The 121,896-nt window shown below is 52.7% G+C and overlaps 6 protein-coding genes across 10 annotated transcripts; 5 read left to right on the forward strand and 1 right to left on the reverse strand.

Annotated features, from left to right (window-relative positions):
* The first annotated feature begins 988 nt into the window (after positions 1-988).
* NANOS2 (nanos C2HC-type zinc finger 2) lies at positions 989-2,610 on the forward strand. The gene has a single exon (XM_007997269.3). It carries the CDS (start codon positions 1,068-1,070, stop codon positions 1,482-1,484), a length of 417 nt encoding a protein of 138 aa, XP_007995460.1. The 5' UTR covers positions 989-1,067; the 3' UTR covers positions 1,485-2,610.
* Positions 2,611-13,403: 10,793 nt separating this feature from the next.
* Positions 13,404-26,214, forward strand: MYPOP (Myb related transcription factor, partner of profilin). Of its 3 annotated transcripts, none has more exons than XM_007997268.3 (3): positions 13,404-13,648; positions 14,740-15,290; positions 24,909-26,214. In XM_007997268.3, exons 2-3 carry the CDS (start codon positions 14,792-14,794, stop codon positions 25,613-25,615), a joined length of 1,206 nt encoding a protein of 401 aa, XP_007995459.3. In that variant the 5' UTR covers positions 13,404-13,648; positions 14,740-14,791; the 3' UTR covers positions 25,616-26,214. The 3 variants fall into 3 exon arrangements, with proteins under 3 accessions (XP_007995459.3, XP_007995457.3, XP_007995458.3); XM_007997266.3 differs by lacking the exon at positions 13,404-13,648 and adding an exon at positions 13,932-13,992 and having other exon boundaries at positions 14,184-15,290; XM_007997267.3 differs by lacking the exon at positions 13,404-13,648 and adding an exon at positions 13,936-13,992.
* Positions 26,215-29,690: 3,476 nt separating this feature from the next.
* IRF2BP1 (interferon regulatory factor 2 binding protein 1) lies at positions 29,691-32,247 on the forward strand. Its single transcript, XM_007997264.3, has one exon. It carries the CDS (start codon positions 30,092-30,094, stop codon positions 31,844-31,846), a length of 1,755 nt encoding a protein of 584 aa, XP_007995455.1. The 5' UTR covers positions 29,691-30,091; the 3' UTR covers positions 31,847-32,247.
* A 9,740-nt stretch (positions 32,248-41,987) lies between these two features.
* FOXA3 (forkhead box A3) lies at positions 41,988-52,278 on the reverse strand. The gene is made up of 2 exons (XM_007997263.3): positions 52,071-52,278; positions 41,988-43,703 (listed from the first exon to the last, which is right to left on the reverse strand). Exons 1-2 carry the CDS (start codon positions 52,137-52,139, stop codon positions 42,720-42,722), a joined length of 1,053 nt encoding a protein of 350 aa, XP_007995454.1. The 5' UTR covers positions 52,140-52,278; the 3' UTR covers positions 41,988-42,719.
* A 1,111-nt stretch (positions 52,279-53,389) lies between these two features.
* Positions 53,390-102,198, forward strand: SYMPK (symplekin scaffold protein). 3 transcript variants are annotated; one of them, XM_073016271.1, is made up of 28 exons: positions 53,436-53,509; positions 54,534-54,665; positions 61,483-61,606; positions 61,743-61,808; positions 63,480-63,533; positions 63,630-63,703; positions 67,772-67,898; positions 68,637-68,886; positions 72,418-72,588; positions 74,445-74,684; positions 79,117-79,271; positions 82,803-82,953; positions 86,095-86,299; positions 87,427-87,577; positions 88,421-88,656; positions 89,706-89,787; positions 89,982-90,095; positions 90,998-91,145; positions 92,378-92,538; positions 93,847-93,955; positions 94,264-94,364; positions 94,886-94,976; positions 95,985-96,086; positions 99,506-99,693; positions 100,693-100,869; positions 101,070-101,165; positions 101,469-101,801; positions 101,951-102,198. In XM_073016271.1, the coding sequence occupies exons 3-28, from the start codon at positions 61,502-61,504 to the stop codon at positions 102,086-102,088; spliced, it is 3,825 nt and encodes a 1,274-aa protein (XP_072872372.1). In that variant the 5' UTR covers positions 53,436-53,509; positions 54,534-54,665; positions 61,483-61,501; the 3' UTR covers positions 102,089-102,198. The 3 variants fall into 3 exon arrangements, with proteins under 3 accessions (XP_007995449.2, XP_072872372.1, XP_007995452.2); XM_007997258.3 differs by lacking the exon at positions 54,534-54,665 and having other exon boundaries at positions 53,390-53,509; XM_007997261.3 differs by lacking the exons at positions 53,436-53,509; positions 54,534-54,665; positions 61,483-61,606; positions 61,743-61,808; positions 63,480-63,533 and having other exon boundaries at positions 63,630-63,710.
* On the forward strand, positions 102,199-121,343 carry RSPH6A (radial spoke head 6 homolog A). The gene is made up of 6 exons (XM_037991858.2): positions 102,199-103,117; positions 107,262-107,499; positions 112,412-113,176; positions 115,261-115,405; positions 116,779-116,896; positions 120,946-121,343. Exons 1-6 carry the CDS (start codon positions 102,471-102,473, stop codon positions 121,181-121,183), a joined length of 2,151 nt encoding a protein of 716 aa, XP_037847786.1. The 5' UTR covers positions 102,199-102,470; the 3' UTR covers positions 121,184-121,343.
* The last annotated feature ends 553 nt before the right edge of the window (positions 121,344-121,896 follow it).

Here is a 121,896-nt window from a genome sequence, read left to right on the forward strand (position 1 = left end):
GCCCAGCCCAAGAGGGGGCATTCTAAGTGAAATCGTCTCATGCCAAGGTCCTCTGCCACTTCTAACCTCAATTCCCAGTTCCCAGAGTGAGTATGAAACCCGACTCTGCCATTTCCCTGCTGTGTGACCTTGGATACATTCCTTAACCTCTCCAAGCTTCATATCTTTCTCTGTAAAATGAAGATAATAGTCCTGGCGCAGTGGTTCACGCCTGTAATCCCATCGCTTTGGGAGGCAGAGACAGGTGGATCACCTGAGGTCAGGAGTTCCAGACCATCCTGGCCAATATAGTGAAACCCTGTCTCTACTAAAAATACAAAAAAATTAGCCGGGCGTGGTGGTGGGCGCCTGTAATCCCAGCTACTCAGGAGGCTGAGGCAGGAGAATCGCTTGAACCCAGGAGGCGGAAGTTGCAGTGAGCAGAGATCGCGCCATTGCACTCCAGCCTGGGCGACATAGCGAGACTCTGTCTCAAGTAAATAAATAAAATAAATCAGGTCATGTTGTTATTATTATTTTTGTCTGTTTATTTTTGTAGAGACAAGGTCTCGCTATTTTTCCCACGCTGGTCTAGAGGTCCTGGGCTCAAGCGATCCTCCTGCCTCGGCCTCCCAAAGTGCCCGGAGTGCAGGTGTGAGGCACTGTGCCCAGCCTGGTTGCTATGATGATCAGGAATAACTCTGAAGTCTACGAAGGGTGTAGCCCCTGCAGCCTAGGGGTGGGAGATATTTGCAGACATGGGCTTTCTTTGAACAGATAGGGAAACTGAGGCACAGAGAGTGGAAGTGTCTTCCCAGAGGACACAGAGCACCTTGGCAGCAGAGCAGGGACCAGAGACCAGGGGAATGATCTCCTTCCAGATCTCTGTGAAGAACTAAAGTCAGATGGGGGTTATGGGCAGGGAGTGGGCCCTTTAAATCCTAAGCTCCACCTTTGCTTAGAAGAGTCTCTGGGCATTATAAAAGGGGGTGCAGCTCTCTCCTGCTCTGGGAAACGCCTGCTGCCCTTGCCCACGGGCCCCCAGCCGCAGCCCCTCTCCAGTGGCCCACCACCCCTGTTGTGGTGCCATGCAGCTGCCACCCTTTGACATGTGGAAGGACTATTTCAACCTGAGCCAGGTGGTGTGGGCGCTGATTGCGAATCGGGGGCAAAGGCTGGAGACCCAAGAGATTGAGGAGCCAAGTCCTGGGCCCCGGTTGGGGCAGGATCAGGGGCTGGGAGGGCCGGGGGCCAACGGGGGCCTGGGCACCCTGTGCAACTTCTGCAAGCACAACGGGGAGTCCCGCCACGTCTACTCCTCACACCAGCTGAAGACACCGGACGGCGTGGTGGTGTGTCCCATCCTGAGGCACTACGTGTGTCCCGTGTGCGGTGCCACCGGTGACCAGGCCCACACACTCAAGTACTGCCCGCTCAACGGTGGCCAGCAGTCCCTCTACCGCCGCAGCGGGCGCAACTCGGCCGGACGCAGGGTCAAGCGCTGAGGACCGTGAGATGTCCACCACCCGCACCCCTGACCCTCCTGGTCTGTCCCACCCAAGTCCCTAAACTCTCTCCTCCAGTCACCCAGCCCTTTGGAATTTCTGGCCCCCAGAACTCCACCCTGGCTGGATCCTGAAACAGTGGAGACTCCTGGGAGCCAGGCCAGCCCCGCCCCCTTGGACCTGTCAGCCCTCGGAGCTCTGGCCTGTGGGCGTCCGAGGGTCCTTGGTGCGTGGGAACCCTTCCTGCATGGTCTTGTAGCGCCCTCTGGGCCCCGGTTCATGGATCTTTTGTCCTCGTGGGGCCTGCTGGTGACAGGAGCCCTGCCCCTTCAACTTCTCCGTTCCTTGTGGAGTTCTTGGATTTTTGAACCTCCAAGATTCCACTGTGTTGTCCCAAGCCAGCCCTTAGGAGACACTGAACAAGGCTGGCTGAGACGTGCCAACCTGAGAACTTCAAGATGGGATGTCCACTTAACACCAGCCTTCTCCACCTTCACCCTCCTGTAGAACCACGGTGTCATCGTGGACCACACCGGTTCATTCCTTCCCTGACCTCAGCACCCATCCGTCAGGAGCCGAGTGGGACGCTGGAGAGCACCGTGTCACTGGAGGGCACGGTGTCTTCACAGGTTCACTTGCGGATGGAGAGTCATGGGGTGAGCTGACACCTTTCAATGCCCCCTGGTTATTCTTCCCCTTGTTCAGCCCATTCCACTGGGCATGTGCCCCCATCCCCAAATCACCGATGGGTCCTTTTCCCCAGCAAGAAGCACATCTTTCCACCACCTCCCATCCGACCCCCAAAATCGTGATAGTTGACTAAAGGACATTTTTTTTTCCCTCCTGTATTTTTCATCCTCCAACTTTTAAGTCGAGGAACCGCCGATAAGAGAGGGGTTTGAGTACCCGGATGGGAAAGGCAGCGGCCCAGCTTTTATTTTAGGGGCAAAGAAAAGAAGGACCCCAGTCAGATTTTAAGTTGTTCAGTTTTTGGCACAGGGCTGGGACCCTGAGTATTGAGCTCTGGTGAATAAAAAGGTTTTTCAGTCGTCTTTGAAATGGCTGTATCTGTTTCCGTCTTTGGTTTGTTTGTGAGACAAGGTATCGCTCTGTCGCCCAGGCTGGAGTGCAGTGGTGCGATCTCGGCTCACTGCCCGGGTTCAAGTGATTATCCTCCCTCAGCCTCTACAGTAGCTGGGACTACAGGTGCGCCCCACCACGCCTGGCTAACTTTTTTTTTTTTTTTTTTTTTTTTTTTGATACGGAGTTTTGCTCTTGTCACCCAGGCTGGAATGCAATGACGCAATCTCGGCTCACTACAACTTCCGCCTCTCCGGTTCAAGCGATTCTCCTGCTTCAGCCTCCCCTGAAGCTGACATGCATCACCACGCCCGGCCATTTTTGTATTTTTAGTAGAGACGGGGTGACCGAGTAGCCGGGACTACAGGTGCGCACCACCACACCCGGGTAATTTTTATTTTTGGTTTCTGTTTTTTCTTTATTGAGACGGAGTTTCGTTCTTGTTGCCCAGGCTGGAGTGCCAATGGTGCAGTCTCGGCTCACTGCACCCTCCAGTTCCCGGGTTCAAGCGATTCTTCTGCCTCAGCTTCCCAAGTAGTTGGGATCACAGGTGCCCACCACCACGCCCGGATTTTTTTTTTTTTTTTTTGTATTGTTAGTAGAGACGGGGTTTCACCATTTTGGCCAGGCTGGACTCGAACTCCTGACCTCAGGTGATCCACCCACCTTGGTCTCTTAAAAGTGCTGGGATTGCAAGCGTGAGCCGCTGCACCGGGCCTTTTTTGTTTGTTTGTTTGTGATGGAGTCTCACTCTGTCGCCCAGGCTGGAGTGCCGTGGCCCAGTATAGGCTCACTGTAACCTCTGCCCCCGGGTTCAAGCGATTCTCCTCCCTCAAGCTCCAGAGTGCCTCACCACACCGGCTAATTATGTGTGTGTGTGTGTGTGTGTGTGTGTGTGTGTGTGTGTGTGTGTGTGTGTTTTAGTAGAGATGGGGCTTCGCCATGTTGGCCAGGCTGGTCTCGAACTCCTGACCTCAGGTGATCCGCCCTTCTCGGCCTCCCAAAGTGCTGGGATTACAACGTGAGCCACTGCGTCCAGCCTCTGTCTCTATCCTCTCATCTGGCTTTGTCCTCAGCGGCTGTGGGAAGGAGCAGGTAGCTGCATTGGCCAGACCCAACACACAGGGAAGCTGGAGGTGGGACAAGAAGGGGCTTTGGGTTCCTCTCCTAGCCTGCCCCCGATACATCCGCCAACCTGTGAACTGGCTCTCAGATTCCTCCCGTGCCTCCGCCTTGATCCCCATTCCCTTTTCATGTCATGTCTATGGGTTTCTCTGGCCCTGTGAACTCCCGGGATCTTCCAGGACAGGCTTTTTGGTAGTCCTTAAACTTTGAGTTCCCAGAACCCATTGGAGAGGTGTTGAAAACTGTGGTCCCTGCCCTGCGTGGTGGCTCACGCCTGTAATCCCAACACTTGGAGAGGCGGAGGTAGGAGAATCACTTGAGACCAAGAATTTGAAACTAGCCTGGCCAATATAGTGAGACCCCATTTCTACAAAAAATACAAAGCAATAGTCAGGCATGCTGGCATTGGCCTATAGTCTCAGCTACTCGGGAGGCTGAGGCGGGAGGATCACTTGAGCCCAGGAGTTAGAAACTGCAATGAGATATGACCTTGATGCTGCACTCCAGTCATGGTGACAAAGTGAGACCCTGTTTCAAAAAATAAAATTAAAAATAAATAAATATGCTGGGTGTGGTGGCTCATGCTTGTAATCTCAGCAGTTTGGGAGGCCAAGGTGGGCAGATCACCTGAGGTCAGGAATTTGAGGCCAGCCTGGCCAACATGGTGAAACCCTATCTCTACTAAAACAAAAATCAGCCAGATGTGGTGGTGCATGCCTGTAGTACCAGCTACTTAGTCACCCTGTCTCCATTAAAAATGCAAAAATTAGCCGGGTGTGGTGGTGTGCACTTGTAGTCTCAGCTACTTGGTCACCTCATCTCTATTAAAAATACAAAAATTAGGTCTGAAGCGGTGGCTCACGCCTGTAATCCTGGCACTTTGGGAGGCCAAGGTGGGCGGATCACCTGAGGTCAGGAGTTCGAGTCCAGCCTGGCCAACATGGTGAAACCCCGTCTCCACTAAAAATACAAAAATTAGCCGGGCATGGTAGTGCATGCCTGTAATCCCAGCTACTCAGGAAGCTAAGGCAGGAGAATTGCTTGAACTCGGGAGGCAGAAGTTACAGTGAACCAAGATTGCAGCACTGCACTCCAGCCTGGGTGACAGACTCTGTCTCAAAAAAAAAAAAAGAAAAAAAATATTAGCTGGGCATGGCGGCAGGTGCCTGTAATTCCAGCTACTCGGAGGCTGAGGCAGGAGAATTGCTTGAAGCGGTTGCAGTGAGCTGAGATCGCACCACTGCCCTCCAGCCTGGGAGACACAGCAAGACTCTGTCTCAAAAAATTAATTAATTAATTAATTAATTAATATAATAGAAAAAAGAAAAGTACAGTCCCCACCCCGGGAAATGCACACATGCAGGAAACGTTGCATGTAACATCAGGGTTCTTCTACCTCATTCTTCCATAAATGTTTACTGAGTACCTACTTCGGGCAAGGCACTTTTTCTTTTGTTTTTTGAGACGGAGTTTTACTCTTGTTGCCCAGGGTGGAGTGCAATGGCATGATCTCAGCTCACTGCAACCTCCACCCCCTGGGTTCAAGCGATTACAACCTCCACCCCCTGGGTTCAAGCGATTCCTGCCTCAGCCTCCCAAGTCTCTAGCATTACAGGTGCACATCACCACACCCAGCTAATTTGTGTTATTTTTAGCAGAGATGGGGTTTTGCCCTGTTGGCCAGGCTGGTCTCGAACTCCTGACCTCAGGTGACCCACCCGTTTCAGCCTCCCAAAGTGCTGGGATTACAGGCATGAGCCACCGCGGGGCAAGGCACTATTCTAGGCATTGAAGGTACAGTGGTGAGCAAAACAGACAAGGTCCCTGCTCCCATGGAGCTGTCATGCTAGTGGGAGGGGGGAGCACTGCCAACCCATAAATCTATAATGTCAAGTGCTTCCCTTTATAGAGAAACAAGGCAGAGTACAGGAATGGAGACTGAGAGGAGAGGCTGGGTTTTTTTTTTGTTTGTTTTTTTTTTTGAGACGGAGTCTCGCTCTGTGCCCCAGGCTGGAGTGCAGCGGCGCAATTTCGCCTCACTGCAAGCTCCGCCTCCCAGGTTCACGCCATTCTCCTGCCTCAGCCTCCTGAGTAGCTGGACTACAGGCGCCCGCCACCGCGCCCGGCTAATTTTTTGTATTTTTAGTAGAGACGGGGTTTCACCGTGTTAGCCAGGATGGTCTCGATCTCCTGACCTTGTGATCCCCCCGCGTCGGCCTCCCAAAGTGCTGGGATTACAGGCGTGAGCCACCGCGCCCGGCCGAGGCTGGGTTTTTCGTGTGTTTTGTTTTTGAGACAGACCCAGGCTGGAGTGTAGTGGTGCCATTCAGCTCACTGCAACCTCCCACCTCGGGTTCAAGCAACGAGTAGCTGGGACTAAAGGTGCACACCACCATACCTGGCTAATTTTTCTATTTTTAGTAGAAACAGGGTTTCACCATATTAGCGAGGCTGGTCTCGAACACCTGACCTCAGGTGATCTGCCCACTTCGGCCTCCCAAAGTGCTGGGAGAACAGAGGTGAGCCACCACAGCCAGCTGAGAGGCTGCTGTATACAGGCTGGTCAGGTGGAGGTGACATTTGAGCAGAGTGCAAATGAAATGAGGAAACCTGGAGAATATCTGGGGGAAGGGCTGTCCAGGCAGATGGGAGAGCAGGTTCAAAGGCCCTGATGTGGGATTGAGAATAAGCAGAAATCTGGCTGAGTTAAGACCAGAGAGGCAGATGGGGCAGGCAGAAAGTCCAGAATGCTGCATACCCTGCTGAGAACTTGACCTTCATTGTGTGTTTTTAGACTCTGAAACCCAGCCATGGGCTCTTTTGTTCCCTGTGGTTACACAGGGAACCAAAGACTCCAGTTAAAGACCTCTTCCCACAAGGTTATTTTCCAAAAATGGAGCTCCCACCTGTAATCTCAGCACTTTGGGAGGCTGAGGCAGGAGGACTGCTTGGGGTCAGGAGTTCGAGACCAGCCTGGCCAACATGGTGAAACCTCGTCTCTACTAAAAATACAAAAATTAGTCAGGCATGATGGCACATGCCTGTAATCCTAGCTACTCGGGAGGCTGAAGCACAAAAATCGCTTGAACAAGGGAGGATGAGGTTACAGTGGGCTGAGATGTCACCACTGCACTCTGGCCTGGGCTACAAACTGAAATTATAAAAAATAATAAAAATAAATAAAAAAGGCAGCTTTGCCCAGCAAAGACTCCCAAGTTAAATCAGACAGTGGGGAAAATGAAAAAGAAGAAGACGCCCCAAGCCCAGAGTTGTGGTGTTGCTGCAGGGCAAGAGCCCAGCACAAGGGTACCCAGCCCAGCACCTACAAGGGTAGGTGAGGACTGGTATCTTTCTACCTGCTACTCCATCCACCTGAAGGAAGGGGCACCCCTTTCAAATTCACACCAACAGGCTGAACCAGGAGGAGAGTTTAATAAAGAGACTGGCAGGGCACACTGACTTCACACTTGTAATCCCAGCACTTTGGGAAGTTGAGGTGGGTGGATCAAGTGAGGTCAGGAGTTCGAGACCAGCCTGGCCAATATGGTGAAACCCCGTCTCTACTAAAATGCAAACATTAGCTGGGTGTGGTGGTGCGTGCTTGTAGTCCCAGCTACTCAGGAGGCTGAGACAGGAGAATTGCTCTAACCTGGGTGGCAGAGGTTGCAGTGAGCTGAGATCACGTGACTGCACTCCAGCCTGGGTGACACAGCGAGACTTCATCTCAAAAAATTAATTAATTAAATAATAAATAAATAAAGAGATTGATCTCTGCCAAAGTGCACAGCAGTTCAGAGAGCAACAGGGATAGTGTCCCTGGTACTCAGAGGGGTTATGATGGGGCTGGTGGTGGAGGCTGCTTTACACCTGAAAAGAGACAGGAGAGAGCTAGAAAGAGATAAATAGTGGTGGTCAAGTTTTCTGTTTCTCTTTTTTTTTTTTTTTTTCGGGTAGGGTTCTGCTCTGTCCTCAAAGCTAGAGTGCAGTGGTGTGATCATGGTTCACTGCAGCCTCAAACTCCTGGGCTCAAGCCATCCTCCCACTTCAGCCTCCTATGTAGCTACAACTACAGGCACACCTCACCCCACCTAGCTAATTTTTTTTTCTTTTTCTTTTTCTTTTTTTTTTTTTTTTGTAGACACAAGAGTCTTGCTTTGTTGCCCAAGCTGGTCTCGAACACTTGGCTTCAAGCGATCTTCTCACCTCAGCCCCAAAGTGTTGGGATTACAGGCGTGAGCCACCATGCCTGGCCTGTTTCCCTTGTTTTAAACCACTCAGTTTGCAGTACCTTGTCATGACAGCCACAGGAAAACTGGGGCTCCAGGGAGGCATCCAGGGAGTCTGGACTGAAGTAGGTGTTGTGTTGAAGTCTGGCCTGGAGCCTGTGAGAAGCCTGCATGCAGAGAGTTATGGGAAGAGGTACAGAGAGCTCTGCAGGTGTGGACAGGTCGAGGCCACATGCAGGACAGTTGGTGATTCTCCTGCACCTGCCCTATCTCCTGCAGTTACTTCCCATGAACCAGAAACCAGGGAGGCAGGCAGATGGAGAGCACACAGGGCAGCCTTCTGGGCTCAGAGGATATACAGAGGGGCAGAGTGGGCATGCAGGGGCCACTGGAGACTTCTACATGGCGCCCATGTGCATCAGACACCACCTCGCCCACCCCTGAGGAAATCAGAGAAGACAGCAGCTTCTCCGTGCAGAGAAGCAAATGCTTCAGAACGGCCTCTTCCCTCCAGCACCACTTTGGGCTTAGGAGAGAGAGTAGGGAAATAGTTCTACACCCACATAGAACCAGGGAAGGAAAATTAGATCCACTAAGGATAGACCTAGAGCTTCAAAGAGTCCCCATTGTGCCCTGAAGTATATAAGGCCAAGGCTTTGTCTCTGCACCTCACACTCCCACAGTGGCCAAGAGTGCCTACCACTGTGTTGGTCTCTGAAACTGGATTTGTGCACGTGTGGGGTTCTAGGGCTTCTGGTGAGTGGTGACCATAGATTAGACCCAATTTCCAATGCTAACCAGTATCTGGCCCATTCTGGAGAGTTTTATACAAACAAAGGGAAAAGATTACACTTTTTTTTTTTTTTTTTTTTTTTTGAGACAGAGTCTCTGTCGCCCAGGCTGGAGTGCGGTGGCATGATCTTGGCTCACTGCAACATCCACCTCCTGAGTTTAAGCAGTTCTCCTGTCCAGCTTACCAAGTAACTGGGACTACAGGCATGCGCCACCACGCCCGGCAAATTTTTGTATTTTTAGTACAGATGGGGTTTCACCATGTTGCCCAGGCTGGTCTTGAACTCCTGGCCTCAAATGATCCACCCACCTAGGCCTCCCAAAATGCTGGGATTACAGGAGTGAGCCACTGTACCTGATCCAGATTCTCTCTTAATGTGTCTCTCCATCTGTCGTTTTTGCCTTCTTCCTCTGCCCTCCTTCCTTTCTCCTTTCTCCCTCCCCACGTTCCTTCCTTCCTTCCCTCCCTCTTATCCAGTCCAAAACAGAAATCTCACACTCATTAGTAAATCCTCTTGTCTCTGGCCTCAACATCCATCCCAAATCTGGCCATCTCTTCTCCAGTGCACTAGCCTCCAATGCCCCACCACCTCTCACCCAGAGTACTGCAGTCACCTCCTCAATGATCTTCCTCCTTCTACTCTCAACCCCTTAGGTTCTATTTTCAGGCTGGGCACAGTGGCTCATTTCTGTAATTCCAGCGCTTTGGGAGGCCGAGGCAGGTGGATCACTTGAGGCCAGGAGTTCGAGACCAGCCTGGCCAACATGGCAAAAACCCATCTCTACTAAAAATACAAAAATTAGCAGGGCATGGTGGCGCACACCTGTGATCCCAGCTACCCGGGAAGCTGAGGCACAAAAACCACTTGAGCCCGGGAGGCAGAGTTTGCAGTGAGCCAAGAAGGCACCACTGCACTCCATCCTGAGCAACAGAGGGAGACTGTCTCAAAAAAAAAAAAAAAAAGAGTATATTTTCTTTTCTTTTCTTTTCTTTTTGTTTTTGAGATGGAGTCTCGCTCAGTCACCCAGGCTGGAGTGCAGTAGCATGATCTTGGCTCACTGCAACCTCCACCTCCCAAGTTTAAGCGAGTCTCCTGCCTCAGGTTCCCGAGTAGCTGGGATTACAGGTGCCTGCTGTCACGCCTGGCTAATTTTTGTATTTTTAGTAGAAACGGGGTTTTGCCATGTTAACCAGGCTGGTCTCAAACTTCTGACCTCAAGTGATCCATCTGCCTCGGCCTCCCAAAGTGTTGGGATTACAGGCGTGAGCCACTGCACCCAGCCAAGAGTATATTTTTAAAACCCAACAAAAGTGATCCCATTAAAACACAAGCCAGCTCACCTCCCTCCTCTGCTCCGAGCCCTCCTGTGGTCACTGTCTCACTCCGACTAAAAGCCAAAATCCTCATCTCGGCCCACAAGGCCCCACACAATCTGCCTCTCACCCAAGTCTGGCTCTTTTCCCACCCTCTCCCGTTTGCTCAATCTTCTCAAGCCACTTTGTCCTCTAAACTGTTCCCTGAACACTTCTGGAACATTCTGGCCTCGGGACCTTTGCATTCACCCTTCTGGCTCCTTGGACAGCTCTTGGCCCAGATACCTACCTACATAGCCTACTCTGCCACTTCCTGCAAGCCTTTGCTCAAAGGTCACCTTCTCCCGGAGGCCTTCCCACCCACATATTCCTGATCCCTCCAACCCATCTCTAATTTTCTTTCCTCCTTAGCACTTACCACCATCTAACATGCCGCGCAGCTGAGTAGTTTACGTCTCTGGTTGCAATGGTCAGTTTCACGTGTCAGCTTGTCTAGACCACTGTCCTGTCATTCAGTCAAATATGAATCTAGCTGCTGCTGTGAAGATATCTCGTAGATGTGATTAAAGCCTATAATTAGTTTACCTTAAGGAAGGAAATTTATCCTCGATAATCTGAGGGGGTCGGGTGCGGTGGCTCACGCCTGTAATCCCAGCACTTTGGGAGGCCAAGGCAGGTGGATCCCCTGAAGTCAGGAGTTCAAGACAGACTGGCCAACATAGTGAAACCCTGTCTCCACTAAAAATACAAAAATTAGCCAGGCATGGTAGCACGCACCTGTAGTCCCAGCTACTTGGAAGGCTGAGGCAGGAGAGTTACTTGAACCTGGGAGGCGGAGGTTGCAGTGAGCCGAGATCACACCACCGCACTGCAGCCTGGGAGACAGAATCAGACTCTGTCTCACGTAATATTAATAGGCCAGCATGGTGGCTCACGCCTGTAATCCCAACACTTTGGGAGGCCGAGGCAAGTGGATCACCTGAGGTCAGGAGTTCAAGCCCAGCCTGGCCAACATGGTGAAACCCCGTCTCTACTAAAAATACAAAAAAATTAGCTGGGTGTGGTGGTGGGCGCCTGTAATCACAGATACTTGGGAGGCTGAGGCAGGATAATTGCTTGAACCGGGGCAGCGGAGGTTGGCAGTGAGCCAAAATCATGCCACTGCACTCCAGCCTGGGTGACAGAGCAAGACTCTGTCTCCATAAATAATAATAATTATCATCATCATCATCATCTGAGTGGACCTGCTACAATAAGTCAAAAGGTTTTCAGAGCAGAGCCGAAGCTTCCCTGAGGAAATTCCACCTGTAGAGAGTGGCTTCAGTTCACGCCCAAAGCTCCAGCCTGCACTTCCCACGGGTGCCCTTTGTATGGATTTTGAAGGTGCTTAGCCAGCCCTACAATCCTGTAAGCCAATTCCTTGCAACAAATTGCTTCATACATACCCCCTACTGGCTGCATTCCTCTGTGTTATACCTGATTGATGAAGTGATCTACTTCCTGTCCATCCCCCATCCCCCGCTAGAAAGGAAATTCTGAGAGTGGAAATCAGTATTTTGTTCACTGCTGTACCCCAGGTGCCTAGGGCAGCACTTTTTTTTCTTTTTCTTTTTCTTTTTTTGAGATGGAGTTTCGCTCTTGTTGCCCGGCTAGAGTGCAGTGGCACGATCTCAGCTCACTGCAACCTCTGCTCTGGTTCAAGTGATTCTCCTGCCTCCACCTCCCGAGTAGCTGGGATTACAGGCGCCCACCACTATGCCCGGCTAATTTTTTGTATTTTTAGTGGAGACGGGGTTTCACCGTGTTAGCCAGGATGGTCTCAATCTCCTGACCTTGTGATCCGCCCACCTCGGCCTCCCAAAGTGCTGGGATTACAAGAGTGAGACACTGTGCCCAGCCTTGTTTTTATTTTTTTGAGACGGAGTCTCACTCTGTCGCCCAGGCTGGAGTGCAGTGGTGCGATCTTGGTTCACTGCAATTTGTGCCTCCTGGGCTCAAGAGAATTCTTCTGCCTCAGCCTTCCGAGTAACTAGGGTTACAGGCACACGCCACCACACCCAGCTAATTTTTTTTTTTTTTTAATTTTTAGTAGAGATGGGGTTTCACCATGTTGCCCAGGCTGGTCTCGAACTCCTGACTTCAGATGATCCACCCATCTCGGCCTCCCAAAGTGCTGGGATTACAGGTGTGAGCCACTGCGTCCAGCCTTACATTCACCATATCTTACCTGATCCCACACCCCCAAGTGGGACCTGCGCCAGAGACTTGGGTTTCACCTAGATATCTTCCTTTCCCTCCCTAGCCCGACACTCACCATGCTTTCCATATATTCTCTCAAACATCTCTCCATGTCCCCCCTTGACACTGTCCCTGTCTTAATCTAGTCTCCCCTCACCCCATTCCTAATCCTTTTCTTACTCCTGCTCACTTTTTTTGACTCTACCCAGTAGTCTTGCTCCCTTCCACCCACCCTCCACACAACAGGCAGAGGGGCCTTTTATTTTTCTCTCTTCTTTTGAGACAGGGTCTCACTCTGTTACCCAAGCTGGAGAGCAGTGGCCTGAGCATAGCTCACTGTGGCCTCCAGCTCCTGGGCTCAAGCAATATTCCCGCCTCAGCCTCCCAAGTAACTGGGACCACAGGCATGTATTTTTTTGTTTTTTTGAGACGGAGTCTCACTCTGTCACCCAGGTGGAGTGCAGTGGTGCAATCTCAGCTCACTGCAACCTCCACCTCCGGGGTTTAAGCGATTCCCGTGCCTCAGCCTCCCGAGTAGCTGGGATTACAGGCATGCACCACCATACCCGGCTAATTTTTGTATTTTCAGTAGAGACGGGGTTTCACTATGTTGGCCAGGCTTGTCTCGAATCTCTGACCTCAGGTGATCCGCCCGCCTCGGCCTCCCAAAGTGCTGGGATTACAGGCGTGAGATCCACCGCGCCCGGCCCAGGCTACGGATTTTAGCTTTTATGTTCATTGTACCAGCAACTGTATATTTATATTTATTGAGTCGATGAATGAAGCACCGCTTGTCGCATGACCTTGAGGACTCCTGCAGGATGCTAACGAACACATTTCTCAGCCAGACTGAGCTCCATCATCCTGCCATTCGGCTCACTCCACCTGCGTTCTGGCTTCTTTCCTGTCTCCGTGCACTTGCTTAAAGTCATGCCAGTGTCAGGATTTCCCTCCCTACCAGCCAAGAAGCTATTCCCTCTTATCTTCCCCGCTCCACGAGGTAAAGGTGCGGACAGAGGGGCCCCCAAGGCGTGATTGGAAGGCTTCTGGGTTGCTATGGTTACTGCATCCGCCCGGGGCGGGATATCCTCAGGACGCCCCGCCTCTAGGGGTGCGAGGTGGGAAGCTCTGGAGCTGCCCAGCGCAGGGGAGCGCAAGCCAGGAGGCAAAGCGGTTTCCTCACGCCTCCACCCCACCCACGCAGTTGTCAAGGAGACAAAACGCTTCCCTTCAGAGCTGCCTCCCTCCCCTTTCTCCTAGAGAAAGGGACAGTTGCGTAGTTAGAGAGCAGGGTGGGCTGGAAGACTGTCCGAAAGGCTGAATGCTAGCGCGCTCCCAGTACCTCTCCCACCAAGGCTCGCTACGCCTGCGCCGAGAACCAGTCCCAGGTACGACCCGGGACACGCGCATGCGCGCGACGGAGTTTTTGCGCGTGCGCCGTTGTGGCCCCAGGGGCCTGGGGTACCCGCGAGGCGCTAATCTTACGGCTGCGCAGTTGCGGCCTGCTGGTGGGGCTCGGCGGAGCGCAGTTCTGCGCCTGCGCTGTGCTGGGGGAGGTGGGCATGAAACCCAGGCGGTAAGGGCGTTGTGGCCGACCGGCCCTGGGCGCGCTTGCGCCTTGGCATGCGGGGCGGCCGGAGGCGGGGCCCAAAGAGGGGAGGGAGGGAGGCGGGGGGTGGGAGCAGGCCGCAGAAGCCCGAGCCCTGACCCACCGGCGGCTGCGGCGGCGCCGGTGAGTGACCCGTGGCCCGACTCGGTCCCCACCCTCCGCGACCCTCGCTCTCCCTGCCGTCCCCCGTAGCCTCCGCTGTCTCCTTGTGATACGGGACCTCCGTTATCTCTAGAGCTCCCCTTAATTTCTAGCAATCCCCAGAGCCCCCACAACCCCCGCAGACCCTGATCCCTAATATTTGATCGTTCCAGCTCTTCCAGTGACACAGGAGCTCCCACCTCACCGTTATTCCTGGACATCCCTTCTAAGGGCCCTTCTCATATCAGTCTTACAGACGGCCCGGTTGCCCCCTGGAGCTCCTAGAGCGCCTTCTCTGCTCCACATTCCCCCCTTCTTGCTGCATCGCCCCTTCCGCATCTCCTTATCTTCATGCATCTAAGACCCCCCAGGCACCCCCATCCTCCCTCCATTTCCTATCCTCCGGTGCCCCCATTATCTAACTCCTGCAGACACCTCCTCTCCTCGCACTTTTCCTCCTTTCCCTCCATTCCTTCAGACCCTCCCCCAATTTCTGTCAACTCTTCAGCGTGGCACTTCGCCCCGCGCGAAGTCCGAGCCGAGCACTTGGCCAGTGTCAGCTATTCTTAGGCGCTTCCAACTGCCTCGGGTGCCCGTCTCCCCCGCCCGCCCCCTGCCCCCACTCCTGCCCCTGGGACTAAGAAGCTCGCGGCCTGGCGGTCCGGGTGGGGCGGCGGCGGGGTGACGCCGAGCCCCCGCCAGCCAGCCCCGTGCGTCCTTTGCCCGCAGCGCCGGCGCCCCCCATGCGCCAGACGGCAGGACGGCGGCGTCGGGGGGCGCCATGGCCTCGGCGGCGGCGGGCGAAGCGGAGGAAACCACCCGGTTGCGCAAGCCGCGCTTCTCTTTCGAAGAGAACCAGATTCTGATCCGTGAGGTGCGCGCCCACTACCCGCAGCTCTACGGCGCGCAAAGCCGTCGGGTGAGCGTGGCCGAGCGGCGGCGCGTGTGGGACGGCATCGCCGCCAAGATCAACGGTATCACCAGCTGGAAGCGCACGGGCCAGGAGGTGCAGAAGCGCTGGAACGACTTCAAGCGCCGCACCAAGGAGAAGCTCGCTCGCGTGCCGCACTCCACGCAGGGCGCCGGGCCCGCCGCGGAGGACGCCTTCTCCGCGGAAGAGGAGACCATTTTTGCCATCCTGGGGCCAGGTGTGGCGGGGCCAGGGGCAGGTGCTGGGGCGGAGGAGCCCCCTGCAGCCCCCTCTTCACAGCCGCCGCCCCCAAGCGCCTGCCCCCAGCGCTACGTGTTGTCGGAAGACCGCCGGGAGGACCGACGTGCAGGTGAGTGTCTTCGGCATCTCTTAGCGAGAGCAAACACAGAGTCGACTGTATGTCTGCACTGTTCCAGCCTTGCTGCAGCCCTGTGAGGTGGATGCTGTCCTTTTCCCCATTTTATAGCTAGGGAAACTGAAGCTCAGAAAAATGAAATGACTTGCCCCAGGTCCCTTAGCTAGTAACTGTCAAGAGTCAGGAATGGAACCAGACCTAGGAGGCCTGACTCAGGTCCACACCTGGGCTCATCAGCGCAGGCAGGATTTCATTAAATGCAGTGTAGAGTAGTGACTCTGGAGGCAGGCTGCCTGGGCTCCTATCACAACTTTGCCACTCAACTGTGTCATCTGAGTAAGTTACTGTACTTCAGTTGCTGCATCTGTAAAATGGAGATAAAAATAGTCTGCACCTCAAAGCGTTTCTGTGAAGATTAAATGAGTTAATATGGGTAAGTTGCTTAGTTCAGCACCTCCTGAACTCTCACTGTTAGTTCTTGATAGAATCGTCAATGCAGTGAGATGCATACTATTTCACTATTTCGTAAACATAAGACTCAGACATGTTCGGTAATTTTCCCAAGGTCATGCCTGGGATAGAGGTGTGGAGAGCTGACTACAGAGTCTTCCTGCTTAGCCTTGATTCTGGATTATTTCTTCTACAGCCGTTCCCTGAGCACCTGCCCCGTGCATGATGAGGTTGGGGACACATGGATGACTGAGCCAGTCTAGTAGAGGGGTGGGGAAGACAGTGATGACTTGAGGGGTCAGGGCTGGGGTAGGGGATCCTAGGGACTGTGGGAGCCCAGAGAGGGTTTCTGATTTTGGTGGGTGAGGTGGGGGGTTGTCCAGGAGGGCTTCCTGGAGGAGGGGACATCAGAGCTGAGATGCAAAGAGTAAGAATGAAGAACTGGGAAAGTATTTTTGGTAGAGGGAACAGCATGTGCAATGGCTTGGAGGCAAGAAAGCTTAGCCAGTTTGGGAAACTAAAAGAACTTGGGCAGAGGGTTTAGAGTGGAAAGGTTGAAGAAAAGTAACATTTTGAGATGAGTTCAGAGAGGTCAGCAAAGGCCAGACCATACTGGGCCTTTAGGCCAAGGTGAGGAGTTGGGATTTTATCCTGACTGCTATGAGGAGCCACTGAAGAGTTTGGAGAAGGGGAGGAACATGGGCATGATCAAATAGGACAGTTCAAGATTATGTGATTCAGAGAGGTTCATTCACCAACCCAAAGTGACACAGCAAGTAAGCGACAGAGTCAGGACTCAATCATAAATGTGTATCCAACTCCCAGTCCATGGCACTTAACCACTGAGCAAGATTGCCCAGCAATAACAAGAGTTAATATTGACCACGAGTTAGTGAGTGTGCCAGAATTAGATTACACATGGCTTAGAAGTTAAGGTCAGGAATTTGGACTTACTATTTTTTTGTTTTGTTTTGTTTTTTGTTTTGAGACGGAGTTTTACTCTGTTGCCCAGGCTGGAGTGCAGTGGCAAAATCTTGGCTTGCTGCAACCTCCGCTTCCCCGGGTTCAAGTGATTCTCCTGCCTCAGCCTCCTGAGTAGCTGGGATCGCAGGCACCCGCCACCATGCCCAAGTAAATTTTTGTATTTTTAGTAGAGATGGGATTTCACCATGTTGACCAGACTGGTCTTGAACTCCTGACCTCAGGTGATCCACCCACCTCGGCCTCCCAAAGTGCTGAGATTACAGGCCTGAGTCACCATGCCTGGCCTGGACTTGCTCTTGAGGGCATTCAGGAGGCATGAAAGTCTCTTAAGTAGGAAGGTGACACAATCACGTGGGACCCTTGTTCTCAAACCTTGAATCAAACCTCAGTGTTTCCATCTGTGAGATGGCCCCATAGGACCAGAGCAGAGATGGTCAACTTATTTTTTCAGAAGCTTGTTACCACTTCATTCACTCATTTAACAAATATATATTGAGAACCTCATCCAAGGCAGACACTGTGGTAGGTGCAGGGAATACTGTAGAGAACAAGACAAAATTCCCTTCCCTTATAGAGCTGACATTATTATTTATTTATTTATTTATTTATTTATTTGAGACTGAGTTTTGCTCTTGTTGCCCAGGCTGGAGTGAAATGGCGCAATCTCGGCTCACCGCAACCTCTGCCTCCCAGGTTCAAGCAATTCTCCTGCCTCAGCCTCCCGAGTAGCTGGGATTACAGGCCTGTGCCACCATGCCTGGCTCATTTTGTATTTTTATTAGAAACGGGGTTTCTGCATGTTGCTCAGGCTGGTCTTGAACTCCCGACCTCAGGTGATCCGCCTGCCTCAGCCACCCAAAGTGTTGGGATTACAGGCGTGAGCCACCGCGCCCAGCCTAGAGCTGACATTCTATGTAGTTGGAGGAAACAGACCACAAAGAAGTAACCCCCAAAACAGACTGTATACCAGGAGGTGGTGAGAACTAAGAGGATAAATAAGGCATATTCAGAGGATGGTGAGTCATGGAAGGGGGCTATACAGACAGGGTAGTCAAGGAGGGCTTCTCTGAGGAGGTGAAATTCAAGTAGAGATGGGAATACAGTAAGCCTGACAGACAGCTGGGAGAAGGGCACTCCTGCTAGAGGAAACGGCACATGCAAAGGCTCTGAGGCAGGAACACGCGTACAGCATCCTCGATTAGAACCTTACACAGACCTGGCCAGGCGTGGTGGCTCACGCCTGTAATCCCAGCTCTTTGGGAGGTCGAGGCAGGCGGATCACCTGAAGCCACATATCAGTTCAAGACCAGTTTGACTGACACGGAGAAACCCCGTCTCTACTAAAAATAGAAAATTAGCCAGGCGTGGTGGTGCATGCCTGTAGTCCCAGCTACTCAGGAAAAGCTGAGGCAGGAGAATCGCTTGAACTGGGAGGCGGAGGTTGCAGTGAGCCATGATCGCACCATTGCACTCCAGCCTGGGCAACAAGAGAGAAACTCCGTCTCAAAAAAAAAAAGAACTTTACACAGGCCTGGCATGGTGGTTCACGTCTATAATCCCAGCACTCTGTGTAGTCCCAGCTCACACACTCATTTAAAAGTACGGAAAATGAGGGCCAGATGCAGCGGCTCATGCCTGTAATTCCAGCACTTGGGGAGGCCAAGGCGGGCAGATCACCTGAGGTTAGGAGTTCGAGACCAGCCTGGCCAACATGGTGAAACTCCATCTCTACTAAAAAATACAAAAATTAGCTGGATGTGGTGGCATGTGCCTGTAATCCCAGCTACTCAGGAGGCTGATGCTGGAGAATCACTTGAACCTGGGAGGTGGAGGTTGCAGTGAGTTGAGATTGTGCCACTGCACTCCAGCCTGGGTGATGGAATGAGACTCCATCTCAAAAAAAAAAAAAAAAGGTAGGGAAACTGAGAGCCAAAGTTTGCAAATAAATATGATTTTAACTCTTAAACAGTGAAGCTAGGCACAGAGGCATGCCTGTAATCTCAGCACTTTGGGAGGCTGAGTCGGGAGGATTGTTTGATCCCAGGAGGGCAAGACCAGCCTGGGCAACAAAGTGAGACCCCATCTCTACAAAATAATCCAAAAATTAGCCAGGCATGGTGGCACGGCGCCTTGGTCCCAGCTACACATGAGGTTGAGGCATGAGGATCCCTTGAACCTGGGAGGCGGAGGTTGCAGTGAGCCATGATCACACCACTGCACTCCAACCTGGGCAACACAGCAAGACCCTTCCTCAAAACAACCAAAAACAAACTCTTGCAGGGGCACTTCTCTGACTCCTGTGAGCCTTGTGGGCATGAAGGCTACTTTCTGTTCCTTCATACTTCGTAGACTGGAAAAGCCACATTTCTGTGTGGCTGCAATTCCCCCGTTCCTCATAAGGAAGACTTACCATCCACACCCATACCCCAGGCCCACAGCCCTTGCCCAAGGAGTGGTTAAGAGCATGAACTCTGGCCTGGTGTGGTGGCTTACACCTGTAATCCCAGCACTCTGGGAGGCCGAGATAGGCAGATCCCTTGAGGTCGGGAGTTTGAGACCAGCCTGGCCAATGCAGTGAAACCTCATCTTTACTAAAAATAATAAAACTAGCTAGGCATGATGGCACGTGCCTATGATTCCAGCTCCTCGGGAGGCTGAGGCAGGAGAATTGCTGGCACCTGGGAGGTAGAAGTTGCAGTAAGCTGAGATTACGCCACTGCACTCAAGCCTGGGTGATGGAGTCAGACTCCATCTCAAAAAAAAAAAAAAAGCATGGATTCTGGCCAAGAGCAGTGGCTCACACCTGTAATCCTGGACTTTAGGAGGCCAAGGAGGGAGGATCATTTGAGGCCAGGAGTTTGAGACCAGCCTGGGCAATACAGCGAGGTTCCCATCTCTATAAAACAAACAAAAGAATGGACTATGGAATCAACCTGGGTTCAAATCCCTTTTCTGCATATCACTCTATGACACCTCTCTCTCAGCCTCAAGTCACCTCATCTGTAAAATGGGGTGATGATCATGGTAGCACCTACCCCAGAGAATGGCTGGGAGGACTCAGTGAAATAATATAAGTGGGGAGCTTAGCCCAGGTCCTGGCTGGAGCAGCTCTGCTCATCTCTCTCCCAGCCTCCCTACCTCCTGCTTGTGGCTGGCCCAGGGGGCCTGGACCCCCAGCAGTCAGGGCAAGAAGTGGCTGGTTTGTTTGTTTTTGAGACAGGGTCTTGCTCTGTTGCCCAGGGCTGGAGTGCAATGGTGCGATCTTGGTTCACTGCAACCTCGGCCTCCAGGGTTCAAGCGATTCTCGTGCCTCAGCCTCCCGAGTGGCTGCAGGCGTGTACCACCAGGCCCGGCTAATTTTTGTATTTGAGTAGAGACGGGATTTCACCATGTTGGCCAAACGGGTCTCGAACTCCTGACCTCAGGTGATCCGCCTGCCTGGGCCTCCCAACGTCCTGGGATTACAGGCTGAGCCACCGCGCCTGGCCTGGATGGCTGGTTTTTTGTTTTTGTTATTCTTTTTTTTTCTCTCTTTCTTTGGCTGGCTGTTTTTGAGAGAAGAGCAGGGTGATCTGATTTGGCCAAGGAGCGGGAGGCCAGCTTCCCCGAGGAAGGAACATCCAAAAAAACATCCGAGCTGATGCAACAGGCAGTGTGAGCCTGGCCCAGGGAGCGGCACGTGGGAAGACAGACAGAAAGGAGGAGGTGGGGGCAAGCACTGAGGCCCCACAGCCGTGGGAAGAGGCTGGACTTTCTCCTGTGGGTGCTGGGAGCTCTGGGGCCCGGGACACAATCAGCGCTGAGTCTCTGGAAGCCCCAGTTCTTTTCTCATTAAAGAAAAAATGTTGTGCTGGACATTGTTCTAGGCGCCGGGTAAACAGAAGGGAGCAATACAAAGCCCTGCCTGATGGAGCTGACATCAGGAGGAGGAGACAGACAGCAGACACAGAGCCATACCGTGCCAGGTGGAGATAAGTGCTGGGAGAGAAATCAGGTAGGGTTAGGGGAGAAAAAAGGAAGGGGACGGGGCCAGCCTGAGCAACGTGGTAAAAACCTGTCTCTACAAAAACAAAACAAAACAAAAGTTAGCCAAGCATGGTGGTGCACACCTGTAGTCCCAGCTATAGCTACTCTGGAGGCTGAGGTGAGAGAATCGCTTGAGCCTAGGAGGCAGAGGTTGCAGTCAGCTGAGATTGCACCACTGCACTCCAGCCTGGGCGACAGAATGAGACTCCATCTCAAAAAAAAAAAAAAGTAGGCGTGATGTATGTGAGGATCAGCAAGGAGGCCAGCGTGGCTAAAGCCAGGTAACCCACGAGGGCGGGATGGGAGCTGAGGTCAGGGAGGCAATGGGGGCAGATCGTGCGGGGCCCTAGAGGCCTCAAGGACTTTGCCTTTACCCTGAGTGAGGTGGGAGTCACAGGACGGTTTGAGCATAGAAACAATATCCGACTTGTATTTTTTTAAACAATTATATTGCGATATACAGCCGTGCACGGTGGCTCATGCCTGTAATCCCAGCACTTTGGGAGGCCGAGGCGGGCAGATCATGAGGTCAAGAGATCGAGACCATCTGGCCAACATGGTGAAACCCCGTCTCTACTAAAAATACAAAAATTAGCTGGGCATGGTGGTGGGCGCCTGTAGTTCCAGCTACTCAGGAGGCTGAGGGTAGAGAATGACTCCAACCCGGGAGGCAGAGGTTGCAGTGAGCCAAGATCTCGCCACTGCACTCCAGCCTGGGCAGCTGAGTGGGACTCCATCTCAAAAAAAAAAAAAAAAAAAGAAACAAAAAAAGATATACATATATATGGCGATATAATTTCCATACTATACAATCAACTCAGGGTACAATTTGCTTGAGCCCAAGAGTTTGAGACCAGCCTGAGGAACACAGTGAGACCTCATCTCTACAAAAAAATAAAATTAACCTGGTGTGGAGTCGCACATCTGTGGTCCCACCAGCTCAGGAGGCTGAGATGGGAGGATCGCTTAAGCTGAGGAGACGAAGGCTGCAGTGAGCCGAGATCTCACCCCTACATTCCAGCCTGAATGACAGAGTGAGACTCCGTCTCAAAAAAATAAAATTCAAGGTCGAGCACGGGAGCTCACGCCTATAATCCCAGCACTTTGGGAGGCCAAGTTGGGTGGATCACGAGGTCGAGAGACTGAGACCATCCTGGCTAACACGGTGAAACCCTGTCTCTACTAAAAATACAAAAAAATTAGCCAGGTGTGGAGGCGGGCGCCTGTAGTCCCAGCTACTCGGGAGGCTGAGGCAGGGGAATGGTATGAACCAGGGAGACGGAGCTTGCAGTGAGCCGAGATCGCACCACTGCGCTCCAGCCTGGGCGACAGAGGGAGACTCCATCTCAAAGAATAAAAAAAAAAATTAAAATTAAAAATAAAGTGTACAGGGCCAGGTGCAGTGGCTCATGCCTGTAATCCCAGCACTTTTGGGAGGCCAAGGCAGGCGGATCACGAGGTCAAGAGATCGAGACCATCCTGGCTAACATGGTGAAACACTGTGTCTACTAAAAATACAAAAAATTAGCCGGGCGTGGTGGCGGGCACCTATAGTCCCAGCTATTCGGGAGGCTGAGGCAGGAGAATGGCATGAACCCAGGAGGTGGAGCTTGCAGTGAGCTGAGATGGCGCCACTGCACTCCAACCTGGGCGACAGAGCAAGACTCCATTTCAAAAAAAAAATAAAGTGTACAATTCAATGGTTTGTAGTATATTCAGAGTTGTGCAACCATTGCCACGATCAATTTTAGAACATTTTCATCACTCCATAAAGAAACCCTGCACTTCTTAGCCATCCCCAATCTCCCATCTTCCCCACCTTCCCCCAGCTCCTGGCAGCCACTCATCTACTTTCTGTTTCTATAGATTTGCGTTTTGGTTTTTTTGTTTTTTTGGGTTTTCTTTGTTTTTTGAGACAGAGTTTCGCTCTTGTTGCCCAGGCTAGAGTGCAATGAAGCAATCTCAGCTTACCACAACTTCTGCCTCTCGGGTTCAAGCAATACTCCTGCCTCAGCCTCCTGAGTAGCTGGGATTACAGGCATGCGCCACCATGCCCAGCTAACTTTGTGTTTTTAGTAGAGACAGGATTTCTACACATTGGTCAGGCTGGTCTCAAACTCCCGACCTCAGGTGATCTGCCCACCTCGGCTTCCCAAAGTCCTGGGATTACAGGCATGAGCCACCGCACCTGGCCTATTTTTTATTTTTGAGACAGTCTCGCTCTGTTGCCCAGGCTGGAGTGCAGTATCGTGATCTTGGCTCACTACAACCTCCACCTTCCAGGTTCAAGCAATTGTCCTGCCTCAGCCTCCCCAGTAGCTGGGATTACAGGTATATGCCACCATGCCCGGCTAATTTTTTGTATTTTTAGTAGAGATGGGGTTTCACCATGTTGGCCAGGCTGGTCTTGAAGTCCTGACCTCAGGTGATCCACCCACTTTGGCCTCCCAAAGTGCTGGGATTACAAGCATGAGCCACCAAATTTGCCTATTTTGGACATTTCATATAAATGGCCCCTATGATCTGTGGTTCTTTGTGAGTAGCTTGTTTCCTGTAGCCTAACTGACTTGTATTTTAGTTGGACCTCTCAGGGTGCTGGTGGAAAAAGATACTGTCAGGGACAGGGGTGGAAGCAGAGAGCCCTCAGGGAGGAGATGACCACAGTGGTCCTGGTGGGAGATGCTGGTGGTTGGACCAGGGTGGGAACCATTGAGAAAGAAGTTGGATGTATTTAATTTGAAGGCAGAGACGATAGCTTCTGTATGCGAATGGTGTCTTAGTAAACAAAACAGTGAAGGTGTTTAACCTGAGCAGCTGGGAGGATGGAGCTGCATCAGCTGAGATGGGGGTGGCTGAGGGAGGAGCAGGTTGGGGGAGGATCAGAAGCCCAGCTCTGAGCAAGTGAGTTTGGGGCGTTTTTAGACAATGAAGAGTGCACAGCTGGAGACAGGAGTCTAGAGCCCAGGCAGAGGTTCAGGCTGAGCCCAGGAAGCTGGGAGCCCCTGTATGCAAACTGTTCAAGCCCATGAGCGTGAATGAGACCCCAGGTGAGTACAGGCTGAGGAAGCCTACCAGGCTGGAGGCTGAACTGGAAAATCCTGCTGTCCTGGTTGGAGAGAGTCTCAGGGAAGTGTCCATCAGTGCCCAGCCACCCCCAGCTCTCTCCCAGGCCCCTCTCTCACCTCCTTAGGATCCAGCAGTGTGGTGCGGTATCCAGATAGTTCAGAGCCTCATCAAATGTTGGCCCTTGTCCGGGCGCAGTGGCTCACGCCTGTAATCCCAGAACTTTGGGAGGCCGAGGCAGGTGGATTGCTTGAGGTCAGAAGTTTGAGACCAACCTGGCCAACATGGCAAAACCCTATCTCTACGAAAAATACAAAAATTTAGCCGGGCGAGGTGGCGCCTGCCTGTAGTCCCAGCTGCTTGGGAGGCTGAGGCAGGATAATCATTTGAAGCCGTAAGATGAAGGTGGAAGTAAGCCGAGATCGCGCCACTGCACTCCAGCATAAGCTACAAAGTGAGACTCTGTCTCAAAAAAAATTTAAAAATTAGAAAAACTGTTGGCTCTTACTGTCAGTGAGATGGGAGCTGCCTGGCCCAGCAAGGGACTTCCAGGACCTGCTTCCACTAAAGCTGGCACGACTGCCTGTCCTCTGGGTACAAAGACTGGCCTGCCATGGAGCTTCTCTTCCAAGGCGTGATCTGACGTAGGTTTTAAAAGGATCATTCTGGGGCCAGGCGCGGTAGCTCACACCTGTAATCCCAGCACTTTGGGAGGCCGAGGCAGGCAGATCACTTGAGGTCAGGAGTTTGAGACCAGACTGGCCAACATGGTATGGTGAAAGCCCATCTCTACTAAAAATACAAAAAGTAGCCAGGTGTGGTGGCAGGCACCTGAAATCTCAGCTACTCAGGAGGCTGAGGCAGGATAATCGCTTGAACCCAGGAGTTGGAGGTTGCAGTGAGCCAAGATCATACCACTGTACTCCAGCCAGGGTAACAGAGCAAGACTGTCTTGGGGCTGGGGGGCGGGGGGTAGGAAGGATAGTTCTGGGTTCGGGTAGAGAGGAGGTTAGGGAAGGAGGGGGGAAAGGGGAAATCAAGGCAGCATTGAGGGTCACTCACCCCTTGCCTGCATTTCTCTCTCTACAGATACATCAGCCCACAGCAAGGGGGGCTCCAGCAGCCCAGAGCCATGGGCCCGGCCCTCCTGCACTCCCCAGGAAGGGGGCTGCCCACGGCCCAAGGAGCGTGAGTCCCCACCCCCTTCAGCCCTGCAGCCGGTCCAGCTGCCTCGCCTGGCCTTGTCTCCACCACCCCCAGCCCCTCCACTGCCACCCCCACCGCCACTGGCCCAAGTGGCACCCTCGCCCCCTAGCCCCCCACCCCCTCCTCGGCCTCCGCCCACGCTCTCGGCCTCAGACCCCTCCCTGGACTTCCTGCGGGCCCAGCAGGAGACTGCCAACGCCATCCGGGAGCTGGCCGGCACCCTTCGACAGGGACTGGCCAAACTGAGCGAGGCCCTGAGCGCTCTGCTGCCCCTTCTCCCAGGAACCTCAGTCGACTCCCTGCCCCCACCTCTGCCCCCACCCCCACCCCCACCCCCACCCCCACCTCCCAGGCCCGTCCTGCCCCCACCAGCCCCCAAGGTGGAGATCACCCCAGAGCCCGTGTCTGTGGTGGCTGCTGTGGTGGACGGGGCAGTGGTGGCAGCCAGGGGAGTGATCATTGCCCCAAGGAGCGAGGAGGGGGCGCCCCGGCCACCCCCAGCCCCACTCCCTCCACACGACTCCCCGCCACACAAGCGGAGAAAAGGTTTCCCTACACGCAAAAGGCGCGGCCGGTGGAAATCTCCGTGAAATCTACTATCTATGCTCCTGCCTGCACCCCCTCTCCCCAGCTTGGCGCAGTCGAGGGGGGCGATGCTCTCTGCCCATCCCAGCTGCACCCTAGCTCCCTGCTCCAGGGATGTGAGCACCCACTCCCTGTGCTAGTTAGTGCCTGATTCTCTGGGGGGGCCTCAGTAATGGGCCCCACCAACCCCTTTCTCTGGTACAGTGCTGTCTGCCTGGCTGCCTCCCTTAACCCTGACTTCTAAGCCATCGATTTCATGTTATTTATTATTGCCCTATGTGGGGTGGGGAGGGAACCTCTCGGGTCTGCACATCTCCCCTTCCCTAACAGTTCCTGTTCTTGACTTGAAGAGAATTGACCCGTGGGGGACTCCCCACCTGCCCAACCCAGACTTTGGAGCGGGTGGGAGTTGTGAGACAAATCAAAATATGGATGACAAAGAGGATATAGCCGTGTATACCCCAGGGAGAGGAGGCACTGAGTTCTAATGGGAGAGGTATAGGTTGGGTTCTCTGCCTACCATTGCTGTCTCTGACTTCCGGAGCTCAACCCCCTCCCTTCTCCCAGTGGTGACAAGATATCAATAAACATATTTTTAATACAATTACTTGAGGCTCTGTCTGAGACAGGCCTGGGGGACCAGCATCTACACCTGCCCCGCCCCCTCCACAGGTAGGCAATTGGGAGGCTAGTGGTTTTCCAGCTTTTTTTTTTTTTTTTTTTTTAATTCTTAAAGCCATCAAGTCTTGTGTTTACATGAAATCTTCCTACTCATCCTTTAGATACCAGTCTAAATGTCACCTCCAGGGGAAAGTCCTAGATTCCTTCCCAAGGCTAACATGGGTTTGCCTCTTAGAGTCTCTCTCAGTGTCCTGTGGTTCTTTTTCTTTTCTCTTTGCTTTTCTTATTTCTGGTTTTTTGTTTTGTTTTGTTTTGAGACAGGATCTCGCTCTGTTGCCCCGGCTGGAGTGCAGTGACACGATCACAGCTCACTGCAGCCTCAACCTCCCAGGCTCAAGCAATCCTCCTACCTCAGCCTCCCAAGTAGCTGGGACCACAGGCATGTGCCACCATACTCAGCTACTTGTTTTATTTTTCTAGAGATGGGGTTTTCCTGTGTTGTCCAGGCAGATCTCAAAACTCATGGGCTCTGGCAGTCCTCCCACCTCAGCCTCCCAAAGTGCTGGGATTACAAGCATGAGCCACCACACACAGCTGGGTTCTTTTTCATAGTGTCTTTAAATGAACACAGGCCTTTATCTATTTAAGGCACATTTGCCCCATAATGTCATGAAGGCAGGAACTGGTTCTTTTACTCTGCTGCAGGGCCAGGTAACAAAATAGATAATCACCACCACTCTGGACTCAGACGTGGCTCAAGTGCTGGTGCTGCCCTGGCCAACTGTGTAACCATTGACTTCCAGTGTCCTTACCTGTAGAATGGGCATAAAGATCTCAGAGTCTTTCTTCCTATAATTAGATTATCCTTTTTTTTTTTTTTTTGAGATGGAGTCTCCCTCTGTTGCCCAGGCTGGAGTGCAATGACGCAGTCTTGGCTCACTGCAACTTCTGCCTCCTGGGTTCAAGTGATTCTCCTGCCTCAGCTTCCCAAGTAGCTGGGACTACAGGCGCATGCCACTACACCTGGCTAATTTTTTTATTTTTACTTAGTTTTTTTTTTTTTTGAGATGGAGTCTTGCATCTGTCCCCCAGGCTGGAGTGCAGTGGTGTGAACCCATCTCCTGGGTTCATGGAATTCTCCTGCCTCAGCCTCCTGAGTAACTGGGATTACAGGTGTGTGCCACCACACCTGGCTAATTTTTGTATTTTTTAGTAGAGATGGGGTTTTACCATGTTGGCCAGGCTGGTCTCAAACCCCTGACCTCAAGTGATAGGCCTCCCAAAGTGCCGGGATTATAGGAGTGAGCCATTGCCACCGCCCGGCCTAATTTTTTAGTAGAGACAAGGTTTCACCACATTGGCCAGTCTGGTCTCGAACTTCTGACCTCAAGTGATCCGCCCTCCTCGGCCTCCCAAAGTGCTAGGATTACAGGCATGAGCCACCATGCCTGGCCAGGAAAGCTTTTCCGGACACACGCTCCCCACAGCAGTCATCACAAATTTTAGTTCATCATTTGAGTAAATTTAGTATCTGCCTCCATCACCAGGCTGGGGCTTCTCAGGGGCAAGGCTTAAGCCTGTCTCAGTCACTGCTATGTCCCCAGCATTGCCCACCACGGAAGAGGGGTTGAATATTTGAATAACTGTCCAGCTTAAAAACAACTTCCATTTATGGCACTTTTCTGTGCCAAGCACCAAGCTAAGCATTTATATGCATGTTTGCATTCAATCTGAAGGTACCCAAATAAAAACAGACGCAAGGGGGTCTCCATTTTTTCCAAGAAGTTTAGAGACTTGCCCAAGGCCACAGCTGGTCAGAGGCCAGTCCAGTCCACCTGAAGGCTGACTCTGGCCAGAAGTCTTAACTGCCTTTCGTGTTTCGTAAATAATAGCCCAAAGGCAATTTTAAGTGACATATGAATGTCGTCTTGAATTAGTCGATAGTTTTCACTGATTTATTTTTAAGGTAACCAGTAGATGAAACCCATGATTGTGAACGTATTACCTAGGATGAGGTAAAAATAGATACATCTTTTTATTTTTATTTTTTTGAGACACGGTCTTGCTGTGTTGCCCAGGCTGGACTGCAGTGACGCAATCATGGTTCACTGCAGCCTGTTACCTCCAGACTCAAGCAATCCTCTCACCTCAGCCTAATAAATCTTTTTTTAAGAGAGAAAAGTGTTCAAATACAGGTAGTAGACAAAATTGTGAAACCATTTTGAAATTGTGAAGTCTGGGTAACAGAATCAGTTGCTGCGGTTCCAGTGGGACGGGAGAAGGGACAAGCAGCCCCTCACTAGACTGAAAACCAGGGCCAACTGGCACGTCATTCAAGTATTTTTGAGCACCTAACACGGACCCAGGCCTAGAGAAAGGGGCTGTTGTGGGTTAGAACCTGGAGACCCGCCTCCGCCCTTCCCCAAAGACAGCCTCGTCGTGTTCCCAATGCCTGGGAAAGAAGACAGGAGGGTCCTCAAAGCCTGATTGGGCCTTGCAGGTAGTGAGCGCTCGGGGTTGGGGAAAGGTAGTCTGGTGTTCGCCCTTCCCCAGCAACTCCCTCCTCTTGCCCGTCACTTCTTAACCCCTTACTCTTCCCTCAAATTGGGGAGCAACAGAGGATAAGGGTCCCCCAAACGCCGTGCTCCGAATACATGTAAAGAGCCCCCAGAAAGGTTGGGGGGGGGCCGCGGGTAAAGCAGCGTGAATCTGAAAGGCCTACCCCAACCTCCCAGGCGGCGGAAGTACGTCACTTTGTCCGCGCCCGCAGTGCATTTTGGGAATTGTAGTGAAGCGGGTGGAGGACGCCGAGCAGCCGACTGTGTAACCCTTTAGAGACCAGAGCGCGCGGGCAGAGCTGGGACAGAGTTAGAGGGCGGTCAGTCGCCCCGCTTCTTTAGCAGAGAAAACTGAGGCAAGGCTTTGGCTCGGGAGCCCTTAGTCCTCTCCCTTCGCTGGCTGTGGCGGGCCCCAGAGGCATATATCTAGAATTCCGGGGTAGGACGAAGTGCCAAGTGGCCACCCCCACCCCCACCTAGTTGCCAGTTTCCCTTCCCTGCTCTGAAGCCAATCAGGGCTTCTCCGCCCCGCCCCAGAAGCTGCTACCTTCCTAATCCGTCATTGGCCCACCTTTGCTGGGCGGGGAAACTGAGGTTCAGAGAGGGCAAGACATTTTGCCTAAAGCTGCACAACAAATCGTAGCAGAAGTTGGAAGCCTGGAAGCCTGTCCACCCACCCCCAAAATTTATGAATCCGGAGTAGCTCTGATCATTCGTATTGCAAACTCGCCTCCCACCTTTGTGTCCCAGCATCTTGCGGCGCGCCGAACTCCGGCCCCGCGGAGACGGTTATAAGGGCTGCGTGCTGAGAGGCGACGACCCCCCAGCCCGCCTCTGCCCGCCGTTCCCTTTAAGAGCCGGCCCCGGCGGGACTACGTTTCCCAGAAGGCTTTGCTGGCGCGTTATGTAACTTTCCCTGCGAAGCGGCCTCTGGGGCAGAAGAAGGAGGTGGAGGCGGCGGCGGCCGTTGCAGCGGCGGCGGCGAGAGCGGCGGGAGCCCGAGGCGGCTGCGCTCGCGGCCCATCGTGGGGCCCGAGCTGTGCGCCTCGGCTCGGAGCCCGGACCGGGCGGGGGCGCCGACGTGCCTCAGCCTGCCTTTGCGAGGGAGGCGGGAGTGAGCAGAAAGGCTTAGGGCCCAGGGGGCGGGGAAGGGGGGCCGGGCCTGGATCCGGCGGGGAGGCCGAGCCGGAGGCCGGACCGTGGCTCGCGCTGTGCCGGGGACGCGGATCGAACGTCGGCGGCGCGGATCGCACGTCGGCGGCCGGTGGAACGCGGGAGCTGGGCGGCGCGCGGACTGGGGCCATGGCGTCTGTGCAGGCGTCCCGCCGCCAGTGGTGCTACCTGTGCGACCTGCCCAAGATGCCGTGGGCCATGGTGTGGGACTTCAGCGAGGCCGTGTGCCGCGGCTGCGTGAACTTCGAGGGCGCGGACCGCATCGAACTGCTCATCGATGCCGCCCGCCAGCTCAAGCGCAGCCACGTGCTCCCCGAGGGCCGCTCCCCCGGGCCCCCGGCCCTTAAGCACCCGGCCACCAAGGACCTGGCTGCGGCCGCCGCACAGGGGCCCCAGCTGCCGCCCCCGCAGGCCCAGCCCCAGCCGTCAGGGACCGGCGGCGGCGTCTCGGGCCAGGACCGCTATGACAGGGCCACATCATCGGGCCGCCTCCCCCTGCCCTCGCCCGCCCTGGAGTACACTCTGGGGTCCCGCCTGGCCAATGGGCTGGGCCGTGAGGAGGCCGTGGCTGAGGGGGCGCGAAGGGCCTTGCTTGGCTCCATGCCTGGCTTGATGCCCCCTGGGCTGCTGGCAGCTGCAGTGTCTGGCCTGGGAAGCCGAGGCCTGACGCTGGCACCCGGCTTGAGTCCTGCCCGTCCCCTCTTCGGCTCCGATTTCGAGAAAGAGAAGCAGCAGAGGAATGCGGACTGTCTGGCAGAACTGAACGAGGCCATGCGGGGCCGGGCAGAGGAATGGCACGGGCGCCCCAAAGCAGTGCGGGAACAGCTACTGGCGCTGTCCGCCTGCGCCCCGTTCAATGTGCGCTTCAAGAAGGATCACGGGCTGGTGGGGCGAGTGTTCGCCTTCGATGCTGCTGCGCGTCCTCCAGGATACGAGTTCGAGCTGAAGCTCTTCACCGAATACCCCTGTGGTTCCGGCAATGTGTATGCCGGCGTCCTGGCGGTGGCTCGCCAGATGTTCCACGATGCTTTGCGGGAGCCGGGCAAGGCACTGGCTTCTTCGGGCTTCAAGTACCTCGAATATGAACGCCGGCATGGCTCAGGAGAATGGCGGCAGCTGGGCGAGCTGCTTACCGACGGCGTCCGCAGCTTTCGCGAGCCAGCTCCCGCGGAGGCCCTGCCCCAGCAGTACCCAGAGCCTGCCCCTGCGGCTCTCTGTGGCCCACCACCGCGAGCCCCATCCCGGAACCTGGCGCCCACGCCGCGCCGTCGCAAGGCATCCCCCGAGCCGGAGGGCGAGGCGGCTGGGAAGATGACCACCGAGGAGCAGCAACAACGGCACTGGGTGGCACCTGGAGGCCCGTACTCCGCTGAGACCCCTGGTGTGCCCTCGCCCATTGCCGCCCTGAAAAATGTGGCCGAAGCCCTGGGCCACTCACCCAAGGACCCTGGCGGAGGTGGAGGGCCTGTGCGTCCAGGGGGCGCCAGCCCTGCAGCCTCCTCCACTGCCCAGCCGCCAACCCAGCACCGCCTTGTGGCCCGCAACGGTGAAGCAGAAGTCAGTCCCACAGCGGGGGCCGAAGCTGTCAGCGGGGGTGGCGGCGGCACTGGGGCGACCCCTGGGGCTCCCCTGTGCTGTACCCTGTGCAGGGAGCGGCTAGAAGACACCCACTTCGTCCAGTGCCCCTCGGTGCCCGGACACAAGTTCTGCTTTCCCTGCTCCCGGGAGTTCATCAAGGCGCAGGGCCCGGCCGGGGAGGTATACTGCCCCAGCGGAGACAAGTGCCCGCTGGTCGGCTCCTCCGTGCCCTGGGCCTTCATGCAGGGCGAAATCGCCACCATCCTTGCTGGAGACATCAAGGTTAAGAAAGAACGGGACCCCTAGGCTACCACTGCCTCCAGGCTACTGCCCTCTGCCCCTTTGCCATCCACCGCTGACGCGGATAAATTATTCCCTCCCCGACCCAGCCCAGTGCCACCCCTATCTGTGTACATACTCCCTTCCTCCACCCAGACGGGTCCCCTGGGGTAGATGCATTGTGGGTGGGGGGAGAAAGCTTGTGGCTCCTGTCCGAGGGGATATTTGGGGTCCCTTGGCCCCTCCAGTTTCCCTCTGTCCTTGGCTTGGCTTTGCTGCTGCTTGTAGTTGGGGGAGAGGTGCCCCCCCTCCTCCTTGAGAAGGGACCTCCTGAAAATTCGCTCTTTATAAACGAGGCAAAAGCATTTTATTGCCCCCCCTCTCCCGCCCCCTTCTGCTCCTTCAATAAACCGAAAGATGGGTTGTTTTTTTTCTTCTTCTTCTTGGTCCCTTGGTTGTGTGAGATGCTGCGCCCCCTTTGGGACTGAACTAGTCCTGCGAGGGCGAGGACGTTGCGCGGTAGCCTCCAGGTGGCGCCCTGCACCCAGGCCGTCCCGCCGGCCGACCTTCAGCAAGTGCGACCCACTGCTCACGTTTTAGCCATCGGCCCGTTTTCCAGATGAAAGAACTGAGGCTCAGAGAGGGGATGGCTTCTGCAGGGGAGCCACAGACAGTCTCGGGAGTAGATTACCCTTCTGTAGCTGGCCCATCCCCTATCTCTACCTGGAAGGTGGAGGACTCAGCGCCTACGTGGGGAGGGGAAAGAGGCAGAGGGAAGTTTCCTAGAAGAAACGGGCAGGGGGTTCTTGCTGAGTAGAAGGGAGAATTTAGGGTAGACTGCTAGAGGGACTGCCTGAGGAAAGAGGAAATTTACCTCCACGGGGTAAACTAACAGGATGCCTAGAAACAACTTGGCTACTTCTCGCCTCTGGTGGTGCCCCAGAGGCGGACGTTTGGGAAGCCCCAACTGGACTCCTCGCCCTCGTGTCGGGAGACAAGCCCCTTCGGCGGCCACCCTAGAGAGTTGAGCGAAAGGCACTCGCCCCGCGGCTGCCTCTGATGTGCGCGGCCTTGTCCCGCACCTGTCCGGGTGGCTGATCATTAACCAGGACTTCCTGCTCGCTGGCGTCACGGGGCGGGGCCTGAGCGGGCTGCGGCAAAGCAGGGGTTAAGGGGAGGGGGCGGCCCCAAGAGCCCAGCCCCCACCTCTGCGGCCTCCCCCGCCAAGCCGAGGTGGAGAGATTCCGGGAAGGGGGAATGCGGGGCTGAAAGGCCCGCGGATGGACCGAGATTGGGAATGATTGTCCTGCCACCACCCAGCACTGTCAGACAGCTCTGGGACCCGAGGTTGTCCCCAGATCCCCTCGGGAACCCAGGGTTCCCATCACCTAAATCTGGAGGCCCCTAAAGTCCTGCCCCATCAGCCCGGTTAGGCAGGGGTCCCACCCATACTTGCATACCTACATGTCCTAACTCCCAGATATTAGGGATCCCTAGGGCGTCAACTTTCGCATCTGGAGGACCCTCTGTTCTTGGGCTGAGGGGTCCCATCCTTCCTCACCCCCCAGCCGTCAGCTCTCAGGTGTTCTGCCACCCCTGGCACTACCAGCCTGGGCTCAGGGCAGGGCTGGGAAAACCACCCCTGATTAAATACACCAGGTGATAAGCCCGGGGCAAGAGAGACCTGGATGGAGCTCTGTGCCGGGGCTCCCCTCCCAGGCAAACCTCTGGCTTCCCCTGACCAGCTCTGCAGACCCAAGTGCTGGGTATCTCATCCATCCCCAAATCTTTAGAGCTGGAGGCCTCTAGACACCTGGCTCCTATGCTGCAGTGGGAGCTAAATTGCTGTGGAGGACACCTAGTCCTTTAAGAACAGCTGGTAAGTGGGTGGGGGGCAGGGGAGTCACCCCCAGCCTGGCTGGTGTGTATTCTAGATAGAGGTTGAGTTAACCATTAACAGAGCAGAAGGCCTGACCTGTGTGGGTGTGGGGGCTGGATCAGCCCCCCTTTCCCCAGTGCCAGGGTGGGGCCAGGGTGGAGGGGTTCTGGATTTATTTGGGAATCAGGGAGCAGGTGCAGAGACTTCGCGACAAATGGGAAACACAGAGAGACACTCAGGGATTGATGGGAGACAACAGAGATGGGGAGGGAGAGATGCGGAGACCAGCTCACTGAAAGAGACAAGGAGACACAGGAGCAGGAGACCCAGCGAGACAGGGAGAGACTCGCGAGAACCTCAGAGATGAGGCAGACACAGAGAAGGAGAGACAGAAAAGAAAAGGAAATGGACAATATTCTGATAGGTTGAGCCAGACTGAGATGACAGATGAGATGCCAACAACAGAGACGCAAAAGAGGGGAGACTGAGATGCAGAGAGAAGGCAATAAAGAAGAGATGAGAAAAAAAAAAGGAGAAATGAGAAAGACTGAAATCAGGAAAAGGCACAGGTGTGAACTAGAGTGATGACATCCTCAAACTCAAAAGTTCTGTGAGACAGGCAGGGAACGGGAGGAAGTGCAAGATTCTATCTGTTTGGGTCATTTGATCCCCAGTCAAGGCACCTCCTCCAGGAAGCCCTCCCTGACCCCCAGGCTGCATCAGGTGCCATTTCTGCACCCCACATATCCCTCTGTGCTCCCCCATTCCCAGCCCTGTCCATTCTGGAGTGTTGCTGTCTGGCAAGCAGACTGTGAGCCCCAGAAGGGCAAGGCCAGGGCTGTCTTGATCACCACTGCATCACCCAGCACAGGGTCAACTTAAGGCATGGATAGATTAATGTGCTGCTTCTCCTCCTCAACAAGTGTTTATTCAGCATCCACCATGTGACAAGCACTGGGGGAGATAATGTGGATGGAACAGGAAACAGAATCCAGCCCCTGCTCTCATGGAGCTGGCATTCAGGTGAGAGATGCAAACAGGACAATAAAATACGACAGCCGGCCGGGCACGGTGGCTCACACCTGTAATCCCAGCACTTTGGGAGGCCGAGGTGGGCAGATCACGAGGTCGGGAGATCGAGACCATCCTGGTCAACATGGTGAAATCCCGTCTCTACTAAAATACAAAAAATTAGCCGAGCGTGGTGGCGCACGCCTGTAGTCCCAGCTACTCGGGACGCTGAGGCAGAGGAATCGCTTGAACCCAGGAGGCAGAGGTTGCAGTGAGCCGAGATCACACCACTGCACTCCAGCCTGGTGACAGAGCAAGACTCCGTCTCAAAAAAAATAAATAAATAAATGACAGCCATAGAGTTGTCAGTCCTAAGAAGAAAAAATAAACCAGGGAAAGGAGATAGTGATGGGAGTTGCTATTTTACTTTCTTTTTTTACCCTAATGGAGATGGGGTTTCACCATGTTGGCCAGGCTGGTCTCAAACTCCTGAGCTCAAACGATCTGCCTGCCTCAGCCTCCCAAAGTGCTGGGATTACAGGTGTGAGCCACCGTGCCCAGCCGGGGCTGCTATTTTATTTTATTATTTATTTATTTATTTTGAGACAGAGTCTCACTCTGTCGCCCAGGCTGGAGTGCAGTGGTGTCATTCCAGCTCACTGCAGCCTCCACCTCCCGGGTTCAGGCGATTCTCCTGCCTCAGCCTCCCAGGTAGCTGGGACTAGAGGCACGCAACACCATGCCTGGCTAATTTTTGCATTTTTATTAGAGATGGGGTTTGACCACGTTGGCCAGGTTGATCTTAAACTCCTGACCTCATGTGATCTGCCTGCTTCAGCCTCCCAAAGTGCTGGGATTACAAGCATGAGATAACATGCCCAGCCGGGGTTGCTGTTTTAGAAAGGGATGTAGGGAAGAGCTCACTGAGCATGTGACACTAAGAACTGAAGGAGGGGAGGGAGTAAGCCAGCAGAAATCTGTGTAAATAGCACCTGCAAAGGTCCTGAGGTGGGAGCCTGCTTGGTTTGTCCCAGAAGCAACCAGGTGACCAGTGCTGGGGGAGAGTAGTAGGAAATTGAATCAGAGGGGTGGTGGGGGAGCAGTAAGAGGACCTGTACACTGTGATAAGGACTTTGAATTTTGTTTTTTGTATTTTTTGGGACAGAGTCTTGCTCTCTGTCGCCCAGGCTGGAGTGCAGTGACACGATCTCTGCTCACTGCAACCTCCGCCTCCAGGGTTCAAGCCATTCTCCTGATTCAGCCTTCTGAGTAGCTGGGATTACAGGTGCCCACCACCACATCTGGCTAATGTTTGTATTTTTAGTAGAGATGGGATTTCACCATGTTAGGCAGGCTGGTCTCGAACTCCTGACCTCAAGTGATCTGCCTGCCTTAGCCTCCCAAAGTGCTAGGATTGCAGGCATGAGCCACTGCACCCAGCCTGAATTTTGTTTTAATAGGAACAGGTGGGAGTTTTCAAGCAGGGGGTAAAGGGATGGAGCAAATGAGACAGAAATGGCATAGAACCCACTGGCACCGACATTTATCTCTGTGTTCTCAACACGGAGCCTAGCACAAATGCTCAATGACTGTGCCTGCATGGGTGAGTGAGACCCCAAACCAACAGAGAAAACATCAGAATGGCATCTAGATGGACAGACGGGCTCAGAGACCCCCAGGGAGAGGCCAGCTCAGGGCCCGGGGACACTCGGGGACAGCAGGTCCACACAGACCCACAGCAGCCCTGCTGAGAACTCCCGTTCCTTCCAGAACCCTCCCCACCCGGAAAGCTTCCTAGAGCTGGAAAAAAACCCCAGGCCCTCCTGCCCGCCTCACCCGTGGCGTGCCCACTCACACCTCAGGCAGAGGAAGCTGGCAGGCCCCACAGGAACCTTTCTGTGCAGGGGGAGTGGAGGCAGGCAGGCGGCAGGGACGAAGGGAGAAGAGTGGCGGGCGGGCAGGCTGCGGCTACACAAAGGCCCCAGTGTCTTCCCCTCCTGCCTGGGTGCAGATATAAATAATATGCACATATACGTTTATATATATACCAGCATGCTGGTGGGGGGAGGCTGGGGGGCACACACTCCCCTAAGGGTCCAGGCATGGCAGTCAGCCCCTGTGGGGGCTGGGGGCTCAGAGACCCACAGAGATAGTGCCCAAGACTAAGAGGCTCAGGCAGAGAGACAGTGGACAGAGAGAAGGAGAGGGAGAAACTTACAAAGTAGGACAGAAAGAGACTTGAAGAGACTGTGCCAGCACTAGATAGAAAGCAAGTGTCAGGAGGCAGGCGGACTTAAATGGAGACACAACAGCCGAACATCCAGAGAAATGGAACTTATCTGCAGGGAGACAGAAAAACTCACAGGGAGAGGGACAGTGACAGAATGAAGACAACGGTCATTCCAGAGAGAGGCAGAGCCATAGAGAAGCCCAGGTGAGAGGAAGCAGGGACAGAAAGAAACCGAGAAATCGACATGCAGTGAGAGAGAGAGAAGCAGACAGACAGACAGAGAGTCGAGGCTGAAGGCTTGGGGAGGCTGGTGCCCAGGGGGAGGGGAAGACTCAGGGCACATTTCCAGTCTGTGGCACACTGTCTGCAGGGCTCTGGTTCAGCCCAGAACAGGCTGAGGGGCAGGAGTGGAGGTGAGGGAGGTGGCCCTTGGGTTCCGGATCTTGGTGTTTACCTGGGGCAGGATTGCAAATAGGCGCCCAGCCTGGCCCACGGTCAGCAAGGGTGGGAAGGGCTGGGCCACAGCCCTGGCACCCGTGGGCCCGACACACCCACCTGTGGCCTGGGCGATGAGTAACACATGCACAGTGACACCTGGGTAGATGGTGACACACAGAGGGACAGACACGGTGACACACAGTGACAGATATAGACAGAGCCACAGTGACAGGTCCAGAGTGACGGAGACGTAAACAGTCCCTGAGACACCCGGTCACAGACACAGTGACAGACACACTGATGCGTGCTGCATGCTCACAGAAAACACAATGACAGGCAAACATGTTGTCAGGCACAGAGGCACAGTAACAAAGCACACAGCAATGAACAGACACAGAGAACGTGGTGACGGCCACAAAGAAGACAATGACAGAACAGTCACCTACACGTGTACACGGTGAGACAGTCAGTGACACCAACACAAACCCAGCAATGGACACCAACACAGAGGCATCCAAGCACACACACTCATGCGCTGAACAGAGACACATCATGGAGTAACACACGAGCCCACAGACACAGTGACATCGAGACGCTGACTGCAAGACACGCGAATAAAGCCCAGTGACAAGCCACTTAGACACACATGTCCTACCTAGCTGTGACCGCCTGGTCACCAGTGAGTATGTGGCTTCTGGGAATCCACCTCCTCCCATATGGCAGGCTATGGTGGAGAATGGGCGTGCCTGCCAGGGAGGGCTTGGGACCCCAGGACTACACTGCGCTGCCGCCGTCCCTCCCATCCTGCAGAACAGCGGGGTGCTTAGGGGCAATGACTCTGGGCCCAGACTGCCTGGGTTCATGCCCTAGCACCCCACTCACTATCTGTGCAAGTTACGTCACCTCTCTGTGCCTCGGTTTCATTCAACAGTAAAGTTGTGGGGAGCGGGAGGGATGCAGCCCATCAGTTCTGTAAGGTGCTAACACAATTCCTGACTCGTGGGAAGCCCTAGGAGCTTTGAATTATCATAATCACCATCATCACCATCATCATCATCACCATCGTCTCATGCCTCCTAATGCTGACAGCCCTCTGCCCACAGCTGGGACCCTGCCCCAGCCTCTGCCCCAACCCACAGGCCCCTCCCCTGGACCATGTCACCTTAGGCCCACAGCCCAGGGCCGCCTGTGTCCCCATGGCCACCCCACATCCCTGATTCGTGGCGTCCCGTGTCTGTCCATGCGTCCCATGTCTGACCGTGGTACTTTTCCACGCTGGACATCAGCCGGCTGTCCCTGGGGTGGGGGTCACACCTGCCCACGCCAGCAGAGCTGGTGGCCACCAGACACCCCGATGGATGGCCCCACCCTCCCCCGAGGACCCTACAACAACACCCCGCCCCTTCGGCCACCTGAGGTCCCCACTGGGGCGGCCTGAGGCCCGAGCCTGGGGACAGGAAGCCCCAGGCCTGGCCGCCCTGAAAGCCTCTTTCAGCCAGGGCCTCCTCCCGCCACCACTGACTCCTCCCGCGGAATAATATTTGGGCTGTTGGCCGGGGGGCGGGGGCCAGATCCGGAGGCCGCCTGGGAGAAGCCAGAAACCGCAGGGCTTCCTGCCTCGGGCTGGCCGACTCCGGGAGAGACCCCCAGGCCTGAGGGAGGGGGGCGGGTGCCTGGGGAGACTGAGGGCCTTTCTCTCGGCCCCAGTTGTTTTTTCCAGGAACCGGGAGGAATTCCCCGGCCTGCCCAGGACAGCGAGGCTGGTGGGACGGACGGGGAGCCAGCGCGGCAGGGGGCGGGGGTGACACGCAGCCGGCAAGGCGGGGCACAGCGACAGGAATAGAGGGCCTGGCCTGCGAGGTGGCAGGTAGAGGCGGAAACCCAGGGAGCTGGGAGAGGGATGGAGGCCAGAGAAAGAGAGACCAGAGATCCAGGAAAGGAGTAGGGGGAGACGGACCCCAGGAAAGAGTCACTCTGAGAGGAGGGAGAAACCCAGAGACCCAGGGGAAGGGTGGGAGGGAGTCAAAGCAGTAGAGAGAAAAGGGGCAGTGCGGGGAGAGAGAGAGAGCATGAAGTGAGCCATAGGAGAGAGTGATACACAGAGACAGCACCAGCAACTCAATGAAACCAAGAGACACAGATAACAGATAAAAGCACAGAAAGAGGGTCAGGGACAGACTGATACAGAAAGAAATGACACTGGCCAGGCACGGTGGCTCATGTCTGTAATCTCAGCACTTTGGGAGGCTGAGGCAGAAGGATCACTTGAGGCCAGGAGTTCAAGAATAGCCTGAGCAACACAGGGAGACCCCTTCTCTATAAAAAATTTAAAAATTAACCAGGCGTGGTGGTGTGCACCTGTAGTCTTAGCTACTCGAGAGGCTGAGGAGGGAGGATTGCTTGAGCCCGGTAAGTCGACGCTGCAGTGAGCTGTGATTATGCCACTGCACTCCAGCATGGGTGACAGAGCAAGACCCTGTCTCAAAAAAACAAAAAAAGAAAGAAAAAAAAAAAAAAGAAAGAAGGAAGAAAGGAAGGAGGAAGGGAGGGAAAGAAAAAGAGGAAAAAAAGGACACTAAGAGACAAGGAGAAAGATGGACCCACAGAAACTGAAAGACACATCACACCAGTGTGCATGCACGCGTGCGCACACACACACAGGTGGATTAGAGTCTTTGGTCTTCAAATGACTAAATGGCTGGCTGGCTGACTGAATAAATGAATGAGCAACCAGAGAGCCAGCAACCAGGAAAGGCAGATGACGGATAAGGAAAAGACATAATCAGATCAACCTTGCCCACCCACTCCAGCCCCGCTGAATGACCTTAGCCCAGTCTCATCCCATCTGGGCCTCAGTTTCCATTCTGAAAGGAGAGGTGGGAGGTGCACAGTTGTGTTTCCCGGACAGCCAATCTGAGCAACAGACAGGCTGACTCAGAGTCACAGGAGAGACCTGGGGGACAGACACCCAGATCCCAAACCCAGAGGCTCACAGTGGCTGAAGGAGGATGCAGCTCCTTCCACACACACCCTCCTGCAAGTGACAGACACCAGGCCAGCCTACTCTCCACACATGTTCACATGCAAATGCAACAGTGACAAGTACACAGCAAAGGTGGCCATCAGACACACACAAACATACATGCTTTCTTTTCTTTTCTCCTTTGAGACAGAGTCTTGCTCTGTCACCCAGGTTGGAGTACAGCAGTGCAATCTCGGCTCACTGCAACCTTCAGCTCACTGCAACCTCCAACCTCTGCCTCCCGGGTTCAAGCAATTCTCCTGCCTCAGCCTCCTGAGTAGCTGGGACTACAGGCATAAGCCACCATGCCCGGCCTAATTATTGTATTTTAGTAGAGTATTTTTAGGCCAACTTCGCCATGTTGGCCAGGCTGGTCTCGAACTCCTGACCTCAAGTGACCCGCCCACCTCAGCTTCCCAAAGTGCTGGGGTTACAGACACAAGCCACCACACCCAGACTACATGTTTTCTTTTAAGCATGCATACATGGACTCACAGAGATACAGAACACACAAGAACAGCCAGCCCTGCCATATGCATGTTGTCCCACACACGCACTCTCTGAGGCAGTGAGTTAGGCAGAGAGTGATATACAGACACACATGTAACACAGTGTGAGACCCAGAGGGACCCAGGGATAGGTGTACACAGAGAATTACACACACAACACAATAAAGACATACACAAAAGGCAGGGCATGGTGGCTTACGCCTGGAATCCCAGCACTCTGGGAGCCTGAGGTGGGTGGATCACTTGAGGTCAGGAGTTTGAGACCAGCCTGGTCAACATGGTGAAACCATGTCTCTACTAAAAATACAAAAATTAGCCAGGTGTCGTGGCGGGCACCTGTAATCCCAGCTGCTTGGGAGGCTGAGGCAAGAGAATCACTTGAACCCAGGAGGCGGAGGTTCCCGTGAGCCGAGATTGTGCTACACACTCCAGCCTGGGCAACAGAGCGAGACCCTGTCTCAAAAAAAAAAAAAAAAATACATACACAAGAGTCTGATATTCCCAACCACCCGGGACAAGTAAGCACATAACCAGCGTATGAACAGACACACAAACCCACACAATCAAGGGATACCGACAACAGACCATACTCTGTGGTAGACCATGAGGACCCCAGTAGGCATAGTGCTATCCTATGACACACAGAGCACACACACGCACACACACACGCAGATAAACTCCAACACGTGCACGATCTCCAGTCATTGAATTGACACCTCATCTGTCCTTTTTCCTCCTCCCCAGCTTAGTCAAAGATTATTCGGCCGTTAGGCTTCCAGAGCCTCAGAGGTAGAGGTCTGTGTGTATGTCTGGGAGGTGGGGGGTGGGGAGATGGCCTTGGTCACTGCGGAGCCACCTCCCCCTGCTGCTCTGGCCCCACTGCTGCGGGGGCTGCTATCTGTGAGCAAACTGTCCTTGGGGTCAGGGACAGCAAAGAGCCAAAGGTCAGGTCGATGCCTCCCCCAACTCCTCCCCCAGAGGCAGCCAGCTCTTGGGGGCAGGAAGCAGAAGGGACAGAGGAGCACAAATTCAGGTGTTCAAGCCCCACAGGGCCCACTGGCCAAGGAAAAGAGACTCAGTAAGAGGCGGACATGGTGCCTTTAATGATTAAACACAGCCAGTACCCCGCTTCCCGGGCAAGAATCAGACCAGTAGAAATTCCCCATACCCTAACCAGCCTTTTCCGGTTTCTCCTGGACCAGAGTTGGGGGAAAGGGTGGGCTTCAGAGAAAACCAAGGAGTATTCTCATCGCCATCCCCTACCCAACCCATGCCAAAGAGAATGGTGACGACATGGCCAACACGAGGCTGCAGCAGCCATCATGGCACATGGTGGCCCACTGACATTGTCACCTACCCAGTATGATGTCCATCAAAGCACCCAATGGGCCACAAAAGGTGTTACACAGAATGGTGGTCAACTTGGCACCTACTGTGCCAAGAAGTACACCAAAAAAGAAGTGAGCACAGCACCTAATGGGGGGCCAAAAAAGATGTCACAGAAATGCTATCACCATCACACCCAAAGGGCCAACCAAGATGGTGGCTATCAAACCATGCAGTGGATCAGCCAATAACATCAATGTAGCAGTCCTCACAGTATCCAGTGGGCCACCAAAATGTATCCATGGTGGTTATCACAGTACCCAATGGATCAACACCATGCCCACTGAGACAGCAGTCGTCACAGTAAGTAATAGACCCACCCAGATGTCAACCAACGGGACAAGCGAAGTGTCACCAGAAGTGATCAGGCCCCAAGAGCTTTGTGGTGTGAGCTCCAGCCATACCCACCACGTTCCCAGCCCCCGCTAGGATGCATTAAGCAGAGAGCGGGAATAAAGGCCCTGGTAGTAGACTCCAGCCTCCCCACCCTCAGCCCCGTAGCCCCCAAACCCCACGTCCAGTTTGGGAGGCGCTGGTGTCTGTTCTGACATCAGGTTGTTGATGGAGAAAGGGTGGTTGAAGTTGTAGGGCGCGTCTAGCTTCAGCTCCCCTGGGAGCTCCAGGCCAGTGAAATAGGGTGTGGAGGAAGGGGGTGAGCCACAGTCCAGAGCCCCCACATCTTCCCCACCCTGGGCCTCAGGCTCGGGGGCCGGAGGCGGGGGCTGGGGCGGGGAGGTGACTGTGGCCACGGGGGTGGTGGTTGAGGCAGCAGACCCTGTCCCGTTCCTAGTGGTGGTAGCAGCTCCACTGCCCCCTTTCTTCACCTTCTCCTCCAGCTTGAAGCGCTTCTGGCGGCGCAGGTAGCAGCCGTTCTCAAACATGTTCCCTGAGCTGGGGTGCAGGGCCCAGTAGGAGCCCTTGCCAGGCTTGTCTGGGGAGCGCGCCACCTTGACGAAGCAATCGTTGAAAGACAGCGAGTGGCGAATGGAGTTCTGCCAGCGCTGCTGATTCTCCCGGTAGTAAGGGAAGAGGTCCATGATCCACTGATAGATTTCACTCAAGGTCAGCATCTTGCCCGGTGCCTGCTGGATGGCCATGGTGATGAGCGAGATGTAGGAATACGGTGGCTTGGCGTGTGCCAGGGGCCGCCGATACCCCTTCGGCATCTCCTTCCCATGCACTAGCCCAGGACCCGGGGCCCCATACCCTGAGCTGCTGCTGCCACCACTGGCACCCAGGCCTGGGAAGGTGGGCCCCAGGGGTGCTGCAGGTGCTGGGGGTGCCAGGGGTCCTGAGGGCAATGGGGAGGCAGGGAGTCCCCCCGGGGGATAGGGAGAGCTTAGAGGGTTCAGGGTCATGTAGGAGTTGAGGGGGGCCATGGTGGGAACTGGGGTCACCGGAGAGTAGACCTAGAGGGAAAGATGAAAGGGGTCAGTGGGGTTCCACTCTGCTGGTCAGCGAAGGATCCCAGGACCCACTGCACATCCATCTGTCGTCCATCTTGCATCCTCTACAAATCCCTTCCATCATCACCTCTATCTGTAGAATGCGGTCTCTAAAGGTCTCTCCTCACTCCCTAGACATGCCCTTTCTGCTCCCCACTTTCCCACCCACCATGCTCCCATACACTCAAGGTCATCCTTTAAGTGATTCTCCAGGGTTTGGGACACCCAGGGGAGTCTCTGAAACCCTTTGAGGATGTCCACGAAGTCAAAACTATTTTCAAAATAATAGTATTTTTTTTTTTCGAGGCAGAGTCTTGCTGTGTCGCCCAGGCTGGAGTGCAGCGGCACAATCTTGCCTCAATGCAATCTCCGCCTCCTGGGCTCCTGGCTGATTCTCCTGCCTCCGCCTCCAGAGCAGCTGGGATTACAGGTGTGCGCCACCATGCCAGCTTTTTTTTATTTTTATTTTTTGTATTTTTAGTAGAGACGGTGTTTCTCCATGTTGGCCAGGCTGGTCTTGAACTCCTGACCTCGTGATCCACCCGCCTCAGCCTGCCCAAAGTGCTGAGATTACAGGCGTAAGCCACCGTGCCCACAATCCTGTTATTATTAGCCCTTTTCACTCTCTTTCTCATGAAGTGTACAGTGGAGTTTTCCAGAGGGTGTTGATATTTCAACAGAGAGAATACAGAAGCAGACAGGAGAATCTAGCTGTCTTCCACTGGGCCAAACTTGATTTGCAAAAATGGAAAACAGTCCCACTCTTTTGACTAAATTTTTTTGAAATTTGGTTCTTTTAATAGAAATGCTTTTACACTAACAAATGATTGCTATTTTTAAGTGAATTAATACATGATTTTAACATTTCTCAGTTTTAATTTTAAACACAGTAAATGTAGATAGACATAACCCACATCAACAGAAACTGTTTGGGCTCCTCAATAATTTTTTCCCACAGGGTCTCACTCTGTCACTCAGGCTGAAGTGCAGTGGTTCAGTCACAGCTCACTGTAGCCTCAAACTCTGGGGCTCAAGTGATCCTCCTGCTTCAGCCACCTAAGTAGCTGGGATTACAGGCGGGCATCACTACACCCGGATTATTATTATTATTATTTTTTTTTTTTTGAGACGGAGTCTTGCTCTGTCGCCCAGGCTGGAGTGCAGTGGCTGGATCTTAGCTCACTGCAAGCTCCGCCTCCCGGGTCTACGCCATTCTCCTGCCTCAGCCTCCCGAGTAGCTGGGACTACAGGCGCCCACCACCTCACCCGGCTAGTTTTTTGTATTTTTTTAGTAGAGACAGGGTTTCACCGTGTTCGCCAGGCTGGTCTCGATCTCCTGACCTCGTGATCCACCCGTCTCGGCCTCCCAAAGTGCTGGGATTACAGGCTTGAGCCACCGCGCCCGGCCACACCCGGATTATTTATTTATTTAGAGACAGAGTCTCACTCTGTTGCCCAGGCTGGAGTGCAGTGGTTCAATCTTGGCTCACTGCAACCTCCACCTCCCAAGTTCAAGCTATTATGTCTCAGCCTCCCAAGTGGCTGGAATTACGGGCATGCACTGCACATCCAGCTAATTTTTTTGTATTTTTAGTAGAGACGGGGATTCACCAGGTTGCCCAGGCTGTTCTCAAACTCCTGGTCTCAAGTAATCCTCCTGCCTCAGCCTCCCAAAGTAATCCCAGGACTTTGGGAGCTGAGGAGGGTGGATCACTTGAGGTCAGGAGTTGAAGACCAGCCTGGCAACATGGGAAAACCCGGTCTCTACCAAAAATACAAAAATCAGCCAGGCATCGTAGCACACGCCTGTAATCCCAGCTACTTGGGAGGTTGAGGCAGGAGGATTGCTTGAGCCCAGGAGTCTGAGGCTGCAGTGAGCTGAGATGAGATCGCACCACTGCACTCCAGCCAGGGCAACAGAGCAAGACTGCATCTCAAAAACAAACAAACAAACAAACAAAAAAAACACAGGGGTGCAGAGTCCTGAGACCAAAAAATTTAATAACTGCTGGTGTATTAGGTAAATCAGCAGTTCTCAATTTTAGTAATCATAGAGAGTTATTATAGGCCTGGCGCGGTGGCTCACGCCTGTCATCCCAGCACTTTGGGAGGCCAAGGCGGGCGGATCACGAGGTCAGGAGGTCGAGACCATCTTGGCTAACACGGCGAAACCCCATCTCTACTAAAAATACAAAAACAAAATTAGCCGGGCGTGGTGGCGGGCGCCTGTAGTCCCAGCTACTCGGGAGGCTGAGGCAGGAGAATGGCATGAACCCGGGAGGCGGAGCTTGCAGTGAGCTGAGATCACACCACTGCACTCCAGCCTGGGCGACAGAGTGAGACTCCGTCTCAAAAACAAACAAACAAACAAAAAACAGTTATCATAACTCTGTGATAATCTAACATATATGTGTAGCTCTTTTCAATCTTTTAGCTTATAAAATTACTGTATTTAGGCCAGGCATGGTGGCTCACACCTGTAATCCCAGCACTTGGGGAGGCCAAGGCAGGCGGATCACTTGAGGTCAGGAGTTCGAGACCAGCCTGGCCAACATGGCGAAACCCTGTCTCTACTAAAAATACAAAAAACAGCAGGGTATGGTGGCACGTGCCTATAGTCCCAGCTATTCAGGAGACTACGGCAGGAGAATTGCTTGAACCCAGGAGGTGGAGGTTGCAGTGAGCCAAGATTGCACCACTGCACTCCAACCTGGGCAACACAGCAAGACTCTGTCTCAAAAAGATAAATAAATAAATAAAAATTTAAAATTATTGTATTTATAGGTAAAAGTGTTTGAATATCAGAAATCACTTTTCAACCTAATATTATTTATCTATTTACTATATATCTTCAAATCTAAGACTTCTCTGGAAGCTGCAGCATTACTTTACGTATTAATACAAATGGGAAAAACAGTTAAAATCATTGGACACCACTGACTGTAAAATGCATCCCATTTTTGGAAATGTTCAAATGGGGGAAAAAGGAGGATCCTAGGTCAATGGAACATGGTAGATATTGCAATGCCTTTCTAAGTAACCCTCTGCATATTCTTTCATTCATTCAACCAATATTTATCAGTTAGCTGCTCCGTGCCAGGCACTGTTCCAGGCACTCCACAAGAATGGTCTCCTTTAATCTTGGCAACCGTACTATGGGAGGAGGTGTTATGATGATGCCCATTTTACAGCTGAGCTAGCTGAGGCCCAGAGAGGTTGTTGGGGTCACACAGCAAGAATGGGGGCAGAAGTGGGACTCTGCAACCAGGCAGTCTGCCTCCAGACCTGTTCCAGGTCACGCTATAAACGCAGTGACTAGGCGAGGTGCGGTGGCTAATGCCTGTAATCCCAGCACTTTGGGAGGCTGAGGTGGGCGGATCACTTGAGGTCGGGAGTTCAAGACCAGCCTGACCAACAGGGAGAAACCCTGTCTCTACTAAAAATACAAAATTAGCCAGACGTGGTGGCACATGCCTGTAATCCCAGCTACTAGGGAGGCTGAGGCAGGATAATTGCTTGAACCCAGGAGGCAGAGGTTGTGGTGAGCCGAGATCGTGCCATTGCGCTCTAGCCTGGGCAACAGAGCAAGACTCCATCTCAAAAAATAATAATCATAAAATAAAATAAAAGCAGTGACTAAGACAGAAATGCCTGCCCTCGTGATGCTAACAGTCTAGCAGGAACACAACAGTGAACAGAATATGCCAGGAAAACATAGGCATGCTAGAAGGTTGTTTCCTTTTTTTTTTTTTTTTTTTTTTTTTTTTGAGACAGAGTCTTGCTCTGTCACCCAGGCTGGAGTGCAGTGGCCGGATCTCAGCTCACTGCAAGCTCCACCTCCCAGGTTTACGCCATTCTCCTGCCTCAGCCTCCTGAGTAGCTGGGACTACAGGCGCCCGCCATGTCACCCGGCTAGTTTTTTGTATTTTTTAGTAGAGACGGGGTTTCACCGTGTTAGCCAGGATGGTCTCGATCTCCTGACCTCGTGATCCACCCATCTCGGCCTCCCAAAGTGCTGGGATTACAGGTTTGAGCCACCGCGCCCGGCTGGTTGTTTCTTTTTTTGTATCTACCTATCCCTTCTCAACCACTGTCTCACATCCTCTCTGCCCTATCCTCCATCTGGACCTTTCCCCACTGCCTCCTCTGAGGCCTGGGGTCTCATGGCACTGCGCGGGTTGGGGGAATGCTGCTATATGTAGCACTGGCTAGAGCCACCAAATGTGAGTTAACTGGATACCGCCTAGTCTTCTGCCACTGTAAGCTTTTTTTTTTTTTTTTTTTTTTTTGAGACAGAGTCTCACTCCATTGCCCAGGCTGGAGTGCTGTGGTGCCATCTCAGCTCACTGCAACCTCTGCCTCCCAGGTTCAAGCGATTCTCCTGCCTCATCCTCCTGAGTAGCTGGGATTACAGGCAGGCACCACAACACTCGGCTAATTTTTGTGTTTTTAATAAAGACAGGGTTTCGCCATGTTGGTCAGGCTAGTCTCGAATTCCTGACCTCAGGTGATCCTCCCGCCTCGGCCTCCCAAAGTGTTGGGATTACAGCCATGAGCCACCATGTCTGGCCCTACCACTGTCAGCTTCTGCAGGTCACAAGGTCCGGGGAGAAACGAGTCTTGCCAGGGTGGCTTAGGGAATCAGGGAGAGGGGGCAACCAACTCAACCCTAAGTCTGAGTTCCAGTGGAGAAATCCTCCGCTCTTTCCTTTTCATGTCTCTCCAAGGAGCTCTTTCATCACGTCTCTTTGAATCTCTGTTGGCTATTTTTGCCTTTGTGTTACCTGTCTCAGTACTAGTACCCACATTCCCCTCTCCCATCTCCCTCCCCACCCCGGCATTGTTTTCCCTTCTGTCTCCTCCCTAACCTCTTTTGCTCTTCCTCCCTACCCCCTACCCCTCCCGAGTCCTCTCCCATCTTTCTTTCCCCTCCATCTTGGCGCCTGTCTCTCTCTCCAGTCTTCCATCTCTTTCTCCCTTCCTTGGCACTCTCTCTCACTACCCGACTCTACCCCACTCCCCTCCCACCCCCAACTCCCACCTCTCTTCTTCCTTCAACCCATCTTCTTGTCATTTTTTTTTTTTCTGAAATAGAGTCTCACTCTGTCACCCAGGCTGGAGTGCAGTGACTCCACTCGGCTCACTGCAACCTCTGCCTCCAGGGTTCAAGCGATTCTCCTGTCTCAATCTCCCAAGTAACTGGGATTATAGGCATGTGCCACCACGCCCAGCTAATTTTTGTATTTTTAGTAGAGACGGTGTTTCACCATGTTGGCCAGGCTGGTGTTGAACTCCTGACCTCAAGTGATCCACCCTCTTTGGCCTCCCAAAGTGCTGGGATTACAGTCATGAGCCACTGTGCCCAGCCACCATCTTCCTATCAATCTATCTATCTATCCATCCATCCAAGCATTTATCTATCTATCTATCTATCTCCCTCCCTCCCTCCCTCCATGCCTCCCTTCCTCCCTTCAATGAATCCATTCCTCCTCACCCCAAGTCTCACAGTAAAATTGCAGCCACAGTTACTCCCTTCCCCCATGCAATCTCTCCCCCTGGTTGGTGGCTTCGGGTCCTCTCCCCAGAAAAAGAAAAGAGATGAGGTGAGAAGGTTATGGATTAGAGGGGTCCACCGAGTTTCCAAATCCCCCTATACCCCTACCCCCCATTTCTCCAACCCAGTCAGGCTCTCTGGTATTGCACAGTAAGACAGATAGGGACCCCAGGGCCCTCCTTCCTGGCTCCCCACCCACCCGGAAGTCCTCCTTGAGGTCCGACCTCAAGCACTCCAGCTGCTCTAATCCACCCTAGGCTTTCCCACGCCCCGGGGCTGGGATGAACCCCTGGTGTCCGGGTCTGAACCGGATCTCCCCTGCCAGGGTGGGGCTGAGATTGGGGGGAAGCCCTTGGGGGACCTGCACCCCCACACCAGGAGACTGGAATTTCTCCTCTTTCATTTCCTTATTGTCTCTGGAGAAGGGTGTGACAGGGAGCAGAGGAAGGCAGTGTGAAGCCAGAAGCCAAGTTTCTAGTCCCAGACCCAACCCAGGACCCCAGTGTTCTGCGTGCGGGGCTTCAGAGTTACTACCTCTAAAACAGGGGTGCAGCTAGACCAGCTAATCTGCAAGAACCTGAGACCAACAGGGATATCCCGGGATGGTAACTTTCCAAGTTCCTTCCAGACAGCAAGCTGGGTCACCCCAGCGGGAGGGTGCTATGGGCAACAAGTGGTTTGGGGACCCTCTCAGCTCTCAGTTGCTGGCTGAGTGTAGATATTTCTCTCCCCATTGTTCTGACCCAGGGGGAAGAGGTGGGCTCATTTGATGGGAAGGCTCGGGAGAGCCTCAGACAGTATCACCTAACCATTTCCATTCCTCTAAATATTGCCTCTTCCAAAATATTCCCCGAAATGCTGATTACCTCCAGACTGTACCTCTACTACTATTATTATTATTTTTTGAGATAGGGTCTCATTCTGTCACCCAGGCTGGAGTGCTGTGATACGATCACAGCTCCCGGCAGCTCGAACTCCCAGCCTCAAGTGATCCTCCCACCTCAGCCTCCCAACCAAGTAGCTTAGACTACAGGTATGCCTGAGTAATTTAAAAAAAAATTTTTTTTTTGTAAAGGCAGGGTCTCCCTATGTTTCCCAGGCTGGCCTGGAACTCCTGGGCTCAAGAGATCCTCCCACTTTGACCTCCCAAAGTGCTGGGATTACAAGTGTGAGCCACTGTGCCAGCTATCCTTCAATTTCTGACACAATTTCCATACAAATTGTCCTCTAAACTTGGATCTATTCAGACTGTGCCCCAAATATCAATTCCTCCTGCCTAGACCCCCATCATTTACTTAAGATGTGCCCCCAAAACAACTGTAGTTGGTTTGTACAATTGAAATCAAGTCCCCAGACTGAGTTCTCCAGAGGCCCAGCTGGGATCACCCCGACTACCTGGAACCCTCCATTTCCCACCTGGGTCTCTGCCTTCCCCATCTCACAACTGATACCTCCAGTCACCCTGCCTCCACCTCTCAACACTCCCAATCCCTTCCCCAGTTGGCCCTGCCTCACCCCACGTGCACCTCACACCTCCCCAAACCCAGGACTGGCCCCTCCCAGGCACCCTGCCAAGCCCTGAAGGCCTGGGGATCCAGGAGTCCCACCCTACAGTTTCAAGCCCCAGACTCAAGACTCAGGCACACTGGGGGCCCCACAGCCACCAGATCTTGACTCCTTGGAGAACCCAGCCATTCCCGCCCCACACCCCATCTCAAGTCCACAGTCCCCTTCCAGGTTAGAAGTCCAAGTGTCCAGACCCCCATAATTCTCAGACCGAGACCCCAACCCTCAGCCCCCACAACCTCACAACGTTGATTATAGAGTGAGGTAGCTAAGGTGCAGGGGTCGTTGCAGCAAGAGGAATGGGGGTCAGACTTGAGGAAGGACTTTCTGTCTGTCCGGGTGAGGGAATTAAGACTATGCCCCCGCCCCCTACTCCAGGAAAGCCTTGTCTGAGGTGAGACTGGATGAGAATTTTAGCAATAGCTGGAGGTTGCTGGTTTGCGGGGGAGCAGGGGAAGGTGCACAATCTAAAACTCTTCATCTTCCGATTTGGGGAGTCCCTGCTGAGGGTCATGGGTAGGGATTGCGGGGGGATGGAGAAGATCGGCCCCTCTCCTGCCAATGTGAATGGCCACATCTTCTGCTCTCAGATGCCCAACCCTAAGCCACCTGTTGTTTCACCTCCCAAAACGAAGCTTCATCTCTGAGCACCCCCATCTCTTACCCCTGAGCACCAATCCCTATTTCTGACCCTACCTTAGATCACCAGCTGATCCTTACCCCGAACCCCAGTTCTTTAACACTGTGTGCTGGCCCTGAGCTCCCACCTCAGTCTTCCCTTAATGGTGACTCCTCCTCCATCTTTTAGTCTTTCTTTCCCTCCAACTTTGAACCTCACATCCTGAAACCCCCCAGTCTGTCCCCTACCATGGAACTCTAATTCCTATTTTTGGTTTGTTCATATAAATCCCTTGCTTTTTGGGGCCCCAACACCTGGCTCCCACGTTTAAGGTGTGACCCGACCCTTGGCTAAATTCTCCTGACTTCCATTTTCAAGCCCCGGCCGCGGCGAGGCTGCCCAAACAGCGCTCCCATCCATGCCTCGTCCCGGGTCCCTGACTTCCACACCTGGTCTCCGTGTTCCCAGTTCCTCGGCTGCCCAACTAGACGCCTTTGCCCCCATTTGAACCCACAACCAGTCCCTGCTCCATGTGAGCCCACACCCCGATACCTGCCCCCCACTTCCCGCTCCGCCATCCCCGAGGACACACCTCGCCCGCCTCCGGGTAGTAGCTCCACTCGGCCAGGTCATGGGCCTCCATCTTCACCGAGCCCAGCATCCCCCGGGCTTGTGCCCCCACCCGCCCCCGCTCCGGCCCCGGGGGAACGGAGCGCTCTGGATCTCTCCGCGGGCACGGCCCGAGCTCCCACCGGCGCCCGCCCGTCCGACCGCCCGGGGTACGCCTGTCCCGAGCGCCGCGGGAGGCGGCCACGCTTTATAGCCGGGACACCCCCGCCCTCGCCCGCCCCGGGCTCCCCTCCCGCCTCCCCGAGGGCGGCGCGCTCGGACTGGGGCGCCCCCTGCGGGATCGCCAGGAGACAGACCTCAGGCGCCGGGGACCGCAGCCCCGGGACGCGACAGCTGGGGGTGATTCAGGAGTGAGGGAGCAGCCGGCAGAGACGCTGCAGATACCAAGGCCCCCGAGGGCAGAACTCTAGAGCCTTTCTACCTCAGGGGGTTTCATCATCTCGACATGAGAGGACGAAGAGCCAGAGCCCTGCATGACCGTCGCGGAAGAAAGGGGAATCAGAGAGCTAGGGCCACTATGCGACTATAAGGACTCGTAAGAGGTCTCCGAAATCACATCCCCATTCGACAGACAGGAAGACTGAGACTTCCGACGGCTAGAAATGCTTCAGACTTGACCAGGCGCGGTGGCTCATGCCTGTAATTCCAGCACTGTGGGAGGCCGAGGCGGGCGGGCGAATCACTTGAGGTCAGGAGTTTGAGACCAGCCTGGCCAACAGGGTGAAACCCCATCTCTTACAAAAACTAGCTAGGCGTGATGGTGCGTGCCTGTAATCCCAGCTATTCGGGAGGCTGAGGCAGGAGAATCGTTTGAACCTGGGAAGCGGTGGTTGCAGTGAGCCGAGATCGGGCCGCTGCGGTCCAGCCTGGGCGAGAGAGCGAGACTCCGTCTCCAAAAGAAAATAAAAAGAAATGCTTCAGACTGTTGAAAGAGTTAAGAACAAAGGTGGAGGGGATCGGGGCCTCTCCGCAGACCCCATTAGGGCAACAGATCACCTCCCCTCAAAGACCCAGGAGCTTCGCTGCCCGGACTCCCCCACTCTCCAAGACCAGCCAGCCGTCCAGGGACTCAGTACTACTGAGAACTCCATTTCCCAGAATGCTCTAGCGCCCTATCCTCCCTGTGCCGCCGAAGGGACTACATTTCCCAGAAGGCCTAGCGCCCCAAGCCGGAAATGAAGGGGCCGCTCGCCGTAGTAAGGAGGCGGGCAGAATGCCGCTCTCACGGGACGAGGCATGGGCGGGGTCGGACTGTGCTCTGGACTCCATTTCCCGGCGGCCCTGGGTGTGGGGCGCGTGCGCACAGTTCCCGGCGACGAACGGAAGATGGCGGCGGCGGTGGCGGAGTCTAGGAAGAGGCGCTGCTGAGGGGGCGCGAGGGGAACGGAGGCCAGAGCAGCGGTGAGCGGGAGGCGGCGTTTGGGCCCGGAGACGAAGGGAGGAGGCGCCTAAAGAAGCAGGGGCGCGGGCGGGGAGGGGGTCGCCGTGGGAAGAGGGGAAGAATGGCTTTCGCGACCCATGTTTCTTCCCCTGCTCGGGACCCTTCCTTGGCTCCCTAGTGCCCTCGAGGCAAAGTTCCAACGTGGCCCTCCGGGTGCGTCCGCCCCGCAGACCTCGCCTGCTTCGACTCGGCCTTTTTGCTTCTTCCCCACCTCTCGCGGCCGCCCTGGCCTTTCGGTTCCTTAAACTTGCCATGCGCTTTCCCGCGTCGGGGATTTTGCACAGGTTGTCCGCTCTGCCCGCAACATCCTTTTACCCATTCGGCCTGGCCAACTCCCATTCATCCTTCGAGTCTCGGCACCAACGTCACTTCCTCTGCGAAGCCCTCCTTGCCTACCCTCCATCCCAAAATCCGCCTGTTAAATGCTCTTGTCCGTCTCTGTTTCTTCATATCACGTGTGTTCTAATTTATCAGACTCTTATCTGTGTGCTGTTTTATGATGTCTGTGACCGTGTGTTTCATGAAGGTAGGGACTAGGTTTGTCTCTGTCGCCACTGTGTTCCCAGCACAGCGCCAGTCACGCCGGAGACGCCCAGCTAATGTTGGTTGAAGGAATAAAAGATACTCCTAGAGCCAGTCTGGGGAAACAGGGTAGTCATCAGATTCCCGGGTAGCAGTGGGGCAGGGTACCACTTCTTAACGAGTACCTCGAGAGGAAAGAGGAACCAGTGATACTGTTCATCACAGCAAAAGGCTACACGCATCCCAAATGTTCTTAAACAAGAAGATTGGCTGAAAGAAACTGTAATACATCCACATAAGAAAATAGTATGCAACTCTAAAAAGGAATGAGGTAGATAAAAGGAATTGATGAAAATCTCCATACACTGATATAGTGGTCGCCAACATATATTAAGGGAAAACAAGTGAAGTGGAAGTTAGTGTTTATTGTGTGTGCTTTTTTTTTTTTTTTTTTTTTTGGAGACGGGATCTCACTCTGTCGCTCATGCTGGCACGATCTCAGTTCACTGCAGCCTCCACCTCCCTAGTTCAAGTGATTCTCCTGCCTCAGCCTCCCGAGTAGCTGGTATTACAAACGTACCCCACCACACCCAGGTAATTTTTATATTTTTAGTAGAGATGGAGTTTCACTGTGTTGGCCACTCTGGTCTTGAACTCCTGACCTCAAGTGATCTCAGCTCACTGCAACCTCTGCCTTCCAGGTTCAAGCAATTCTCCTGCCTCAGCCTCCTGAGTAGCTGGGATTACAGACGCATACCACTACGCCCGGCTAATTTTTGTATTTTTAGTAAAGATGGGATTTCACCATGTTGGTCAGGCTGGTCTTGAGCTCCTGACCTCATGATCCACCTGCCTTGGCCTCCCAAAGTGCTGGGATTACAAGCGTGAGTCACCGCTCCCGGCCCTATGTCTGCTCTTTTCGTAAAAGAAAGGGAAATATGTATATATGGGTTTTTTCTTTTCCTTGTTTTGCATAAAATCTAGCTCCTGCAGGAGAATTTTATATATGTGTTTAAAAAAAAAATCATAAACCAAAAATCAGTAAGAATGAAACAGCAAAATATTTTGGTTGATCTGGATGTATTATCATCATGAAAAAAGTGGAAATGTTTGTTATGAGGTTTTGTTTTTGTTTTTTGAGGCAGAGTCCCACTCTGTGGCCCAGGCTGGAGTACAGTGGGGTTGGGATTACAGGCGTGAGCCACCGCGCCCAGCCTGTTTTTTTATGTTTTGACTGGGGATGGCATACTGCCGGTTGTTTGGTGGCCAGGATCCTTGGCTTACGTAAACAGACCTGGGGGTGAAAAACAATTCCTTTCAGATAAACAGTACTGTAGCATAGTGGTAAGGAAGATATGCAGCCTTGCTGCTGGCTCTGCCTCTTACAAGCTGTGTGCCTTTGATCAGGTCACTTTACTTCCTTGGTCTTCAGTTTCCTCATCTGTAACATGAAGATTAAAAATAGTAACTCCCAGCCTGGGCGACATGGCAAAACCCTTCTCTACAGAAAGTACAAAAATTACCTGGGCATTCGCCTGTAGTCTCAGTTACTTGGGAAAGTGAGGTAGGAGGATCGCCTGAGCCTGGGAGGCAGAGATTGCGGTGAGCTGAGATTGCGGCACTGCACTCCAGCCTGGGCAACAGAGTGATACCCTGTCTCAAAAAACAAAAACATAAACCTAACTCATGTATATTAATTCTAATATATACATATTAATTTATTTAAACCTTGGTATCTGAGGTTTAAATGAGTTAATATGTATGTATTAGAACTGTGGTCAGCACATGTTAAGTGTTTTCTCTCTCTTTCTCTCTCTCTCTCTCTATATATATATATATTTTTTTCCTTTTTTTTAATTTGAGACGGAGTTTCACTCTTGTTGCCCAGGCTGGAGTGCAATGATGTGACCTCGGCTCACTGTAACCTCCACCTCCCAGGTTCAAGCGATTCTCCTGCCTCAGCCTCTTGAGTAGCTAGGATTACATGTGCCCGCCACCATGCCTGGTTAATTTTTTTGTATTTTTAGTAGAGATGGGGTTTCACCATGTTGGCCAGGCTGGTCTCGAACTGCTGATCTTGGGTGATCCACCCGCCTTGGCCTCCCAAAGTGCTGGGATTACAGGCTTGAGCCTCCGTGGCTGGCTGTGTTCAATATATATTAACTGATTATTTTTCTTTTCTTTTTTTTTTTTTTTTTTTGAGACAGAGTCTTTGCTCTGTCACCCAGGCTGGAGTGCAGTGCCCCGATCTCGGCTCACGGCAAGCTCTGCCTCCTGGGTTCACGCCATTCTCCTGCCTCAGCCTCCTGAGTAGCTGGGACTATAGGCGCCCGCCACCACACCTGGCTAATTTTTTGTATTTTTAGTAGAGACGGGGTTTCACCGTGTTCGCCAGGATGGTCTCGATCTCCTGACCTTGTGATACGCCCGTCTCGGCCTCCCAAAGTGCTAGGATTACAGGCGTGAGCCACCGCGCCTGGCCTTTTCTTTTCTTTTTTTGGAAAGAGGTTCATCAGATCCATGCTCTGTTGCCCAGGCTGGAGTACGGTGGCCCAGTCATACTTCAGTACAACCAGGCTCAAACAGTCTTTCTACCTTAGCCTCCAGAGTAGCTGGGACTAAAGGTTCATGGCAATATGCTTGGCTAATTTTTTTTTTCTTTTTTGAGATGGAATCTTTCTGTGTCTCCTAGGCTGAAGTGCAGTGGCATGATCTCGATGCCCAGCTAATTGTGCGTGTGTCTAGAGATGGGCTCTCACTGCATTGCCCAGGCTGGTTTCAAACTCCTGGCCTCAAGTAATCCTCCTGCTTCAGCCTCCCAAAATGTTGGGATTATAGGTGTGAACCACTGCACCTGGCCGCCTTTTTTAGTTTTTAGGCCTAGTCTAGTCCTGAACTCCTGGCCTCAAGCCATCCTCCCACCTAGACCTACCAAAATGCTGGGTTTACAACTTCGAGCCACTATACCCATCCTATTTTTCTTTTCTTTCCTTTTTTGTTTTTGTTTTCTTTTTTTTTTGGGACAGAGTCTTGCTCTGTCATGCAGGCTGGAGTGTAGTGGCGCAATCTCGGCTCACTGGAACCTCTGCCTCCCCGATTCAGGTAATTCTCATGCCTCAGTCTCCCAAATAGCTGGGATTACAGGCATGCATCACCATGCCCAACTAATTTTTTTGTATTTTTAGTATAGACTGGGTTTTGCCTTGTTGGCCAGGCTGGTCTTGAACTCCTGGCCTCAACTGAGCTGCTCACTTTGGCCTCCTAAAGTGCTGGGATTATAGGAGTGAACCACCACACCATGCCTTAAAAAAAAAAAAAAAGACTTGTTAAGTGCAGTAGTGAGAAAGGGGGAAAGAGTAGAACAAGTATAGCTATTAATTTTCAAGGATTCAAGAGTGAAAGGGCAGGAATACTGAACCCAGTGATTGGGGGGGCCGTTTGGCAGGAGTGTTCATTCATTCGGCAGATGTTTATTGAGCACCTACTAGGTGCCAAAAAGTGAAGAAACAAAGTCACTGTTCTAGGCTGGGGGGCGATGGCTCAGACCTGTTAATCCCAAGCACTTTGGGAGGCCAAGGAGGGTGGATTGCTTAAGCACAGGAGTTCAAGACCAGCCTGGGCAACATGGCGAAACTCCGTCTCTACCAAAAAATGATTTCAAATAAATAAATCACTGTCCTCGTGGAACTTATAAATATGTAGTGTGCGATCATGATAAATGCTGTGGAGAAAAAGCAACACAGATGGAGATGGAGAGGGAGTTGAAATTTGAAATACGGTCATTGGGGAAGGCCTTCCTGCAGAGATACGTGAGTGGAGTCCTGAAGGAAATGAAGAGGGAAGGAGTTGTGCTGATATCTAGGAGGAGGAATATTCCAGGCAGAAGGAAGAGAGGCACAGAGTCTTCAAGGAAGGGGCATGTTGGGCATGTTCACGGGACAGCAAAGAGGCCAGAGTGAGTGGAGCAGAGAGCTCGGGGAGAGGCAGTCAGAGGAAGAACAGGCCAGATGCCATAAGGTCTTGTAGGCCTTGGAGGGGACATTGGCCCTAACTCTTTGCAAGATAGTGTGACAGGCAGCAGGGAAACTAGCGAGGAGGTTGGCTCATCATTCATTCAGCGGACACCTATCATGTGATACTACTGTGACTAGCTATTGTGTAGTTCCTTTTAAAAAATGTATCATTTTCGGCCGGACGCGGTGGCTCACGCCTGTAGTCCCTGCACTTTGGGAGGCCGAGGTGGGCGGATCACCTGAGGTTGGGAGCTCGAGACCAGCCTGACCAACATGGGAAAACCTCGTCTCTACTAAAAATACAAAAATTAGCCGGATGTGGTGGCGCATACCTGTAATCCCAGCTACTTGGGAGGCTGAGGCAGGAGAACTGCTTGAACCTGGGAGACGGAGGTTGCGGTGAGCTGAGATCGTGCCATTGCACTTCAACCTAGGCAACAAGAGCAAAATTCCATCTCAAAAAAAAAAAGGATCATTTTTCATCCTCCTGAGATTATGTTTTTTGGCATGTTTGTTTGTTTGGTGTTTTTTTTTTTTGAGACAGAGTCTCGCTCTGTTCCCCAGGCTCATGTGCAGTGTGATCTCAGCTCACTGCAAGCTTTGCTTCCCGGGTTCATGCCGTTGTCCTGCCTCAGGCGCCCACCACTACACCTGGCTAATTTTTTTGTATTTTTAGTAGAGACGGGGTTTCACCATGTTAGCCAGGATGGTCTCAATCTCCTGACCTCAGCAATCCAACCGCCTTGCCCTCCCAAGTGCTGGGATTACAGTTGTAAGCCACTGTGCCCACCTTATTTTGTTTTTGAGACAGTTTCTCCATGTTGGTCAGGCTGGTCTCGAACTCCCGACCTCAAGTATCGTAATTGTTATTAACAGTTTATGCAATAACCTTCAGATCTTTTGCCATGTACATAAAAATAACAGTATACTTAGCCAATGTTTACTATGTATACTAACTCATTTAATCCTCCAAATAGTCTTGGGAGGTAAGCCCTGTTACTATCCCTGTTTTCTAGAAGAGGAAACTGAGAGCCAGAGAAATTCAATGTCTTGCCTCAGGTCATTCTGTGTATGCATGAACACATACTTGACAAAAATGGCTTGAACTACATGTATTGTCCTCTAACGCAACAGGCTGTCGGGGACATCTTTTCATGATAATATATTAACATATTGAGATTCACCAATTTTTTTGTGTGTGTGTGATGGAGTCTGTCTCTCTGGCCCAGACTGGAGGAGTGCAGTGGCACAGTCTCAGCTCACTGCACCCCTCCGCCTCCAGGGTTCAAGCGATTCTTCTGCCTCAGTCTTCCGAATAACTGGGATTACAGGCGCAGCTAATTGTTGTGTTTTTACTAGAGATGGGGTTTCACCATGTTGGCCAGGCTGGTCTCAAACTCCTGACCTCAGACGATCAGCCAGTTTCGGCCTCCCAAAGTGCCGGGACTACAGGCATGAGCCAGGGCGCTCAGCCTCACCAATTTTTTTTTATGCTGTTTCCTCTGCTGGTTTTTGGTTTATCCTTTCAGATTTTTTTTCTTTTTTAACATATATATATTTTTCGCTTTTTTTTTTTTTTTTTTTTTGAGACAAGGTCTCACTCTGTGCAGTGACCCGATTTTGGCTCACTACAGCCTCTGCCTTCAGCTCCCTGAGTAGCTGGGACTACCAGGCGCGCCACCATGCCCAGCTAATCTTTGTATTTTCTGGAGAGACAGGGTTACACCATGTTGCCCAGGCTGCTGTCCAACTCCTAGGCTCAAGCGATCTGCCTGCCTCAGCCTCCCAAAGTGCTGGGATTACGGACATGAGCTACTGCACCTGGCCACATTTTTCTTTTTTTTTTTTTTTCTTTTTTTTTTTTTGTAAAACAGAAACATATAGTCAACACTGTCTTCAGCTTTGCTTGTTTTCATTTAATATATGCAGTCTCTGTCAGTGTCTAGAGACTGTTCTCATTTTTTTTGTTTTTTTCCTTCCTTTCTTGTTATAGTTTCATAGTCTGTTTTTTTCCTTGTAATATAAATTTATATTTATATATTTTCTTTTTCACTTCTTTTCACAGGTGTTGGAGTTCCGTGGTCTTTCATTATGTATGTGTATAACCGTGTTTTTCAGCCAGTCTCCCTGTTTGAGGGCACTTGGATTGCTTCTCGTCTTTTGCTATTATGAATAGCTGTGTAATTGATATATCCTGCTATGTTAATCATTCCATAATTTTGCCAGTGTGACTGTGTTAGATGCCTAAAAGCCCCCTTCCTCCCTTTTAAAAACAGCTTCGGCTGGGCGCGGTGGCTCAAGCCTGTAATCCCAGCACTTTGGGAGGCCGAGGCGGGTGGATCACGAGGTCAGGAGATGAGACCATCCTGGCTAACATGGTGAAACCCCGTCTCTACTAAAAATACAAAAAACTAGCCGGGCGTGGTGGTGGGCGCCTGTAGTCCCAGCTACTCGGAGGCTGAGGCAGGAGAATGGCGTAAACCCGGGAGGCGGAGCTTGCAGTGAGCCGAGATCGCGCCACTGCACTCCAGACTGGGTGACACAGTGAGCCTCCGTCTCAAAAAAAAATAAATAAATAAATAAAAATAAAATAAAAATAGCTTCATAGTGTTCCAGAGAGTGGCTGAAACATAATTTATTGAAGCAGACCTTTTGTGATGTATTGAGTGCCGACTGTGTGCCTGGTATTCCTCAGAGCTATGTTTTTGAAAGTTTGCTCTGGGCCAGGCACTCTGGTTCACGCCTATAATCCCAGCACTTTGGGAGGCTGAGGCAGGTGGAACACCTGAGGTCAGGAGTTTGAGACCAGCCTGGCCAACATGGTGAAACCCTGTCTCTACTGAAAATACAAAAATTAGCTGGGCGTGGTGGCATGTGCCTGTAATCCCAGTTACTTGGGAGGCTGAGGCAGGAGAATCACTTGAACCTGGGAGGCGGAGGTTGCAGTGAGCCGAGATCGCACCACCACACTCCAACCTAGGTGACAGAGCGCGACTTCATCTCAAAAAAAAAAAAAAAGTTCACTCTGGTGCCCAGTCCAGAGCATATTCCAGGTGGAGAAAAGGGAAGCACGGAGACCTGTAAGGTGGCTGTTTCATATTCATGTGGGCCATCGTTCAGCAGGTGTTTGTGGTTGGCCCACTCTGTGTAAAGCACTAGAGGTGAGGCTTAGACTTCTGGCTCTGCCTTGGGAGATGTCAGTCTTCCCCAGGTTGCAGCCCCCATGCACACATGCATATGCCAGAGACAGAGCCTGGAGGGGAGAGGGACTTCAGAAGGCCTTACTGGGGAGGAACAGGCTGGGAAGGAGGGTTGAGCCCTTTGTAGATGTTCGGGTGACAATCTAGCCAAGCCCATCTGCTGGTCCCCTGAACTTGATCCATCCTCTTCTTTCCCAGGGACAAGCTGACGGCAGCCATGGCGAGTGGCAGTGGGGACAGCGTCACCCGCCGGAGTGTGGCATCACAGTTTTTCACTCAAGAGGAGGGGCCGGGAATCGATGGCATGACCACCTCAGAGAGGGTGAGTGTGGCGGGCAGGGCTTGGAATGAGGAAGCACAGCCCCTGGCTTTGGACAGTCTTAGGTGGCAGAGCCCTGGGAGTGCCGAGGGGACTGGACTGGGCTGGCACTATCCCCTGCCCCTTCCTTTCCTTCCAGGTGGTGGATCTTCTGAACCAGGCGGCGCTGATCACCAATGACTCAAAGATCACAGTGCTCAAACAGGTGAGAGCCCCGGGGGCATCCTGGGCTGAGCAGGTGAAAGGGAGGAGGCTGGGAACCTGAGAAAGAAGACACTAGCAGTAACACCAGTGTCTAAATTTACACACGCAGTGTGTGCCGGCCACAGTGCTCAGTGCAGGCCTCTGCTCTTCTAGTTCTCATGAAAGCTCTGTAAGGCAGGGTAATTTCATCCCTGTTTTATACAGAAAGAAGCAGACCCCAGGGCTTAAATCATTAGCCCAAGGTCACTCTGCTGGGAACTGGCTGAACTAGTACTTGAATCCTGGATTCCAGCTCCAAATCCTACACTCTTCATCATTGCATTTCTTCTCTGCCAGTGTCCAGTCAGAGAAGGTGACTGGAGGTGGGGCAGACATGCCTGTCACCAGACAATGATGACCCAGTATGGGCAGAGCTGGGATGGAGAAGGAATCCCAGGTGGGCTCTGGGAGCCCAGAGGGAGATCCTGACCCAGCCTAGGGATGAGGAGTCAGGGAGGACTTTTGAACCAAATCCTGGAGGATAAAAAGAGAGATGTATACCAAATTAGAGAGACAGAGCATCTCTTTTATTTATTTATTTTGAGACAGAGTCTTGCTGTGTTGCCCAGGCTGGAGTGCCGTGGCATGATCCCTGCTCACTGCAACTCCTGCCTCCCCGGTTCAAGCGATTCTTCTGACTCAACCTCCTGAGTAGCTGGGATTATAGGCACCTGCCACCATGCCTGGCTAATTTTTGTGGTTTTAGTAGAGACGTGTTTCACCGTGTTGACCAGGCTGGTCTCAAACTCCTGAGCTCAAGTGGTCCACCCACCTTGGCCCCCCAAAGTGCTTGGGATTACAGGCACGAGCCACTGTGCCGAGCTGAGAGAGGGAGAGCATGTCAAGCTGAGGACAAAGAAGTGTGTGCAAAGGCAGAAGACAACATGGGGCACTTTAGGCTGGGCATGGTTCAGAGCAGGAGTTGGAGTTTAGAGACTGGCGAGGTTAGCATGCCTGTGTGATAACCCGTTTGGCTCCTTGATCAGCGTGTAGCCTTGTGGAGTAGCCCCACCTCCGAGGTGGATGTACCTGGTGCCTCCCCCGTGGGTGGTCATGAGGCCGTTTAGCAATAGTAGCTTGATTTGTAGCAGCCAGGTCCTGTGCCAGCTCTTTGCTTATTGGAGGATGTCCATGAGAAGGGCTTATTCCAAAGAGTCTGGCCAGCACAAGGGCTTCAGGAGTTGGGTTCTCACTGTGAAGATGTTTGCTGAATCATGGCAATGCGAACTGGGGAGCAGAAGCAGGAGAGTGGGGAGAACTGATGGACAGGTGAAAGGAGGCCAAACCTTAGGAAGGCCTGAGCCCTGGGGCATTACCCTCTTTTATTCAGCCCCCTCCTGTGTCATGTCCTCGCTATCTACCAGGACCTGTGCCTTGTAGGATCTCATTCTGGCCTCCTAATATCCCTTTTGAGTTGATGTTTAAGAGTCTCATTTTATAGATGAGCAAACTGAGTGTCAGAGACCATGCCCAGGGCATAGCACCCTTGGTAGGGAGCAGCAGAGCCAGGCATTGAGATGAGTGTATCTGCTGCCTAGCCCTCTGCTGTCTTCCCCTCTACTCTCCTATCTGCATTAGTTGGCCCCTGGTTTTATATGGTTATTATTCCTCCCCACCCCCACTCTCCTTCCAGGTCCAGGAGCTGATCATCAACAAAGACCCCACACTACTGGACAACTTCCTGGACGTGAGTGACTGACAGAAGATAAAGGGGTGTGGTGTAGGGGAAACGGGATGTGGATCCTAGTGTAGCCCTGATCCGCTTTCTCTCTGACATTGGCAGGAGATCATCGCATTCCAAGCAGACAAGTCAATTGAAGTGCGAAAATTTGTCATCGGCTTCATCGAGGAGGCATGGTATGGGGTGAGGCAGGGAGCCCCGGGAGCATTCTTACTGGAGGCAGCCTTCAGCTCCTGGCCTGGCCTGGAGGCCACCACTGAGAGGCCTGCCCTCTGCTTCCCAGACCCTTTCTCTCTCTCTTGCACACTGATTCCCCAGTAAATACTTAGTAAGCTCGAAACCCTGGGGTCATCTGTGATTCCTCTGGTTCTTCCACACTTCACTTCTACATCGTCACTAAGGACTGTGGGCTCCACTTTGAGAATATCTGCAGCATCTGACCATTTGTCAATCGATTCCTCTACCACTACACAGGCCCAAGCCACCCTTCCCGCCTACCTGATGCCTTCAGTGGTCTCTCTCTGGCTCCCTTGCTTCTTTTTCTTTTTAGTTAAATTCATATAACAGAACTAGCTTTTTTTAAAAATCTTTTTTTTTTTTTTTTTTTTTTGAGATGGAGTCTCGCTCTGTCACCCAGGCTGGGGTGCAGTGGCCGGATCTCAGCTCACTGCAAGCTCCGCCTCCCGCGTTTACGCCATTCTCCTGCCTCAGCCTCCCAAGTAGGTAGCTGGGACTACAGGCGCCCGCCACCTTGCCCGGCTAGTTTTTTGCACTTTTTAGTAGAGACGGGGTTTCACCGTGTTAGCCAGGATGGTCTCTATCTCCTGATCTCGTGATCCGCCCGTCTCGGCCTCCCAAAGTGCTGGGATTACAGGCTTGAGCCACTGCGCCCGACCTTTTTTTTTTTTTTTTTTTTTTTTTGAGATGGAGTCTTGCTCAACTGTTGTCCAGGTTGGAGTGCCGTGGCGCAATCTTGGCTCACTGCAACCTCCTACTTCCGGGTTCAAGTGATTCTCCTGCCTCAGCCTCCCGAGTAGCTGGGATTACAGGCATGCACCACCACGCCCAGTTTATTTTTGAATTTTTAGTAGAGACGGGGTTTCACCGTGTTGGCCAGGCTGGTCTCAAACTCCTGACCTCAGGTGATCCACCCGCCTCAGCCTCCCAAAGTGTTGGGACTACAGGTGTGAGCCACTGCGCCCTGCCCCTTTTTTTTTTTTTTTTTTTTTTTTTTTTTTTTTTTTTGGGAGACTGAGTTTTGCTCTGTTGTCCAGGCTGGAGTGCAGTGGCGCGATCTTGACTCATTATAACCTCCACCTCCCAGGCTCAAGAGATTCTTGTGCCTCAGCCTCCTGAGTAGCTGGGATTACAGGTGCCCGCCACCATGCCTGGCTAATTTTTGTATTTTTATTAAAGATGGGGTTTTGCCATGTTGGCCAGGCCGGTCTTGAACTCGTGACCTCAAGTAATTGGCCCACGTTGGCCTCCCAGAGTGCTGGGATTACAGACATGAGCCACTGCGCCCAGCAAAAATCAGCTGTTTTAAACTGAACAAATTAGTGGCATTTAGCATATTCACAATCTAGTTCCAAAGCATTTCATCCTCCAAAGAGAAATCACCATACTCATTTCCCACTTCTCCTCTTGTACTCGGCGGCCAGAGTGATGCTGTTAAATGTAAATCAATCTTGGCACGGGCCCTGCTCTCAGACCCCAACTGGCTCATCAGCCTACTTAGGTGGAAACCCAAACCCTCACCTCGGCTTCATCTCACTTCTGGCCCTGTCTCCCCTGCTCCTTAGAAGTCACTGTTGGATTTCGCAGCCTGTCTGCTTGCTGTGCCTGCTAGGGACCCTCATCCCCAGGTTGCCGCCTGGCTCACCCCCTCCCTTCCCTCAGGTCTCTTCCTCAGAAAGCCCTTCCTGCCCACTCCCATGCAGCCCCATGTCTCGGGCACCCTGCCTTCAGTGTTCCTTACAGTGTTCCTCACTCACTGAAATGACCTTGATTCTTCCCGCAAAATAGCAGCTCTTTGAGGACAGGGCTTGACTTTTTCTGTCTTGCTCACCACTTTGTCCCCACTACCTGCCTGGAGCAATGTTGTCACCTAGTAGGGGCTGACTACGTATTTGTTGCACACGTGAATGAGTGGAACATAACGGTCACCACGTGAACACGTACGGTGCCCTACGCTGTATTAGATCCTTTCCCATGTTATCCTCCTAATCTCTATGGCAGCCTCGATGGATACTGTGGTTATCCTCTATTTACAGAAAGGGAAACAGGCTCAGAATGGTAAAGTGACTTGTTCAAGCTGGTCACTTACTCATTTGTTCATTAAACATTTACTGGATGCTTTGTGACTGGGAGGAAGTAGAATAGCTGCTGTGTATTAAATATTTTTGTTTGTAACGCACTGTACTAAATGCTTGAGCAGCTTCGTTATTCATAGTACTATGGATCAGTTGTTTGACCCTTTAACTGAAGAGAAGACAAGCTCAGAGAGGTGAAGTGAATTTTCTTAAGGTCATACAGCCAGAATGCGGCAAGGCTGGGATTTTATTTATTTATTATTCTTTTGAGATGGAATCTCACTCTGTCACCCAGACTGGAGTGCAGTGGCGCAATCTCAGCTCACTGCAACCTCTGCCTCCTGAGTCAAGTGATTGTCCTGCCTCAGCCCCCTAAGTAGCTGGGATTACAGGTGCCTGCCACCACACCCAGCTAATTTTGTTTGTTGTTGTTGTTGTTGTTTTGTTTTTGTTTTTGTTTTGAGATGGAATTTTGCTCTTGTTGCCCAGGCTGGAGTGCAATGGCGCGATCTCGGCTCATTGCAACCTCCGCCACCCAGGTTCAAGCGATTCTCCTGCCTCAGCCTCCCAAGTAGCTGGAGTTACAGGCGCCCGCCACCACGCCCGGCTAATTTTGTATTTTTAGTAGAGATGGGATTTCACTATGTTGGTCAGGCTGGTCTCAAACTCCTGATGTTAGGTGACCCACCTGCCTCAGCCTCAGAAATGCTAGGATTACAGGCATGAGCCACCGCGCCTGGCCAAGGCTGGGATTTTAACTCATGTCTGCAATGCCAGAGCCCAAATATCCTATCTTCCCATTTACTGGGAGAATTCATGGTAAATTTTCTGAATTTGTAAAAAGTCCATTCAGCAAATATATACCATGTGACTGCTGTTGTACCAGGCATCCGTGTTAGACTGTAGTATAGCAGTGAGCAAAAACGTATTATTCCTGCCTTCATGTAGCTGACAGCTAAGTTTCACACTTTTTGACTGATTTAATTAATATTTCAGATTGTAATGTATGCTGTGAAAATTCTGTGCTGAGCTGTTTATTCATTGAACAAACATTTTTTGGAGGCCCTTCATTTTTTTCTTCAACGAAAATGACCCTGCTGGGGTTATTGCTAAGCTAGGAAAGGTTCCCCACTTTTTGAGCCCTTGGACTGAGGCAAGCAAAACTAGTGATTACAGAAAGCAAAAAGCAAAATGCTTTTTTTTTTTTTTTTTTTTTTTTGAGATGGTGTCTCGCTCTGTCACCCAGGCTGGAGTGCAGTGGCCGGATCTCAGCTCACTGCAAGCTCCGCCTCCCGGGTTCCCGCCATTCTCCTGCCTCAGCCTCCCGAGTAGCTGGGACTACAGGCGCCCGCCACTTCGCCCGGCTAGTTTTTTGTATTTTTTAGTAGAGACGGGGTTTCACCCTGTTAGCCAGGATGGTCTCGATCTCCTGACCTCGTGATCCGCCCGTCTCGGCCTCTCAAAGTGCTGGGATTACAGGCTTGAGCCACCGCGCCCGGCAACAAAGTGCTTTAAAGTAGCCATGGCTGGTGTTTACTGAAGGCTTTCTGCATGTCAGGCACTCTTCTAAGCACTTTACATGTATTGTTGCAATTTTCCCAAAAAAATTGCATAAACAATTGAGATAGATACTATTATTCTAAATTAGGTGAAGTCACTTGTCCCAGTTCACACAGTTGTCTACCCCTACTGTCCCTTCTGTGAACAGCAGGCCCCTGAGAGAGCAAAGGAGTTGGGGTTGCAGGACCAGTCTAGATAGAGGTTCAGGGACAGCTCAGTCTGGAGGCGCCAGGCACCGTTCCCAGTTTCTGGATGTGCCATTCCGGTCCCCTGAGACAGACCCCTGATTTCCCTTCCTTCCTGAACCTCAGGCTCCTCCCACCTGCTCTAAGACCACACCTTGACCTCACCCCTTTTTTCTCCATCCCCCAGCAAGCGAGACATTGAGTTGCTGCTGAAACTCATTGCAAACCTCAACATGCTCTTGAGGGACGAGAATGTGAACGTGGTGAAGAAGGCTATCCTCACTATGACCCAACTTTACAAGGTGGCCCTGCAGGTGAGAGTGTCTTCCCCATGCAGGACCATCCTGCCTAATAGGTCTTGTTGACAGACTAATATGTTGGGGTTCAAAACCAGCATCCGAGCATACTCTTTATGGGCAAGATGTGCCATTGTTCTGTGGGAACAGATAAAAGAGAGAGCTAATGTTGTCTCCTGGGTCAGGAAGTTGCACTTAACTTCTGGTCCTTCCATTGACCATCCATTTATTCACTCAGTAGACATTCCCTGAGCATGTCCTCTGTGATGCTAGGCTAGTGATGCTGGGGACGCAGCAGTGACCAAGACAGCTTACTGCCTTCCCAGTGCTCATAAACCAAGGAGGGAGGTAGACCTTAATTAATGAATCACATAAATATTGATTATGGAGTGTGATAGGAAAAAAATACTCTATGATGTGATGTACATTAGCATTAATAAAATGAATGAATGCATTTAATCACCACCACCTTGTGAAGTCAGCATTGTTACTCCTTTACCTTAAAATGTGTGCCTTCATCACACTGAGTGGTCACTGTCTGCATGCCCATGAGGGCAGGGCAAGGCCTGGCAACTACTCAGTCCTGTCTCCAGCATCACCCAGCACTGGTCTGGGGCGGAGTTGGAACTCAGTAACTGTTAACCAAATGAATGTATTCATCATTCATGGCTCTCTGCGTATCGGTGGAGGGTGTTGGTGATTGATGCGTTGTCTTCACCTTTTTGTCCCTTCCATTCCTTCCTGGCCTGCTGGCAGTGGATGGTGAAGTCACGGGTGATTAGCGAGCTGCAAGAGGCCTGCTGGGACATGGTATCTGCCATGGCGGGGGACATCATCTTACTGTTGGACTCTGACAATGACGGCATCCGCACCCATGCCATCAAGTTTGTGGAGGGCCTCATTGTCACCCTGTCACCCCGCATGGCTGACTCGGAGATACCCCGACGCCAGGAGCATGATATCAGCCTGGACCGCATCCCTCGTGACCACCCCTACATCCAGTACAGTGAGTGCTTCCTTCAGCTGCTGCCCCTGACAACCCTGCACCAGTTTCCTCTCCTTCACGCCCCTCCCTCTCTCCCCCTTGTCTTTCTTGGTTTTAAATTCCTGGAACAGTGTGCACAGTCGCTAAGAGCCCTGATGGAGGTTCAGATCCCAACTGCATTGCTTACTCATCATGAACTTGGGCGAGTTGCTCGTCTCTGTGCTTCATTTTCCTTTTTGTAAATTGGAGACGATAGCATAGTCCCACTCTCACAGGTTTGTAGTGAAGTTCCATGAGTGTGAGCCAATCAATGCATTGGTTTTATGGTTTTCTTTTTTCCTTTTTTTTTTTTTTTTTGAGACGACGTCTTCCTTTGTTGCCCAGGCTGAAGTGCAGTGGCACAATCTTAGCTCACTGCAACCTCCGCCTCCTGGGTTCCAGCGATTCTTCTGCCTCAGCCTCCCAAGTAGCTGGGACTACAGGAGCCCACCACCACACCCAGCCAGTGTTTTTAAAAATTATTTTTAGTAGAGGCGGAGTTTCACCGTATTGGCCAAGCTGGTCTCAAACTCCTGACTTTGTGATCCACCTGCCTTGGCCTCCCAAAGTGCTGGGATTACAGGCATGAGCCACCCCGCCTAGCAGTTTTATGGTTTTCTTACCTGCAAATTATAAAAGTAGAACATAGACCAGGCGTGGTGGCTCTTGCCCCAGCATTTTGAGAGGCTGAGGCGGGCAGATCACTTGAGGTCAGGAGTTTGAGACCACCCCTGCCAACATAGTGAAACCCCTTGGCTACTAAAAATACAAAAATTAGCCAGGCATGGTGGCGGGCACCTGTAATCCCAGCTACTTGGTAGGCTAAGGCATGAGAATCGCTTGAACCCAGGAGGCAGAGGTTGCAGTGAGCCGAGATGGTGCCACTGCATTCCAGCCTGAGTGACAGAACGAGACTGTCTCAAAAAAAGCGTCATATATATACACTTGGTGTCAAGCAATATGGGTGAGTATAAAGGAATAATGTCCCCTCCTTCAGTTCTGCTTTCCAGAGATAAACGCTGGTAAGAGTGTTATGTTTCCTTCCAGATCTTTCCTGTGCAGGTGTAGGTATTCGTATGTGTATATGCATAGTGTCTGCATTTGTTTGCTTTTCTATTTGCAAAATCGAGGCCATGCTTTGTGTTTTCATCTGAGAGACATTAAAGTATAGTAGCTTGTGTCTGACACGTAGCCTATTTTCCCTTGTCTCTGAGCCTGATTCCTCATTGGTAAATTGGGGATTGTTATTATGGCATCTAATTTAGCATGTAGGTATGAACATTTGGTGAATTAATATGGCTGGAATAGTAAACATTCTGTAAATATTAGCTATTCTTATGTATTGTCTGACAGCCTTTTTGACTTAATAGTGTCAGTGACATCTTTCCCCATGAGAATCATGTTCAGTTGCTATACCAAATTCCATAGTATAGTTACATCACATTCTCCTAAGCAATGCTCTCTTGATGGTCATTTAGATTTTTAATTCACTATTTTAAATAACGTGGCATTCAAATCAAAACTACAATGAAATATCATCTCACCCCAGTTAAAGTAACTTTTATCAAAAAGACGGACAATAACAAATGCTGGTGAGGATGTGGAGAAAGGAAACACTTGTACGTTGTTGGTGGGAATGTCCCTTACTACAGCCTAAAAATTGTTTGGAGTTTGGAGGTTCCTCAGAAAATTTGAAGTTGAGCTACCATATGATCTAGCAGTCCCACTGCTGGATATGTACCCGAAATAAAGGAAATCAATGTATCAAAAAGATACCTGCACTCCCATATTTATTGCAGCACTAGTCACAATAGCCAAGACTTTGGAGCAAACTAAATGTTCATCAACAGATGAATAAAGAAAATGTGGTACTCATACACAATTGAGTACTATTCAGCCATAAAAAGAGGAGATCCTGTCATTTGTAACAACATGGATGGAAGTAGAAGTCATGAAGTGAAATAAGCCAGGAGCCGAAAAACAGCTTTGCATGTTCTCACTTATTTGTGAGAGCTAGAAATGAAAACAGTTGAACTCATGGAGACAGACAGTAGAATGATGGTTACCAGAGGCTGAAAAGCATCATGGGCGGCTGGGGAGGAAGTTAAAATGGTTAATGGGTACAAAGAAATAGTTAGAACAAATAAGATCTAGTATTTGATAGCCAGGCATGGTGGCATGTGCCTGTGGTCTCAGTCTGGGTGGCGGAGGTTGCAGTGAGCCGGGATCGTGCCACTGCTTTCCACCCTGGGCGACAGAGTGAGACCCCATCTCGGGGAAAAAAAAAAAAGATCTAGTATTTGTTAGCACAACGAGGTAACTATGCTGAAAAATAATCGTACATTTTAAAATAATTGAAATAGTATAATTGGATTGTGTCTAACAAAACAGATAAATGTTTGTGATGGATACCCCAGTTACCCTGATGTGATAGTTATGCATTGCATGCCTGTATCAAAATCTCATGTACCCCATAATTATTTACACCTACTATATAACTATTAATATTTTTTCAGTTAAAAAGATATGGCCGGGCCCGGATTACGGGCTCGCGCCTGTAATCCCAGCACTTTGGGAGGCCGAGGCGGGCAGATCATGAGGTCAGGAGATCGAGACCATCCTGGCTAACACAGTGAAACCCCGTCTCTACTAAAAATACAAAAAATTAGCCGGGCGTGGTGGCGGGTGCCTGTGTTCCCAGCTACTCGGGAGGCTGAGGCAGGAGAATGGCATGAACCCAGGAGGCGGAGCTTGCAGTGAGCCAAGATCACGCCACCGCACTCGAGCCTGGGCGACAGAGCGAGACTCTGTCTCAAAAAAAAAAAAAAAAGATGTATATGGCATTCATTATGTTTCTGTATAGGAAAAGTCTGGAAAGATATCCACCAAAGTTTTAAGCATTAATTTTGGGGACTGTATTGAGGGGAGTGGTGCCACAAGAGACTTTGAGTTGTGTGTATATACACATATATTCTAATCTTTCACTATTGCAAACCCATGCTTTGAACATCTTTATAACTAAATTTTTTTTTTTTTTTTTTTTAATATGGTGTCTCTGTCGCTCAGGCTGGAGTGCAGTGGTGTGATCTCGGCTCAGTGAAACCTCCATCTCCTGGGTTCAAGCGATTCTCCTGCCTCAGCCTCCAAAGTAGCTGGGATTACAGGCACAGGCCTCCATGCCTGGGCTAATTTTTTGTACTTTTAGTAGAGATGGGGTTTTACCATGTTGGCCAGGCTGGTCTTGAACTCCTGACGTCAAGTGATCCGCCTGCCTTGACCTCCCAAAGTGCTGGGATTACATGCATAAGCCTCCACGCCTAGTCCCTTATAACTAAATTTTTATACTCATTAATAGTCTCATAGAACTAATCAACTACCACATTTTCTGTTTTTCCCGCCATTCATAGACATCCAGGTACCAGGATCTGTCCTTCCTTTTAGTCCCAAAAGCTGCTGTCTCCAGAGGCCTGGGAAAAAGGATCCCACTGACTGGTTCTCCTCTCTGTCTCTTAGACGTACTATGGGAAGAGGGCAAGGCAGCCTTGGAGCAGCTGCTTAAGTTCATGGTGCACCCTGCCATCTCTTCCATCAACCTGACAACAGCGCTGGGCTCCCTCGCCAATATCGCCCGCCAGAGACCCATGTTCATGTCTGAGGTGATCCAGGCCTATGAAACTCTGCATGGTAGGTCAACGCTCTCCCCCTGTCTTCTCTTCACTGGCCAGGCCACTCTTTCTTTCTTGTTTTGTTTTGTTTTTTTTTTTTTTTTTGAGACAGAGTCTCGCTCTGTCACCAGGCTGGGGTGTGCAGTGGTGCAATCTTGGCTCACTGCAACCTCCGCCTCCTGGGTTCCAGCGATTCCCCTGCCTCAGCCTCCTGAGTAGCTGGGATTATAGGACGCACCACCACACCCAGCTGATTTTTTTTACTTTCAGTACAGACGGGGTTTCACCATGTTGGCCAGAGTGGTCTCGATCTCTTGACCTCGTGATTCGCCTGCCTCGACCTCCCAAAGTGCTGGGATTACAGGCGTGAGCCACTGCACCTGACCTCAACCTGCTCATTCTTTTTTTTTTTTTTTTTTTTTGAGACGGAGTCTGGCTCTGTTGCCCAGGCTGGAGTGCAGTGGCCGGATCTCAGCTCCCTGCAAGCCCCGCCTCCCAAGTTCACGCCATTCTCCTGCCTCAGCCTCCCGAGTAGCTGGGAGTACAGGCGCCCGCCACCTCGCCCGGCTAATTTTTTTTGTATTTTAGTAGAGACGGGGTTTCACTGTGTTAGCCAGGATGGTCTCGATCTCCTGACCTCGTGATCCGCCCGTCTCGGCCTCCCAAAGTGCTGGGATTACAGGCTTGAGCCACTGTGCCCTGCCAACCTGCTCATTCTTGAAGAAATGTAGCTTGGTGGTGGACCCTGAGCGCTAGTCATCCATCTGGCAGGCCTGAGATTCTCCAGATTAGACAGGAATCTTTTGGCATGCGACAAAAACTTGATTCAGGACTGGTTTTAATATTGAGGCATGTGGGCGTGAAATGACATGATGTCTGTGAAATATTTTCAAATATTCCAGTCCTCCCCTGCCACCAAAAAGGAGGATAGATGTTCCAAGATTAGCGAAATGTTGATGGTTACACAGAGACTCATATTATTTTCTCTGTTTTGTGCACAAATGAAAACCGAGAAGTCTGGGGTTGGGACATGAATGTGTACAGGTCGTGGATCTGCGTCTCTCCATCTCTCGGCTCTTTGTTTCTCCCTTTTAGTTTCACTCTCTGGTCCTTTCCTTAGGGTAGCAAAGATGGCCTCCCATAGTTCATGGCTCCCATTCCGTTCACTTAGCAACACCATGGGAAAGAGAGTGTCTCCTTCCCAACCATTCCAGCAGAAGTCCAAGGGCTGATGGTCATTGTTTCTGATTGGCTGAGCACAGATTATGAGCCAATCTCTGAGCCAATAATAGTGGCCGAGGGAATGTGGTGTTCTCACTGGCCCCAGGTCTCATGCCCACTCGGAAGGAGACTGGAGAAGGGGGTTTCCCTCAACGGAGAATGAGAGTGTTGTTGGCTGAGGAAGGGGCAGTGGATGCTAGGCAGGCAGAATTACAGGCATCCTTTTTCCCTGTGGAACAGGGGAACCTCACTTATCAGGGTGACCATTAGAAAGTCATCCTAGTAGCAGGGAGACCAGCAGTGAGCTGTTGCAGCAGTTCGGTTGGGAGTTTCTGGAGGTGAAAGTGGCGATTATAACCCTCCCCAAGCGAAGCATATGTGAATTTTCAGACCAGAGATGGAGGAAGACGAAACTGTATGTGTTTACTAAAAGAGAGGGTGAGTTTTTCTCTTTAAGATTGATACTGATGGAAACCCCCAGGATTTTAAGCATCAGCTTGTAAGGTGGAAAGCCACACATTAGATCTGAGGGTGAAGGAGCTTTTCTAGTAGATGCCTGCAAGACCACTGCCCAAGTTTGGGGTTGAGAATTAGGACTGACAGCATGCCATGAGATCTGTCCACAAGACACAGCTCCTGCCGCTTTCTTCACAGCCAACCTGCCCCCGACGCTGGCCAAATCGCAGGTGAGCAGCGTGCGGAAGAATCTGAAGCTGCACCTGTTGAGTGTGCTGAAGCACCCGGCCTCCTTGGAGTTCCAGGCCCAGATCACCACCCTGCTGGTGGACCTGGGCACACCTCAGGCTGAGATCGCCCGCAACATGCCGAGCAGCAAGGACACCCGCAAGCGGCCCCGCGATGACTCGGACTCCACACTCAAGAAGATGAAGCTGGGTGAGGGGCTGGTGGGGCGGGGCAGGCAGACCATGCTGAAATGTTTCATTATTTACCTTACACTATGCTGAATTTATATTTACTAAGATTATGTTATAGATTATATTATGTGGGCCAGGCACAGTGGCTCAAACCTGTAATCCCAGCACTTTGGGCAGCCGAGGCGGGTGGATCGTGAGTCAGGAGATCGAGACCATCCTGGCTAACATGGTGAAACCCCGTCTCTACTAAAAATGCAAAAAATTAGCCAGGCGAGGTGGCGGGTGCCTGTAGTCCCAGCTGCTCGGGAGGCTGAGGCAGGAGAATGGCATGAACCCAGGAGGTGGAGCTTGCAGTGAGCTGAGATTGCACCACTGCACTCCAGGCTGGGCAACAAAGCAAGACTCCCTCTCAAAAAAAAAAAATAAATAAATACATACATACATACATACATAAATACATAAATAAGGAATTAGGCTGGGCGCAGTGGCTCATGCCTGTAATCCGAGCACTTTGGGAGGCCAAGGCATATGAGTCACCTGAAGTTAAGAGTTCGACACCAGCCTGGCCAACATGGAAAACTCTGTCTCTACTAATAATACAAAAATTAGCTGGGTATGGTGGTGCACGCCTGTAATCCCAGCTACTCCAGAGGCTGAGACAGGAGAATCACTTGAACCTGGGAGGCAGAAGTTGCAGTAAGCTTTGATCATGCCATTGCACTCCAGCCTGGGTGACAGGAGTGAAACTCTGTCTCAAAAAAAAAAAAAGTGGGGGGGAATTGCCAGGCACAGTGGCTCACGCCTGTAATCCCAGCACTTTGGGAGGCTGAGTCTGGCGGATCACCTGAGGTCAGGAGTTCGAAATAGGCCTGGCTAACATGGTGAAACCCTGTCTCTACTAAAAATACAAAAATTAGCCAGGCATGGTGGTGCATGCCTGTAGTCGCTGCTACTCGGGAGGCTGAGGCAGGTGAATTGCTTGAACCGGGAGGCAGAGGTTGTGGTGAGCCAGGACTGCACCATTGCACTCCATTCTGGGTGACAGAGCAAGACTCTGTCTCCAAAAAAAAAAAAAATTTATTTAAGGAGTGAAGTAGGGATCTTACTATATTTTTTCATAATTAAGTAAGTATACTAAGCAGTAGCGTATTTGGTACCTTGAGTTGTTTTCATTTAGTTTCATTTACTTTAATCTCGGAGTTCTTTCTTTTTTTTTTTTTTGAGACGGAGTCTGGCTCTGTCACCCAGGCTGGAGTGCAGTGGCCGGATCTCTGCTCACCGCAAGCTCCTCCTCCCGGGTTTACGCCATTCTCCTGCCTCAGCCTCCGGAGTAGCTGGGACTACAGGCGCCCGCCACCTCGCCCGGCTAGTTTTTTGTACTTTTTAGTAGAGACGGGGTTTCACCGTGTTAGCCAGGATGGTCTCGATCTCCTGACCTCGTGATCCGCCCGTCTCGGCCTCCCAAAGTGCTGGGATTACAGGTTTGAGCCACCGCGCCCGGCCAATCTCGGAGTTCTTTCTACATCTACACATCGAAATCTACCTCATCCTTTTTTTTTGGAGACAGTCTTGTTCTGTTGCCCAGGCTGGAGTGTAGTGGCGCAATCTGGGCTCACCGCAGCCTCCGCCTCCCGGGTTCAAACGTTTCTCATGCCTCAGCTTCCTGAGTAATTGGGACTACAGGCGTGTGCCACCATGCCCAGCTAATTTTTGTATTTGTTTCTTTTTTTTTTTTTTTTTTTTGAAGATGGAGTTTTACTCTTGTTACCCAGGCTGGAGTACAATGGTGCGATCTCGGCTCACTGCAACCTCTGCCTCCCAGGTTCAGGCAATTCTCCTGCCTCAGCCTCCCAAGTAGATGGGATTACAGGCATGCACCACCATACCCAGCTAATTTTGTATTTTTAGTAGAGCCAGGGTTTCACCGTGTTGGCCAAGCTGGTCTTGAACTCCTGACCTCAAGTGATCTGCCTGCCTTGGCTTCCCAAAGTGCTGAGATTACAGGCGTGAGCCACTACCCCCAACCAGGGTTTGTGTATTTAAAGTTATATTTTACCCACCAACTTTATCTTTGTTTCCTTTTCTTTTTTTTTTTTTTTTTTTTTTTTTTGAGACAGTCTCGTTCTGTCAAAAAGGCTGGAGTGCAGTAGCCTGATCTTGGCTCACTGCAACCTCTGCCTCCCAAGTTTAAGAGATTCTCCCTCCTCTGCCTCCTGAGTAGTTGGGACTACAGGCGTGCACCATCATGTTCCACTAATTTTTTTGCATTTTTAGTAGAGACGGAGTTTCACCATGTTGGCCAGGCTAGTCTCGAACTCCTGACCTCAAACAATCCACCCCCCTCGGCCTCCCAGAGTGCTGGGATTATAGACGTGAGCCACCACGCCCAGCCTCTTTCTGTTTCTTTAAGCTTTTTATTTTGAAATAATTTTGAATTTACAGACAAGTTATAAAAATAGTACTAAAAACTGTGTACTCTTATGAGGCATGGACCACACATTGCGTTCAGTTGGCATGTCCTGTATCAGTTCCTCAGCCTTCCTTTGTGTCTTGTGACATTGACATTGTTAAGAGTCCAAGACAGTTGTTTGGTGGAATGCCCTTCATTTGGGTTTGCTCTTGCCTCTTGATTGGAGTCAGGTTAGGCATTTTTGGCAGGAACGCTACAGAAATGATCCCCTGGTTGCCTCAGTACATGGGATCAGGAGGCACATGGTGTCCCATTGTTGGAGATGTTAACTGTGAACACTTGGTTAAGATAGTATCGGCCGGGCGCGGTGGCTCAAGCCTGTAATCCCAGCACTTTGGGAGGCCGAGACGGGCGGATCACGAGGTCAGGAGATCGAGACCATCCTGGTTAACATGGTGAAACCCCGTCTCTACTAAAAAAATACAAAAAACTAGCCGGGCGAGGTGGCGGGCGCCTGTAGTCCCAGCTACTCGGGAGGCTGAGGCAGGAGAATGGCGTAAACCCGGGAGGCGGAGCTTGCAGTGAGCAGAGATCCGGCCACTGCACTCCAGCCTGGGCGACAGAGCGAGACTCCGTCTCAAAAAAAAAAAAAAAAAAAAAAAAAAAGATAGTATCAACCAGCTTTCTGTAGTGTCAAGTGCCATTTTTCTCTTTGTCAGTAATAAGCTGGAGGAGATACTTGAAACTATGTATAATACATGTTTCTCTTTAAACGTTCACCCAGTGGTTTTTTTGGTGTTTTTGGTTTTTTTTTTTGAGAGGGGGTCTCGCTCTGTTACCCAGGCTGGAGTGCAGTGGCATGATCTCAGCTCACTGCAAGCTCCACCTCCCAGGTTCACACCATTCTCCTGCCTCAGCCTTCCGCGTAGCTGGGACTACAGGTGCCCGCCACCACACCTGGATAATTTTTTGTATTTTTTTTTAGTAGGAACGGGGTTTCACTGTGTTGACCAGGATGGTCTCGATCTCCTGACCTCGTGATCTGCCTGCCTTGGCCTCCCAAAGTGCTGGGATTACAGGCGTGAGCCACTGTGCCCGGCCTCACCCAGTGGTTTTAACATCCAATGATGATTATTGCCTGAGTCTATTATTCTGTCCTGGCTCCAAAGAGATTTTCCTTCTACATTTATTAGTTGACATTCTGCTGTAAGGAAGGACTTTCTCTTCTTCCCACTTATTATCAGGAATAAGTTGTTTTGAGCATTTCACTTACTTACTAGCATGACAAGATGTTCTAGATTCCTCTTGTACTGTCCTTGCACCAGCCCTGGAATCATTCTTTCTTTCTAAGGAGCCCTGGTTTCCTTTAAGTGGGGAATAGTTTCAGAAATCAAGGTCTAAGTATCAGGTGTGCCCTTAGCTACTGAGTGTACATTCTTGATAGCCATTGCCAAAGTGCCTTCTAAACAACTGCACAAGGCCAGGCGTGGTGGCTCACGCCTATAATCCCAGCACTTTGGGAGGCTGAGGCACGTGGATCACCTGATGTCAGAAGTTTGAGACCAGCCTGGCCAACATGGTGAAACCCCATCTCTACCAAAAATACAAAAAAATTAGCTGGGCCTGGTAGCGCATGCCTGTAATCCCAGTTACTTGGGAGGCTGAGACAGGAGAATCACTTGAATCTGGGAGGTGGAGCTTGCAGTGAGCCGAAATCATGCCACTGCACTGCGGCCTTGGCAACAGAGCAAGACTGTCTCAAAAAACAGTAATAATAATCTTTTCCTAGAGCTCAGCATGATAAGCTGCAGGGTGTGGCTTACTCCCATTTCCCAGATCAGGAGAACTGAGGCCCAGAATGAGTCAGGTAGTTGCCCAGGGTCATACAGTGCTTTGGTGCCAGAGGCAGAGCTGCAGCCTGGATCTTCATCCGCTGTTTGCAGAGGCTGACTAGAGGCAGGGACCACCTGGGCGCCCTGGGAGGATGGAGGGCCTGCTGCTCTCTCTATAGCCAGCATCTTGTTCTTTTCTCTTATCCCAGAGCCCAACCTGGGGGAGGACGATGAGGACAAGGACTTGGAGCCAGGCCCATCAGGGACCTCAAAGGCCTCAGCCCAGATCTCCAGCCAGTCAGACACGGACATCACAGCTGAGTTCCTGCAGCCTCTGCTGACGCCTGATAATGTGGCCAATCTGGTGAGGATGGGTGGGGAGTGTTTTCCCCCTGGGCAGGAAGGAAGGATCTCCTCGGTCTTTCTCCTGCCTCCACTTCTCACTGTCTACCTCCAGAGTACCCTCCTCATTTACAAAGAAGAGGGGTTTAATTGGTTTACAGTTCTGCAGGCTGTATAGGAAGCGTGGTGTTGGCATCTGCGTCGCTTCTAGGGGAATTTCAGGAAGCTTCCAATGATACTGAAAGGTGAAGGGGGAGCAGGCATCTCACGTGGCAGAGCAGGAGCAAGTGAGAGGGAGTGTTTTGGGGCAGGGAGGTGCCACACACTTTTAAATGACCAGATCTTGTGAGAACTTGCTGTCCCGAAGACAGCACCAAGCCATGAGGGATCCCCCCAGGATCCAAACACCCCCGACCAGGCCCCACCTCTAGCATCGGGGATTGCAATTCAACATGAGGTTTGGGAAGGAACAAATATCCAAACTGCATCAGTGAGCCTCTGGCCTGGGTATGCAGCCCACTTCTGATCGTCCTCCACTGGGATGTCCCAGGAGCACCTCAGACTTAGACGGCAGATCTACACTTTTCCACTTTCTCCCCACACTCCTCTGCAGGCCCCACCTAGTTCCCAAACCAGAAACTGGGAGTGAACCTCTTTTCCTTCTCTCCCTAATCCTTGCCCTCTTTTCCACCCCTGAAGCACTTGCCCTGGGCCAGGCCCACCCTTTTCACCTGAGGCCCAACCCTCACTTGCTACCTGGCTCCAACTTCCTTCAAGTAAAATTTAAGTTCCACTTGCCTTACTCAGTCATCTTTGATCTGGCTTCTATTAACTTGTTCTACCTTTTGTCTTTTTTTTTTTTTTTTTTTTTTTTTTGAGGTGGAGTCTTGCTTTGTCGCCCAGGCTGGAGTGCAATGGCACGATCTTGGCTCACTGTAACCTCCGTCTCCTGGTTTCAAGCGATTCTCTTGCCTCAGCCTCCTGAAAAGCTGGGATTACCGGCGCCCACCACTGCATCCAGCTAATTTTTGTGTTTTTAGTAGAGACAGGGTTTCACCATGTTGGTCATGCTGGTCTCGAACTCCTGACCTCAGGTGATCCGCCCACGGCAGCCTCCCAAAGTGCTGGGATCACAGGCATGAGCCACCACGCCCGGCCGTTCTACCTTTTGTCTTATCACACGCTAGGAATTGACCTTTTCAGTTTTGCTATGAAGTTGCTCCTCACCATTTATAAAAATGCCTGCTATTCGTAGTATAAAATACCATATGTCTGTAATGTGCCCCTTTTCTGTTGCTACTACTATGTCCAATCTTGCAAAATATTTGCTTGTTTTCAGTCATCTCAGAAGAACTAGCTCTTTATTTTGTTCATATTCTTTTGACACTTTTTCTGTTTTATTTCGGTTGCCTTTCTTTCTTTCCTGCTACTTTATTTGAATGTTTTCCCCCATGGTTTTAAGTGATTGGCTCATGAATTTTTAGTCATCTTTTCCAATGTAAGCAAGCATTTAAGGATTTGATTTTCCATCTAAGTACTATTTTAGCTGCATTCCACATATTTTATTTATTTATTTATTTTTTTGAGACGGAGTCTCGCTCTGTCACCCAGGCTGGAGTGCAGTGGCCGGATCTCAGCTCACTGCAAGCTCCCTCTCCCGGGTTCACGCCATTCTCCTGCCTCAGCCTCCCGAGTAGCTGGGACTACAGGCGCCCGCCACCTCGCCCAGCTAGTTTTTTTTGTATTTTTTAGTAGAGACGGGGTTTCACCATGTTAACCAGGATGGTCTCGATCTCCTGACCTCGTGATCCGCCCGTCTCAGCCTCCCAAAGTGCTGGGATTACAGGCTTGAGCCACTGCGCCCGGCCCCACATATTTTAATTTATAGTAGTTTCATTATCTTTCTGTTCTAATTAGTTATTACTTAGAGTGTGCATTTAAAGTTCACTGTGTAGCCTTGGCAACATAGCGAGACCCTGTCTCTACAAAAATAAAAATAAAAAAATTAGCCGGGCATAGTGGCGTGTACCTATGATCCCAGCCACAGGAGAGGCTGAAGCGGGAGGATTGCTTGAGCCCAGGAATTTGAAGCTGTAGTAAGCTATGATGGTGCCACTGCACTCCAGCCTGGACAATAGAATAAGACCCTGTCTCTAAGAAAAATATATATATTTTTTGAGACCGAGTCTTGCTCTGTTGCTCAGGATGGAGTGCGGTGGCGCCATTTCGGCTCATTGCAAGCTCCACCTCCTGGGTTCACACCATTCTCCTGCCTCAGCCTCCTGAGTAACTGGGACTACAGGCACCTGCCACCATGCCCGGCTAAGTTTTTTGTATTTTTAGTAGAGGTGATGTTTCACCGTGTTAACCAAGATGGTCTTGATCTCCTGACTTCGTGATCTGCCTGCCCACTTCGGCCTCACAAAGTGCTGAAATTACAGGCATGAGCCAGCACACCCAGCATAAATTTTTTTTAAAGCTCCAAATGTATAGGGAGTTTGAAATTATCCTTTTCCAGCCTGACCAAGATGGTGAAACCCCATCTCTACTAAAAATACAAAAATTAGTCAGGTGCGGTGGCAGGCACCTGTCATCCCAGCTACTTGGGAGGCTGAGGCAGGAGAATTGCTTGAATCCGGGCGGCAAAGGTTGCAGTGAGCCAAGATTGTGCCAGCACACTCGAGATTCCGTCTCAAAAAATAAATAAAAATAAATGAAATTATCTTTTGTTACTAATTGCTGGCATCCATGGATGTTCTCTGTTAGGATTCTGGGGGGTTTTTTGTTTGCTTGTTATTTGAAGTCAATTCCCAGTCCTTACACTTCGATGAACCTCTTTTTGCTCCTTCCTTCTTTTCTTTCTTTCTTTCTCTTTCTTTCTTTATGAATGAGACGGAGTCTTGCTCTGTCACTCAGGCTGGAGTGCAGTGGTGCAATCTTGGCTCACTGCAACCACTGTCACCCAGGTTCAAGCAGTTATCCTGCCTCAGCCTCCCGAGTAGCTGGGATTACAGGCACGTGCCACTGCGCCTGGCTGATTTTTGTATTTTTAGTAGAGTCAGGGTTTCACCATGTTGGCCAGGCTGGTCTTGGACTCCTGACCTCAAGTGATCTACCTGCCTTAGCCTCTCAAAGTGCTGGAATTGCAGGTATGACCCACTGCACCTGGCCTCTTTTGTTCTTTGGACAGGGTGCCAGCTCTGCTGCTTCTTAGCCTTCTCCCGTGGTGTTTCTCTACGGGGAATACACACCCCTCCCACCGCAAAACCTTGTCCTGTATTAGGCTGACTCCTGCCCTCCATCAGTTCTCTTGCCCAGGGGGCCCTTGCCTTGCCTGGCTCCTACTGTGGCTCACAGTACCCTTCACGTTCCTCTCTCAAGCACTACATTGTGTATTTATTTTCTCTGTGACTTCCCCAAGAGGCTGAGCTCCAGGAGAGCAGGCCCAAGTCGGTTTTAGGCACTGCCATTTCCCCAGTATTGGCATGGGCATGGAAAGGACGCTTGTTGAGTTAATGATTAAGGAGAGGCTCTCTTCTTGGACATCCCACAGGTCCTCATCAGCATGGTGTACCTGCCCGAGGCCATGCCAGCCTCCTTCCAGGCCATCTACACCCCTGTGGAGTCAGCAGGCACAGAAGCCCAGATCAAGCACCTGGCTCGGCTCATGGCCACACAGATGACAGCTGCCGGACTGGGACCAGGTGAGTGTGGCCTGGCCCTAACCTGGGCCAGGGGTTGGCACTTGTGGCTTCTGGGTTCTCCTTACTGGAAGAGCACCTCCTTGTGGTGCAGATGAAAATCATGTGGGAGTTAAGGTGTAGGTAATGACAGGTACCACAGATGGATGGCTCAGTGTTTTTAAGTCCTGGGCTTTGAAATCCAACAGACCTGGGTTTGAGGTTTGAGTTGAATCAGATCTCATCCACTTAATAGCTGTATGACTTTGGTCAAGTTAGTTAACCTCTCCGAGCTTCATAGTTTTACCCCGTTTTAACAGTACTATTAAGGTGTAATACACATAAGTAAAATGCAGAACTCTTAACTGTAGACCTTAGCGAATTTTCACAAAGTGAACACACCAGTGTAACCATCACCCAGATCAAGACACAGGTTAAATATCCCTTATTGAAAATGCTTGGGGCCGGAAGTGTTTCAGATTTCAGACCTTTGCATTTGGAATATTTGCATGTACATGATGAAGTATCTTAGGGATGAGACCCAAGTCTAAACATGAAATTCATTTATGTTTCTTATACGCATAGTTCAAAGGTAATTAGATATAATATTTCTTTTCTTTTTTTTTTTTTTCCTTTGAGACAGAGTCTCCCTCTGTCGCCCAGGCTGGAGTGCAGTGGCGCAGTCTCAGCTTACTACTGCACCCTCCACCTTCCAGGTTCAGACGATTCTTCTGCCTTCGCCTCCTGAGTAGCTGGGACTGCAGGCGCCCGCCACCACACCTGGCTAGTTTTTTTGTTTTTGTTTGTTTGTTTTTTGAGACGGTCTCGCTCTGTCGCCCAGGTTGGAGTGCAATGGTGTGACCTTGGCTCACTGCAACCTCTGCCTCCTGGGTTCAAGTGATTTCTCCTACCGCAGCCTCCCAAGTGGCTGGGATCACAAGCGCGTGCCACTACGCCCAGCTAATTTTTGTATTTTTTATTTTTATTTTTTTGAGACGGAGTCTCGCTCTGTCGCCCAGGCTGGAGTGCGGTGGTGCGATCTTAGCTTACTGCAAGCTCCGCTTCCTGGGTTCACACTATTCTACTGCCTCAGCCTCCCGAGTAAGTGGGACTACAGGCGCCCGCCACCACGCCCGGCTAATTGTTTGTATTTTTAGTAGAGACGGGTTTTCACCGTGTTAGCCAGGATGGTCTCGATCTCCTGACCTCGTGATCCACCTGCCTCAGCCTCCCAAAGTGCTGGGATTACAGGCGTGAGCCACTGCACCTGGCCCTAGTTTTTTGTATTTTTAGTAGAGACGGTTTCACCGTGTTCACAAGGATGGTCTCCATCTCCTGACCTCGTGATCCGCCCACCTCAGCCTCCCAAAGTGCTGGGATTACAGGCGTGAGCCACTGTGCCCGGCCCTAGTTTTACCTATTCTTGAACTAGACTAAATAAGATCACAAAGTCTGGCTTCTCTGGCTTACCATACGGTTTTTTGTGTTTTTTTGTTTGTTTTTTTCTATTTATTTATTATTTATTTGAGAAGGAGTTTTGCTCTCATGACCCAGGCTGGAGTGCGGTGGTACTTTCTTGGCTCGCTGCAACCTCTGCCTCCTGGATTCAGGTGATTCTGCTGCATCAGCCTCCCTGAGTAGTTGGGATTATAGGCACCCGCTGCCACCATGCCTGGCTAATTTTTTTTTTTTTTGCTTTTTTTTTTTTTTTTTTTTTTTTGAGACGGAGTCTTACTCTGTTGCCCAGGCTGGAGTGCAATGGCATGATCTTGACTCACTGCAACCTCTGCCTCCCGGGTTCAAGTGATTATCCTGCCTTCCAAGTAGCTGGGATTACAGGCATGCGCCACCACACCTGGCAGATTTTTTTTTTTTTTTTTTTTTTTGTATTTTTTGTTGAGATGGGTTTCACCATGTTGGCCAGGCTGGTCTTGAACTCCTGACCTCAGGTGATCCACTCTCCTTGGCCTATTAAAGTGCTGGTATTACAGGCGTGAGCCACCGCGCCCAGCCTACTGTACATTTTTGAGATTCTTCCATGTTGTCGTGTGAGGTGCTAGTTGGTTTTTTTATTGCTTAGTAGTATTCTGTTACATGAATATACAATCATTGGTTTATCCACACCGGTATTGATGGACCTGTGGCTTCTTTCGAGTTTTTGGCCATTGGAAATAAAGCTGCTGTGAATGTTTGTGTCCAGCTGTCTTCATGTACACATGCTGTCATCTGTCTTGAGCATATACCAAGGAGTGGAACCACTGGGTCATAGGGTGTGATCAGTGCTATAAAAACTGCTGCAGGCTGGGTGTGGTGGCTCACACCTGTAGTCCCAGCACTTTGGGAGGCTGAGGCGGGTGGATCACCTGAGGTCAGGAGTTTGAGACCAGCCTGGCCAACGTGGCAAAACCCCATCTCTACTGAAAATACAAAAATTAGCTGGGCATGGCAGTGGGCATCTATAATCCTAGCTACTCGGGAAGCTGAGGCAGGAAAATGGCTTGGACCCAGGAGGCAGAGGCTGCAGCGAATCAGAATCAAGCCACTGCACTCCAGCCTTAGTGATGGAGCAAAACTGTCTCCAAATAAAAAAACAGATGAGGGCTGGGTACAGTGGCTCATACCTGTAATCCCAGCACTTTGGAAGGCCAAGGCGGGAGGATCCCTTGAGCCCAGGAGTTCAAGACTAACTTGGGCAACATATGGAGACCTCGTCTCTATAAAAAAATACAAACATTAACTAGGTATGTTGGCATGTGCCTGTAGTCCCAGCTAGTTGGGAGGCTGAGAGGCTGAGGCAGGAGGATTGCTTGAACGCAGGAGGTTGAGGCTGCAGTGAGCCCTGATTGCACCACTGTACTCCAGCCTGGGTGACAGAGCGACACCCAGTCTCAAAACAAAAACACAAAACAAAAACTGCTCATCATGTTTCCAAAGAGTCTGTAACATTTGCTGCTCCCTCCAGCAATTAGTGGCATTTCTAGTTTGAGCCTCAGTTGTACTGAAAAGTGGGGATAAAAAGAGTACCCACTCCAGGGCAGTGTTTTGTGGATTTAAACAAGGTTTTGTGTGTACAAGGCTCAGAACAGAGCCGGGCACATGTGAGGTCCTCGGGTTGGAGCAGGTGGGTCTCACACACTGGGTGTCCGTTTGCTGCCTCCCCCTCAGGTGTAGAGCAGACCAAACAGTGCAAGGAGGAGCCCAAGGAGGAGAAGGTGGTGAAGACAGAGAGCGTCCTGATCAAGCGGCGCCTGTCAGCCCAGGGCCAAGCCATCTCGGTGGTGGGCTCCCTGAGCTCCATGTCCCCTCTGGAGGAAGAGGCACCGCAGGCCAAAAGGAGGCCAGAGCCCATTATCCCTGTCACTCAGCCCCGGTGAGTCCTTTTCTGGGTGCTAAGGCAGGACAGGAGCCCTGCCCAACCGTGTGTGTGTGTGTGTTGTGTGTGTTGTGTGTGAGAGGCAGACAGAAGGAAGTCTGGACTGGGTTCTTCCTGACTCCCGAGTCAGTGCAATAACCACTAAGCCTTTGCTGTTTTCTTTCCTGTAAAAAAACAAAAACAAAAACAACCCTTTTTTATGTCTAAAATTGGGATAATGATAGTATCTTTCTTGTAAAGATCAAAGAATTAAATTAGTTCGTGGTGATGGTGATGGTTAGACAACTAGATTAGATAACTTGAGTGAAAGTGATTGAGATTGTCAAGCATTTCGCATGGTTTTGATATGTAGTAAATGCTACTGGCTGTCACCATCATCATCCCCATTATTACCTCCCTTACACACCACAAAATCCAGCCAGTCCCGGCCACCCAAGTCTTTTTTTTTTTTTTGAGACGGAGTCTCGCTCTTTCACCCAGGCTGGAGTGCAGTGGCGCGATCTCCGCTCACTGCAAGCTCTGCCTCCTGGGTTCACACCATTCTCCTGCCTCAGCCTCCCGAGTAGCTGGGACTACAGGTGCCCGCCACCACGCCCGGCTAATTTTTTGTGTCTTAGAGACGGGGTTTCACCGTGTTATCCAGGATGGTCTCGATCTGACCTCGTGATCTGCCCGCCTCAGCCTCCCAAAGTGCTGGGATTACAAGCGTGAGCCACCGCGCCCGGCCCCAAGTTTTACTAACACAGCTGAGCAGGATCTGCTACCCTCCGAGCTCTCTGCTACCCTTACCCCTCCTTCAGTCGCGCCCACAAGCAGGTTCCTACCTAAGGGCCTTTGCCTGTAGAGCTGGTCTCCCAGACATTTGTGTATCTTGTCCCTGCCTCCATTCAGATCCCCACTTACAGAAGCCTTTCCTAAGACACCCTCTGCAAAACCACAATAACATCCTCTTCCTTCCTCTTACCCACCGCCCCACCATGCCTCAGAGACACAGGAATTGGAGAGGCAGCAGGGGGATGGGGGCCATCTCTGTGGCCTACCTAGTCCTTGAAGTTGGGAGAGTCACCAGACAGGCCTTTGCTGCAGCCTGGGTCACTGCATCTCTTCACTGCTCTTCCCCGTAGGCTGGCAGGCGCCGGGGGGCGCAAGAAAATATTCCGTCTCAGCGACGTGCTGAAGCCCCTGACTGATGCCCAGGTGGAAGCCATGAAGCTGGGCGCTGTGAAGCGGATCCTGCGGGCTGAGAAGGCTGTGGCCTGCAGCGGGGCAGCCCAGGTGTGCCCCTGCCACCCCCCACCCCATCCTTCCAGTCCCTCTACCCAAGTGTCTACCTCACATCCAGCACAGAGTCTGGCCCCAGCATCAAATCTCCCTGGCTGTGGACCCCAGCTCTGCTGCCACAGCCGCTTCTCCAGATCACTCCCATCCTCCATAAAACAGAGACGGTAGCGGCAGCTCCTCCCGGGTGACAAGGAGGAAATGTGCCATGCACACAGGCGCTCAGGTGCACAGGGTGGGTGCCGGGAGGCCTCTGCAAGTGAGGGCTGCTCTTGTGGTCTTGGTTCTTCACGGTTGTTAACATTCTTACTGTTACTATTTAGCTTTAAAAATATACCTGGTTCTCAGTCCTGATTCTGCCACTTGCTGGCACTGTCACTGTCACTGAAAAAGTGACTTTTTCCCCATTCTGTGAAGTTAATTTTTGATTAGCTAGTAGTATAGGAACGTACTTCCTGAGCTGAAAAATATTTCTGAGGAATCCAGATCCAGTACTCTCTTCCGTGGCCATCACCTGCACCCCATCCCCCTCTCCAAAGGTGACAAAGGCACAAATGAGGGGAATCTTTGAGGATCTTTTTCTGTGCACATAAGTATATGGGTGCTGCTCCTAGAAACTCGTTTTTATCCTGTGATGATCGATCCCCACCCTGGCACCCCCACCCCCTGCCACACAAACAGGACCTTCCTGGGCATAAGGGTCCTCGGCTGGCCTTCCTTACTTCACTCCGTGTCTGCTCTGGGAGTTCCTGCACCTGGGTGGGAGGAGTCGCAGGGCACCAATGTGGAGTCCCTGGATTGCCCACCCTACACTGACGTGCTGGCTCGCCCTCCCACCAGGTCCGCATAAAGATCCTGGCCAGCCTGGTGACACAGTTCAACTCGGGCCTGAAGGCGGAGGTCCTGTCCTTCATCCTGGAGGATGTGCGGGCCCGCCTGGACCTGGCCTTCGCCTGGCTCTACCAGGAGTACAACGCCTATCTGGCCGCGGGTGCCTCAGGCTCCCTGGACAAGTATGAGGACTGCCTTATCCGCCTGCTGTCCGGCCTGCAGGAGAAACCAGACCAGAAGGATGGGTGAGGGGGCTGACCCTGCACCCTCCTGTCCCCAAGAGGCCCCCTCTTCTGGTGCTGCTCTCCCTTTCTGGTTCTGACCACCTCCCTCTTCATCACCCCCCGAGTCAGTCCTTCTCGAGCCCATCCCAAGTCTTCTCTCCTCCTTCCCCCTCTGGAGGCACGTTCAAGGTTGTAGTTTTGCATGTGAGCTGCAGGTCGCACTCCCTGAGCTGTTCCCCAGCTCTGCCACTTGCTCTGAGCATGGTTTGAGTGGCTTTGTCACTCCCCCTGTGTGTCATGTTCCCATCTGTAAAAAACAGTGATCACCCATGGGCCTGGAGATAGACTTCTCTACACCCCATTTCCTACCTGAGTTGGTTCTGTAGCTTCCTGCCTGTCCGTGGCCTCCAGCTTACTCATCTGTCCTCCACACAGCAGCTCCAGGAACACTTTATTACATAAATCCTTTTATTACTTCTCCACGAGGAACCTTCCATGGTTCTGCATTGCTCTTAGGATAAAGCACAGCCTCCTTACTGTGACCAGTGAGGCGTTATGTTACTCAGTCTCTTTGGCTTTACTCCCCGAACATTAGCCACATTGGCCTTCTGTCTGTTCCTCGAGTGTGCCAAGTTCAGGGCACTAGTGCTTCCTGTTCTGTCCGCCTGGAATGCTCTTCCCTCAACTGTATGTGTGGTTGGCTCCTCATCTACCAGTATACTCAAATGTAACTTCCAAGCGGCCTTTTGAGGCCACCATATCTAAAATACCCACACCCTTCTCCACCCGCCATCATTCCCTCCGATTCTTATGTTCAGTGAATAAAGTTAGGAATCCCTGTTTGACAAAAGGAAGAAATGAGTTTCAGAGAGGTGCAGCCTCTGCCTAGATCATCCAGCCGGCAGCTTTTGAACCCTGGTCTTTTCACTTGCAAAGCTTTATAACCAGGGGCTTGAACAAGCAACCCCTAAGGGAGGGCCTGCTGGCCCTGAGCTCCTACAATTCAGCAGGGCCTGGAAGCCAGGCGGCCTTTTCCTCTGCAGCCATGGCCCTCCCTCCATCTCTGGCAGGATCTTCACCAAGGTTGTGCTGGAGGCGCCACTCATCACAGAGAGTGCCCTGGAGGTGATCCGCAAGTACTGCGAGGATGAGGTGAGGACAGGCCCTGGTCACTGCAGCCTGGGCCAAAGGACAGGGCTCTCCCGTGAGGGGTCTGAAGGGCACACAGCCTAAACCTTGTGGCAGGGGATTTCATGAGGGACCAGGCCGTTTTGTCAGAGGCAGTCGGGGGAGAGAGCCCAAAGACACAGGTGGGCTGAGCTCAGGTCCCTTTCCTCTTGCTGCAGAGTCGCACCTACCTGGGCATGTCCACGCTTCGAGACCTGATCTTCAAGCGCCCGTCCCGCCAGTTCCAGTACCTGCATGTCCTTCTCGACCTGAGCTCCCATGAGAAGGACAAGGTGATCCCCTGCTCCACTTCCTGGCTGCCTCAGCCTGCAGTTTGCAGAGGCCACTTCTATCCTGAGGAACCAACTCGCTCTTAGTCCACCTGTGATGGCCAGCACAGGCTCCTCGTGCAGCCCAGTCCTGTGCCGGGGCCTGAGGGCATTGCCCAGCAGGGGAGCCAGTGTGGCCTCAGCCAGCAGTGAGGACCCAGCATGCTCAGCAGCTGAGCAGAGCAGTGTGCAGCTGCGGAGCCCTGGGGAGGGAGGGGCCGACCGTCTGGTTGTGGGGTGAGCAGGGGAGGTGTTTCAAGGAAAGCTTCCTTCAAGGAGGGGACATGTGGGCTGAGACCTGGAAAATGAATAGCTGGGTGTGCTCTAGACAAGGGGACAAATGTGTACATGCTGTGGTTGAGAGCGCCCTTGACCCATCCTTGCCTGCAGCCTTTTGTCCCAGCCCCTGCCTGGCAGCATGTTTATTCATTCAGCAGACCTTCATTGCACACCCCTGGCCTTGGCCCTGGCCCTGGCCCTGTGCTGCTGCTGGGATCAGAGTGCCCGGGACCAGCCCCTACCCTCACAGGTCCCGGCAGATAATATCTGAGTGAAACAGTGTTTAGCTGGCAGTAGGCATTCTAGGGAGACTTGGCAGGGAGTGACACTTTTAAGGAACTGAGATCTCCCTCTGCTTAGAGCTTGGTGAGCAAGGCAAGGAGCAGTGACGGGCAGATGGGCTGGAGAGGCAGGCAGCGAGGTGGTGCTGTGGGTCCGGCCCTGGCCGGGATATCTGCCTCCTGCGCTGGGGACCAGCTCTGGGCCCTGGTAACAGCTGGGCTGCCCCTTCTCAGGCTCGGGTCTGTTTTCACATGAGTGTTGCCACACTCGCAGGAATAGCTGTTCTTCTCCATCTTCCTCCTCAGGTGCGCTCCCAGGCCCTGCTGTTCATCAAACGCATGTATGAGAAGGAGCAGCTGCGGGAGTATGTGGAGAAATTTGCCCTCAACTACCTGCAGCTCCTGGTGCACCCCAACCCACCGTCTGTGCTGTTTGGAGCTGACAAAGACACAGGTTGGGCGCAGGTCATCAGATGCATATTGAGTGCTGCTGTGTCCGTGCTCTGGTCCCTGCGAGCAGTGGGGCTGAGTGGGGAGGCCACCTGGACACCAGTGACGGGAACGGGCAGGACTGGGACAGCCACCTGGGGGCTGTGGGAGTCAGGGTAGGGGCATCTGACCTAGCCTAGGGGGTCAGGGAGAGAGATCTGGCGGACAAGGAGAGCCAGCCATCGGTGGGGCCCCAGGAAGGACCAGGCAGGGTCATCTCAGGCAGGTTCCCTCAACAGAGCCTTGGGTCCCCCAGGATTACAGACAGGTAGACTCAGACCCCGAGTAAATGGACCCTTAAATAGGAAGTCTTGGGGCCATGATAGGGCAGCACGGGAGGCCTGGCCCAGGTGCCAGGAAGCATTCCCAGGAGACGCACAGCCTTCGGGAGGCCTAGAGTCTGAGCAGGTGCTGTGGACCAGGCAGAAAGGAGGCAAGATGCAAAGGCAAAGAGACCAGGGCCCTCAGGACTGTTAGAAGGGGTGTGTGACCACCATGGAGGGCAGCAGGGCAGCAGCAGGCCGGGGCCACCCCATGCAACACCTGGCAGCCACTGGGCGGCAGGGAGCCGGGGGTTTATTCTGAGGCCACAGGGCGTGGCCGGGCTTGGAGGCAGAGAGGGACAGGGTCAGGATCGCACTTTATTTTTATTTTTATTTATTTTATTTTATTTTTTTTTGAGACGGAGTCTCGCTCTGTCGCCCAGGCTGGAGTGCAGTGGCCAGATCTCAGCTCACTGCAAGTTCCGCCTTCCGGGTTCACGCCATTCTCCTGCCTCAGCCTCCTGAGTAGCTGGGACTACAGGCGCCCGCCACCTTGCCCGGCTAGTTTTTTGTATTTTTTAGTAGAGACGGGGTTTCAGTGGGTTAGCCAGGATGGTCTCAATCTCCTGACCTCATGATCCGCCCGTCTCGGCCTCCCAAAGTGCTGGGATTACAGGCTTGAGTCACCGTGCCCGGCCAGGATCGCACTTTAGAAAGATCCTTGTAGGTGCCTTGTGTGTTGGCAGTCGGGGGAGGCTGGAGGTAGGAAGTCCTGGTCCCACCCCATTTCCCTGCCCTAGAACAATTAGCTCCCCAGCCCCGGCTCCCTTCTCTGCCCTCCCTGGCTCCAATGCCCAAGAAGGGACAGTTACTGAGGGTCCGAGGGGGTTGGAAAAGAGTGTGGGCCAATCCGATGCCGCTCCTGCCCTGTCAGAGGTGGCAGCGCCCTGGACGGAGGAGACAGTGAAGCAGTGTCTCTACCTCTACCTGGCTCTCCTGCCTCAGAACCACAAGCTGATCCACGAGCTGGCGGCCGTGTACACTGAAGCCATCGCCGACATCAAGCGGACGGTGCTGAGGGTCATCGAGCAGCCGGTGAGGCCCCTGAGCCCACCAGGCCCTGCCCACCCACAGGCAGGGCTGTGTCCCCAGCTCCAGCTCTTCCCCAACCTGCTTCACCTCAGAGTGTGCCAAGCCCAAAGGGTGGTCACCCCGGGTCGACCCAGGCTGTGTAGCTTGCGGGCGGTCCGCATGTCACTCTTCAGTTCCTGAGGAAACGTCAGAGTGGCCCAGCAGTTAGGAGCCTAGAGCTGGATAGAGCTGGGTTCGTATTCACTTGTCACTTTCTCACTGCGACCTCAGGCCTGTCAGTAAAACTAGGGAAGACATTCCAGTCCCTCCACACTAATGCAAGGAGTCCATGAACTCAGGCACATAAACCTCTGTGTCACTGTCACTGTTTATGAGCTGACCTTCCTGGTGTTGCTCATGGGACTCTCTAGCTGTCATTACATAGACGTAAGTCCTTCCCACCTCTCTCTCTGGAGCCACAGGGCTGCCCACATGAGAAGCAGCTCAGTGACAGGCTGTCACCTGAGATTAGAAGGTCTGCACTTCAGTTTGCAGCAGGGTTTGAAACCACTTTTTTTCTTTCTGCCCCTGACATTTTTGGATTACAGAACATTTTCATGATAAATGGGAGAGAGAACTGTATGTTAATCCCCACCTATCTGCCATTTGGGTTCAGTGGGGCCCTTACCTGGAAAATGGGGATAACAGGCTTGTAGGCAGGAGGAAACATTTTTAGCCCCGTTCTCAAGGTGAGCCAACTGTGGAAAAGTGATCTCACTTTGCAGAAAAGTGATCCTGTGGGGCTGTGAGCTTCCCGAGGGCAGAGACAGTCGGTTTTAGTCAGGAGCGTAAACGTTCCTGGGCGAAGGTAGAGCCTGGCCCCAGCTCCTGTGTTTGGCGTTCACCATGGGGCAGGCTCAGGAAGCAGCAGCAGGTGGAGCCTGGTCTGGGCTTGCAGCCAAGCCAGCCGCACATGAGAAACCAAGTCACGAAGCGGGTGGGTGTGGGTGGAGCCAGAAACATCTTCACCAGTGAGTGAAGCACAGGGTAGGCATTCGAGGTCAGGTCAGGTCTGAGCCACACAGGAGTGGCCTGCTGGAGGATAGCCCAGGCAGGGCTGGAAGCTGGAGCAGGCCACATCCGGAGAGGCTGCAGGGAGAGGCCGAGGTTTCTCTGACCTCTCCCGCCCTTCCCCACCTTTCCCCCACCCTCCAAACCCTGTCACCAGTCTCACCCTGAGCCCCAGCATTTCCCGCAGCCACCCTGCTGGCAGCACCTGAGCCTTCCCTAAGCTCTCACCCTGGGTGTGGTCATCCCTGTCTCTGCCTCTAGATCCGAGGAATGGGCATGAACTCCCCGGAGCTGCTCCTGCTGGTGGAAAACTGTCCCAAGGGGGCAGAGACACTGGTCACACGATGTCTGCACAGCCTCACAGACAAAGGTGACCCTGGAGACCCCCACCTTTCATGCTTCCCTCCCTCTCCTTAGCCTTCCCCGGGTCCTGGGAATCCGAGCCACTGGGTCCCCAGATAGTCGCACCTCTTGTGGGTCTTTGCCTGTCCTAGGGCCTCAGTTTCTCCATCTGGAACAGTGTGGTGCTAATTGCACGTGAGCAGCCAAGGGTGAAAAGTTCTGCTGTAAAGTTGCCATACATTCCTGCACACCCGCCTGCTTCTCTTTCCTGGGTGCCCACCCTCCCCCACGCTCCCCTCTGCCTCCAACTCGGTGCCTCCTGCTGCTTCCATGCAGTCCCACCCTCCCCGGAGCTGGTGAAGCGGGTCCGGGATCTCTACCACAAGCGACTGCCAGACGTCCGCTTCCTCATCCCGGTGCTCAATGGGCTGGAGAAGGTATGGAACCGGAGGCCTGTCTGTCCCTGCTACCTGGGACGTGTGGGACCGGGAGGGGCAGGGCAGCACATGGCAGAAGCGGTTGAGCCAGAGGCACATAGCAGAGGGCAGAAGACACCTTGTCTGTGGTCAGAAGTCGTGGAAGCCGCTGGCACCTGTGTACCCTGGAAATGCAGAGCAGCTCCTGGACTCATTTGCATGGGCACCCGGGTGCCAGTGGCTCTGCTGCTTCCTCCTCTACCTCAAGCGGGTCCCTTCCCCTCTTTGAGACTCGCTTTTCTTCTCTGTCAGACAAGGATTAGGATGCCTCTTGGGGGCACACACATGTGACATGCAAGGGACTCAGATGGGGTGAGAGCTGGGGAGAAAGCTCTGTCCTGAGGATGTAGTGAGGGTAGGAGGGGCTCAGTGAGCCAGAGCTTGCCCTCAGCTCCCCAGGGTGAGCAGAAGGGGTGGCTTGTCTAGAAGGGAAGTGAGGGTGTATCTGACTTAACCCCCACCCCACCACCTTCTCCCTGTAGAAAGAGGTGATCCAGGCCCTGCCTAAACTCATCAAACTCAACCCCATCGTGGTGAAGGAAGTCTTCAACCGCCTGCTGGGCACCCAGCATGGTAGGTGATGCAGCCTCCTCCCCACCAGGAGACCCACCCACCCAGGTGCTGGGGCAGGAGGCAAGCTGCAGGCGCCCCCCTCGGGGAGAGGGGCCACATCCCGCTCCCTGGGACACCAGCTGTACTGGACATTTCCATGTGTCCCGGAGCTCCCGGGCCACCCTCCGGGATGCTTGGATGATGTTTTCATTCACAGCAGGGACAAGACCGTGGAGCTGGGGCCAGAGACTCCAGCAGCGTCTCCCCTTCTAGGATCTGGCCACACCACAGCCCCTCTCAGGCCCGGCTGCAGTCTGGCCCCTCCTCAGATCTTGCCTGAATCCCTCAAGCTGTGGGCTAGGGGCATTTTGTTTTGACACAGTCAAAAAGAAACAAAACTTTCAACTTAGAAAAACTAGCAAGTTAAGTAGAAGGGATTCTTCGCCCCTTACCCCAGTGGTTGGAGCTAAAGACAGAATGGAGGATGTCTGTTCCACGCAGACAGACCCTGGTGCTTTAAAACACACACATAGATGGCTCTGGGACCATCAAAAGAGCAGCAGCAAAGAGCCACCCCACCAGCCTCCTCCCTTCACTCCCCCAGGCCCCACACAGCTGAAGGCTCCAGCCACTTTGTGGAAGGCTGCAGCCTGGCTTCATCTTGTCCTGTGCCGCAAATGCCCATGAGCCCCTGTGCTGCGTTGGAGTCTGTTGGGGACCACACAGTGAGGTGGTCCTACCCTGCCCTCGCGGGTGCACAGCCCAGGGGCAGAGAGACCCAGCCGTGCCACACACTACCCAGGGTGGGAGCCCAGGATGGGGAGGAGCACACGGTGGCAACCGTAGGCTGCCCGGGGGCTGCTGCTACCTTCGGTGTCCCCTTTTTATGTTGTCAGTGACTTCCCCTGTTTCAGCCCTGAAAGCAGAGGGCACCTCATCTTTGCTCCCAGCTGCCCCGATCTGGGGAACTCAGACCCATCTCTTATGCGTCCGTACTGTCTCCCCCACCCTTTCTCCCACCCGCTGCAGGTGAGGGAAACTCAGCCTTGTCCCCGCTGAACCCTGGAGAGCTCCTGATCGCATTACACAACATCGACTCTGTGAAGTGCGACATGAAATCCATCATCAAAGGTGAGGTGCCTCCCCCAACTCCAGTGGCCTGGCCCCTGCAATGCCGGGGCAGGACCTCAGTCACCTACATGCCCCCACTGGAATCTGCCAAGTCAAAGACTGTGCCACTCACAGCCCCACCTCAGAGCTCTGGAGAGCCACCTCCCTCCCTTCTTTTCCTGCCTCCTCCTCCCTCCCTCCCTCCTCCTTTTCCTGCCTCGTCCTCCCTCCTTCCCTCCCTCCCTCCCTCCTCCTTTTCCTGCCTCCTCCTCCCTCCCTCCCTCCTCCTTTTCCTGCCTCGTCCTCCCTCCTTCCCTCCCTCCCTCCCTCCTCCTTTTCCTGCCTCGTCCTCCCTCCCTCCCTCCCTCCTTTTCCTTCCTTCCTCCCAGGTTTTACCCTTTACAACCTAACTTTTTCTGCCTCTGTCTAAGGCACTCTGATGTACCTGCTGTACACTGGTACAGAGTGGGCCTAAAGCAGTCAGGGGTAGCCCCACCCCTAGCCCTGAGGAATAGAAGGAAGCCGGGCGCACCATGAGTGGTAGTCAGAGGCTTAGAGGCGCAGCAGCAGGGCAGACCCAGGGCTCCACGGCACTTGTGGCCTAGGGTAGATGAGGCAGGAGAGCTTGCCTCCAGGGCGGCAGGGTTGGTGACGCACTGACTGGCTCACGATGGCCCCCCACTCACTGAGCACTCTGCGCTGGGCTCTCCCTGAAGGCCTACAGACCTGAGCCTGCTGGTCCGCCGCTTGGTGAGTATGTTCACTTCCATTGTGTAGACAGGAAATGGAGGCTCCAGAGAGGTTAGGTGACTTACTCAGGGCCGCGCAGAAGCTAAGTGGTGTAGTGGACAAAACAGAATCTGAAGTGAAACGGACCTGGGTGGGAATCCCAGCTCTGCCGGTTCCGCGACGGAGGACCACCTCCCCTGAGAGCGCCTGCCCCTCCACTCCTCCTGAGCGAGGTTTCTGGGCCAGGAGCCATCCTGTCCCACAGAGCTGGACACCCTCACTGTCGCCCTCTCTACTCAGAAGACTGCTGTCCTTTGATTTCTCTTCTCACCCTCAGACAGGAAAGGGCTTCCTCTCTGTGCCGCTTACTTTCGTGTTCTAGCTTGAAACAGCTTTTCAGTGACTTACTTCCTAACCTTCCTCTGCAAGTTTTCTCAGAAACTTTTAAGGTCAAGAGAGGAGCTCATGGAAATGACAAACCCGCATTAAAACCCAGGAGGCCCCAAGGCCTCTCGTGGGAGACCAGCAGGGAGGAAAGATCTCCAGGGTCATAGGCCAGGGCTGTGGTCTTCACGTTCCCCGACCCCTTTGGTGATCTGAGGAAAGTTCTAGCCCATTCCCAGGACAGTATGCTCATATTAATTGCATACAGTTTGAGGGGGTTCACAGATACACACACACACACACCCCAAGACCATTTGTGGACCCAGATTAGAAGCCCTGAGGATCCTAGGCCCAGAAGAAAGGGCCTTGCCGGAGGCCACACAGGCCACTAGGAGCCAGGCCCCTGAGGATCCTCGACCCAGGAGAAAGAGCCTTGCCAGAGGCCACACAGGCCACCAAGAGCCAGGCCCCTGGAAGGGTCAGCGGGGGCCTACCCTATACCACCCTACCCTTTTCTTCCAACACAGCCAGGCCTGCACACTGCAGGCTAGACAACCTTCCAGCTGGTGTCCCCAGCACCCAGCCCACGTTTTTCTCCTCGGGCACCAGAATTCTTCCTGGTTGCACTCTAAGCTCCAGATCCCAAAATACAGTCCTTTTGTTGTACACTGTTCACTCCCCCGTAGACCACCCTGTTCCTCTGGGGAACTTGTCTATAACTAGACCCACTCCTGGTAGTCCAGCATTAAGAAAACTCAGCACCTCTGCTCACCCGTATCCATCCTGGGTAGTGCTGGGGACACAAGAAGGACAGCCCTAGCCCTGTCCCTCCAGGGCTTACAGTCCAGGGAAAGAGACAAGAAGTCCCTGGCCAGTAACAACTGAGAGGGGTGGCGTGGGACTGGGCAGCCCAGAGGGGCCACATAACCCAGCCTGGGTGTGGGACATCAGGGAAGACTTCCCGAAAAAGGGGACACTCGGGCTGAGACCAAGGAAGGCTGAGTAGGCGGCAGCAGCAGGAGACTGCAGGGACTGAGGGAGGTGCTCGCTGGCTGGTTCTGGACCTAGGAGACGAAAGAGGGGGCCTGGTCAAGAGAGGAGGTCAGGCTGTCGCCATGAGGAAAGGCGCCCCTGGGGTCTGCCCACAGGAGTCTCGCAGGCCGTGGTGGGAATTTGGCCTTGTTTCTTGAGGGTCTCTGGGAGGGGAGTCAGGTCTGAGCTTTCCAAAACACCCTTCAGGCTGCTGTATGGAGAGTGGATCAGAGGCTCAGGGGAGGCCCAGGTTGGGGGCCAGGGCAAAGCTGACAGGGAAGGAGGAGGGGAGGGGTGATTCTGGAGCCTTTAGGTGGTTGAGAGGGCAGGACCAGTGACCACCTGGCCCTGAGGAGGAGCAGGGGCTTCCTCGGTTTCTGACAGGCCCTCGCCTCCACTCTCTTCCCATTCAGCCTCCTCCCACCTGTCTACACCTCCCCCTCCCTTAGAGACCCCATCCCTGTTCTCCGTTAGCCTCAAGGATTTGGGGGGTTGGGGTGCTCTTCTGGCTCAATAAAGACTTCCTGGTTGACATTCACATGGCAAGTGGTGTTTGGGGAAGGGCTTCAAAGGCAGCTCCTGGGGCCTCCCATTAGCACAGTGGATTGGGGCATGGCCACCCACTGGGGAACAGACCCCCAGGGCCTGCCTTCGTGGATGCTCGTGCTGTGCCAACCCTCTGGGTCCTCCTGGTAGTGGCACTGGTTGTTGAGCTCATCGTATGCCCCGGCCCCAGCCGCCTCTTGTCCCTCCCTTCGCTATTACTCTACTGATTGTGCTCATAACCCCCACACAGCCCTTTGCCTGGCACCTCCCCCATCTTCCCAGCACCAGCACAAGCCCTGTTCCCTTGTCAGGACTGAGTGGGCAGCCCCTTGACCCTCTGACAAGCTGGTCTGTGGACTGCTGTTCTCTCTGGAGGGGCTGGTGGAAGCCAATAGCTGCCTTCCCTCCCTGGCAGGGTTGGGGGGCCCTGCCACTCCCCCAGGGCTTAGCAACACATCTTTCCCAAGGTCGTCCTCCAAGTGAGGGGCCATGGGTTCCCTGTTCTACCCATTTTGGGGCTTCCTGGAGTTGGATGTCTTCTCCCTTGAATGAAGCCTGCAGGTTTTCCAAGGGCAGGGCTGCAGTGTGCCTTCTGCTGGGTGGGGGGAGTTTCCTGTCTCCCTCAGGGGCTTTAGAAGTCAGGGTTTTAGAAGTCTTCCCCTCACACGGGCAGACAGCAGGGCTAGGGCTCCCACCTCCCAGGGGGCAGCTGGGCAGAGAGGACAGGCCCACTCTCCGCCTCCTCGCAGCCACCAACCTGTGCTTTGCGGAGCGGAACGTGTACACGTCAGAGGTGCTGGCCGTGGTGATGCAGCAGCTGATGGAGCAGAGCCCCCTGCCCATGCTGCTCATGAGGACCGTCATCCAGTCCCTGACCATGTACCCCCGCCTGGGGGGCTTCGTCATGAACATCTTGTCCCGCCTCATCATGAAACAGGTAACCCACCCCCGGCCACCCCGCCCCCAGGCTGCAGACGGCAGCAGACCTAACCAGCAGGCTTCTAGCCTGCTTGCCCTCCCCTTCCCCTGACCCCGGAGGGAGCCTGGTGGAGGACGGCAGGCTCTGCTCTGCCTCCTTGCCAAGAAAATAGCGGAGCTCCAGGGTCTATGACTGGGCCAGCTCCCAGGTGATGAGGGAGGGCAGCTGGGTGGTAGGAGCTATGGTAACCCTCAAGGGGTGTGCACCCAGGAGAGGCATGGCTGCTTCTCACCCTCCACTGCTGTGTGCCCGGCCAGGATGCATCCCAGAGCTGAAAAATGGTCCAGTTTTTTAAAAAGTGCTAGAAATTTGGGCTTTAGAAATACGACAATGAGGCCAGGTGTGATGGCCCACACCTGTAGTGCCAACTCCTTGGGCGGCTGAGGCAGGAGGACTGCTTGAGCCCAGGAGTTTGGGGCTGCAGTAAGGAAGAAACGCGCCACTCACTGCACTCTAGCCTGGGCGACAGATTAAGACCCTGTCTCAAAAAAAAAAAAAAAAAAAAATACCGTGATGGAACAAAAAACCAAATCCCGCAGGGCTAATGTCGCCCCCTGGAGGCTGCCGTGAGAATGTACATGTGATCCGGGACAGGTCCCGGCACCGGCATGGACCTCCGCTGTTTAGCAGTGCTAATGTCGCCCCCTGGAGACTGCCGTGGGAATGTCATGAGACGTGCTCCCGCAGCATTTAGCCTAGGCCTGGCCCAGGGGGAGCTCTGGTAAAAGGCGGCTCTGAGTTTTCTTCCACCCCCTTCCCAAGTTGCCCTCATGGTCCAGCCGCCTGGATCGGGAAGACAAAGGCCTCTGGAGGGAGGTCAGGGCTGCCTGTGGCCCATCCAGAGGAATCTTGGATGGTGGGATTTGGGCATGGTCTTGGCAAGGTCTTTCTCCCAGTGTCAAGGCTGGGGGACTGCCTGTGTGCCCCTCCCGACAGCTCCCTCCCTCCCTGGTTCAGGTGTGGAAGTATCCCAAAGTGTGGGAGGGCTTCATCAAGTGCTGCCAGCGCACCAAGCCCCAGAGCTTCCAGGTCATCCTGCAGCTGCCGCCCCAGCAGCTGGGAGCCGTCTTTGACAAGTGCCCTGAGCTCCGGGAGCCTCTGCTGGCCCATGTCCGCTCCTTCACCCCCCACCAGGTACCCCTTCACCCCACCCCGGGTATGCGGTGGGCGGCCCCTTGGGTCCCTCCGGTTGGTGGGGACTGGATGGAGGTGGATACAAGAAGGCCCTGCACTGCTAGGAGCTCTGGAGGGTTAGGGCCCCGGGACCTGAGGTGTGCAAGTGGGGTCTCTGTGCCAGAGCTGCCCCCAGCGCCCCCTTCCTGCTCTCCACCCAGCAAGCTCATATCCCTAACTCCATCATGACCATCTTGGAGGCCAGCGGCAAGCAGGAGCCAGAGGCCAAGGAAGCGCCTGCTGGGCCCTTGGAGGAGGTGAGGGCCCTGCAGCCCACCCATCTGGATCCTCAGACTCCCACCCCATACCCCAAGCCAGCAAGGCTCACCATGGCTTCCGCCCAACCCCGAGAGACTCAGGCCATCCCTGCCTCTGAGCCACCCGTCTCCCAGGGGATGCTCCTGCTGGAAGGGAGTTGGGGGGTCTGGGAGACAACTGCCCCTTCCTCCCCATGCCCTTGGTGAAGAACTCAAAGACCACCTCAGGGTGGTTCCTTCTCTTTCCCGCCGTCCTCTGAGCCACCCACCTCTGAGCTTCTGTGTGGCCCTCCCCACCCTCAGGACGACCTGGAGCCTCTGGCCTTGGCCCCGGCCCCGGCCACCCGGCCCCCGCAGGACCTCATTGGCCTGCGGCTGGCCCAGGAGAAGGCCTTAAAGCGGCAGCTGGAGGAGGAGCAGAAGCTGAAGCCGGGAGGAGTGGGAGCCCCCTCCTCTTCCTCCTCCTCTCTCTCTCCCTCGGCCCGGCCGGGCCCGCCCCCGTCTGAGGAAGCCATGGATTTCCGGGAGGAGGGGCCTGAGTGCGAGACCCCGGGCATCTTCATCAGCATGGATGACGACTCAGGGCTGACCGAGGCCGCGCTGCTGGACTCTAGTCTCGAGGGCCCCCTACCCAAGGTAGGGAGAGCAGCCTTCGCTGCGAAGGAGGAAGCCGGAGCTGGGCCGGGGTGAAGGTGGGGGACGGGCATCAGGGGACAGGGCCTGAATGGGAGCATGGAGGGGACCACGCCATCCAACCGACTCCCCTTTCCTTCCCCGGTCACCAGGAGACGGCAGCGGGCGGGCTGACCTGTAAGGAGGAGCGGAGCCCCCAGACCCTGGCACCTATTGGAGAAGATGTCGTGAAGACCCCCAGCCCGGCTGCCGAGGACGCCAGGGAACCCGAGGCCAAGGGGAACAGCTGACGGGGCTGGGGGCGGGGAAGGGGGATGGGACGGGGACGCGGGGCTGGGGGACAGGGCGGGGCTTGACCTGCAGGTGCTTTGCCTTAAAAAGAAAAATAAAAGATGTGAACTTGGGCAAGTTACTGAAAAGAAAAAGGGTGGGCCTGGGGCGTGGGTGCTGTCTCGAGTCTGGCGCGACGTCCGCCGTGGGGCTGCGCGGGATCGGGAGTGCGCGCCGCCCGCCCGGAGCCCGCGCGGAACCCACCTTGGCCCGGCTCCCGGCGCCCTCCCCGGGTAACGGCCCCGCTTCCGGTGCTCAGAAACCGGCGGTGTCCACAGGTGGCTCGCTTGGCTTCCTTGTCTGTAAGCCTTTCTCCTAGAGGTCTGTTCCTCCTGGCGAACCATGGGGGACCTGCCGCCCTACCCTGAGCGACCTCCCCAGCAGCCCCCGGACCGGAGGACTTCCCAGGCCTCCCAGAGGCAGTACAGTCGGGACCAAGTTCAGCCCCCGGCAGCGGACCCCGAGGAGGGGCAGCAGATAGCGCCAGACGCCCAGCGTAACACCCCGGGTTGGTCACAGAGGGGCAGCCTGTCCCAACAGGAGAGCTTGCTGATGCCCCGGGCCTTCCAGGCTGAGGAAGCCCGGATAGGTAGCATGGAGTACCCATCCATGAACACGGGCTTTCCCTTGGAGTTCCAGCCCCAGCCTTACTCGGATGAAAGCAGGATCCAGGCCGCCGAGGTCACCACCAGCCTAATGCAGCGGCTCCAGCAGGGCCAAAGCAGCCTGTTCCAGCAACTGGATTCCACCTTCCCGGAGCCCCCAGTCAACCCCTTGGACCCGTTCAACCTCTACCAGACAGACCATTTCTCTGAAGGTGCCCAGCACGGGCCCTATATCAGGGATGACCCTGCCCTTCAGTTCTCGCCCTCTGAGCTGGGCTTCCCACGCTACAGTGCCGAAGTGCCTGAGCCCGAGCCTCTGGAGCTGGCCGTGCAGAACGCCAAGGCCTACCTGCTGCAGACCAGCATCAGTTGCGACCTCAGCCTGTGAGCAGGGGCTAGGAGTGGGGCGGGTGGGGGACCCAGGCAGGGAGGGGCCCCACCCAGGTCCCTGCCTCAATCAGTCAGACAAGGGATCATCCCTCATGGAAAACCAATGACTGCTCCCAGCCTCTAATTCAGCTAAGAGTCGGAATCAGTGCCAACAACAGCTAGCATTCACTTCCCAGACATGTGCCGGCACTGCGCACACTCACACCTAATTCTCAGGGAGATGAGCACATCAGCTCATCCTGCTTTACAGAGGAGGAGACTGAGAAGACATGGAGAAGTTGGGTCGCTTACCCAAAACTACACAGCTAGGATGTGGCAGAGTCAGGATTCCAGAACACGTGATTTGGCTCCCCAAGTCCTCTTGCTTTTGTTTTGTTTTGTTTTCCCCCAGACATAGTCTCACCCTGTCGCCCAGGCTGGAGCCTGGAGCACAGTGGCGTGATCTCGGCTCACTGCAACCTCTCCCTCTTGAGTTAAAGTGATTCTTCTGCTTCAGCCTCCCGAGTAGCTGGGGTTACAGGCGTGCTCCACCTCACCCAGCTAATATTTGTATTTTTAGTGGAGAGAAGGTTTCACCCTGTTGCCCAGGCTAGTTTCAAGTTCTTGACCTCAAGTGATCTGCCCATCTTGGCTTCCCAAAGTGCTGAGATTGCAGGCATGAACCACCATGCCCAGCCCTCCTGAGACCCTCTTATCCTGCAACTAAACCTCCCTGCCTGAGGAAGATACTTGCCAAAGCCACTTAGCTGCAGTCACAATACACTGCTCTCAGTCTCCATTAGATGCCTAGGATGCTCTCTTTATAGGGGAGTGGGCAAGAAATAGAAAAAGTGATCAACTGAAGCTAAGGGCTCAGGTCAAAAATAAGGAAGGCTAAGAGGGCTAGGGAACACATAAAATAGTGGGGGTCTGACCAGGTGTGGGGGCTCACGCCTATTATCCCAGCACTTTAGGAGGCCGACACGGGCGGATCACCTGAGGTCAGGAGTTCAAGACCAGCCTTGCCAACATGGTGAAACCCCATCTCTACTAAAAAATACAAAAATTATCAGGGCGTGGTAGCATGGGCCTGTAATCCCAGCTCCTTCAGAGGTTGAGGCAGGAGAATCACTTGAACTCGGGAGGCAGAGGTTGCGGTGAGCCGAGATCATGCCACTGCACTCCAGCCTGGGCAACGGAGCAAGACTCCGTCTCAAAAAAATAAATTGTGTGGGTCAGAGAAGGCCTGTCCAAGGAGGTGACATTTGATTAGGGCCCTGAAGGAGGTGAGGGAGAGCATCTTGCAGATAACTGGAGGAAGAGTGAGCCAGGCAGAGCGCACGACAAATGCAAAGTCTCTGAGGCTTGCTGTTTTTGGGGAGCTGGTATGTCTGGAACCAAGGGAGGAAGAGGGAGAGCGGGAGAAATGAGATTGATGAAGTAATGGTTCTTACTAAAGCACAAAGCTGGCCCTATCCCTCCAATGCTCAGAATCTGCTATGGCTCCCCATTGCCCGTGGGGGAAGCTCAGACTCCTCACTGCAGCCTTCAAGGCTCCTGACCTGAGACATACAAGGCCTTGCTCATGCCAGTAATCCCAGCACTTTGGGAGGCCGAGGCAGACAGATCACTCAAAGTCAGGAGTTCGAGACCAGCCTGGCCAACATGGCAAAACCCGTCTCTACTAAAAATACAAAAAGCCAGGCGTGGTGGCACAGGCCTGTGATCTCAACCACTCAGGAGACTGAGGCAGGAGAATCACCTGAACCGGGAGGCAGAGGCTACAGTGAGCCAAGATCGTGCCAATGCACTCCAGCCTGAGCAACAGAGTGAGACTCTGTCTCAAACAAACCAACAAACAAAAGGCCTTATGTGGTTCAGCCCCTGCCCACTGTCCAAATTTCATTTCTAGTCACTACCTGCTCCTTCCTCGGATCCTAGAATCTAGTCAGAATTAACCTCTGGCTATTCCCCAAGTGCCAGCTTTTCAGAGCTTCAGGCTGTCTTCCTGAGAATCCCTAGCCAAAGTCTCACCTCTTCTCACCCTTCCCAGCTTCCATGATGGCCCAACACCACACCCAAGACTGCCAACAAAACAGTTTCCGCATAGCAAAAGGTGACACATAACATGCTTGGAAATCAGACCAACTTGGTTTCAAAGGCTGACTGTGACCGGGCCCAGTGGCTCACACCTGTAATCCCAGCAGTTTGGGAGGCTGAGGCAGGCAGATCACTTGAGTCCGGAAGTTTGAGACCAGCCTGGGCAACATGGCAAAACCCCATTTCTACAAAAAGTACAAAAATTAGCCAGGCATAGTGGCACACATGTGTAATCCCAGCTACCGGGGAGGCTAAGGTGGGAGAATCACTTGAACCCGGGAACCAGAGGTTGCAGTGAGCCAAGACCGAGCCACTGCACTCCAGCTTGGGCGACAAAGTGAGACCTTGTGTCAATAAAAAGAAAAATACAAATGCTGGCCAGGCACAGTGGTTCACGCCTGTAATCCCAGCACTTTGGGAGGCCTAAGTGGGCAGATTATGAGGTCAGGAGTTTGAGCCCGGCCTGGCCAACAAAGTGAAACCCCATCTCTACTAAAAATACAAAAATTAGCTGGGGATGGTGGTGCGCACCCATAGTCCCAGCTACTCAGGAGACCGAAGCAGGAGAATCGCTTGAACCCAGGAGGCAGAGGTGGTGGTGAGCTGAGATCACACCACTGCACTCCAGCCTGGGCAAAAGAGCAAAACTTTGTCTCAAAAATAAGAAGAAGAATATAAATGTTGGCTAGGTGTGGTGGCTCATGCCTGTAATCCCAACACTTTGGGAGGTCGAGGAAGGCGGATCACCTGAGGTCAGGAGTTTGAGACCAGCCTGGCCACCATGATGAAACTGTCTCTACAAAAAATACAAAAACACTAGCGGGATGTGGTGGTGTGCACCTGTAATCCCAGCTACTTAGGAGGCTGAGGCAGGAAAATCACTTGAACCCAGGAGACAGAGGCTGCAGTGAGCCAAGGTCGCACCACTGCACTCCAGCCTGGGCAACAGAGCGAGACCCTGTCTGAAAAATAAATTTAAAAAATAAAATTGCAAACCCTCTCCCATCCCTGGCAGCCCTAGGCCCCATTCAGTACTTTATGTGTCACCCTATAAATTGCCACCCCATGCCTGACACGCTGTATATATTTTGCTTGTTTGATTAGTCTCAGTCTCCATCATAAGAATGTCGGCTGGGAGGCCACACGTGGCGGCTCACGCCTGTAATCCCAGCACTTTGGGAGGCCGAGGCGGGCAGATCACCAGGTCAGGAGATCAAGACCTTCCTGGCTAACATGTTGAAACCCCGTCTCTACTGAAAATACAAAAAATTAGCCGGGCGTGGTGGCAGGCACCTGTGGTCCCAGCTACTTAGGAGACTGATGCAGGAAAACAGCGTGAACCCGGGAGGTGGAGCTTGCAGTGAGCCAAGATCGCGCCACTGCACTCCAGCCTGGGTGACAGAGCGAGACTCTGTCTCAAAAAAAGAATGTCGACCGTTCATGGTGGCTTATGCCTGTAATCCCAGCACTTTGGGATGCCGAGGCGGGCAGATCATAAGGTCAGGAGTTCGGGACCAGGCTGACCAACATGGTGAAACCCCGTCTCTACTAAAAATACAAAAATTAGCCAGGCGTGGTGGCCGGTGCCTGTAGTCCCAGCTACTCGGGAGGCTGAGGCAGGAGAATCGCTTGAACCCGGGAGGCAGAGGTTGTAGTGAGCAGAGATGCACCCCTGCACTCCAGCCTGAGCAACAGAGCAAGACACCATCTCAAAAAATAAATAAAAATAAGTAAACAAGGGGGGAGGGGGGAGGGATTGCATTGGGAGTTATACCTGATGTAAATGACGAGTTGATGGGTGCAGCACGCCAACATGGCACAAGTATACATATGTAACAAACCTGCACATTATCCACATGTACCCTAGAACTTAAAGTATAATAAAAATAAAAAATAAAAAAAGTAAAAAAATAAATAAATGTCAGCTACACCTGGGCAGGAACCTTTTCTGTTCCCTACTGTGTCCCCAGCACCAGGCACAGGGCCAGGCACATGGGAGCCGGCTCAGTGAGCTGAGTGAGTGAGGCCCCTCTCTTCCCACTCCTCCTGTGGGAAGCAGGTACGAGCACCTGGTGAACCTGCTGACCAAGATCCTGAACCAGCGGCCCGAGGACCCCTTGTCTGTCCTGGAGTCGCTGAACCGCACCACGCAGTGGGAGTGGTTCCACCCCAAGTTGGACACGCTGCGGGACGATCCCGAGATGCAGCCCACCTACGAGATGGCAGAGAAACAGAAGGCGCTGTTCACCCGGAGTGGAGGCGGTGCGGAAGGCGAACAGGAGATGGAGGAGGAGGTGGTGAGTGAGCCAGTCAGGAGAGGTGGGCATCAGGGTCAGTGGGAGCCCAAGCATACTTAGGGCACAGCCTGTGCCGAGGCCGGGAGGCAAAAGACAGCATTGGACAATCCAGTCACAAAATAACTTCAGTCTCGGCAGGATGGGGTGGCTTATGCCTGTAATCCCAGCGCTTTGGGAGGCCGAGGCGGGTGGATCACGAGGTCACGAGTTCAAGACCAGCCTGGTCAATACGGCAAAATCCTGTCTCTACTAAAAATACAAAAATTAGCTGGGTGTGATGGCGGGCACCTGTAATCCCAGCTACTCAGGAGGCTGAGACAGGAGAATCACTTGAACCCAAAGGTAGAGGTTGAAGTGAGCCGATCTCGCCACTGCACTCCAGCCTGCGCAACAGAACGCAACTCTGTATCAAAAAAACCAAAAAACCAAAAAAACAAAAACAACTTCAGTCTCATGGGTGCCCCCAGTGGAGGAGGCAGGACCAGGTCACAGGAGGCCTTGAACACCAGGCAAAGGATATGGGCTTTCTTCTGAGGCCACTGGAGCACCGCTGAATGGTTTGAAGCAAAGGAAAGGCTGTCAGCTCTGCTTTTTATTTTTTTAATTTTTATTTTATATATATATATTTTTTTTTTTTTTTTTAATATATATAGTTTTTTTGGCCGGGCACGGTGGCTCACGCCTGTAATCCCAGCACTTTGGGAGGCCAAGGCAGGCAGATCACGAGGTCAGGAGATCGAGACCATCCTGGCTAACACAGTGAAACCCCGTCTCTACTAAAAATACAAAAAATTAGCCAGGCATGGTGGCAGGTGCCTGTAGTCCCACCTACTCAGGAGGCTGAGGCAGAAGAATGGCGTGAACCCGGGAGGCAGAGCTTGCAGTGAGCCAAGATCGCACCACTGCACCCCAGCCTAGGCGACAGAGCGAGACTCCATCTCAAAAAACAGAAAAAAAAAAAAAAAATTAAAAAAAAATATATATACACATACATACACACACACAGTTTTTTCTTTTTTTCTTTTTTTTTGAGACGGAGTCTTACTGTCTCCCGGGCTAGAGTGCAGTGGCGTGATTTTGGCTCACTGCAACTTTCACTTCCTGAGTTCAAGTGATTCATGATTTTCCTTCCTCAGCTTACTGAGTAGCTGGGACTACAGGCAAGTGCCCCCACGCCCAACTAATTTCGGGGGGTATTTTTTGGTAGAGATGGGGTTTCACTGTGTTGGCCAAGCTAGTCTTGAACTCCTGACCTCAAGGGATCCACCCGCCTCAGCCTCCCAAAGTGCTGGGATTACAGGCATGAGCCACTGCACCCAGCTGTTTTTGTTTGTTTGTTTTAATCTTTTAATTGGATTTTTCACTTAAGCATACCCTGAGAAGCTCTGCTTTTTAGAAAGCTAAGTCCGGCTGCCAGGCAGAGATGGAGACTGGTCTCTCGTACCATCTCCTACTCCTCTCTCCAGAAAACGATTTTGCCCTGCAGACCTTTTCTGTGAAATTCAGTGCCTCCTGGAGTCTCTGGACACTGAATCAATTACTCCTTTTCTCCTAGCCTCAGTTTCTCAGTTTATAAATTGAGATCCACTAAGAACTGCAGCACCCAGGACTCATTAACATTCCACCGTCCTCAGAATACAAGATGCTCTTCGGCCGGGCACGGGGGCTCATGCCTGTAATCCCAGCACTTTGGGAGGCTGAGACGGGCAGATCATGAGGTCAGGAGATCGAGACCATCCTGGCTAGCACGGTGAAACCCCGTCTTTACTAAAAAATACAAAAAACTAGCCGGGCCTGGAGGCGGACGCCTATAGTCCCAGCTACTCGGGAGGCTGAGGCAGGAGAATGGCGTGAACCCGGGAGGCAGAGCTTGCAGTGAGCTGAGATCCGGCCACTGCACTCCAGCCTGGGCGACAGAGCGAGACTCCGTCTTTAAAAAAAAAGAATACAAGATGCTCTTCAACTCCTGCATGGGATCAGGTCCCAATAAATCCATTATAAGTCAAAAATACTGGCCGGGCACCGTGGCTCATGTCTGTAGTCCCAGCAACTTTGGGAGGCTGAGGTGGGCAGATCACCTGAGGTCAGGAGTTTGAGACCAGCCTGATCAACATAGTGAAACCCCATCTCTACTAAAAGTACAAAAATTAGTCAGGCGTGGTGGCAGGTGCCTGTAATCCCAGCTACTCGGGAGGCTGAGGCAGGAGAATGGCTTGAACCTAGGAGGTGGATGTTGCACTGAGCCCAGATTGCACCACTGCACTCCATCCTGAGTGTGAGAGCAAGACTCCATCTCAAAAAAAAAAAAAAAAAAAAAAAAACATAGGTCAAAAATGCATTTAATACCCTGATAAACCCACCCTAAAGTTGAAAACTCTAAGTCAGATTATCTTAAGTCTGGGACTGGCTATATTTAATTTCACAAACCCAGAATTGGATGATGCTTAAAATTGGGGCGAAGTGTTCTTTCACTCGTTCAACAGACTTTTGTTCTGGACTCTATGATAATTCTGACACCTGCTTGGTCCCCTGCCAAGAGCTTTAGGAGCGTGCTCTCATTTCATCATGTAACTCAAGCGCCAGGCGTTCATTCTACATGCTGTTACTCTCTGCGCACAGAGCCAATCACTGAGACATTGAGAATCACCAGCTGGAGGGCTTTTCTTTTTTAAATTTTAATTAATTGCGACAGGGCCGGCTGTGGTGGCTCACGCCTGTAATCCCAGCACTATGGGAGGCCGAGGCGGGTGGATCACGAGGTCAGGACTAAAATACAAACATTGTACCAAACACAAAAAAATACAAACTACAAAAAATGCACTAGAAATACACAAACTAGCTGGGCGTGGTGGTGCATGCCTATAATCCCAGCTACTGAGGAGGCTGAGGCAGGAGACTGGCTTGAACCCAGGAGGTGGAGGTTGCAGTGAGCCGAGATCATGTCACTGCACTCCAGTCTGGGTGACAGAGCATGACTCCGTCTCAAAAATAATAATAATTATAATAAAATAAATAAATAATAAAGATTTCGGGACTGATTGAATAATAAAGTGTTGGTGACAGCCTTGTGGCCACATGGATAGGGGCTGGCAGGCATTTCCCTGGGAGAGGGAAGGATATTGGTCTGTGGCCTGTGCAGATGTACATTACACTTCTTTCCCTGGCTTCTGAGCCAAAACTTTGCTGGCTTCTTCTTTTTTTTTTTTTTTTTTTTTGTGACGGAGTCTCCCTCTGTCACCCAGGCTGGAGTGCAGTGGCACAATCTCCGCTCACTGCAGGCTCCACCTCCTGGGTTCATACTATTCTCCTGCCTCAGCCTTCCAAGTAGCTGGGACTACAGGTGCGTGCCTCCACGCCTGGCTAATTTTTTGTATTTTTAGTAGAGACGGGGTTTCACCACTTTAACCAGGATGGTCTCGATCTCCTGACCTCGTGATCTGCCTGCCTTGGCCACCCAAAGGGCCGGGATTACAGGCATGAGCCACTGTGCGTGACCGTAAACTTTGCTGGCTTCTAGTTTCAGCCTGCTTGCCTTCAATCCCTTTCTGAGTCGCGCTCTCTCTCTCTCTCTCTCTCTCTCTCCTTCTTTCCTTTTTCCTCTTTTTCCTCCTCCTCCTCCTCTCCTATTCTTCTTCTCCTCCGCCCCACCCGTCCTCTGGCTGTGTGAATCAAGCAAATGGTGTAGATGGAGGCAGTGAGGGCAGACTTATTACCATCCTCTAACATCACTGACTCCTCCGTTCAAGACCCGTCTTCTCCCTTAACTTTCTGTGAAACATAGAGTTCGTGTTAGGAATGCATCAGGCTTCAAGTCACAGAAATCATGAATAAAAGTGGCTTCTTTGTTACAGGAGCAAGAAGGTCAGGGTGGGTAAGGCAGCTGAGCAATGCTACTGGGGACCAGGCAATTTCCACCGTTCATCACCACCACCATTAAGGGTGTAGTACTTTGTCTCTCGTGTGTTGCCTCATGGTCCCAAGATAGCTGCTGTGGCTCCAGATCTTATGTCCCCATTCCAGGCAGGAAGAATAGGGAAAGACAGAAGACAAAAGGCAAAAGATTTTCTCCTAGTGTGGTTTTCCCTTTTCTTCTCCATCAGGGACATCCTCTCCAATGGCTTTCCCTACATCTCACTGGCTGGCATGAGTGGCAGCTGAGTTACAGAATCTTTTAGGTTTCTTTCTTTTTCTCTTCTCTTCTCTTCTCTTCTCTTCTCTTCTCTTCTCTTCTCTTCTCTTCTCTTCTCTTCTCTTCTCTTTTCTTTTCTTTCTTGAGATGGAGTCTCACTCTGTCACCCAGGCTGGAGTGCAGTGGTGTGATCTTGGCTCACTGCAACCTCCACCTCTCAGGTCCAAGCGATCCTCCTGCCTCAGCCTCCCAAGTAGCTAGGATTACAGGCACCTGTCACCACGACTGGCTAATTTTTGTATTTTTTATAGAGACAGTGTTGGCCATGTTGGCCAGACTGGTCTCAAACTCCTAACCTCAAGTTATCTGCCTGCCTTGGCCTCCCTAAGTGCTGGAATTTTTTGAGACTGTGTCTCACTCTGTTGCTCAGGCTGGAGTGCAGTGGAGCAATCTCAGCTCACTGCAAACTCTGCCTCCCTGGTTCAGGTGATTCTCCTGCCTCAGCCTCCTGGGTAGCTGGAATTACAGGCGCCCGCTTGTATGACAGGCTAATTTTTGTATTTTCAGTAGAGACAGAGTTTCACCATGTTGGCCAGGCTGGACTCGAATTCCTGACCTCAAGTGACCAGCCGACCTCGGCCTTTCAAAGTGCTGGGATTATAGGCGTGAGCCACTGCACCCAGCCTCTTTTAGCTCTCTTGACTCTAGAAAAGTCTGGAAAAGGTAGACTAGGGAGCAGAGCTTCAGCATTCTCTCCTCTGCCCTCCACCCTACCCTGCGCAGGGGGAGACGCCGGTGCCCAACATCATGGAGACTGCTTTCTACTTCGAGCAGGCCGGCGTCGGCCTGAGCTCCGACGAGAGCTTCCGCATTTTCCTGGCCATGAAGCAGCTGGCGGAGCAGCAGCCAATCCACACCTGTCGCTTCTGGGGCAAGATCCTGGGAATGAACCGCAGCTACCTGGTGGCCGAGGTGGAATTCCGGGAGGGCGAGGAGGAGGCGGAGGAGGAGGAGGTGGAGGAGATGACGGAGGGTGGCGAGGTCATGGAGGCGCACGGCGAGGAGGAGGGCGAGGAGGACGAGGAGAAGGCCGTGGACATCATCCCTAAGCCCGTGTGGAAGCCGCCGCCCGTGATCCCCAAGGAGGAGAGCCGCTCAGGCGCCAACAAGTACCTGTACTTTGTGTGCAACGAGCCGGGCCTGCCGTGGACGCGGCTGCCCCACGTCACCCCGGCCCAGATCGTGAACGCCCGAAAGATCAAGAAGTTCTTCACAGGCTACCTGGACGCACCGGTCGTCAGCTACCCGCCCTTCCCGGGCAACGAGGGCAACTACCTGCGGGCCCAAATAGCCCGCATCTCGGCCGCCACGCAGGTCAGCCCGCTGGGCTTCTATCAGTTTAGCGAGGAGGAGGGCGACGAGGAGGAGGAAGGTGGTGCTGGGCGCGACTCCTACGAGGAGAACCCCGACTTCGAGGGCATCCCCGTGCTGGAGCTGGTCGACTCCATGGCCAACTGGGTGCATCACACACAGCACATCCTGCCGCAGGTGAGCGCCGGGACGCCCGCCTCCCACATGGCAGGGGCAGGGGGCTCGCGCATGACCCTGCAATACTGACCTCAAGCTCTTACTCTCTGCTAGGCAACTAATACTCATTCGTTCATTCATCTATCCATTCATTGGTTCAACAGATACTGGCGGATAATCCCGTCAGAAATCTTTGGGGACAGAGGCATTTTTTTTTCTTTTCTTTCCGTTTTTTTTTTTTTTTGGTGGGGGGGGGAACGGAGTCTCTGTCACCCAGGCTGGAGTGCAGTGGCGCGATCTCAGCTCACTGCAGCCTCCACCTCCCAGGTTCAGACAATTCTCCTGCCACAGCCTCCTGAGGCCCGGCTAATTTTTTGTATTTTAGTGGAGATGAGGTTTCACTGTGTTGCCCAAGCTGGTCTCAAACTCCTGAGCTCAGACAATCCGCCCGCCTTGGCCTCCCAAAGTGCTAGGATTATGGGCATGAGCCACTACGTCCGGTCCTTTTTACTTCTTCTTCTTCTTCTTTTTTCCTTTTTTTTTTTTTTTTGAGACAGTTTTTTGCTCTTGTGGCCCAGGCTAGAGTGCAATGGCGTGATCTCGGCTCACTGCAACCTCCACCTCCCTGGTTTAACCAATTCTCCTGCCTCAGCCTCCCAAGTAGCTGGGTGGCACGCACCACCACGCCCAACTAATTTTGTACTTTTAGGAGAGACAGGGTTCCTTCATGTTGGTCAGGCTGGTCTCAAACTCCTGACCTCAGGTGATCTGCCCGCCTCAGCCTCTCAAAGTGCTGGGATTACAGCACTTTGAGCCACCACGCCCAACTTTTTTTTTTCTTTTAACACATAGCATCTTGCTGTGTCACCCAGGCTGGCATGGAGTGGCACGATCATAATTCACTGCTACCTTGACCTCCAGGGCTCAAGCAATCCTCCCGCCTCAGCCTCCCGAGTAGCTAGGACTACAGGCACGTACCACCACAACTATGCCTGGCTAATTTGTTTTTTTCTTTTTCTTTTTTTTTTCCTGAGACAGATTCTCGATCTATTGCCCAGGCTGGAGTGCAGTGGCATGATCTTGGCTCACTGCAAGCTCTGCCTCCTGGGTTCACGCCATTCTCCTGCCTCAGCCTCCTGAATAACTGAGACTACAGGCGTCTGCCATCACGCCCGGCTAATTTTTTTGTATTTTTACTAGAGATGGGGTTTCAACATGTTAGCCAGTATGGTCTCCATCTCCTGACCTCGTGATCCGCCCACCTTGTGCTGGGATTACAGGTGCCTGACACCATGCCCAGCTAAATGTTATATTTTTTAGTAGAGACGGCGTATCGCCATGTTGGCCAGGCTGGTCTCAAACTCCTGACCTCGAGTGATCCACCCGCCTCAGTCTCCCAAAGTGCTGGGATTACAGGCATGAGCCACCGCTAGGGAGGTGAACCCGGGAGGTGGAGCTTGCAGTGAGCCTAAATTGCGCCACTGCACTCCAGCCTGGGTGACAGAGCAAGACTCTGTCTCAAAAAAAAAAAAAAAAAAAAAGAATCAATGAGTAGGTCAGGTGCAATGGCTCGCGCCAGTAATCCCAGCACTTTGGGAGACCGAGGTGGGTGGATCACTTGAGGTCAGGAGTTCGAGACCAGCCTGGCCAACATGGCGAAACGCCGTCTCTACTAAAACATACAAAATTTAGCCAGGCATGGTGTCAGGCACCTTAATCTCAGCTACTCGGGAGGCTGAGGCAGGAGAATCACTTAAACCAGAAGGCAGAGGTTGCAGTGAGCCAAGATCGTGCCACTGTACTCTAGCCTGGGCCACAGAGTAAAACTCCGTCTCAAAAAAAAAAAGAAAAAAAAAGGAATCAATGAGTGAATGAATGCATGAATGGGGGTCACACAGTCAAGAGTCTTCATCTCAATACAGCAGTTCTGTCGGCCCGTTTCCCACCTCCTCTTAACTGTGTGGCTAAATCTTGCCCTCTTGCCTGTGCCTGGGTCTCTGAGGACAAGGCTGTGCTTCAGTCCTGTTGGCCCTTCACCTCCCCCACAGGATGCAGGCTGGGCTCTGTGCACTGGGGCCATCACCTGAGCTTCCCTCCACCCCCAGGGCCGCTGCACTTGGGTGAACCCTTTGCAGAAGACAGAGGAGGAAGAGGACCTGGGGGAGGAGGAAGAGAAGGCTGATGAGGGGCCAGAGGAGGTGGAGCAGGAGGTTGGCCCCCCACTGCTAACGCCACTTTCAGAAGATGCGGGTAAGGAAACCCTCTCAGCCTGTACACCACTAGCTGGGGAGGGCTGGGAAGAAAGGGAGGGATGGCTGCACTGCTGGGGTCCATCTCCCCGGTCCTTCCCTCCCAGCCTCAGAGGCTCTCTCAGCTAAAAAATGGGTGTGATCACAGTGGCCCCATCAGGAGGTTCTGGGAACATGTCCATAGACTTGTGGCAATGGCCCAAACCTTAGGATATGGCCTTTTGCGTCCCATGTGGGCCTGGAGGGAGGGGGATGTAGTTGGGGAGCCCTCCCTAAAGACTGGAGCTGGGTGTGTGTGTGTGTGTGTGTGTGTGTGTTGTTGTTGTTGTTGTTTTGAGATGGAGTCTTGCTCCGTCGCCCAAGCTGGGGTGTAGGGTGCAATCTTGGCTCACTGCAACCTCAACCTCTCGGTTTCACACAATTTTCTCGTCTCAGCCTCCTCAGTAGCTGGTTTGCAAGCATGTGCCACCACTCCCAGGTACTTTTGTATTTTTAGTAGAGATGGGGTTTCACCATGTTGGCCAGGCTGATCTCGAACTCCTGACCTCAAGTGATCCACCTTACTCGGCCTCCCAAAGTGCTGGGATTACAGGCATGACCCACTGTGCCCAACCTGGAGCTGGATTTTGGATGAATGGACAGGAATTTCGTAACGTTGGGGCCTCAGGCACCCACAGGGAAGTGGAGAGAGAGACTAGGAGTGAGCCAGGGGACAAGTCCTGGATTTGAAGCCAGATCCTGCCAGGCTGTGCCCTGCCCTCTGCACCCTGATCTAAACCGATGGCCAACTCAGGAGCGGAATCACAGCGGCTCTTCAGTCTGGGGGCCCTGCTGGGCACCAGGCACTGCAGCAGGTGTGTGCAGACCTTGTCACCAGGCCTCACTGCCACCCTGCAACAAAGGCCAGATGAGTCTCCCCATTTCCTGGATGCAGCTAGCCAAGGTGAGTGGATCACCTGAGGTCAGGAGTTCGAGATCAGCTTGGCCAACATGGTGAAACCCTGTCTCTACTAAAAATACAAAATTAGCCGGGCGTGGTGGTGCACGCCTATAATCCCAGCTACTCGGGAGGCTGAGGCAGGAGAATCACTTGAACCCAGGAGGCAGAGGTTGCAGTGAGTCGAGCTCACGCCACTGCACTGCAACCTGAGTGACAAAGTGACAAGACTCTGTCTCCAAAAAAAAAAGAGCGTGCAAGAGAGAGTGTGGTCTGCAGCCGGGGTTCAAACACCGCAGCCCGAGCTGTTGGTGGCTGTAGTTCCCCTTATGCCCCTCCAGGCCTCCCTTATTGCTGCCTGCCTTCCTCCAGGGTGCAGTGCGGGGCCTGAGGGCCTTCCTGACCCTGCTGCCCCCTCTGCTGCCTCTCCGCCACAGAAATTATGCACCTGGCACCCTGGACCACCCGCCTGTCCTGCAGCCTCTGCCCACAGTACTCAGTGGCCGTTGTGCGCTCCAACCTCTGGCCCGGGGCCTATGCCTATGCCAGCGGCAAGTAGGTCTTCCCCCAGCCCCTCCCAGCAGGAGAATCCCTCAGGACTTCTTCAAGGCCTGGTTGGGCAACTCACCAGGGTGGGCAGAGATGGGGAGGGCCCCCTTCAGGAAGCCCCTAGGACTGACCCCCTCATAGCTCCTGTGAGTTTCACCAGGGCTAAAGTGGGAAATACCAGCCCACTAGGATGGGTCTTGGTGATGAGTCATGACGACAGCATGGAGAATCAGAGAGTGGGAGGGACTGGCTAAGGTCACACAGCACTTGTGGGATACGAACCTGGATCTCCAGCCCCCTGATGACAGGGACAGAGTCCTTCTCTGGGGAAGCTGACTCCTTCCCTGGGGCCCCCTGGACAGTTCTTCCAGTTTTTTTGTTTGTGGTTTTGTTTTGTTTGAGATGGACTCTCGCTCTGTCACCCAGGCTGGGTGACAGTGCAGTGACGCCATCTCAGCTCACTGCAACTTCCGCCTCCAAGGTTCAAGTGATTCTCCTGCTTCAGCCTCCCTAGAAGCTGGGACTACAGGCACATGCCACCACGCCTGGCTAATTTTTGTATTTTCAGTGGAGACAAGATTTCACCATGTTGGCCAGGCTGGTCTCAAACTCCTGACCTCGAGTGATCTGCCCACCTTGGTCTCCCAAAGTGCTGGGACTACAGGCGTGAGCCACCACACCCGGCCTGTTCTTCCAGTTGGAAGGCTCTTCTCTCTATGGAGCGGAAACCTTCCCTCCCACCACCAGTTGTTCCAGAAAGAATGGCAAGCTTGGGCCAGATGCACTGGCTCATGCCTGTAATCCCAGCACTCTGGGTTGCCAAGGTGGGAGGATTGCTTGAGCCCAGGAGCTCAAGACCAGCCAGGGTAACATAGTAAGACCCTATCTGTACAAAAAATAATAATAATAGGCCGGGCGCGGTGGCTCAAGCCTGTAATCCCAGCACTTTGGGAGGCCGAGACGGGCGGATCACGAGGTCAGGAGATCAAGACCATCCTGGCTAACCCGGTGAAACCCCGTCTCTACTAAAAAATACAAAAATCTAGCCGGGCGCAGTGGCGGGCGCCTGTAGTCCCAGCTACTCGGGAGTCTTGAGGCAGGAGAATGGCGTGAACCCGGGAGGCGGAGCTTGCAGTGAGCTGAGATCCGGCCACTGCACTCCAGCCTGGGCGACAGAGCGAGACTCCGCCTCAAAAAAAAAAAAAAAAAAAAAAAAAAAAAAAATAATAATAATAATAATAATAAATTTAAAACTCAGCTGGGCATAGTTGCACGGACTACAGATTCCCAGCTACTTAGGAGGCTGAGGCAGAAGGATTGCTTGAGCCCAGGCGGTCAAGGTTGCAGTGAGCTGTGATGGCACCACTGCACTCCAGTCTGGGTGACAGAGCAAGATCTTGTTTCAAAAACAAGAATGGCAAGCCGAAGTCACTCCCACATCCTCCCACCCAGTTGCGCACTCCCCACAGTCCTTCTCCTCCAGGCACCTGGCAGCCCTCTGCTCTGCCGCGTGACAGGGTTTGCAGCTGGAGGTGGGCGCACCTACCAGCTTTGTCCACCAGATGGCAGGACGATTTTTCCTAGAATTTCCTTTTTAATCTCAATGTGAACTGGGACTGTATTCGCTCCTGTATGAATCACAGCCGTGGTGGGATTGCATGTAATCTGGATACTTTAACACATTCCTGGCATTTATTTTTTCCTTCTCTGGAAGCTGGGAAGAGGCACATTTGCTTTTGCCAACTCCCTTATTCAGGCCATACCCCAATATGCCAACATTCCTCTGAAAGCAAATTATCCAAACTTGAGGCTCCACTTGTCCATCCATCCTCTGCCCCCACCCGCCCAATGCTCTTCTGTCCCCCCACCCATTGTTCCATTTTTTTTTTCTTTTCTTTTTCTTTCTTTTCTTTTTTTTCTTTTTTTTTTTTTTTTGAGATGGGGTCTCTCTCTGTCACCCAGGCTGGAGTGCAGTGGAGTGATCACAGCTCACTGTAGCTTCCACCTCCTGGCCTCAAGCAACCCTCCCACCTCAGCCTTCCAACATACTAGGATTACAGACGTGAGCCACTGTGCCTGGCCTCATTTTTAAATCTTTTCTTTTCTTTTCTTTTTTTTTTTTGAGAGGAAGTCTTATTTTGTTGCCCAGGCTGGAGTTTAGTGGTACGATCTCAGCTCACTGCAACCTCTGCTCCCGGGTTCAAGCCATCCGCCTGCCTCAGCCCTCCCAGTAGCTGGGATTACAGGCATGGGCCACCATGCCCAGCTAATTTTTGTATTTTTAGTAGAGATGGGATTTCACCATGTTGGCCAGGCTGGTCTCCAACTCCTGACCTCAGGTGATCCACCCACCTCGGCCTCTCAAAGTGCTGGGATTACAGGCGTGGGCCACCGCGCTCAGCTCTCTCTGCCTCTTTATCAGTCTCTGTCTCCCTCTCTCCCTACCTCTTAGTCCCCTCCCTTTCCTCCCATCTGTTCCTCTTCCTTCTCTAATTAAAATTCTGCAGAAAGGCTGAATTGGCTGGGTTAGGACTGGGCACTAATCTCCTTGTTCATTATCAATCTCCTCTTAGCAGAATATAGGCACAACCCAGGGAATTTTTTTTTGGAAATGGAGTCTCACTCTGTCACCCAGGCTGGAGTGCAATGGTGTGATCTCCGCTCACTGCAACCTTCATCTCTTGGATTTAATGGATTCTCATGCCCCAGCCTCCTGAGTAGTTGGGACTATAGGCGCCTGCTACCACGAGCAGCTAATTTCTATCTTTTTTGTAGAGATGGGGTTTCACCAGGGTGGTCTTGAGCCCCTGACTTCAGTTGATCCTCCCACCTCGGCCTCCTAAAGTGCTGGGATTACAGGCCTGAACCACCGCACCTGGCAGGGATTTTTGTCTAGTTTGTTTACTGCTGTGTCCCCAGCACATAAACATATTAGGTGGGACATAAATAAAATGTCACATATAAAGAAATTGATATCCAACATAAAATTATGTCTTACGTAAATAAAATAGGAGCCGCATATATAATTTAAATTTGTTTTGTTATTTTTAGTTACTTACTTCTTGATTTATTTTGAGACAGGTTCTCCCTCTGTCATCCAGGCTGGAGTGCAGTGGCATGATCACAACTTACTGTAGCCTCAAACTCCTGGGCTCCAGCAATCCTCCCACCTCAGCCTCCCCAATAACTGGAACCACAGGCATGTGCCACTGCAACTGGCTAATTTTTACACTTTGGGAGGTGGAGGCAGGCAGATCACTTGAGGTCAGGAGTTTGAGACCAGCCTGGCCAACATGGTGAAACCCCCAATGTACTAAAAATACAAAAATTAGGCCAGGCACCGTGGCTCATGCCTGTAATCCCAGCACTTCGGGAGGCCAAGGCGGGCAGATCACTTGAGGTCAGGAGTTTGAGACCAGCCTGGCTAACATGGTGAAACCCCATCTCTACTAAAAATACAAAAATTAGCTGGGTGAGGTGGTGTGCACCTATAGTGCCAGCTACTTGGGAAGCTGAGGTGGGAGAATCACTTGAACCCAGGAGGCAGATTTTGCAGTGAACCCAGGAGGTGGAGTTTGCATCTAGCCTGGGTAATACAGAGAAACCCAATGAGCACATTTCACCCTGCCATCCACAACTTTGCAGTCATGCTATGCACACGCTGGGTCCTACCCTTAAAGAAAGTTAAGGCTGGCCGGGTGCAGTGGCTCATGCCTGTAATCCCAGCACTTTGGGAGGCCGAGGTGGGCGGATCATGAGATCAGGAGTTCGAGACCAGACTGGCCAACAGGGTGAAACCCCGTCTCTACTAAAAATACAAAAATTAGCTGGACATGATGGTGTGTGCCTGTAGTCCCAGCTACACGGGAGGCTGAGGCAGGAGAATCGCTTGAATCAGGGAGGCGGAGGTTGAAGTAAGCTGAGATCGCACCACTGCACTCCAGCCTAGGCAACAGAGTGAGACTCTGTCTCAAAAAAAAAAAAAAAAAAAAAGAAAGAAAGTAAAGTCTGGGGTCTTTGAGGGAGAATTTCACAGTGTCTCACTGCCTCTCCAGAAAGTTTGAGAACATCTACATCGGCTGGGGTCACAAGTACAGCCCCGAGAACTTCAACCCTGCCCTGCCAGCCCCCATTCAGCAAGAGTACCCCAGTGGCCCAGAGATCATGGAGATGAGTGACCCCACAGTGGAAGAGGAGCAGGCTCTGAAAGCAGCCCAGGAGCAAGCCCTGGGAGCCACAGAGGAGGAGGAGGAGGGCGAGGAGGAGGAGGAGGGCGAGGAGACAGATGACTGAGGCCTGCCTTCTAGCCACTTTCCCCAAGCAGGTAGATAGCAAATTTCCCCTTAGAGGTCGTTAATATGTATTAATATTTTCACTGTTTGCTTCCTGTCCCCAGAGGGCAGGGATAGAAAAGGAAGGCAACTGCTTCAAATAAAATTTCTCCACGGCGTTATGGATGAGCCATTCATTCATTTGTTCACCACATCTGTTGACATGAACTCCAAGCTAGGGCTGTTGGGCCCTGCAGAGGGCACAGACATTGCCTGGCAGTCTCTGCCACCTGTTTGGTTTTTGTCGTTGTCGTTGTTTGAGACAGGGTCTCATTCTGTCACCCAGGTTGGAGTACAGTGGCATGATCTCAGCTCCCTGCAGCCTTGACCTCCCAGGCTCAAGCAGTCCTCCCATCTCAGCCTCCTGAGTAGCTGAGACCGCAGGTGCATGTCACCACATACACTAATTTTTGTAATTTTTGTAGAGACAGGGTCCTGAGTAACTAGGACTGCAGGCACAGGCCACCATGCCCAGCTAAATTTTTTCAATTTTTCGGGGTTTCACTATGAGATGGGGTTTATGTTACCCAAGCCAATCTTGAACTTCTGGCATCAAGCGATCTGCCTGTTTTGGCCTCCCAAAGTGTTGGGACACAGCTGTGAGCCACCGCGACCAGCCCCACCTGTTTTATTTGTTCGTTTACCTCGCCATCAAACCATTATTGAAATGCCTCC

Source organism: Chlorocebus sabaeus, chromosome 6 (genome assembly GCF_047675955.1).
Source record: "Chlorocebus sabaeus isolate Y175 chromosome 6, mChlSab1.0.hap1, whole genome shotgun sequence".
NCBI lineage: Eukaryota > Metazoa > Chordata > Mammalia > Primates > Cercopithecidae > Chlorocebus > Chlorocebus sabaeus.

Coding starts and splice junctions, on each gene's coding strand:
- NANOS2 (XM_007997269.3), top strand. CDS start 1,068: ATGCAGCTGCCACCCTTTGACATGTGGAAGGACTATTTCAACCTGAGC.
- MYPOP (XM_007997268.3), top strand. CDS start 14,792: ATGGCCTCGGCGGCGGCGGGCGAAGCGGAGGAAACCACCCGGTTGCGC. Junction 15,291..24,908: donor CCGGGAGGACCGACGTGCAG/GTGAGTGTCTTC, acceptor CTCTCTCTACAG/ATACATCAGCCCACAGCAAG.
- IRF2BP1 (XM_007997264.3), top strand. CDS start 30,092: ATGGCGTCTGTGCAGGCGTCCCGCCGCCAGTGGTGCTACCTGTGCGAC.
- FOXA3 (XM_007997263.3), bottom strand. CDS start 52,139: ATGCTGGGCTCGGTGAAGATGGAGGCCCATGACCTGGCCGAGTGGAGC. Junction 43,704..52,070: donor ACTACCCGGAGGCGGGCGAG/GTGTGTCCTCGG, acceptor CTTTCCCTCTAG/GTCTACTCTCCGGTGACCCC.
- SYMPK (XM_007997258.3), top strand. CDS start 61,502: ATGGCGAGTGGCAGTGGGGACAGCGTCACCCGCCGGAGTGTGGCATCA. Junction 92,539..93,846: donor TGAGGGTCATCGAGCAGCCG/GTGAGGCCCCTG, acceptor CTCTGCCTCTAG/ATCCGAGGAATGGGCATGAA. Junction 94,977..95,984: donor CCTGCTGGGCACCCAGCATG/GTAGGTGATGCA, acceptor CACCCGCTGCAG/GTGAGGGAAACTCAGCCTTG.
- RSPH6A (XM_037991858.2), top strand. CDS start 102,471: ATGGGGGACCTGCCGCCCTACCCTGAGCGACCTCCCCAGCAGCCCCCG. Junction 103,118..107,261: donor ATCAGTTGCGACCTCAGCCT/GTGAGCAGGGGC, acceptor TGTGGGAAGCAG/GTACGAGCACCTGGTGAACC. Junction 116,897..120,945: donor TATGCCTATGCCAGCGGCAA/GTAGGTCTTCCC, acceptor CTGCCTCTCCAG/AAAGTTTGAGAACATCTACA.